The 144,179-nt window shown below is 45.4% G+C and overlaps 1 protein-coding gene across 2 annotated transcripts; it reads left to right on the plus strand.

The window, feature by feature from the left end:
• Positions 1–2,069: 2,069 nt before the first annotated feature.
• Positions 2,070–117,760, plus strand: LOC132383235 (transient receptor potential cation channel subfamily M member 4-like). 2 transcript variants are annotated; one of them, XM_059954154.1, is made up of 26 exons: positions 2,070–2,160; positions 10,504–10,571; positions 12,728–12,905; positions 25,564–25,744; positions 28,643–28,809; positions 31,047–31,224; positions 34,533–34,597; positions 34,935–35,117; positions 37,996–38,098; positions 42,129–42,247; positions 45,609–45,974; positions 47,791–47,910; positions 51,886–52,015; positions 54,973–55,118; positions 72,162–72,274; positions 72,595–72,687; positions 80,260–80,500; positions 88,047–88,165; positions 88,723–88,855; positions 90,814–90,988; positions 94,712–94,880; positions 101,447–101,628; positions 106,500–106,632; positions 108,375–108,447; positions 113,662–113,755; positions 117,012–117,760. In XM_059954154.1, exons 1-26 carry the CDS (start codon positions 2,134–2,136, stop codon positions 117,041–117,043), a joined length of 3,588 nt encoding a protein of 1,195 aa, XP_059810137.1. In that variant the 5' UTR covers positions 2,070–2,133; the 3' UTR covers positions 117,044–117,760. The 2 variants fall into 2 exon arrangements, with proteins under 2 accessions (XP_059810137.1, XP_059810138.1); XM_059954155.1 differs by lacking the exons at positions 10,504–10,571; positions 12,728–12,905 and having other exon boundaries at positions 2,081–2,160.
• Positions 117,761–144,179: the final 26,419 nt, after the last annotated feature.

Raw genomic sequence — 144,179 nt, forward strand, 5'->3', positions numbered from 1 at the left:
ACATATTTCCTGCCTCAATCCTATCAAATCCTTTAATTATCTTAAACGTTTCAATCAGATCCCCTCTCAATCTCCTCAATTCCAGCGTGTACAAGCCCAATCTCTCCAATCTCTCTGCGTAAGACAGCTCGCCCTGCCATCCCAGGAATCAACCTAGTGAATCTACGCTGCACTTCCTCAATTGCCAGAATGTCCTTCCTTAAACCTGGAGACCAAAACTGTACACAATATTCCAGGTGTGATCTCACCAGGGCCCTGTACAAATGCAAAAGAACATCCTTGCTCTTGTACTCAATTCCCCTTGTAACAAAGGCCAACATTCCATTTGCCCTCTTCACTGCCTGTTGCACTTGCTCATTCACCTTCATTGACTGGTGAACTAGGACTCCTAGGTCTCTTTGCATTTCTCCCTTACCTAACTCGACACCATTCAGACAATACTCTGCCCTCTTGTTCCAGCTTCCAAAGTGGATAACTTCACATTTATTCACATTGAATGACATCTGCCAAGTATCTGCCCACTCACTCAGCCTATCCAAGTCTCCCTGTATTCTCCTAACGTCCTCTTCGCATGTCACACTGCCACCCAGTTTAGTATCGTCAGCAAACTTGCTGATATAGTTTTCAATGCCCTCATCTAAATCATTGACATAAATCGTAAAGAGCTGTGGTCCCAATACAGAGCCCTGTGGTACCCCACTAGTCACCTCCAGCCAGTCTGAGAAACACCCATTCACTGCTACCCTTTGCTTTCTATCTGCCAACCAGTTTTCTATCCATGTTGAAACCCTGCCCCCATTGCCATGAGCTCTGATTTTACTCACCAATCTCCTATGTGGCACCTTATCGAATGCATTCTGAAAATCTAGGTACACTACATCTACTGGCTTACCCTCATCTAACATCCTTGTTACACCCTCAAAAAACTCCAACAGATTAGTCAAGCATGATATTACATGAAAGATACCAGCATAGATCGAAGATTGGCTGACTGGCTAGAGGCAAAGAGTGGGAATATAGGGGGTGTTTTCTGGTTGGGTGCCAGTGACTAGTGATGTTCTACAGGGGTTTTGTGATAGACCGCCCCCTTTCACGTTGCAAGTCGATGAGAGCTGATGGCTTTGTGGCCAAGCTTGCAGATGATATGAAGATAGATGGAGAGGCTGGTAGTGTTTCGGAAGCAGGGAGACTGCAGAAGGACTTACAATGGACAAAGAGATGGCAGATTGAAAATAGGAATAAAATCATACACTTTTGTAGAAGAAATAAATGCATAGACTATTTTCTGAATGGGGGATAATATTCACAATCGTAGGTTCAAAGAGACTTTGGAGTCTTTGGGCAGAATTCCAAAAAGGTTAACTTGCAGGTTGACCCCATGGTAGGGAAGGCAAAAGCAATGTTTGCATTTTGAGGTGACTAGAATATAAAAACAAGGATATAATGCTGAGGGTTTATAAGGCTTGGTGAGGCCTCATTTGTAGTACTGTAAGTAGTTTTGGTCCTCCTATTTAAGAAAGGATGTGCTGACATTGGAGAGGGTGCAGAGGAGGTTATTGAAAATGATTCCAGGAATGAAAGTGTTAACACAAGAGGCGTGTTTAATGGCTGGCATTTAGAAGAATGAGAGGGGATCTCATTGAAACCTATCGAATGTTGAAAGACCTAGGTAGAGTAGATGTGGAGAGGATGTTTTCAATAGTGGGGGAGTCTGGGACCAGAGAGCGCAGCTTCAGAATAGAGGGGCATCCATTTATAACAGTGTGTTCCTGATCCCCCCCCCCCCCCGAGCGCCGCCACTAAATCCACCCCCCATTGCTCCCTCAATCAGGTAATTCAGATCACTGTGTGGAGGGGCACTTCTCCACAAGAATCCTTAACTCTTTCCTTCAGTGCCTTGGACCATTGAGTATTCATGTATTCTGTCGCCCCTCTGCTAAGCTGATCCTCCCTTCAGATAAGCACTTTGCCTCCTCGCAGCAGGGCAAGCTGCGACTCAGCTTGGGCGAGGTCAGCGTCAATCGTGAGCACACTCCCCAGCTGCATTCCTGTGAAGGCTGTCCTTCAGCAACCAGGAAGAGAGCGACCGGTCGGTCTACAGGACGAGTCCGTGTCACGAAGCTCGTGGAAACTATGATCAACAATCTGCAGCGGGACCAGGTATGTTTCCTGAAGTTGGATTTATAACATGAAGTACAAGGATTTGTTTCTACATGTTGTGCTTTTGGATATCTGATCGGGAGGCAAAGAACAAAACGAATAAAGTCTAAATTTTGTTCTGATTTTTTAGTAATAGTCTTTCGGGGTTTTCCCCTCGTCTTTTTTTTAGATCTCCCTGAATGAAATTTTGTTCTCAATGTTTTGTTTGCAGTGTAGAGGAAATTAAAATAGATTTTAAACAACTTTATAAGCATCACTTATCAGCTGCTAGCATCCAGAAAGCCTCCGCCAGACGGGCTGCCTGATTGATGGTGGCATTCGTATTTATTCTTCATGTGTCATCGCCATCAGGATGTGCAGTGCCCCCCGACGTGGGCGATCACGCTCCCATGGCCTCAAGTGACCCCATTCCGGGGGCTAAGCAGGTGCTACACTGTGCCCGAGGGTCCGGCTCTCGCCCTGACATGTTGACTGTTTATTCCCCATCATAGATTCGCCCTGCCTCGCTAAGTCCCTTTAGCTTTTTGTGCGTGTTGCGCTAGTCTTCGCGGACCCTGGGAATGGCGGAGTGTTGGCCACCATGAGGGGTTCTTCCTGCTGTGTTGGTCAGAGATAGGCAGGAGCCTGTGGTCTTTCACATGTACCTTGAATTACTGGAGGAGGATATTTACATATCATTTGTTAACAATTTGGCTTGGTTGTCACAGCTCTGACTGTTGACACAGTGAATAGTTTTAAAGGTTTATGCTTGCATTCAAGCTCCCTCCTTAAAGTGACTCCTCATCGTAAAGGCGTGGCAAACCTTTCTCCGCAGTGACTCACGCCTCTGGGGAACCACCTAATTCCTCTTCTGATCCCTTATCTCCTCATCTGAGGCCACCCACTCCATGGCCTTCAGCACCTCTCAGAACCCTACCAAGTCCTGTCATACCACTGGCTGACTAGATATGGTTTCTGGCACGGCCAGAGAGGGATTGGGCCTTCAACCGATCCTCTGACTCCCCCCCCCACCCCCACCCCCAACCTCATTTCAAAGTTCAGAGTAAATTTATTATCGAGGTGTGAGGTGCTACATTTTGGTAGGAATAATCCAAATAGGACATACATGGTAAATGGTAGGGCATTGAAGAATGCAGTAGAACAGAGTGATCTAGGAATAATGGTGCATAATTCCCTGAAGGTGGAATCTCATGTGGATAGGGTGGTGAAGAAAGCTTTTGGTACGTTGGCCTTTATAAATCAGAGCATTGAGTACAGAAGTTGGGATGTAATGTTAAAATTGTACAAGGCATTGGTAAGGCCAAATTTGGAGTATCGTGTACTGTTCTGGTCACCGAGTTATAGGAAAGATGTCAACAAAATAGAGAGAGTACAGAGGAGATTTACTAGAATGTTACCTGGGTTTCAGCATCTGAGTTACAGAGAAAGGTTGAACAAGTTAGGTCTTTATTCTTTGGAGTGTAGAAGGTTGAGGGGGGACTTGATAGAGGTATTTAAAATAATGGAGGTAGATTGAGTTGACGTGGATAGGCTTTTTCCATTGAGAGTAGGGGAGATTCAAACAAGAGGACATGAGTTGAGAGTTAGGGGGCAAAATTTAAGGGTAACATGAGGGGGAATTTCTTTACTCAGAGAGTGGTTGCTGTGTAGAATGAGCTTCCAGTAGAAGTGGTAGTGGCAGGTTCGAAATTGTCATTTAAAGTAAAATTGGATAGGTATTGGACAGGAAAGGAATGGAGGGTTAGGGGCTGAGTGCAGGTCGGTGGGTCTAGGTGAGAGTAAGTGTACAGCACGGACTAGAAGGGCTGAGATGGCCTGTTTCCATGATGTTATGGTTATATGGTATGTATATGTTACCATATACTACCTGGAAATTCATTTTCTTGCAGACAATCACAGTATAACCATATAATAAAGAATATAGAGTATAATAAAGAAATACAATAGAATCAATGAAAAACTATACAGAAACACAAACTAACTTGCAAAAGAAGACAAACTGCAAGTACAAAATGATAAGAATAATAATTAATTTCTTTCTCAGCTCATGCTAGTACGGGCATACCCAAGCACACTCGCTTCTCAATTGCTAGGACCTTTCTAGTGGTGTTTATTATTATTATGCTCAAACAGGGTGATGCACAATCAAGAAGCAAGCTGCATTAGGGAGGAAGAAGGACTCTCATAGTTGGGAGAAATGTCCATAATTCACAGTCATCAGATTTAAATTGGGTTTAGCTTGAAGAGGCTGGTGTGATGTAATTATGTAAAAGGTTCTTAGCATATGTTTGTTGTGTAGGTTTAGCAGTTTCATTAAACATAAAACGCCTCACTCTGCTTTATTTGAGGAAACTTACAAAACAATAGAAGAAATGAAAATACCTAAAGTTACAATGGAAATGCTAAAAGTGGTTGTAAAAATACCCACAACTGGAAAAATACCAGCGGTGATAGTATTCATAATTATTGGTATTAAAGATTACTTGCCTTCATCTGTACCTATTAATATATCTCAACAATTTTATTAAAAACCCTGAAAAAGTGCCTGAATTTTTGACAGAAAGTAATACATAGAAGTCACAAATGAACCATCAAAATATTGTCCTATTACTTGTTTACAAACAATATATAAAAATCAGCACTCACTTAGATACCCACAATGTACTTCCAGAAGAGCAGAAAGGATGCCGTAAAGAATGACTGATAATAGAATCTGTAATTCTAAATCAAGCCTGGTGGAAAAGCAGAAATCTTTCATGTTGTTATACTGACTACCAAAAAGCATTTGTTTCTGTTCCACAGTTACGGTTAATAGAAATTCTTAATATATGTAAAATGCACCCAATACTTACGTAATTCCTACAACATCTGATGAAACAGAAAAGAACAACCAGTGTTATTAAAATAAACCACTTTAAATTGTAGAAGAGAATGACGAGCACAGAAGGTGATTTATTAACCCATTTAAGAATTTTATTCCATCTATCATCAGAAATCTGACAATTTAGGTAATCCTCCCAAGCTTTTTTAATTTTATCTAAAACGTCTTGTCTAGAATCAATCAACAAGTTATAGATACCAGTAATAGAACCATTAACAAAAGGTTTTAAATTTAAAAGATCGTCCAGTAAATTTTTATCAGGACCTATAGGAAAAGTAGTTACTTAGAAACGTAAGAAATCTCTAATTTGAAGGTATCTGTAAAAATGTGTTTTTGGGAGTGCAAATTTAGTTGACAATTGGTCAAATGAAGCAAGAGATCCTGAGATAAACAGGTCCCAAAAGCACTTAATACCCAGTTCATCCCAATCTTTAAAGACTTTGTCAGTCATGGAAGGGACAAAAAAAATTAAGGAGAATGGGAGATGATAATGAAAAATTCACTAAACCAAAAAATTTCCTAAATTGAGACCAAATCCTTAAAGTTTGCTTAACAATTATGTTATCTGTTATTTTATTTGAAGAAAAGTTATTTTATTAAAAGAAGAGTATGATCCAAGAAGAGAGACAATAGAGGAATAGGTTCATAGAGCTTACATTTCTAAACAGAAGCAGTCCAGTTTTTATATGAATGTTTCTCCACTTTGTAATAAATGCAACTCTGCTGATGCCACTTTAATTCATATGTTTTGGTTTTGCCCTAAAATTGAAAAGTTTTGGTGGAAAGTATTCCATACCTTCTTACAACTTTTTAGGGTCCAATTTGACCCAAATCCCCTTACTGCCTTGTTTGGTATTATTGCAAATGAAGATATAACTTTAAATACTCCTAACCTACAGGTTTTAGTTTTTACCTCTCTTTTAGCAAGAAGAGCAATCTTGCTTAAATGGAAGGAGTCTACCCCTCCTACACATCTTCAATGGCTACGTGATATTATGTCGTATTTAAATTTAGAAAAGATCCGCTGCTCAGTCTTAAATTCGAAACAATCTTTTTATGATATTTGGGGACCTTTCCTAAATTACTTTTCCAATTTATAAAGTTTAACAGTGCACAGACTTTTATGTATATTTTTATCTTCTCTTCTTAAGCGAATATGTTTTTTTTTCTAATTAACCATTATCATCCATCAATTTTTTTCTTTGGTAGTTAGTAAGGGATTGACTTTTTTATATAAAAAATTTATTTTATGATGTATGACCTATCTTTAAATTTTTGATTACAAGAGTGGTATACCTTTATGTGTTAAGCTATAACATTTTGATCAATTTTATTACAATATATGAATGTACACAAGTTATGTTGAGATGTATCTATGTGTTGCACTCTGTAAACCTTATTTTTTTCTTCTGAATAAAAATATTGTAAAAAGAAAGAAAATAAACCGAGGCATTTTCCAGTGCAACTCTCTAAGGCCACTATGGTTTTGTCTAGCTTTAAATCCACTCTCTAATTTACTGAATCAGACAGAAATTGGGTATCAAATTAGAAACAATGAAATGAACTATACCTCAACCCACCTTTGAAATCATACACTCTTTCATCAGTTAAGCTGAAGAAATTAATTCAAACAATAAAACTATTTTCGAAGATATAAACATGAACTCTGGACTGGATAAATGCAGATCATTAAACATAAATAAAGGGCAAGAGAGTTAACAGAATACAGAATACAGCAGAATACAATACAACCGATGAATATGAAATAAGCTGTGTAAGTCTCCGGAATACCAACAAACAAAGAAAACAGATCATATTGTGATAAAGGGAAAACTTTCAACAGAATTAACGTCAAGGCTTAAGAAAATCTGCCAAACAGAGCTCAACAAATAAAAATATAACAAAGGCGATAAACACTTTCACTGTACCCAGATTAACACATTGTTTTGGCATAATATCTTGGTCCAAAACCAATCTGGAAAAGTTACTAAGAAAAATAAGAACTGAAATAACACATTTTAGAAAACACTGTGTACGCTCAAAAGCACGACCTAGGACAGAAGGAGGAAGAGGAATGACAGACATAAAAAATTTACAAAACTCTCAGATAAAGCTTCTAAGGATATTCTTTCATCAACAAAAACAGGACTCCATGTGAACCTGTGTAATTCTGATAAGAAACACACACCACTAAATCTAAATGAAAGCACAAGCCAGAAAAATGAAGACGTAATCACTACAGAAAAAAAATTAACCAAAGGAAGAACATGATCCTCCATGGAAGACATCCCCAAGTTCTGAGCAACTCGATGTCGACAAGGAACCTTCGAACGCCTGGCTCAGAGTTGGAGACCTCTTCCCAGAAGCAGAAGGGTTCCTTGTGGCAACACCGGACCAGGTGGTTCAGACAAAAAATGATCAAAAATGCATAATTCAAGATGATAAATGCAGAAAATGGCACGCGAAACCAGAAACAATCCTGCACGTTACAGGATCCTGCAGCAGTTTAACTCAACCTGATTACTGACACAGGCACAATCAAGTGACAAGCATTATTGATTAATTAATACATACTGAGAACTTGTCGAGTTGTTGAAAGTGAGACAATACTTGAAGGTTGTTGAAAGTGAGACAATACTTTATGGAATCAGTCCCCTATTGAGCTGAGCTCTGTACAATAAACTCTAGTAATTGTTGAGAGACTCTTTACAACCCGTTCTCAGTATTATTTCTTATTTGTACAATTTGTCTTCTTTTGCACATTGGTTGTTTGTCAGTCTTTGTTTATAGTTTTTCCTAAATTGTATCATTTTATTTTCCTATATGCAAGAAAATGAATCTCAAGGTAGACCTTGACTTTGATCCCAATGGCCCAGGATCTGTCACAGCCACAGACATTTAATCTCACTGAGGCTCTTTTACTACACTGTTTAAACACACTGAGGATCATTTCACGCGCGTTCTTTAACCTCACATAATTCACTGAAAAAATTATCTCATTGTGTAGTAAATATCTGAAAAGAAGTGAATAAACTCTTCTCAGGCTTACAGAGATTAATTATGACCAATGTTTTAATGACAGTCTCTGCCATCCTCATCAGAGGTGATGCTGGGCACGTCTAGTCCAGTGGTGTTTACACCCCAGTAGTCCGTTCCAACTGATTAGTTAGTCCTCATCCAATCAGGTTTTGCTCCCCCACCTTGTTTGGAATCGAATTCCAGTTCTTATTTAGAGTGAGACCTTCATCAAGGAGCACAGGAGATGCATCCATCTGGGCTACCCGAAGAAACTGGCGATAGCAGAACATTGCATTCGGAATGGTCATAGGATTGACTTTGATGGTACAGAACCATCCAAGAAAAAAAGCTGAGGAGTAGATTTAAAAAGTGGGAGTAGGGGAGAGAGGAGCACAATGTAAGAGGAGAAACCTGAAGGGAGAGGGATGAAGTTAAGAGCTGGGAAGTTGATTGGTGAAAGGGATACAGGGCGGGAGAAAGGAGAGTCTGATACGACAGCTATTTTTCTCCAGTCCTGCCGAAGGGTCTCACCCCAAAATGTCGACTACTTTTTTCCATAGATGCTGTCTGGCCTGCTGAGTTCCTCCAGCATACTGTGGGTGTTGATTAACATTGCTATCACATGTTGTGAAATGTGTTGTTTTGTGGCAGAAGTACATTACAATGCATAATAATAATTAAGACTATAAATTACAATAGGTATGGAAACAGTAAAAAAACTATTGAAGAAGTGTTCATGGGTTCTTTGTCCATTCTGAAATCTGATGGTGGAGGCGAAGAAGTTGTCTCAGAAAGGTTGTCTTCAGACCCATGTACCGTCTCCTTGATTGTAGCAATGCGAAGAGAGTATGTCCTGGGCAATGGGGTCTTTAATGATGGATACTCTTGACTTGGGGCATTGCCTTTTTTATGGTGTCCTGGATGCTGGGGAGGCGAGTGCCCATGATGGAGGGGACTGTGTTTACAACTTTCTGCAGCTTATTTCGATCCTGTGTCCTGGATGCTGGGGAGGCAAGTGCCCATGATGGAGGGGACTGTGTTTATGACTTTCTGCAGCTTATTTCGATCCTGTGTCCTGGATGCTGGGGAGGCGAGTGCCCATGATGGAGCTGCCTGAGTTTACAACTTCCTTCAGCTTTTTCTGATCATTTGCGGTGGCCTCTCCATATCAGATGGTGATGCAACTTGTTAGAAGGTTCTTCACGGTAGAAATTTGCAAGTGTCTTTGGTGACGTACCAATTCTCCTTAAATTCCTTATGAAATATAGCCACAGCCATGCCTACTCCGTAATTGCATCAATATGTTCAGATCAGGGTAGGTCCTCAGAAATGTTGACACCCAGAAACTTAACTTGACACTGCTCACCCTTTCCACTGCTGCTCTCTCGATGAGGACTGGTGTGTGTTCCCTCGATTTATTCTTCCTGAAGTCCACAATCAATTCCTTAGTCTTACTGACGTTGAGGGCAAGGTTTTTGCTGAGGCACCACTCAAACCACTGATCTATCTCACTCTTGTACACCTCCTTATCACCATCTGAAATTCTGCCTACAACGGTTGTGAAATTTGCAAGTTTATAGATGCTACTTGAGCTGTTCCTAGCCGCACAGTCATGAATGTAAAGAGAGTGGAGCAGTGGCCCAAGCACGCATCCTTAAATTGCACCAATACTGATTGTCAGTGAGGAGGAAATTTTATTTCCAATCCGTACAGACTGTGGTCAGCCAGTGAGGAAGTCAAGGATCCAGTTGCAGAGGCCCAGGTATTGGAGCTTTTTGGTTAGAACTGTGTTGAACACCGAGCTGTAGGTAACAAACAGCAGCCTGATGTAAGTATTGTTACTTGTGCCTGGGTGGTCCACAACCAAATTGAGAGCCTGTCAGATTGCATACACTGTAGACCTATTGCAGTGAATGCAGCAGGTCCAGCTCCTTGCTGACACGGGAGTTGACTCTAGCCAGAGCAAACCTCTCAAAGCCCTTCATCACAGTGGATGTGAATGCCACTGGGTGATAGCAGCGAAAGCCGCTTACCCTGATCTTCTTGGGCACTCATACGATTGCCACGATTTGAGGCAAATTATGCCAAATAAATCCCCAGGGCCTGGTAAGGTGTTCTCTTGGACCTCGTGGGAGGCTAGTGCAGACATTGCGGGGGCTCTAGCAGAGATGATTAAAATGTCCGTAGCCACAGGTGAGGTGCTGGAGTGCTGGAGGATGGCTAATGTGGTAAGAAAACCCCCAAGAATAAGTTTACTGCCTCATTGGGACAACGTACTCACTGCGTCTCATCACGAGTCCAGAGGCGGCACGTTCATATCAAACCTTTTCTTTATTGATCATTTTGGGGCCACAGAGTTACTAGGTCATCTCGAGTAGTTCATTGCCCAAAATACTCCACAAGGCACCAAGTTCCACTGACATCTACGTGTTTTCATCCAACAGAGCTGGATACCCAAGGTGATTAAAAAGAAAACATGCTGCACCTTCCTTGAGGACACAAGTGGCCAAAGGTAAAGTACTGTGTGCGCTCAGGCAGGTTAAAGGGGCGTGGTTGGTGGTCCAGAGGAGATACAACCATTGGGGCATGGAGGATATCTGGGAAATGGAGGGATACACAGGAGGGATATTTTGGGAAAATGTCGAGAGTCACCAGGCACGTGAGGGAATACACAAGGGGAGAGTGTGGCGTAGAAGCAGAGGGACGTTTGTATTGGTATTGGTTTACCATGTAACAAGATACAGTGAAAAGATCGCCTTTCATACTGTTCGTACAGATTAATCAATGTACATTATATTGTGGTAAACAAGGTAAAACAATACTGACAAGGAATGAAGTGGAACAGCCACTGAAAGAGTGTAGTGCAGGTAAACGATGACATGTAAGAACATACCAAGGTGCGTTGTCTTATAGAACATAGAATAGTACAGCACATTACAGGCCCTTCAGCCCACAATGTTGTGCCGACCCTCAAACCCAGCCTCCCTTATAACCCCCCCCCCAACCTTAAATTCCTCCATATACCTGTCTAGTAGTCTCTTAAACTTCACTAGTGTATCTGCCTCCACCACTGACTCAGGCAGTGCATTCCACACACCAACCACTCTCTGAGTGAAAAACCTTCCTCTAATATCCCCCTTGAACTTCCCACCCCTTACCTTAAAGCTATGCCCTCTTGTACTGAGCAGTGGTGCCCTGGGGAAGAGGCGCTGGCTGTCCACTCTATCTATTCCTCTTAATATCTTGTATACCTCTATCATGTCTCCTCTCATTCTCCTCCTCTCCAAAGAAGACAAGACGTCCATTCAAGAGTCTGAAAACAGTGGGATAGAAACTCTACTTGAACCTGGAGGTTATTGCATCTTTTGCCCCATGAGAGAGGAAGAAGAGAGAATGTCTGGGATGGGAGAGGTCTTTGACTATCATGGCTGCTTTACTGAGGCAGCAAGAGGTATAGGCAGAGTCCATTGAAGGGAGGCTGGTTCCTGTGATGTGCTCAGCTGTGCCCACAAACAACTTTCTCCTGTTTTTTGTGGTCACGTGCAGAGCAGTTACCATGCCAAGCTGTGATGCATCTAGACAGAATGGTTTCTATGGTGCATCAATAAAAATTGGTATGGGTCAACAGGGATATGCCAAATCTCTTTAGCAACCCCCCCCCCCCCAAAGAAATAAAGGAGTTGGTGAGCTTTCTTGACCATGACACCCAGGTAGTTGGACCAGGACGTGCTATCGATAATATTCACACCTAGGAACTTGAAGTTCTCAACCACAGCACAGCACAGCCCAAAATGCCAGGCCGACCAATCTAAATAGACTCACAAACAATCTAAAACCCTCCCCTCCTGCACGGCCCATAACCATCAAGTTTTCTTACACCCATGTGCCAATCTAAGAGACTCTAAATTGTTCTTATTATAAGAGCAGGAGTCTTACAACTTCAAAAGCTGTTGGATAGGCCACGGCTGGAGTATTGAATGAAGTTCTGGCTGCCACATTATCAAAAGGATGAGATTGCACTGGGGAGGGTGCAGAGGAGATTCACTTACAAGGAGACATAGAATTGATGGGTTGGTTTCCCTCCTGTGGAGGAGGCCAAGGGAGGACCTGAGTACATGCAAGATGATCAGGGGCATAGATGGGGTAGATAGTGAGAAACATCTCTCCTTAGGGGAGGCGTCTGTGACCAGAGAGCATAGACGAAGGCAAAGAATAGAGATTTAGATGGAATCTGAAGATACTCAAATTTGCAACACACTGTCCCTCCTTCTGTACCTCCCCCCTCTCTCCCTCCTCTCTCTCTGTTTCTCTCTGTTCCTCTCTCTCCCTTTTTTCTGTCTCTCTGTTTCTCTCTCCCTCTCTCTGTTCCTCTGTTTCTCTCTCTCTGCCCCCCCCCCATTCTGTCTGTCTCCTTCTCTCTCTCACTCACTCTCTTTCTCCACCTCTGGTCGGGAAACTGTTGTTTTTGCACGTGGCCTCCCCACTGCCAGCGTAAGTCAGTGGTCAGTTCAGCCATCGATGACCTCCTCTATCACCCTCCCTCCCTCTCACTGTCTCTCCCATCCATCCATCTCCTCCTGCCTCCTCTATAATTTTCTTTCTCTCCACCCCACCCTGCTCCTCACATCTCCATAGTCCAGCCAACTCATCTCCCATTTCCCTGCCCAGCAAGCAGCAGATCTGCCAATGTGGTTACCCGAAGGAGCAGCACCGTGCCGTGGCAACAGAGGACAACTTTGGAGCGGCCGTCATCAGCAGGTGGAACACAGCTGAGCACACAACAGAGGAGCCGACAGACGCCTTCGGGGATGTGGAGTTCTTTGGGAAAGGCCGGAGACACGGGAAGGTAGGGGATATCCACCCCCACCCCACTGTGACTGTGTGCAGGACAGAAAAAGCTGGCCATGAACCCTACAGCTCAAACCAGGCTCTCTGGGTTTGCTCCTCTAAGGAAAGTATCTAACTGGTCTCGGCAATCAGAAACAGCCGGGAGTGAAAATGAAACAATTTCACCAGTTCAACAAGTTAGTAACTACAAAGCATTTGAAGGCATTGACAATTACAGGCTTCCCCCCCCGCTATTCAAAGGTAGAGCGTTCCTATGAAACTGTTCGTAAGCTGAAATGTCGTAAAGCGAAGAAGCAATTGCCATTAGTTTATATGGGAAAAATTTTTGAGCATTCCCAGACCCAAAAAATAACCCACCAAATCATACCAAATAACACATAAAACCTAAAATAACACAAACATATAGTAAAAACAGGATTGATAATGATAAATATACAGCCTATATAAAGCAGAAATATTGTATGTACGGTGTAGTTTCACTTTTCAGAATCGGAAAGTGCAAGCCAAGGTCGATTTGGAGAAAAAAAATCGGCACGTAGACACATGCGCACGCACACGCAACTGCCCGCACAAGGTCTCACGGTCATTGTAGTCTTTCTCAGGGTAAACACATGTATAAAGCAGGCGCCTTTTTTTTTAGTAAAAGGAAAAATCCTCTTTGGTTAGCGAAAACAGGTACTAATGTAGGTCTTTCATAACAGCGAGCTGTCGTAAAGCAAATGTTTGAAAAACAGGGGCCAGCTGTATCTTGAATGGTACAATGAAAATGAAGACTTGAAGAATGCAGTCATTGCATGGAGACAGTCCATTATCTGCACTAGGTGTCTGCACTGATTTTGTTCATTTGCAGTTTTTCAAAAGAACATTGTACTGTACACTGGATGAATTCCTCCATCAATAACTATTAAGAACTAATACATAGTTTTATTTTAGTGTTCTGTATTTTATTTACATACATCATTTACTCAGTTAAACAGTAATATGCCTTTTTTTAATACCTTTTTAACTACAAACGTATTACCATGAAACTTTTGCTAACTGGAGCAGCCACTTAATTGGGCCAAAATGTCCTGATCCTGATGTATCCCGGTTGACCAGAATCCGCTGTATATTTGAGTTAGAACCATGGACTGCTTGATTAATGGTAGGAGTCCATGCATGAAAAAGGTTGGGAACCCCTGATTTAGAGATACAGCTGGTGACAGGAACTTCTGGCCCAACGAGCCCACTCTGCCCAATTGAACCCACGTGACCAACCCAAAAAAGAAAATCTGCAGATGGGAGCACTCAGAGAAAGTCCACACGGTCATGGAGCGAATGTACAAATTCCTTACAAAGAGCAGTGGAATTGAACCCAGGTCACTGGCTGCAGTTTGCTGTAACACAAACTGTCGCACTGCTATGCCACCCTGATTTTCCCTCGATAAATGCTGTAAACTTTCTATTTTACAGAAAGGCAGGGAGAGTCACAGTTTAAATGTTACCCCCAAAAGAGAGCACTGTGTCCTCTCAGTACTGCATGGAGGTGTTTCTCTTATACAAACATCTCTAGAGTGGGATTTGAACCTTTTCTCCCTAACCTGCTAATCTGTGGATACTCACTGATGTGTATTTGACCAGAACTGGTGCCTACGCTGCTGTAAAGATTTTTTTTAAACTACACATCCTGAAATGAAGACTCAAGTAGTCAGCAGGACAGGCAGGGTCAATGCTTAATGTTTCAGGTCAATCGACCTTTTTCAGAACCAGAGAAATGAGAAATCACAACACACTTCATAATCAACTCATGCAGTTACATGTACATTGTGTCCGATTGTACCACTTTTCTGTTTATTTTGTGTTCTTTATGCTTATTGTGTTTTTTTAATGCTGCATCAGATCCACAGTAACAACCATTTTGTTCTCCTGTCCACATGTGTATTGAAGAATGACAATAAACAATCCTGAATCTTGAATTTGAAGTTGCAGAGAGGAGGAAGGGAGCGGTGTTTCTGATAGGGTTGCCTAGATGATGTAGTGTTTTGGCTGCTGCAAGCATTCTGCGTGAGAGAGAAACACAAGAGGACATGTTGGAACAGTGAGATGCAGAACACAACATGGCAGTCTGAAACAAAAGGAAATACTGATGAAAATCTGGTGACTTCTTAGCAGGCCTGGCCACAGGAAGGGCTGGGTATTTGAAATTGTTGAATTCAGGATCGAGTCCCAAAGGCTGGAATGTGTCCATACGGAGACCTTCTTCACAAATGTGCCTTGTGATTTTAGGTGGTCAAAGACTAAGGAGCAGGGTGTGTGGGACATCCAGAGGCAAGCTGTGTGAAATGCTTCAAGTAATGGTGTCAGTTTTGTTCTCCCTTCTCACCCAGTTCCACGGCAGCGAGTGACAGACGGTCAGTGTGGGCTCTTTAGGTAATTCCTGGATCCTTAAGAAAAACAGCCTCATCACAGTCAGCCGTCAGCTAAGGGCTGCCTGAGCATGTCACCAGGCCTTTTCTTGAATGAACAAGTTGGTGATAGCATAATGAGGAAACAGGGAACAGTTCAGTTTTACCCCAAAAGTGTGTGTGATTCACCTGCCTAACAACAGCAGGAAGTTGCCTCTGGTTAAGGGGAGGGCCACGGAGACTTTGTGATTAAAACTCTGGTGATCGAGTTCAAACCCTGCCACAGCCACCAGGGGAAATAAAACTGGAATCATTTTCACAGAATCAGCTTCAGATGTCTTCAGTGGAGAGACAATTGCCTGACCTTACACTCGTTAGCTATGGCTTAGCTCAATTTGTCACATGTATATCAAAACATCCAAGCAGTGAAATACGGCGTTTGTGTCATGTGCAGGGGCAGCCCACAAGCGTCACCATGTTTACAGTGCCAGTACAGCACGCCCACAACTTACTAACTCTAATCTGTATGTCTTCACAATGTGGGAGGCCATTCAGCCCATTAGGCCATGCTGACTCCCATGATTCCTATCCCTACTATCATTGCTCTGCACCCCTGCAAATTTATTTTCTCTCACACAGCACTCACAAAAAATCTTTGATCCTTTAAACACTGATGCACCATCAATAATTCTCTGAGACAGGAGGTGAGATATCGGCTTTTATTGACTGGAAGAAAGAACAAGCAGCAATTGACCACCATACTACATCCTGGAGACTGAGGGCAGGGCTCAGGCCTCAATCGCCTTTATACCGGGGTCTGTGGGAGGAGCCACAGTCAGTGGGAGGAGCTACAGGAGCAGTGTGCAGGGGGGGGGGGGGGGGGGTGTCCAGACAGGTATACGTAGTTCACCACAAACACGTACCTAAGCTTATTTACAGAGGCCAATTAGCCTCAAGGCACATCTTCACATCTTTGGAATGTGGAATGAAACCAGATGAAATCCACGGGGAGATCGTGAAAACTTCACACAGTCAGTGCCCAAGGTCAGAATTGAACCCAGGTCTGTAGCTAGACAGCAGCAGCACTGCCTGCTGAGCCTTCCTGCTCCCCCATTGTTTAAGTTCTAACTTAATTTTCAGACCAATAAATTAATCAACTACCAGATCTAGTTCAGTAAAACCTTTGGTGAAGGACTTCGCAGATATGTAAGCAACTCCAGACCCAGAGGCGGGCTCTCGAAAGTAGTCCAGTAACTCACAGTTCAAGCACAATTGGGATGGGAATTGATGATGGCTGCAAGTGTAGTCTGTGAAAAGTTTCCACCAAAACTTTGAGAGATCAGAGATTATTCTGTCCAACCCATGTGGGCTAGCCCTATGAACATGTTCGCCAATTTACGCCATTGCCCGCACTCTTTCTCAATGGGCCAATTGAAACTTCCCTCCAAGTCTCTGCTGATTCCTATAAGATAGACACATGGATCAGGAGCTGGAGAAGGCCTTGAGCCTGCTCTGCAATCTGATAAGATCATAGCTGACCTGCTTCTTCTGGCCCTGGGTGGGTATGGTGGTAAGTTCGAAGTTCTTGGTCAGCTCCCTCCATGAGAGGCAAAAGCTGAGAGAAGATTTATTGATTAGCTTTTATTTGTCACATACAGTGAGATCCATCAGCAACACACAGCAAATGCCGAGGAACTCAGCAGGTCAGGCAGCATCTATGGAAATGAAACTGAGTCTTAGCCCAGAACATCAACGGTTTATTCAGTTCCAGGTATGCTGCCGGCCTGCTGAGTTCCTCCAGCATTTTGTGTGTGTTGCTTTGCAGGATTTCCAGCATCTGCTGGATTTCTTGGGACAGTGAAATACATCCTTTGCATTAAATCACATCAGCCAAGATTTTGCAGGACGTTTGCAAGTGTTGGCTACACTTCAGGTTCCAACGTTGCATGCCCAAATCTCATTAACCCTATATTAACCACGTGCCTTTGGAATGTGGGAGGAAACTGGAGCACCCAGAGGAAACCCACACAAACACAGGGAGAATGTACAAGCTCCTTACGGACAGTGAACCCCGGTTATATCCGGCTGCTGTAAAGCAATTGCGCTAACTATTACAGTTCTGTACTGTGGACGCAGAGGAGGGAAGCAACAGATGGAGGTATCCGCATTGAGGAGTCTCTGTTACAGTTGCAATCTCATCTCCCAGCTAGGAAATTCCTGATTCATCTTGGACACCAGACAACTCCACACCAAAAACCTGGTGGGCTGAGAGGGATCTGCATCCTGAGAGGTATTATATTCTGGAGGAACCAAGAGAGCCGGTTCTCTCCAGTGGGAGGAAGTAATATCATGTAGCACCAAGTTGTAGAGTCATAGAGAGACAGCAGGAAAGAGGCCCTTCAGCCTATCAAGTCCATGCTCCTATTAACCACTAATCCTACTTTACTATTTGTATCAATCCTACTTACTGGGGTGGCACAGTAACGTTGTGGTTAGTGTAACACTATTACAGCACCAGCCACACACATACATTTCTGCCACTGTCTGTACAGAGTTTGCATGTTCTCCCTGTGATGTGTTCCTTTCCTCTGGGTGCTCTGGTTTCCTCCCATATTCCAAAGACAGACGAGTTAGTATGTCAATTGGTCAACAGCTATGTAATACCCTGGTTAAGAACATGTTTTATTATATTACTACAGTTACGCTGTTGGGTATTTTATTATCCACAACTTTTCCGTAAAACATAGTGTGTTCTGATAATCAAACTTTACAGTCTAGTATTTTGGTTTCTGTTAACATAAGGAGTCACTTGAACCAGGAATGTTGTGTCAGCCAGTCAGGTTTGTCTTGATAATATTCTGGCCAATGGGATGCCATGAAACATTCGAGAGAGATTGGCGGCATCAAATTTCTAGGAGAACATGGGTTGGTTTAGGGTCTTTCTGCAGGAGTTGGGGGAGAAATGGGGAGCGGAGAAGAGCACAACAGAGTATGCTCACAGAACCCTGCCCAAAGGACAGGCACCGTTGGAAGAAGTTCTTTGTGCAGACAAATGGTTCCATTGAGGAAGTGCAATACTTCTAGGCTTCCCACTTAGAGGGAAGTTCAAACTGTGGCTGGTGTTTTTAATGCAAAACGCAGGTTCAGCGCCGTGAGTAATTAAAGCGAAGCACCTGCCTACCCAGCAATGATCTCCAATGTTCAAGTGCATATTATAGACGGGTTTAACCACAATGGGTCCTTTTTCTGTTAACTCTTTGTTAAAAATTGAAAACTTTGTAAATATACTTCCACTTTAAGTTTATGTCAGTGTAAGTTCCATTATTTCCTGGTGAACAATAATTTGTGTATGGAGCAGTATCTATACAGCATTCACCATAACCTTCATTCTCTCAATGTAACATTCCAACTTTTCTGTTTGGTTGAACCAGAATCACACCGACCATAGACTGGTGTTTGTTGGAGATGGCAGTCTCACCATTACTCACACATTGCTGAGTCACGTGGCTGTTAGCTAGAGATAGCTAACGAAGTTAATTTGTTATGAGCCACAGTGAGAGGGTTACATTTTGGGGGGCTCATCTGGGATGAAATTATGTATGAATGCTGTACAAAGATTGGTGAAGTGGTTTATTTTGGTTAAGCCTATGTTTAAATTGGTGTTTTAAGTGCATCATAATTAAGGTCTTCTAATACAGAATTAAGGTCTGGTGCAACAAGAAGGAGTTATCCACTCAAAATAGTTGTGTTCTGAGTGAGGTTTCTGCCAGAATTATTGATGACATGTTATATGGAATGGTGAATTCTGTGAAGTATTGGGGAAAGTTACACTGATTGATTGACATTTAGATGAATCAGTTGTAAAAATGCCATGCTAGTTCACACCACCAGTGACATGACTGAGTTCACACTGCCTGATAGCAGAGGGGTACCTGGAGAGGCAGCCATGGCCAGTTCATATCTTTAGAGTTGCCGAGAATGTAACTGAATGTGGTGAATATGCTGAAGGTGAAGATTTTAAAAACAGGTTCTTTTTTCTGTGGAGTGAGGGGAAGACTTAGTCTGATGTCCTTCAGCTGTTGATTTAAATTTTGAACTGGTCCATCCTCACCCTCCTCCATATTTTACTCAGTTACTTTGAGAGCAAGAGAGGAGGAAAATATTTTAGAGGAACAGAATAATTCCAACAGTCAGGCAATGTCTTCAGTTGTGGCCCTTGCCCACTGTTGCAAGATGGTGGTGCGACGCAGCGGCCACTCCAGGAATGAATATCTGTTATCTGTCAAGTAGGGAGCCGTGTACAATCCTGATTTGATGGGGATGGACGTGTAAAGCACGGAGGAACATCTGTTGAAACTTTTGAAATGCCTGTTTCACTGCCACTGCTACTGTGCGATCAGAAAAATCTCCGGGAGGAAGGCCTCGAATCCTTGGCTTTGCCTGCTGCATGGCGGCCGGGGCCAGGGTCGAAGTGCTCGGCAGAGATGGTGCTCGGTATCGGAGGGCTGGTCGGAGGCTCAAAGTTTTTGGACGGACTCTGAGTTGGCTGTGGTCAGGTTTCGCAAAGTGCCGTATCGGCAAACTGCAGCGCTGGAGGTTCATGGCAGGAAGAGTTTTTCTTCTTTCTACTGTCTGCGTGAGATGATGGGCTGTCGGGACTTTGAGACTCACGTGCACGGACTGCTCGTTATCAGATTATTGCTTTGCACTGTTGAAACTATATGTTAACTATAACTATATGTAACTATGTGGTTTTGTGTAGGTCTTGTAGCTTTAGGTTTGTCTGATGGGTTTGTAGCTCCTTTCCGGGGAGCGTGCTAAGATGGTAGCGCGATATCGATACGCAGCAGCCTCTTCGGACTCTGGATTGGGGATTACCAAACTTTATGTGGTTTTTCTTGTGTGGTCTGTTTTGTGCTTTTTCGTGATATCATTCCGGAGAACGTTGTCTCATTTTTTAACTGCATTGTATTTGTGGTTTATAAATGACAATAAACTGAATCTGACACCACACAGGTAGAGGTTTTGCAAAATGAAGTGAAAACATGCAAAACTAGGTATCTTGGTTGATATCTGCTAATACTGCAGATAAATGTGACAAGTTCACTGGCAAACCCAGCCCACCTGTAGGACTTACTAAGCAGAGGAATGCTGCTGAAACAGTCTTTTTTATCTGGAGATAATCAATATTTTCTGTAACAACTGTGGAGAAGATAGACGTTTCAAGTGAAACTGTGAGTGACAGGAAAATCTTTGAAAAGTAAATCAGTGGTTAATCAATCAGGAAAAAGAAGAGGGAAAACTACAGAGGGACCCAGTAATGGAATGGCACAATGTCCTGGAGCAAACATGGTCCAATCAGTGTATCACCACAAGTACTAAAGTGCAAAACACTACTCCTATAGGCTTACAAACTCTGATGTATCCATATACAGATTGAAGATGATTGTGCTAGAGCCTTACATGATACAGGTTCTCAGTTACTTTACTCTACAGATACTTTTACAACTGGTATTTGACACATTTACCATTGATGTCTCTCAGTGCCCTTGAGATTTGGGGCTTAGTGCTGATGAGTACCCATATGATGGTTACTTCTTGTTGAAACTGGAGTTTTGGAAGCAGATGTTGGAGTAGCTGAAACTATTGATTCATTAGTGTTGGGCTGCCCAGATCCGGTCAAAAAAAGGTGAAGCTTCCATTCTTGTGAGAACAAATCATTGAGAAGTCTCATGGGAGCATGCAAGGAGAGAAATGGAGAGAAGTTTTTGAAAACCTTGTTCATTCATCCTGTGGTCAGAGCTGCTTCTGAGAAGGTACAAAGCAGGAAGATGAGCATAAATGAGAAACTAGGTGGAATACCCAGTATAAACTTGTCATGTACATCCTGGAGGAGTAGCTAGAGTGACAGGAACCCCCAAATTTGCTGCAATGCCCAACACCTTGGTCTTCCTGGTGAAATCCCTGGATGATCAGGAAGAAGAGTCAAGCTTAACTGCAGAGTGCTGGTGAGAGCTGAACTGCAGAGATCTTCGGCTGTCTATGTAAACAAGATTACAATGATTGTCAGGAATATCTCAGGAAGAGATATTACTCTCTGACGTGGGATGCAAATTGCCTTTCCGAGAGAGGTCTCAGTGCTTAGCAGCAGCAAAGGTTAAGCACCTGCTTAAACTGAAGGAAGTTGGAATTACCACTCAGTTGAGGAGTCCCCATGAATCACCCATAGTTTCTGTGAGGAAAAAGAATGGGAAGGTGCTGTACAAATGCATGCTGATTATCAAACACTGAATTAGATGTACAGTCCCAGACCAATATGCTGTTTCATGGATTGAAAATGCTCTGGCCTACTTAAGTGAAAGCAAATGGTTCAGTGTGTAGATCTAAAAAGTGGGTATTATCAAAAACCCATGAGAGAAGAAGAAAAGATGGCATTCATATGTCTGCCTGGATTCTTTCAGTATGAAAGGACATCTCAGGGCATATCAGGAGCACCTGCTACTTTCCAACATGTCATGGAACAGACTGTTGGAGACAATGAAATATTTGAGGTACTGATGTACTTGGATGATCTCATAGAGTTCGGGTCCAACTCTTGAGGAGAATGAGACAAGACTACTGAAGGTGTTAGTCTGCCTGAAAGCTAAAGGTTAGAACTGTCATTGGACAAGTGTCAGTTCTGTAAGATGTTGGTCAACTATATAGTGTCTCATATATATAGTCCCTTAAGTTGGAGTGGCTATGGATCCATCTAAGATAGAGGCAGGAGCAACATGGTCAAGGTCCAAGAATGTAAATCCCCTATGTTCATTCCTTGGATTTTGTGGGTACTACTGGAGATTTGTGAAGGACTACTCCAGAGTAAACCACCCTTCGAATCATCTCCTGTGTGGTTACTCTCCCTCAGCGAAGAAAGGGAGAACAAAGGGAGAAGAAGCCAAGGTTTATCTTAGCCTTCAGAGTCTTTCGGGGAAAGATGGGATGCAAAGTGTGAAGAGGCTTTTCAGATGCTGAAAGAGTTATTGCCTAAAGCACCTGTGCTTGCCTTTGCAAACCCCCAGTTGCTGTATGTACTACATACAGACTGTAGCCGTGAAGGATTAGGTGGCGTTTTATATCAGGATCAAGGTAACAGGTTGAGGCCTGTTTGTCACCATCCAAATGGAACTACCCTGTGCACAAATTGGAGTTTCTGGCATTGAAATGGGCCGTGGTAGACAATTTAAGTGACTATCTGCTGTATATGTTGCCAAGTTCGAGGGAGAGTTGCTCCCTTGTCTCATCTACAAAGCATGGGACCACTTGATTTAGTGTATATGGATTTCCTTTCCATAGAGGCTCATTCTAGTAATACTGCGAATGTCTTGGTCATCACTGACCACTACACCAGATGTGCTCAAGCCTTCCCACAAAGGATCAGAGAGCACCCACAGTTGAAAAAGTGTTATGCGAGAAATATTTTATTTGTTATGTCCTCCTGAGAAGGATACACATTGATCAGGGAAGGGATTTTGAGAGTTGGCTCATGCATCAGTTATTGAGCATGCTTGGAGCTGAGAAGTCAAGGACTACGTCATATCACCCACAAGGTGATACTCAGCCTGAGAGATTCAACAGGAACTCTGGGTGCCAACAAAAAGAGCAAGTGGGGCCAGCATATTGGACAATTGATTCTCTGTTAGAACTGCACTCAGAGTGAAGCCACTGGCTACTCGTCATACTATTTGATGTTCTTAGATGAAATGAGGTTACCTGTGGAGCTTTGCTTTGGAAACAGTGGAAGAACTTGTATCTCAAGCATGTGTCTGACATGAGGAAAGAACTGCTAAAAGCTTATCAGCTGGCAGTGGTTTTGGCTACCAAACAAAACCAAGGAAAGAAGAAGAGATATGATAAAATGATCAAGTTCTCTCAACTGATACCTGGAGATAGAGATCTAACAAGAAATTTGGGACCACAGGGGAAGCATAAATTGGCTGACCACTGGGTCTCTACGCCATATGTAGTGGAGAGCCAGATGCCAAATTTGTCAGAGTTCCGGTTGAAGCCAGAAGATAGGAATGGCCCTGTCAAAATTCTCCATCAGTATCACTTTTTACCCCTAGGGCAGGGAGTGCACATGACCCAGAGTCTGACATGGAGTGAAAGAACTCTGCAACGGAGAAGCAGAAAAGAAAGGCAAGAAGCTGAGGATAAGCCAGAAAATAGTGTGATTTCAGTGGAGAGATCTGAAAAGAAACCGTGAACCCACTGAAGCCTGTGCAGACTCAGAGGATGAAGAAATGGGAATGTGGTACACCCTACCTTATGTAAACTTCCCAAAAGTTGATGAAGGGACATCTGACTCTTCCAGTCCGGACCTGGATCTATTTTGGGGGGGGGGGTGTGGATGAGACAGCTGGGCATGATATTAGACAGTGAAGGGCAACTGGGCTCAAATATAATTGGATTAGAAGCTGAATTCAGTCAGGGGTAAGGAGGAACTGAGCTGCAGGAAGGTACGAGTGACAGACGGGCGAGGCATCTCCAAGTTAAGAGGAACGGTCACACGGAGTGGCTAAGACTGAAGAAGCTGAAATTGAGATAAGAAGCTTTCAGAGAGTCAGGAAACCTCCAAATGGGCTGACTGATATGTAATACGTCTGTGTTATTCCCAATGGTGAGATATGTTACTTCCATTTACAAGTGGATTGGAGGTCCTGTAATCACAACATTCATTTGAATACTATGTTATTAGTAATGGTGTAATAAGTTTCAAAGTCATGAGAACATGACTATTTTTGTTGGGGGGGGGGTGTGAATTTAATACCCTGGTTAAGAACATGTTTTATTGCATTACTGCAGTTATCCTGTTGGGTATTTTACTTTTTGCAACTTTTCTGTAAAACGCAGTGTTCTGTGTTCTGTTAATCAAACTTTACTGTCCTGTATTTTGGTTTCTGTTAAGATAAGGAGTCATTTGACCCACTTAGGAATGTTGTGTCATCCAGTCAGGTTTGTCTTGATAACATGTTGGCAGCATCAAATTTCTAGGAGAACGTGGGTTGGTTTTGGGTCTTTCTGCAGGAGTTGGGGGAGAAGTGAAGAGTGGAGAAGAGCACAAGATGCTTGCAGAACCCAGCGTAGAGGACAGACAGCGTTGGAAGAAGATTTTTGTGCAGACAAATGGCTCCAAAGAGGAAATGCCAATACTACTGAATCAGCCAGCTAGTTTGTAACAAAATTCAAGGGAAGTTCAAACTGTGGCGGGTGGTTTTAAAGCAGGACGTGGGTTCAGTGCTGTGAGTAATTAAAGCGAAGCACCGGACTACCCAGCAATGAGCTTTAATGTTCATGTGCACGTTATAGACAGGTTTAACCCTAATGGGCCCTTTTCCTGTTAACTCTTTGTTAAAGCTGAAAAATTTGTAAATATACTTCCACTTTAATTTTATGCCATTGTGAATTCTGTAATTTCCTGGTGAACAATAACTTTTGCATGGGGCAGTATCTATACAGCATTCACCATAACTTTCGTTCTCTCATTGGAGCATTCCAACTTTCCTGTTGTTGTTGAACCTGAATCACACTGACCCTAAGCGTGTGTTGTTTATTGGAGATGGCTGTCTCACCATTACCCATGCATTGCTGAGTTTATGCGGCTGTTACTCAGCGGAAGCTAACAAGTCTAATTTGTTGTGAGCCAAGGTGAGAAGGTTACGAGTGTAGGCTCATTGGGTGAAGGGCCTGTTACTGTTACTATAAAATAAATACTTTAATCCCATATCTTATCCTTCCCACATTCCTATTCAATCCTTCTAGAATTTGTCACTCACCTATACACTAAGGTCAATTTACAGTGGCCAATTAACCCCACGAAATCAGATGTCTGAGGGGTATAGAAAGCATATTTATCCATAGGCAAAACGTGCAAACTCCACACAGACAGTGGCAGAGGTCAGGTTTGAGCCCAGGTTTCTGGCGCTATGAGGCAGCAGCTCTACCTGCTGTGCCATTGTGCCAACCCTTAATTAAATAGGGACATCTTGAAGAGAAGTCTTGTAGATTTGGACCCAGATTCAGATTCACCCTTCACTTACATGAATTTGAAGTCTACCTGGTTATGATTACCACACTGTCTGTGGGAACTTGCTGTGCATGTATCTGGCTGTCATATTTCCTGCTTTTTGACAGTGACCATAGTTGAGAAGAACAGCATTGGTCTGAGGCATCCAGAGATGAGAACAGTGCTACAAACGTGTAAACATTATTAATTTCCTGTCTCATTCACAGTTTGTACGACTTTCTTCGGACACAAATCCGGCCATTATCTACCACCTGATCACACAGTCCTGGAAGTTCACCCCTCCCAACCTGGTCGTCTCTGTGGTGGGTGGAGACGCGGAGCTGAAGGTGAAGGCCTGGTTGAAGGACATTCTTCGTCAGGGCCTAGTCAAGGCTGCACAAAGCACTGGTGAGGCCACTTCTTACTGCTGGTTCCTTCTGGGGTTGATGCTCTTCAAAGTGCAAATCAATAAGCAGTTCACCGTCACGAAAATGGGCAAAATTTGGTGTGACATCATCGTCTCAGGAGAAGGTTTGGGTCCAAGGCAGACAATTAGCTTTCTATAGAATCATACAGCCTGGAAAGAGGCTGCACAGCCCAACTAATCCACGGTGACCAGCATTCCCACTGCCTGCTGTTGACCTATATTCCTCTAAACCTCTCCAAGAGGTTGAACAAGTTAGGTCTCTGTTCATTGGAGCGTAGAAGGTTGAGGGGGGATTTGATCGAGGTATTTAAAATTTTGAGAGGGATAGATAGAGTTGACGTGAACAGGCTGTTTCCATTGAGAGTAGGGGAGATTCAAACTAGAGGACATGATTTGAGAGTTAGGGGGCAGGTTTAAGGGAAACACGAGGGGGTATTTCTTTACTCAAAGAGTGATAGCTGTGTGGAATGAGCTTCCTGTAGAAGTAGTAGAGGCCAGTTCAGTTGTGTCATTTAAGGTAAAATTGGATAGGTATATGGACAGGAAAGGAGTGGAGGGTTATGGGCTGAGTGCCGGTAGGTGGGACTAGGTGAGATTAAGGGTTCGGCATGGACTAGGAGGGCCAAGATGGCCTGTTTCCGTGCTGTGATTGTTATATGGTTATATGGTTATAAGAGCCTGTATATGTTATTAATGTGCCTGCTCTGGTAGCTCCTTCCACATCTGGACCACTCGCGAGGTGAAAATGTTGTTCAGGTTCCTATTAAATCTCTCCCCTCTCACCTTAAACCCGTGTTGTTTGGTTCTTGATTCCCCAGGTCTGGGGAAAAGACTGTGTGCATCCACCCTACCTCTGCTCCTCTGCAAAGTCACCCCTCATTTTCCTATGCTCTACTGAATGAAGTCCAACCCCCTCAACCTCTCTCCATAACTCAGTCCCTCCAGTCCCAGCGACTGCTTTGTAAATCTCGTCTGCACTCTTTTCACCTTCATGGCAGCTTTCCCGCAGCAGACTGTCCAAAATTGCACTTAATATTCCAAAGGTGGCCTCGCTGACTGCCGTTGAAACACCCCAGCTGCAGGGTGTGCCTACCGCCACTGTTCACTCAGGCTACCATGCGAGCTTGCTGTACCGTATTAGCTGCCATCGTTCCTGCAATGCACAGGCAACACTTCACAAGTTGTTTATTGACTAAAAAAAACGAAAGGTTGTTGACTGAATTTCCAGACAATTGTATATTTCACATTTTGTTAGATGTTACATGGGGCTTTGATAAGTTTTCCAGGAATCCGAGTAAGTGGTTGAGGAAGCAGGGAGTCTACGGAAGGATTAGACAGATCAGGAGAACGGGCAAAGAAGAAGCAGACGGAACACAGTGCAGGGAAGTGTCTGGTCGTCCAGTGAGTAGAAAGAATACAGGTGTAGGTCAAAATGGGATGCAGATGCAGAAATCAAAGGTGCAAAGGGACTTGGGTCCTAGTGCAGGATTCCCAAAAATCAGAGGAGCAAAGGGATTTGGATTCTAGCGCAGGATTCCCAAAAATCAGAGGGGCAAAGGGATTTGGATTCTAGTGCAGGATTCCCAAAAATCAGGGGTGCAAAGGGACTTGGGTCCTAGTGCAGGATTCCCAAAAATCAGAGGGGCAAAGGGATTTGGATTCTAGTGCAGGATTCCCAAAAATCAGGGGTGCAAAGGGACTTGGATTCTAGTGCAGGATTCCCAAAAATCAGGGGTGCAAAGGGACTTGGGTCCTAGTGCAGGATTCCCAAAAATCAGAGGTGCAAAGGGATTTGGATTCTAGCGCAGGATTCCCAAAAATCAGAGGTGCAAAGGGACTTGGGTCCTAGTGCAGGATTCCCAAAAATCAGAGGGGCAAAGGGATTTGGATTCTAGCGCAGGATTCCCAAAAATCAGAGGGGCAAAGGGACTTGGAAGCCCCTGTGCAGGATTCCCTAAAGACTAACTTGCCGGATGAGCGGATAATAAGGAAGATGTAATGTTGGCATTGATTTTGAGAGGACTGAAATATAAAAGCAAGGATATAATGCTGAGGCTTTGTAAGACATTGGCCAGACCTCACTTGGAGTATTGTGAACAGTTTTTAGCCCCATATCTATAAAAAGGACATGCTGACATTGGAGTGGGTCCAAAGCAGGTTTATGAGAATGGTCCCAGGAATGAAAGGGTTAACATGTGAGGCATATTTGAGGTCTCTTGGCCTGTACTCACTGGAACTTTGAAGAACGAGGTGAGATCTTATTGAACCCTATCGAATATTGAACGATGGAGAGGATGTTTTCAATAGTGGCAGCATCTAGGACCAGAGAGCAGAGCCCCGTAATGAACGGACATCCCTTTAGAATGGAGATGAGGAATTTTTTAGCCAGAGGGTGGTAAATCTGTGAATTCATTGTTACAGCTGGCTGTGGATGACAAACCGTTGGGTATATTTAAACCAGGTTCTTATCCCGTAAGTGTGTCAATGTTACAGGGAGAAGGCAAGGCAATGGAAATAATTCAGCTATGACTTTATCACCGAGCAGACTCAATAAGCCAAATGGCCTAATTCTGCTCCTATGTCATATGGTCTTATGGAATTTAAAGTGAATTTTGGAAGTGCCTCAGAGATTTTAAAAGGTGTTTAAGGGCAGCATGGAAAAGGGACAAATAAATTTGATGCTGAACTGTCAGTACATTCAAATGATGAGAGAGCGGTTTATTGGAGGTTGCTATGAAGGGTTTTGGGACGAATGATGCAAGGTACAGTAAACGGAACTGATCGTCTCTGTCGTTAGCTGTGGGTTGTTGCACTTCGCTGCAGTTCTCAGTCGGACTCTGTCACTCATTCTCGTCTCCTGGTTTTGCCCTGTCTGGCAGGAGCCTGGATCATGACGAGTGGGCTCCAGATGGGCATCGGAAAATACGTTGGCGAGGCAGTGCGTGATCACACCACCGCAAGCACCCACACTTCCACCAAGGTGGTCGCCATGGCAATCGCACCATGGGGAATGGTGTACAATAGGAATTGTCTTGTGAACCCCAAGGTAACATTAGCACAGTAAATGTGTGTGTGGGTGTGTACATGTCTGTGAAAATGGGATTGTGTGTGAGTATAGGAATGGGAGAATGAGTGAGAATGGGAATGTGAGCGTGTGTGGGAAAGGGAGTGAGTGTGGGAGAAACGATAGTGTCAGTGAGTATGAGCAAGAATGGGTGGGACTGAATGGGGAAATAGGACTGCGAGTGTGAGTGAGAATGGGAATGTGAATGAGAACTTGAGTGTGAATATGTGTTAAAGGGATGTAGTGTGTGAGTGTGTGTGAGTGTGAATGTGAGTGGGGCTGAGTGTGGGAATAGGAGTGTGAGAATGAGAGTGTGAATATGTGTGAAATGGAGCGAGTGTGAGAATGGGAGTGTGAATATGTCTGAATGGGTGTGTGTGTGTGCGTGTGCGTGTGCGTGTGCATGCGTGTGTGTGTGTGTGTGTGTGTGTGTGTGTGTGTGTGTGTGTGTGTGTGTGTGTGTGTGTGTGTGTGCGTGTGTGTGTGTGATCCACAAACTAGACTGTCCGAGTAGGTCTATTGTCTCTGCTACTCCAGCCCTACTGAACTTATGTCCCCATATCTCAATTCCGTTCTGTCCCCCTTGGTTCAGTCCCTTCCCACCTTCTCATGTCCAGTCTTCTCATGTCCAGTCTTCTCAGTAACTTTCAATTCTCTGGCCCTGACTGCCTCATCTTCACCATGGACGTCCAGTCCCTGTATAGTTCTATCCCCCATCATGCAGGCCTCAGAGCTCTCTGTTTCTTTCTTGACAAAAGAACCAATCAATCCCCCTCCATTACCTCAATATGGTCCTCAGCCTGAACGATGTTTCCTTTGGCTCCTCACACTTTCTCCAGACTCAAGGAGTAACCATGGGCCCAGCCATGCCTGTCTCTTCGTTGGCTATGTAAAACAGTCTATGCTCCCTGGTTATACTCCCCAACTCTTCCTTCACTACATTGAAAACTGTGTTGGTGCTGCTTCATGCACCTATGCTGAGCTTGTCAATTTTATCAACTTTGCCTCTAACTTCCACCTCATCCTTAAATTCCCATGGTTATCTCTTCCCACCCCATTTTCTGTAAACAAGTTGTTTGTTTTTCTCAAGTTCTTTGCCTCCACTGAATGTGTTCTCAGGATGTGACTTTCCGTTCCAGGAAGTTAGAGATGTCCTCCTTCTTTAAAGAAAGGGAATTCCCTCCCTCTACTATTAATGCTGCCCTCCCTTACATCTCCTCCACTTCCCAAACATCTGCACCAGATCCATTTTCCCATTCCCTTAATAGCAATAGAGACTGTCTTGTCCTTACCTAGCACGCCATCAGCCTTTGCATCCAACACATTATCCTCCGCAACTTCTGCCATCTCTAAAGGGATCCTACCACTAAACATATCTATACCTTCCCCCCTTGCTTTCAGGGATAATTCCCTCCATGATTCCCCAGTCCATTCCTCCCTCCCGGCACTTATCCCTGCAACTGGCCAAAGTGCTACACCTACCCATTTACCTGCTCCCTCACCTCCACTCAGGGCTCTAAACAGTCCTTCCAGGTGAGACAACACTTCAGCTGTGAATCTGCTGGGGTCGTCCATTGTGTCCAGTGCTGTGGATGCAGCCTTCTCTACACTGGTGAGACCCGTCATAAATTGGGGGTCCACTTCGTCGAGCACCTCCGCTCCATCTGCCAGAAGTGGGATTTCCTGGTGGCCAAACATTTTAATTACATTTCCATTCCTATTCCAAAGTGATGAGTAAGGGTGAGGGTGTGATTTCTTGGGTTTTGTTTATTATTCGCCTTGGCACAAGAGGAGACTACCCTCAGGGTGCTGGAGCAACACCTTATATTCCATCTGGGTACCTCCAACCTGATGGCATGAATATCAGTTTATTGTTCCAGTAAACAAATCCGACTCCTTCCCACTGGCCTCACTGTCACCTTCCAGCTAGTCTCTTCCCCCCCCCCCCCCACCTTTTTTACTCTGGCATCTACCCCTTTCCTTCTCAGTACTGAAGAAGGGTCTCAGCCCCACACGTCTACTGTTTCCTCTTACCCATAGATGCCGCCTGACCTGCTGAGTTCCTCCAGCGTTTTGTGTGAGTTGCTCTGGATTCGCAGCGTCCGCAGACGTTCTCATGTTTATGATTGTGAGCTGGAATGGGAGTGTGAGTGTGAATGTGGGAGTCAGGGTGTTTGGCAGTGTATCTCCAAGGCCAGGACTGGCTCTCACCTGCCCAGGGCTCCTTTCCTGTGAGGTACACGGTGACCAACGACACGGAGGCGCAGTACGCCCTGGATGACAACTACTCTGCCTTCCTTCTGGTGGACAACGGCACCAACAATCAGATGGGCGGTGAGATCCAATTCCAAGCTCGTCTGGAGAAACACATACTGACCCAGAGGACAGGAATTGGCGGTACGTATTCTCACAGTGAAGCAATTTGTTTCGCTCCCCTTGACCACTGGGACAGGCCATTTCCTTCTTGTTTTCTCCAAGTCTTTCTCCATTTTCAACAGCACCATAAATTGCCTCACCATTCAAGGGATAATAGACAAAACTCTAGGGATCACCTTCCCTCACTCTCACTCGTCACCCTCCGGAGATTCCGGGATACTGAACCAACCTCTTCTTGGCGCTCCACAGGCATTCACTTTGTGAAGGTGTGTGGATGTCACGCAGGAACTCTGACACTGCCAAACCTCGTGGTGAGATGGAAGCATGCACCCCCAGAGTACTTCTCACACAGGGCATTCCAAACGAGACATCACACCCTAAAAAAAGCATCAGCTATATTCATCAACACATGCAGTCAAATGCATCTTTTGCATCACTATTTGTGATGTTCTGCGGGCAGCCACGCTTCGGGCCCACAACTCAATAACTCTAAGCCGTACATCTTTGGAATGCGGGAGGGAATCTGGAGCACCCGGAGGAAATCTATACTGTTGCAGGTTTTGAACCCCGATCAGTAATCTCTGGTGCTGTAAAACGATCGTGCTAGATGGTCACCAGAATTCGCACAAATTCACGGTTTGCACACGCAGTAAAAAGAGGCGCATTCCAGACGGAATCTGCTCCTTTTACCAACACCTTCGGCAAGACAATTCGGAATCCACACAGCCAGACTTTCCTGGCTCCCATGCCTCCTGATTTTCTGAATGTGCCTACCTTGGGTAACCTCGGCAAAGTGTGCAAGGTCAGATCTATGATCACAGATAGGCATAGATTGGGTGGACAGCTAGAGGTATCATTCTCAGAGTCTCATCAATCCTCAGCCAGCACCGAGATCTCGTCACTAGGACTGGGAGCTGTGTTCCTGCGCTGCGTACTACATGTACTTTAAATGATATTTTATTAACTTGCTTATGGTAATATCTTGGTTTATGTGCCGAGTGTGATGTATGTCTTGTTGGTGCACTCTGTTCTGGGGGAATGTTGCTTCATTTGGATGTATGACAACAAGCTTGAACATGAATGAACTAAAATGAGTGGGCATAATTTTTGGTGGAAAATATGGGGGGGGATCTCACAGGTAGGGTTTTTACAGAGAGAGTGGTGGGTCCATGGGGTGGTGGTAGAGGCAGATACATTAGGGACATTTAATTTCTCTTCACTAAGCAAATTATGGAAAAAAATAGAGGACTATAGGAAGGGTTAGATTGATCTGAGAGCAGGTTAAAAGGTCAGGACAACATCAGGAGCTGAAAGGCCGGTACTGTTCCATACATTGCAGGCTGATAACACAGCTGGGTATTATGCAACTGAGATCTCACACACACACACACACACACACACACACACACACACACACACACACACACACACACACACACACACACACACACACACACACACACACACACACACACACACACACACACACACACACACACACACACACACACCCTAATTGATGTCGTGCTGTGATGGGACACACCAGGTCTCAAAGACTTCAAACACCAAATGTTCCTCACTGAACACCGGACAACACATTGCCGATCAGACATTACACACTAGCAGTAGTAGAAGTGTAATCACTCAAGTCGACTATGACATTCTCCTAAGGAGTTGCCATTTGGTAGGTACACAGGTAGCCGTGGAGGCTGATCCGGGATCTAGGTATTCTGATGCAAGAGTAAGTGGTGGCTGTGATTAGTTGTTGGGTCTTTTGGTTGCTCACTCTCTCCTTTCACAGCTGCCGCTTGTCCTCTGCGATACAGCGAAGGTCGATCTCATAGGGCTGCTCCCTGTTGAACAGATTTCCTCCGGGTGGATCTATCGAGTGCAGTGTCTTCCCAGTTTTTAGATGTCCCTTTGCATTTCTTCAGGCTGATTACACTCTGCACATTTCACATTACAGGCCTGACATTACAAATCAGATGACAAACATGACACGACACCAAATACATATCAGATTGAGATCCTGATTCACTTATTTATCACCTGTGCATTGAACCAAACAGGGAAATGCATCACTTGTGTTAACAACAACACAACCTAAGGATGTACCGTGCTACACCCATAATACAAAAAACTGACTTCATCCACAGAACAGATCAGAACGGCAACACTTCAGAATTAAATAGAAGCCAGTGCAAGATTGGTGTAAACTGCTGTTTGATGGCCCACTCAGTCAGTCTCAGCCAATGAGAAATGTGCAGTGTGACCCTGTGACTCTATTCCAAGGGCATTATTAATCTGGAGCAATGTTACTGTGACTGGAGGGCTTGAGTTAGAAGGAGAGAGTGGATAGGCTAAGGATCTGAGTTTATGAGAATGAGGGATGAACCTACAGGAAATCAAAGGGGGATTGATAAGCTAAATGGACAGAGTCTTTTCCCCAGAATAGGAGGGTCTAAAACCAGTGGGCATGGACTTAAGGTAGGGAAGGGAAAGATTTAAAGTAGAGCAGTTTTTTCACACAGAGGGCAGTGGGTGTTCAGAATAATCGCCAGAGGAAGTGCTAAAGTCAGGCACAATTACAGTGTTTGAAAGACATTTGGACGAGTACATGGGCAGAAAAAGCTTTGAGGGATATGGTAAGATGGCACTAGCTCAGGTAGATATTTGTTGGGACAAAGGGCCTGGTGTCATGCTGCCTAACTCCATAACTCTGTGACCCAATGGCCTGAAAGAGTCATGCAAGGTTAAAGATTAGCTTTGTTTGTCACATGCGCTTTGAAACATGCAGTGAAATACATCATTTGTGTCAAATTAAAAGGTTTCTGACAGACAGCTCATAAGTGAGTCATGTTTCCGGCAACAACATAGCATGCCCATGACTCAGCAACCTTAACTTATTTGTCTTTGGGACGTGGCACCCAGAGAAACACAGGCTATCATGAGGAGAATGTACAAGCTCTTTACAGACAGTGGTGAGAATTGAACCCTGATTTTATAGCTGGCTCTGTAAAGCATGATGCTATGACAGCTATGCCACCACGCTGCCCAGAATTTCATGTCAGTTGCCAGTCTTCACTCTGGGCATTATTATCCATAGCAACCTCACAGGACGTGACCCGACCATGATCGACAGGGACACAGGTGGCAAACTGTAAAGAGAAAACTGGTGACATACCTCGGCACTTTTCCCAGAGTGCAAACACTTTAATCCACAAATGTGGTCCACAACCATCTCCCGAACTATGACATCCAGCATGCCAACCATTAACCCCTTGTGCATGTAAGAGCTTTGTGCTGTATCTGTCTATGTTTCTCCTCAGGGAGAGGGAGCATTGAGATCCCAGTGCTGTGCATGCTGATTCAAGGAGGGATCAACATGCTGGAGGTGAGATGGAATCCATTCTGTTTCTCTGAAGGGGCTTCTGGGGGTGAAATCAGCAGGGCAGGACTGGGAGTGTGAATTTGGTTTGGAGGACTGAGTCGGGAGAATAACAATGGATGGAAGTGACTTTCAAAGAAGAGGAAAGGGATATGTCTTGGGCTACTAAGGGATATGCCATAGATGCTGCATTAGCCACCGTCTTCACTTCAAGTTGGTTGACCATTGGCTAATGTCAAAAGAGTGCATGTACCGGGTGGAAGTGTTTGTGAGAAAAGGAACAGCTGGGTCTATGCATTGAGCAGTTGTGTCTTATCTGACTAATATTCCCTGGTTGTACTAGAGAATATATGAAGCCACAAAGAACAACATTCCTTGGCTCATCCTGGCAGGTTCGGGAGGGATTGCAAGTTTCTTGGCTGAGGTCATAGCAGAGTCGTTCACAGCGGAAACTTTGAGATGCCACGCGGAAGAGTGGTTGCAAAAGTTTGCTGCTCCTGAAGATGTCCCTGGCCTGGTGAAGCTGGTAAGACCGCGGCGAGGATGTCTGGGGAGGGTGAGACAGGGAGCAAGTTCATGAGTAGGAGCCATAAAAATATGTCACAGGAGCAGAATTAGGCCGTTCAGCCCAACAAGTCTGCACCACGACTGATTTATTATCCCTCTCAACCCCAGTTGAGTTGTCCAGCCTTCTCCCCATAACCCTTGACAGCCTTACTAATTCAGAACCTATCAACCTCTGCTTTAAATAGGCCCAATGACTTGGCCTCCACAACCATCTGTGGAAATAAATTCAATAGTTGCACAACCTTTTGACTAAAGAAATTCCTCATCATTTCTGTTCAAAAGGGACATCCTTGTATTCTGAGGCTGTGCCCTCCTGTCCTAGACTCCCCCACATCCTCTCTAACTAGGCCCTTCAATATTCAATTCGCTTTCAATGAGATTCCCCCTCATTCTTTGAAACACCAGCGAGTACAGGCCCAGAACCATCAAATGTTCCTTGTATTAATCTTTCATTCCCAGGATAATTCGTGTAAACCTCCTCTGAACCCTCTCCAACTTCTTAGATAAGGTAGCTACAACTGTCTCACAATACTCCAAGTGTGGTCTGACCAATGCCTTATGGAGTCTCAGTTTTACCTCCTTATTTTAATTTTCTAGTTTGCTTGTAATGAATACTAATATTGCATTTTCCTACCTTACTTCTGACCCAACCTGCAAGTTAACCTTCAGGGAATGCTGCACCAGAACTCATTAGGCCTTCTGCATCTCCGATTTCTGAATTTGTACCTTGTTTAGAAAATGATCTATGTATTTATTCCTTCTACCAAGTGCACTCTATCTAGGCCTTTCAATATTCAAGCTGTCAGCTAGGGCTTAGCTGTATCAGTGGATACAACACCAAGTTAGGTAGAGTTCATTGTCATGTGCACAGGTAGAATGAAGAACCTGCTTTCAGCAGCATCATGTGCAGGTAGGATAGAAATTACACCCAAATTATACACGCCAGTGAAGAGAACAGAAAAGTGCTTCCTTCTTTCCTGTGCACGTACCAGGGCATGATACAACCAATCAGGATATTTTCAACAGGGCATTTGTTTATTCAGATTTACATCAAAACGTACTGCAAAATATGTGTTAACAACCAAAACACCCAAAAAATACACAGCATGTGCTGGAGCAGGTCAGGCAGCAACGATGGAAATGAATGAACAGTAGACTTTCTGGCCTGAGACCCTTCATCTGGACTGGAAAGGAAGGGCGAAGAAGCTAGAACGAGAAGATGGGGACCAGGGGGAAGGAAGGCAAGCAGAAGGTGATAGGTGAGGGCATGTGGGTGAGAAAGGTGAAAGGCTGCAAAAGAAGGAGAGGAGAGTGGACCGTGGTAGAAAGCAAAGGAGGGTCACCAGGGGAAGGTGATAGGCAGGTGAGAAGAGGTAAGGGGCCAGAGTGTGGGGGGCGAATCGAAGAAAAGGGAGGTGGGAGGGGAAAAGAAAAAAAAATTACTGGAAGAAGAAATCAATGTTTGTGGGGTGGACGGTACCCAGACAGAACATGAGGTGTGGCTGCTGTGCCCTGAGGGTGGCATTAACTTTGCAGAAGAAGACCAACGTATTGGAATGTGAATAGGGATAACAATTAAAATGGCTGGCCCCTGTAAAATCCGCTTTTGGCGGATGGAGCGGAGATGCTTGACAGAGCGGTCCCCACGTTTGCGTTAGGTCTCACCAGTGTACATTGGCAGCACCGAGTACAATTGACGACCCCAACAGCTTCACAGGCGAAGTGCTGCCTCACCGGAATGTGTCGCATTTCTGCCCAGAGGGAGAATTAGTGGGAGGGATGAATTTACAAGGAAATTATGGAGGGAGCAATCCCGGTGGAAAGTGGAGAGTTGTGGGGGTGGGGGGGGGAAGTAACGCTGTTTTGCTGGTAGGATCCCGTTGAAGACGGCGGAAGCTGCGGAGAACGATGTGTTGGATGTGGAGGCTTGTGGGGTGGGTGGTAGGTGAGGACAAAAGGAACTCTTAACTCTGTTAAGGTGGTGGAAAGATGGTATGAACACGGATGTCTTGGAAATGGGAAAGATTCAGGTGAGGGCAGCATCAATGGTAGGATGTGCTGTGCCATCTTAGATGTTAAACGATCAGCTCACCAGGGTAGGCTTAAAGGATTTCATCGTCTGTGACAAAGGAGAGATGGTCTCTGTTCTATTTTCTTCTCCTTCCTTCTTTATCTTTTTCTTTTCTCTACCTTTTTCTCCATCCTATTTCGTTCCCCATACTCTCTTCGCCCATTTTCCTATATCACCCCTGGGTGCAGAATAGCATCACAGAATTAGGCTCCTCTCCCACCATATTCATGCTGGGATCAGAGGGGCCAGTTTGTCATACAGAGGGTGGTGGGTATAAGGACCAAACTGTCTGAGGAGGTGGTAGAGGTGAGTACATTTATAGCATTTAAAGGGCGTTTGGACAAGAAAGGAGATGGTTACAGGCCTAATAGACAGACATCGTGGTCAGCATGGACAGGTGTGGTTACCTAGCACGCACTTCTCTGCTGCCTGCTGAGTCTAAGGGCGTTAAGTTTCATCTGTACTAAACCAATTTATCAGCACTTGGTTCTCTGCTCCTCAACTTTGTTGACTTTCTTAGTCTCTCTCTTTCCTTCTCCAGTTGAGCATATTTCACCCATCAGCCTCACACCAAATGAACAAGGCTGTTCCTTAGCTAGGATTGAGAAGGCCATAACACTCTTGGCTGGTGATGCCATCAGGGGTTCAAGGTGTCACCATGGAGCTGACTGCTACAAGGCATGATGGGATCTTGGAGGACTCTGAATGGACGCAGAACGTAATCTGAGGGGTCCTGGATAAGCTAAAGATGTATTCTGACTCATAGGTGGAGAAGATCGTTGAAAACAAGCATTTGATGACAGTCTACAATGCAGACCAGGAGGGAGTGGAGGAGTTTGACACAATTATTTTGCAAGCATTGTTCAAAGGTAATATTTACTTTACTTTATTTCTCTTGTTTAGAGATACAGCGTGGAACAGGTCCCTCTGGCCCAATCCCAAAGCATTCTGTTTGTTTTCATTTTCTGGACAATTTGTGGGCAAGGAGAGCGGAAGAGGACAGTTGTAAAGTTCATTAGGGCTGGGTAACAGCTTCTTCCCCCAGGTTGTGAGACTCCTGAACACTCTGTTACCACCCAATACACAATATTTATGACTGCGGCAGTACTATTACGCTGTTTATTATTTAACTATATGTCGTATATGCTCTTTATGTCAACTTGTACATCTATAGAATATTTTTATCATGTTAATATTATTGAGTTGATATATTTGATAAGTGATATATGTACTGTGACTTACAACATGGGCCAAGAGGAAAGTTATTTCATTTGTTTGAATGACAATGAACGTAAACATAGTTTCACTAATCAAACTATTTTTTCCAGACCTCGATATCCCACAGTACGGTAACACCCTCACTCTGGCCCTTGCTGTTCCTCAACCACTCACTGTCCCGTCCCGTCCCGTCCCCGGTCTGTGAACCAGCGCCGGGGGTGTGAATGCTGAGAAGGGGCTTCTCACTCAGATCCCTCCTGTACAGAAGAAATCCCACCAGCAGTGTACATTGTGGTTGGGCTGGCTGTGGTGGGGTAGTGACAGTCACCCACCTCTTTGCAGAGTGGCACAGTAGCGAAGCTTTAAATTGCCTGAGATCATGGTTCATTTGCCACTGCTGACTGTAAGAAGTTTGAACATTCTCCCTCTGACCAAGTGGGTTTCCTCAGAATGCTCCAGTTTCCTCCCACATCCCAAAGATGTAGGGTTAGGGTTAATAAGTGAGGGCATGTCATGTTGGCACCAGAAGCATGGCGATGTCAACAGAACATCCTTGAACTGTGCTGATTGTTGACACAAATAGCACATTTCACTGTACGTTTTGATGTACATAAGACAATTAAAGCTAATCTTTCATCTTTACTTTAAAAATTGTTGTAGATGGCAGATTTGCTAATAGGGTGTGGCAACAGATGCAAGTCCACAACCAATGTACAAAAGACAAAAGTCTGGGCATGAAAGGTTAGGGGAGAAGGCAAGGGAATGGTGTTGAGAGGAAAATAACTGAGCCACGATCAGATGGGCCAAGTAGCCTAATTCTGCTGCAATGTTTCATGGTCTTGTGGACTTATGAAAGTGCATCCATAGACAGTGACGAGCTGAGTGAAATTACCCCCTCAGGTTCAAGAGCCTGATGGTTGAGTAGTAACTGTTCCTGAACTAGTGGTGTGAGGAGGATCATGTACCTTCATCCTGTTGGCAGCAGTGAGGAAAGAGAGAACATGGCCTGGATGGTGGATGTAGTTTCCTGTAACAGCCCTCTGTAGATGTGCTCAATGGCGGGGTGGGGTTTACCTGTGCTGGACTGGGCCGTATCCAGTAGTTTTTGTAGGATTTTCCATTCAGGGGCATTGGTGTTTCCATACCAGGCTGTGATGTGGTCTCCACTACACCTCTATAGAAGTCTGTCAAAGTTTTAGATGAAATGACAAATCTTTGCAAGCTTCTAGTAAAGTAAAGGTGGTGCTGTGCTGTCTTTGCTATGGCATTTACATGTGTACTGGGCCCAGAACAGATCCTCTGAAATGCTAACACCAAGGAATTTAAAGTTTCTGACCCTCTCTGCCTCTAATCCCCTGGTGAAGACTGGTCTATGGACCTCTGGTTTCCTTCTCCTCAAGTCAATAATCAGCTCCTTGGTTTTGCTGACTTTGAGTGAGAGGTCGTTGTTGTGGCACCACTCAGCCAGACTTTCAGTCTCCCTCCTGAATGCTGATTTATTACCACCTTAGATTTAGCCAACAATCACCAGCAAACTTAAATATGGTATTGGAACTGCGCTTACCCTCACAGTCATAAGTATAAAGTGTTCCCAGTACACCCTGTTCTACATTGAGGGCCGATGCAGACTGGGGGACCACTTTGTCAAGAACTCTCACTTGTCCTTCACAGAAATCAGGATCTCCTGGTGGCTACCCATTTCAATTTGACTTCATATTCCCATTCTAAAATAGCTGATCAGGGCTCCATCCAATGCCATCATGAGGCCAAACACAGGTGGGAAGAACCGCACCTCATATTCCATCTGGGTAGTTTTCAGCCTAATGGCATGATCTCCTACGTCTCTAGCTTCCAATGACTTTTCTCCTCTCCCCTTTACTCTTTTTCCATTTCCCATCCTGATTACCCTCTTGCCTGTTCTCTTCACCTCATCTGCCCATCACAGACCTCTGGTTCCCCCCCCCCCCACCACTTCCCTTTCTCCCATTGCCCATCTTCCTCTCCTATTCAATTCCTCCTTCCTCAGCCATTTACCTCTTTCATTTATCACTTTCCAGCTTCTTACTTCATTCCTCCACCCACCCACCCACCTCCCCCTTCACCTGGTCTCACCTAACACCTGCCAGCTGGTACTCCTTCCCCTCACCCCCACCTTCTTACTCTGCCTTCTGTCCCCTTCCTCTCCAATCCTGACAAAGGGTCTCAGCCCAAAACATCGACAGTTCATTACCTTCAGAGATGCTGCCTGGCCCGCTGTGTTCCTCCAGTATTTTCAGGTATCTGCAGGATTCCTTGTATGTACATTCTGGGCCAGCTGGTGGCGTAGTGGCATCAGCTCTGGACTTCAAGGCAGATGGTCCTGAGTTCAAGCTCAGCCGGGTCCCAACCTGGGCAGCAGCAGTATCTGTGCTGAAGGAACCTACCTCCGTATCTCGCCATGAAAACCCTGTTGTCCATGGGTCATGAAGAGTTGGACTCTACAACAAATGTACATTCTTATTATGGACAATTTTTATTTCTGAAATCAGAAAGTTGCTCCATCCCAGGCCACCCTGGCCCCACCCTTTCCTTTGTTTCGCGTTGTTCTCTCCATCCTTCCCCACCCTCTCTGCAGCTTAAAATCTAATTATTGTCTCTCTGTCCCAGTTGTAATGAAGTTTCTTCAAGATGAGCCATTAAACCTGTTTCTTCTCCCTGCCCAGATGTGGCCTGGTCTGCTGAGTGTTCCCAGCATTTTCTATTTTTAAGCATCATTGTTTTTTGATGGTCACTTTATCCTTTCCTCCTATTTACTCCATTTAAGTGTCACCGACATCGATAATCCAATGTCCTACCTCCATGGGGAAATGTGAAACCTCGGTTAATGACAGATCCTCGGTAGTCAGTCTAACAACAAGCTCCCACCTGCATGAATCCTGTCATTCCCAATCCCTGAACATTCCCAGCTCCCAACTCCTGTAGCCATGGCATCTAAAGCTTTGACAAACTTCTATAGGTATGCAGAGGAGAGTATATTGACTGACTGCATCACAGCCTGGTATGGAAACACCAATGCCCTTGAACAGAAAATCCTACAAAATGTAGAAATTACAGCCCAGTCCATCATGGGTAAAGCCCTCCCAAACATTAAGCACCCTACACGAAGCATTGTTACAGGAAAGCAGCATCCACCAGCAGAGACCCCCTCACAACACCCAGGTGCCATCAGAAAGAAGGTACAAGAACTTCAAAACTCTCACTACCAGGCTCAGGAACAGTTGTTACCCCTCAAACATCAGGCTCCTGAACCAAAGGGGATAGCTTCACTCAGCTTCATTTGCCCCATCATTGAAACGGACTCACTTTCAAGGACTCTTCGTCTCATGTTCTCAATATTTATTGCTATTTTATTTATTATTATCAATTCTTTCTTTTTGTATTTGCACAGTTTGTTGTCTTTTGCACACTGGTTGACCCAGTTGGCACTGTCTTTCATTGATTCTATTATGGGAATTATTTTATTATGGATTTATTGAAAATGCTCGCAAGAAAATAAATCTGAGAGTTGTATATGGTGACATTTATATACTTGGATAGTAAATTTAATTTAAGCTTTAAAATTTGAACTTTGGTGGGGGTTTGCTTTGCGCAGTTCTAGATTGTGCTCACTCTCTGCTTCTGCCAACCATACCCCCCCTACAGTCTGTAAGAAGAAGAGTAACAACGCTCTAGCATACTTGGACGAGCTGAAATTGGCAGTAGCGTGGAGCCGAGTTGACATTGCCAAGAGACAATTATTTAATGGAGAAATCTTGTGGAAGGCAAGTGTTTCTGTGTCTGTGTCTGTGTGTGCGTGTGTGTGTGAGAGAGAGAGTATGTATGCCTATGTGTGTATGTATTTGTGTTTGTGTCTGTGCACACATGTGGGACCCAAATTGCAGGCCTTCCAATAAGTTTTATGAGCATTATAACCTTCATCATAACCTTCAGGCTTTCAGACTCATAGGTTAACAAAGTCACCCAGCACAGAAACAGCCCCACCCAATTTCACCAATTCTATGCTCACGCACTCCCACCATCGAGCCCAGATTCTTGAGCCCACATCCGCAGAATACGTCCCTTTAGAATAGAGATGAAGAGTCATTTATTTAGCCAGAGGGTGGTGAATCTGTGGACTTCATTGCCACAGGCGGCTGTGGAAGCCAAGTCATTGAGTATATTTAAAGCAGAGGTGGATAGGCAGGGTGTCAACATTCACGGGCAAGAGACACGAGAATGGGGTTGAGAGGGTTAATAACCTCAGCCATAATAGAATGACAGAGCAGACTCGATGGGCTGAATGGCCTAATTCTGCTCCTACATATTATTGCCTTATTTTACCACTCCCACACACAGAGGGGGTAAATTACAGCAGTCATTGATGAGCATATCTTTGAGGTGTGTGTCAGTCACAGGGAAAGCACAGAAACTCCGCACAGGTCACATTTGACCCTTTCTCACCAGAGCCATACGTGCACCTCACCCAGTGACAGCACACCGTTTTAATGTTCCTGATTTTACTGTGGCTTGTCTATAGGGACTGGGTTAAAGGAAGGAGCCCCATTGTAAACTCTTGCCCTGTTGACCCAGAGTATTTGGCTTGGAAGAAAACAGTGTGTAAGTTACTGGAAGAGAAACCTGGCCTTAGGAACAAATGGCACTGTCAGACAAGCTGAGGCTCTTGAATGGCGCAGCCCTTACCATAACAGTATTACAGCACTAGGAACCCAGGTTAGAACATAGAATAGTACAGTGCATTACAGGCCCTTCGGCCCACAATGTTCTGCTGACCCTCAAACCCTTCCTCCCATATAACCCCCCCCCCCCACCTTAATTCCACTGTTGCCTATAAGGAATATGTATATTCTCCCCATGACCACATAGGCTTCCATAAAACTATAAGGCGTAAGAGCAGAATTAGGCCATTCAGCACATCAAATCTCCTCCATCATGGGTGATTTATTAATCCACTCATTCTCCGGTCTTCTTCCTGTAACCTTTGACCCCTGACTAATCAAGAACCTGTCAATCTCCACTTTACATAGACCCAATGACTTTGCTTCCACAAGCATCTTGTGCCAATGAGCTCCATAGATTCACCACCCTGGCGAAAGAACTTTCTCCTCATCTATGTTCTGTGGCTGTGTCCTTATGTCCTAGACTCCCCCACTATAGGAAACATCCTCTCCACACGCACTCTATCTGTGTCCTCTGGTCCTAGACTCCCCCACTATAGGAAACATCCTCTCCATGTTCACTCTATCTGTGTCCTCTGGTCCTAGACTCCCCCACTATAGGAAACATCCTCTCCACATCCACTCTATCCGTGTCCTCTGCTCCTAGACTCCCCCACTACAGGAAACATCCTCTCCACATCCTCTCTATCTGTGTCCTCTGGTCCTAGACTCCCCCACTATAGGAAACATCCTCTCCACACCCACTCTATCTGTGTCCTCTGGTCCTAGACTCCCCCACTATAGGAAACATCCTCTCCACACCCACTCTATCTGTGTCCTCTGGTCCTAGACTCCCCCACTACAGGAAACATCCTCTCCACATCCACTCTATCTGTGTCCTCTGGTCCTAGACTCCCCCTCTATAGGAAACATCCTCACCACATCCACTCTATCTGTGTCCTCTGGTCCTAGACTCCCCCACTACAGGAAACATCCTCACCACATCCACTCTATCTGTGTCCTCTGGTCCTAGACTCCCCCACTACAGGAAACATCCTCTCCACAGCCACTTTATCTGTGTCCTCTGGTTCTAGACTCCCCCACTACAGGAAACATCCTCTCCACACCCACTCTATCTGTGTCCTCTGGTCCTAGACTCCCCCCCTACAGGAAACATCCTCTCCACATCCTCTCTATCTGTGTCCTCTGGTCCTAGACTCGCCCACTATAGGAAACATCCTCCCATGTTCACTCTTTCAGTATTTGATAGGTTTCCAAGCAATCCCCCTTCATTCTTCTAAACTCCAGTGAGTATAGACCTAGAGCCATCAAACCATATAACAATTACAGCACAGAAACAGGCCATCTCGGCCCTTCTAGTCTGTGCTGTATGCTTACTCTCAGCTAGTCCCACCGACCTGCACTCAGCCCATAACCCTCCATTCCTTTCCTGTCCATATACCTATCCAATTTTTTTTTAAATGACAAAATCGAACCTGCCTCTACCACTTCTACTGGAAGCTCGTTCCACACAGCTACCACTCTCTGAATAAAGAAGCTCCCCCTCGTGTTACCCTTAAACTTTTGGCCCCTAACTCTCAACCCATGTCCTCTTGTTTGAATCTCCCCTACTCTCAATGGAAAAAGCCTATCCACATCAACTCTATCTATCCCCCTCATAATTTTAAATACCTCTATCAAGTCCCCCCTCAACTTTCTACACTCCAAAGAATAAAGACCTAACTTGTTCAACCTTTTTCTGTAACTTAGGTGCTGAAACCCAGGTAACATTCTAGTAAATCTCCTCTGTACTCTCTCTATTTTGTTGACATCTTTCCTATAATTCACTGTCCAGAACTGTACACAATACTCCAAATTTGGCCTCACCAATGCCTTGTACAATTTTAACATTACATCCCAACTCCTATACTCAATGCTCTGATTTATAAAGGCCAGCATACCAAAAGCTTTCTTCACCACCCTATCCACAAGAGATTCCACCTTCAGGGAACTACGCACCATTACTCCTAGATCACTCTGTTCTACTGCATTCCTCAATGCCCTACCATTTACCATGTATGTCCTCTGTTAACTCTCCTCATGTTAACCCCTTCTTTTCTAGCATAATTCACATGATCCTCCACTGGACCCTCCCCAATGCCAACACATCCTTTCTTAGTTATGGGGCCCATGTGATCTGACTAATGCCTTATAAAGCCTCAGCGTTACATCCTTTCTCCAGTTCCGTCCCCTATTCCAGAGATGAACGCTTAGTAGGTCACATGGGCATAATTATGAGGCCAGAAGGACCTGTCACAGTGCCGAATCTCTGAATAAAATAAATGTCATTGACAGAAGAAGGTCTGCAGATGCTGGAAATCCAAAGCAATACATGCAGAAGGATGAGGCAGTGTCTAGATTTATAGGTCATTCTGGTCATAGATTTCTCTTGTTGTTTACCTGCCAGACCTGTCACTTGGAAGATCCCATGACAGCAGCTCTTGTCAACAACAAACCAGAATTTGTCAAGCTCTTCATTGACAACGGCACCAACATGGTGGAATACCTCTCCTACGGGCGGCTGGAGGAACTCTACAGTTCGGTGGCCGAGAACTGCCTCCTCAAGTCCCTCCTCCGCAAGAAGCATGAGGAGAGGCGGTTCCCCCAGGGGAGGGGGTCAAAGCCTCCCCTAGGGAGCACGGACCCATGTGAGGATCGGCGGAGTTTCACACTCTGTGAGGTGCTGAAAGTGCTAAATGATCTGTTGGGAGATGTTTGTGATCCACTCTATAGTGAACTCTTCCAGATGGCTGGCTCCTGGAAAGTGAAATCGGTGAGAATTACATTGATCATTAATTACATTAATCATTTTATTGGAAACTGGGATTTCTCTTCTGTAGGTTCATAAGCAGCTCAGATCAGTCGACGAACACAAGGTCATTTGGTCCCTCAAGTCCAATGGCTGTTCACCTGAATCGTGGCCGATCTGAAATCTCAATAGTTCCCCAGGGGCTCTGGGGATGTGTGCATTTTCAATGATACTCAGATCCCTTTAACGTATAGAAATGTCAAACTAAAGCAGGTACAACCTCTCTTGTGAACTCTGGTCCTTTCTATTCTGCCTAACCTGCAGACCCTCAGAGACTGGTAAACGTTTCCAGCGAGGCAGAGCTCAGGTCTGAGTTGCAACTCTCTAGCTGAGGTGCAACCTGAAATCTACATAGAACATAGACCATAGAACTCTGCAGCACAGTACAGGCCCTCTGGCCCACAATATTGTACCAACCCTTCAACTTACTCTAAGATCAATCTAACCCTTTTCTCCCACATATGTAGCCCTCTTCTTCTTACATCCAGATGCCTAAGAGTCTCTTAAATGTCTCCAGTCTCAATGACAGTTTCTGTATCACTCCCCTGACAGTGTAGTCCACACACTCACCACTTTCTGGTGTAAAAACCTTATCTCTAACATCCCCTATCCCTCCAATCCCTTAAAATTATGTCACCCTGGTATTAGCCAATTCCACTCTGGGGAAAATGTCTCTGGCTGTTGCTCGATCCATGCCTCTTATCATCTTGTACAACACTATCAAGTCACCTCTCATCCTCCTTCGTTGCAAAAAGGAAAACCCTAGCTTGCTCAAAAGGCATGCTCTCCAATCCAGATTGATCCAGTGGTAACAGACGACTCCACCATTCATTCCGTAGAGAAGTGCCTGGTCTTTCCCTCATTAGTGAGAAACAAGGAGTAAGCAGCTTTACCATCACCTAGCCTTCCCTGGCTTTGCGTTTAAATGTGTAATCGTTACCTGTGGGGACAAATTATGCACTAGAAGCACCTTCACTCTACCTACCACAACTAGTGGGATTTCCCAGTGACTGCCAATTTCAATTTGACTTCCCATTCCTTTTCCATATCTCAGTCCATGTCCTCCTGTCCTGCCACCATGAGGTCTCTGTCGGGTTGGAGAAGCAACTTCTCATATTTCACTTGGATAGCACCGAACCTAATGGTCTGAATATTGATTTCTCTAACTTCCAGTAATTTCTCCTTCCTCCCCCTTCTATTTCTCCCATTCTTCATTCTGACTCCCCTTTCAACCTTTCTCTTGTCCTCTCCTGCCCATCACCTGCCTCCTCATTCCATTCCTCCCATGATTCCACTCTCCTCTCCTATCAGATTCCTCCTCTTTCATCCCTTTACCTGTTCCACCTATCACTTTCTAGCTTTTCACTTTATTCCTCCCCCCACCTTCTCATTCTGGTTTCTTCCCCCTTTCTGATGAAGGGTCACGGCCTGAAATGAGAACTCTTTATTCCTTTCGGTAGATACTGCCTGACCTGCTGGGTTCTTCCAGCATTTTGTGCGTGGTGCCCTGGGCGAGCCCTCGCTGATGGGACACTTAAATTGTGGAGTTGGGTGAGAGGAAGGAGTTTCCCAGAACCTGTAGGATTCCACGAGTTCCCTTTCCTTTTGCTGCTGGATCTTTGGCATCCGATCGAACAGCAAGATTAGTATCCTGGCCACGCAAACACCAGCACCTCCAGCTATGCCACACTTCCACAATGTCATTCTCCTGCTGTATCTTTCCGTCTCAAAGGGGTGAGTGCCAGACTGACCGCCTGACCCAATTATGTCTCTGTTTCAGTTATCGAATCCCCAGGAGGATTCCTATCGAAAGAAGAAAGCTGCAAACCCATGGGCTGACCTGTTCATCTGGGCTGTCCTTCAAAAGCGCAGCAAGATGGCCACCTACTTCTGGGAAATGGTGAGTTTTTTTTCAGAAGAAGGTTACGTTTGTTTGCCACTCACCTACACATGTAGAGCTTTTTGCAGAGGCCAGTTAGCCTACCAATGTACACAAAGCTGGAGATGTGGGAAGAAACCAGCACAGCCAGAGGAAACCGTTAACCCAGCTTCAATTCCCGCTGTAAGGAGTCTGTACATTCTTCCCATGACCATGTGGATTTCCTCCAGGTGCTCCGGTTTCCTCCCACAGTCCAAAGACGTACCGGTTGATAGGTTAACTGGTCATTGTGAATGGTCCCGTGATTGGGCTAGGGTTAAATAGGTGGGTTGCAGGGCTGGGAGGGCCTACTCCACACTGTATCTCAGTAAGTAAATAAATAAACATGCAAACACCACACGGACAGCAGCAGATGGAATCTAGATCACCTCACATTGTTGTCCGTCTTGATCCAGACGTTGCAGCTTGTTCATCTCATTGGAGTCAGCCACTCAGGTCCAGCACTTCCAAGGCTTGTCGTTAGAGTCAGTATCTGGTTCAGGTTCATTATCACTGACATATGTCAGTAAGTTCATAAAATATAGAACCATAGAACATTAGAGCACAGAAACAGGCCTTTTGGCCTTTTTTGGCTGTGCCGAACCATTTTTCTGCCTAGTCCCACTGACCTGCTCCTGGGCCATATCCCTCCAAACCCCTCTCGTCCATGTACCTGTCCAAGTTTTTCTTAAATGTTAAAAGTGAGCCTGCATTTACAACTTCATCTGGCAGCTCATTCCACACTCCCACCACTCTCTGTGTGAAAAAGCCCCCCCCCAATGTTCCCTTTAAACTTTTCCCCCTTCACCCTTAACCTATATCCTCTGGTTTTTTTCCTCCCCTAGCCTCAGTAGAAAAAGCCTGCTTGCGTTCTAGAATACCCACTCTAGAATAATTGATCCCCTAGCGGGCTCAACACAAGCTGCTCTAAAAAAACAACTCGTAGGCAGTCTAGAAATTGCCCCTCCAGTAATCCAGCACCAACCTGATTTTTCCAATTTACCTGCATATTGAAGTTCCCTCGACTATTTTAACAATGCCCTTTTGGCATGCATAATTCAGTGATGCCTATAACATCATACCTGCTCATCTGCAAGGTGCTGCAAGTTCATTTACCTAATTTTGTACTCTGTGCGCATTCAGATACCACACTTTTAGTCCCTTTTCGATTTTGTCCATCTTTTACCTTGCAACTCATCCTGTTGACTGCAATTTTGCCCTATCAATAGCCTCTCCTCACGGCACATTGCCTCTGTTTGTAAAACAGCTACCTCAACCTCAGCACAATTATCTGTCTTTCCTGTGACACTTCTTGCATTGAAATTCAGGCAACATAGGACACTAGTCATATCAAGCTCAACCTTTAGATTCCTAACTTTGTCTGAGATCTTACCAACATCTGCCTCTACAACCTCTCCACTAACTGTTCTGGCATTCCCACCATGCACCACCAACAGACCTTCCCACTAGGATTTTAGTCTGCCTCCAGTTCAGGTGCAAACCGTTCCTTCTGATTCGGCTTCCCTTCCCTGGAAGAGAACCCAGTGATCGAAAAATCATGCCATCCCTCCTACCCCCAACTCCTCAGGCACGTATTAAACTATATAGTCTTCCTAGTTCTGGCCTCACTAGCACGACACAAGTGACACAAGTAGATCACAGTCCTGGAGGTCCTGCCCTTTAGTTTAGACCAAACTCCCGAAACTCTCTATGCAGAACCCCATCACTCATCCTACCCACATCATTTGTACCTACATGGATCGCAACTTCTGGCTGTTCCCATCTCACATAAGAACGCTGAGGACTCAGTTCAGGATATCCCAGACCCTGGCACCCAGGAGGCAACATACCATCCAAGAATCTCATTCTCACCCACAGAACCTTATGTCTGCTCCCCTAACGAATGAATTTCCTATCACCACAGCGTGTCTCTTTACCCCCTTCCCATCAGTCTCAGAGGCAGACTCAGTGCCAGAGACCTTTCTACTGTGGCTCTCCTCTGTTAGGTTATTCCCCCCCCCTCCCACTCCACAGTATCCAAAGTGATATACCTGTGGTTGAAGGGGATGCCCACAGGGGTACTCTGCATTGGCTCCTTAACCTCTTTCCCCTTCCTGATTGTCACCCAAGTTTTCTCTATCCTGCCCCTTGGGTACAACTACCTCTCTATTTGTCCTATCTACCGCCCCTTCAGCATCCCAAATGATCCGGAGTTCATCCAGTTCCAACCCAACTCCTTAACGTGGTTTGTTAGAAGCTGCAGTTGTAGTCATCAGGGACACAGCTTTCCCATATCCTGCAAGAGGAGCATTTCACTCTCCTGTCTGCCATCCCTACTGTCCCTAGATGAGCAGATATAAAGAGAACTAAAAAACCTGAGCTTTTCTTTCCTTTGCTTCCTCTAAATGAAGCTTCTCCTCGCAGAAACCTCGAAGAACTAAAGCCTCTTTGGTAGAATAAATTAAAGGGTGATTATTTCCTAAATGGAGAGAAAATACAAAAAACTAAGGTGCAAAACTTGTTCAGGATTCCCTAAATGTTAATTTGCAGGTTGAGTCTGTGGTGAGAAAGGCCAATGCAACATTAGCGTTCATTTTGAGATGACTAGAATATAAAAGCAAGGATGTAAACCACTTGGAGTGTTATGAGCAGTTTTGGAATCCTTATCTTAGAAGCGATGTGCTGAAACTGGAGAGGGTTCAAAGGAGGTTTGTGAAAATGATTCCAGGCTTGACATATGAAGGGCGTTTGTTGGATCTGGGCCTGAATTCACAAGAATTCAGAAGAATGAGGGGTGACCCCACTGACACCCGTTGAATGGTAAAAGGCTTGATAGAGTGGATGTGGAGAAGTGGAAGAGTCTAACACCAGAGTAGAGGGACATCCCTTCAGAATGGAGAAAAGGAGGAATATCTCAGCCAGAGAGTGGTGAATCCATGGAATTATTCACCACAGGCGGCTGTGGAGATCAAGTCTTTATGTAGATTTCAGGCAGAGGTTGGCAGATCCCCAATTGGTCAGGACATGAAGGGATACAGTGAGAAGGCAAGAGAGCGGGGCCGAGAGGAAAACTGGATCAGCCATGATGAAATGGCAGAGCCAACTCAATGGACCAAATGGCCCAATTGTGCTCCCATATCCTATGGTCTTAACTTGGAGGTTGAGTTGGGGGTAAGGAAAGCAAATGCAATGTTAGTGTTTCAGGAGACAGAGTTAGAAATACACTATTATATACCTCAGTGTATGTATACACATACATACAGCGATATAATATTGTACTTTATAGTATATCTTATGTATTGCACTGAACTTCATGAAGGAATTGGGCCATTTGGCCCATTGAGTCTGCTCCACCGTTCCATCATGACTGTCTGTGGCAATGAGTTCCATAGATTCATTACCCTCAAGCTAAAGAATTTCCTCCTCATCTCAGTTCTAGAGAGACATTCTTCTATCTTGTGGCTGTGCCCGCTGTTCTAGACTCTCCTACTATTGGAAACATCTCTCCAAATCCACTCTGTCAGGGTCTTTCAGTATTAGGTAGGTTTCAATGAGATTCCCCCTCATTCTTCTAAACTCCAGTGGGTACACGCCCAGAGCCACTAAACACTCCTCATATGTTAACTATATCATTCCCAGGATTATTCTCATAAAACATCTCTGAACACTCTCCAATGCCGGCTCATCTTTCTTAGCTAAGGGGCGCAGTGGTGCTAACGATACTCCAGGTGTGTTCTGACCAGTGCCTCATCATTACATTCTTGCATTTATATTCTAGTCCTCTTGAAATTAACACTAACATTGCATTTGCCTTATTCCTGCAAGTTAATCTTTAGAGAGTCCTGCACTGGGACTCCAAAATCCGTTTGTACCTCTGATTTCTAACCAAGTCAAGCAGTGGGGATGAGACAAAAAGAAAGGAGTTTTTCACCTTCTCTTTATTTTCTTCCTTCCCAGGGCGGAGAGTCAGTTTCCTCCAGTCTCTGCGCCTGCCTGATCCTCAGGGGAATGTCCCGCCTGGAAACAGAAGCTGAAGGATCCCAGGTTATAAAGGAAATGGCTTCCACTTTTCAGCAACTGGCCGTAGGTACAGAACCCACTGAGTAGGCAGGAGAAATACTGGAGATCTGGGTTCGATGGGGGTTGGGGGCAGCCATCATTATTCAGTAGGGCGGTAAACCTTGACTGAACCTCTTCAATATCCCAGTACCAATCCACAAGTAGGTTTTCAACCCAAAACGTTGACCAGCCCACTGCTTCCTCAGTCACTGCTCAACTTGCTAAGTTCATTCGCTCCATATTCCAGAATCTGCAGTCTTATGAATCTCCTGAGTAATCTTTGCAAACTATTGTGACCTATCTGTCAAAAGTTAACACTAGTCTGTCTGAGAGGGACTCCATGTTAGGCAGGGCCTGTCTGGTGATTTTGATCTTGAAGGACGGTACTGTCTATGTTGGCACTAAATTCTCTGAAGAAGGGTTTGGGCCTGAAATGTCGACTGTTTACTCTTTGCCTGACCTGCTGAGTTTCTCCAGCATTTTGTATGCATTGCACTAAATCTTCCAGATCTATGTCAGTGCCGGTCAGAACGTTAAACTCTTTGAAAAAGTCTTCATATTTACAATATCTGCATATTCTAAGTGTGATGTTTTTGATTTTTTTTTAGAACTCACCCTAATACCCCACTCAGCCTTAACCATTACCACCATTCAGCCTGGGCCAATATCCCAATCCCTTTTCCAATACCCAACCCATCATCCAACTACTCGAAGCAATACTCACCCCACTCAACGTAACCTAACCTCCACTGCCATCACAACAAATCCATCCCTAGTCTTACTCACCCACTCACAGAATCAGAGTCTTGTAGTAAGGAAACAGGCACTTTGGCCAAATTTATCCATGGCGATGCAGTTGCCCAGTGAGCTAGGCCGTTCTGTCACATTTGGCTCATAGCTCTCTAAACCTCTTGTATCCATAAGTTCAAGTTTAATTGTTATTCACCCATATAGGAATACATAGAGCCAAACGATGCAGCATTACTCTGGGAACTAAGGTGCAATACCCAGTGCCAAGAGTCACACAACACAAGGCACTTCAGCACGTGGAAGATATCAGTAAAGTACAGTCACACACAAAAAAAAGTCCAGGACTCCGAGTCCATGACTGTCTGCAGTTGAAACACAATACAGCTCACCTTCTGCTGAGCAAACACTGCGGGCAGCACCGGCCACATGTACTTATTTAGACCATCTTTAAATGTTGCTAGTGTCCCCGTTCTAACAACTAATTCCCGGCACAGCTCAGTCAGAATATGTACCATCCTTTGTGTGAAGAAGCTGCCCCGATGTCCCTTTAAAACCTCCCTGAGAAAAAGATAACATGACATAGGAGCAGAATTAGGATATTCAGCCCATTGAGTTTGCACCATTATTCCATCATGGCTGATTTATTATCCCTCTCAACCCCATTCTCCTGCATTCTCCCTATAACCTTTGACACCCTTACCAGTCAACCTCCACTTTAAAAACACTACTGATTTGGCCTCTGAAAGATTATGGGTTTTCACCCACTCTTTGCCCCTCATATTATTTAAAAAAAATTTTTTTATGGAATTTTCAAATAGGTTACAGAATAGAAATAAATAATATCAGTCCTCCCCCCTCCCCTTAACCCCCCCAACATGTCCCTATATATATGAAAAAGAGAAAAAAAAAGAAAAAAAAGAAAGAAAGAAAGAGTGCCTGGATATCAGAAGATCCCCACATGCTCCATGGAGTTCAAAATATCTTTAATATATATTTATTTCTTTCCCCAGATGACCAACAATTTTATCTTTGGAGCACCTATATATTTAATCCTATCTTTTGTAAATAAGGGTGCCAAATTTTCAGAAATATATCATATTTATTTCTTAAATTATAAGTAATTTTTTCAAGTGGAATGCAGCTGAAAATTTCGTTCTTCCAACGATCTATACTTAACTATAAATCCAATTTCCAAGTAACTGCATTAGCCTTTTTGGCTACTGCCAATGCAATTTTTATGAATTCTTTCTGATATTTGTTCAATTTGGGTTTTGGTTTTATCCCTTCAATATGACCTAGTAAAAATAATATTGGGTTGTGTGGAAGTTATGTTCCGATAATTTGTTCCAGTAAAACTCTTAAATTTGTCCAAAAAGGTTGAATTTTAAAACAAGACCAAGCAGAGTGTAAAAAAGTACCAATTTCTTGGTTACATCGAAAACATTGATCAGATAAATTTGGGGTTAATCTATTTTTTGTGGTGTAATATATAATTGATGTAAAAAATTATATTGTACTAATCTTAGTCAGACATTTGTTGTATTTGTCATACTGTCAAGACATAGTCTTGACCAACTTGTTTCATCAATTTTAATATTCAAATTAGTTTCCCATTTTTATGCCCTCATATTCTTGATAGGTGTCAGGTCACCCATCAATATGCATCATCCAAGGGAATAAATTATTGACTTTATACAGGCCCTTCTGGTCCAATGAGCCCCCACCAACCCATTGCACCCATGTAAGCAATTAAGCTACGTCTCTGGAAATGTGGGAGGAATCTGGATACCCGGGGGAAACCCATGCACTCACAGGGAAAGTATACATGCTCTTGGCCAATACCAGGTTGCTAACACTGTAATAGGGCAATGCTAATCACTACACCACCGTACTGCCCCAAATTCTCCTCGTCTCCCTCCACACTCCCTATTGTTTCCCCAAATCAGCTGGCTTGTATCCTCACGGACATCTGTTGCACGTACGTGAGAGAAATTAGTAGCACAGGCTTTGAGAGATGAGTGGCCTTTCCTGGATCAACTGTTCCATGAGCTGTGAGCGCTGAACGTTTAGCAACCATTCTGACCAAAGGCGTGCAGTCACACTTCGTGGGCGGTAACTCCACATCTGCTCCTCAGCCAAGCAGGTGCTTCATTGGTGGGGTTGGGTAGTAGTCTGGCACTGGGGGTTGGCAGCTTGCCCGCATTGATCCGACACTTACTCCCCTTGTGACTGCAGACGTTTTCAATGAGTGCTACCGGCACAGCGAGAAGCGGGCCTTTCAGCTGCTGGTGCACCAATGCCCCGTATGGGGCCGAGCCACCTGCCTCCAGCTCGCCACCGAGGCTGACGCGCGCAACTTCCTCGCTCACGACGGAGTCCAGGTCAGTGGGAAATGCTTGCTACCTTCTGGAGTTGCTTGGAGGCACCCCAGTAACCAACCCTTAACTAAAAGTAGCCATGGTGGTAGGAATTCCCTCGAGGTAGAGTGCCTGAGGGGGAGCCTTTGCTGTCCATTATTAAGGATGATGTTTCAGGGTAGTCTGAGGCACATGATAAAATAGGCCAAAGTGGGCATGGTTACTCTTACTCTTGCCTGACAAATCCCTTGGAATTCTTTGAGGAAATAACAAGCAGGTAAGATAGACAAAGGAAATTCTGTTGTTTACTTGGAAGTTCAGAAGGCATTTAACAAGGGGCTGCTTAATAAGATAAGAACCCATGGTATTACAGGAAGGATACCAGCATGGATTGACTGACTGGCAGGAGGCCGAGTGGGAGTAAAGCATACCTTTACCGGCTGGCTGCTGGTGACCAGTGGTGTTCCACCGGGGGTCAGTGTTAGGACCGCTTTTCACATAATATGTCAATGATTTGGATGATGCGATTGATATCTTTGCGGTTAAATTACAGGAGATATGGAGACAGGTAATGTGAAGTCTGCAGAAGGACTTCAGACAGATTGGGAAAATGTGTGAAGAAGTGGCAGATGGAATATAATGTAGGGAAGTGTATGGTCACGCACTTTGATAGAAGGAATAAAGGTGTAGAATATTTTCTAAACAGGGAGAACATCCAAAAATCAGATGTGCAAAGGGACTTGGGAGTCCTTGTGCAGGATTCCTGCAGGGTTAACTTGCAGGTTGACTCAGTTTAAGGAAGGGAAAAGCAAAGTTGGAATTCATTTCAAGAGAGCTGGAATATAAAATCAAGAATGTAAGGCGAGGCTTTAATAGGCATTGGCCAGACTGAACTTGAAGTATTGAGAGCATTTTGGGACACTTATCTAAGAAAAGATGTGCCGGCATTGGATTGCCGAGAGTGATTCTGGGAACGAGAGAGTCAACTAAGTAATACTATGTACCTTTTGATGTTGCTCAGGGAAGCTGTCTTGGTCGCCTACTCTTCTTATACACTCTCCCCTTAGGAGACGTCATTAGGGAAATTAAACTCGATTTCCACAGTAATGCTGGTGACACACAATTGTATATCTCGGTTGAGCCTGATGCTGTTAACACCCTATCATCTCTGGCTGCAATAATTTCCTAAATCTAAATGAAGATAAAACCAAAATATTTTTGGTTGGTTCCAAAGCCAAAAGGAGTTATCCTTGATCCAGATTTGAATTTTAAAGCCCACATGAAGAAAGTGACCAGAGAAGTGTTTCTACACTTAAGAAATATTGCAGAAGAATATTAATTGCTGTCACGTATTGATGCTGAAAAACTAATTCACGCCTTTATATCGAATAGACTGGATTACTGCATTGGACTTTCTACTGACTTTCCAAAGCAATCTATTGACAAACTACAACCCATTCAGAGCCTGGTTGCTAGACTTTTAACCAAAACCAAGATAAGGGAAGATATTTACTTGTTTTTAAAGCTTTTAATGGTTTGGTACCAGACTACATCACAGAATTACTGTCATTTTACAATCCTGATCGAGCTCTCAAGTCTTCCTCTGCCTGTCTCTTTAAACAATCTCTCTCAAAAGATAATGGGCATGTCTTTTACTTTCATGGATCTTTAATTTTTTTTATTTTACAGGGTATTTTCATGTTTGCACTTTGAACTACATCCTCTGTGTGAAAGGTGCTCTATAAATAAGTTATTATTATTATTTATATATGAGGAGCCTGCACTTGCTGGAGTTTAGAAGAATGGGGGGGGGGGAGGAATTTCATTGAAATGTTTTGAATTTGCTACCAACGACATAGGCAGGAAGAGTGATGAAGTCCTGAAGTGTGAGTTTCGGGAACTAGGCAGAAGGCTGAAGAACGGGACCTCAAGGGTGGCGTTCTCAGGATTGCTGCCAGTGCTACGTGATAGAGATGGTAAGAATTGGAGGAGAAGGCAGTTGAATGTGTGGCTGAGGAGTTGGTGCAGGGCGCAGGGTTTTAGATTTTTGGACCATTGGGATCTCTTCTAGGGAAGGTGGGACCTGTACAGATTGGATGGGTTGCACCTGAACTCGAGGGAGAGCAATATCCTTGCTGGTAGGTTTGCTAGCATGGTTCGGGAGGGTTTAAACGAATTTGCAAGGGGGATGGGACCCGGAGCGATAGAGCAGTGAAAGAAGTGCATGGAGTAAAGCCAGATCTAACATATAGAGAGGCTTTGAGGAAAGAGCAGCAGAATAAAGGGTGTAAAGGTAGTAAGGTAGAAGGGCTAAAGTGTGTGTACTTCAATGCAAGAAGCATCAGGAACAAGGGTGAAGAACTGAGAGCTTGGATACATACATGGAATTATGATGTAGTGGCCATTACAGAGACTTGGCTGGCACCAGGGCAGGAATGGATTCTCAATATTCCTGAATTTCAGTGCTTTAAAAGGGATAGAGGGGCGGGGAAAGGGGAGGAGAGGTAGCATTACTAGTCAGGAATACTATTACAGCTGCAGAATGGGTGGGTAATGTAACAGGATCCTCTTTTGAGTCAGTATGGGTGGAAGTCAGGAACAGGAAGGGAGGAGTTACTCTACTGGCGGTATTCTATAGGCCCACTGGTAGCAGCAGAGATACCGAGGAGCAGATTGGGAGGCAGATTTTGGAAAGGTGTAAAAATAACAGGGTTGTTATCATGGGTGATTTTAACTTCCCTAATATTGACTGGCACCTGATTAGTTCCAAGGGTTTAGATGGGGCAAAATTTGTTAAGTGTGTCCAGGATGGATTCCTGTTACAGTATGTTGACAGGCCAGCTAGGGGGAATGCCATACTAGATCTAGTATTAGGTAATGAACTGGGTCAGGTCACAGATCTGTCAGTGGGTGAGCATTTGGGGGACAGTGATCACCGCTCCCTGACCTTTAGCATTATCATGGAAAGGGATAGAATCAGAGAGGACAGAAACATTTTTAATTGGGGAAGGGCAAATTATGAGGCTATAAGGATAGAACTTGCGGGTGTGAATTGGGATGATGTTTTTGCAGGGAAATGTACTATGGACATGTGGTCGATGTTTAGGGATATCTTGCAGGTTGTTAGGGATAAATTCGTCCCGGTGAGGAAGATAAAGAATGGTAGGGTGAAGGAACCATGGGTGAGAAGTGAAGTGGAAAATCTAGTCAGGTGGAAGAAGGCAGCATACATGAGGTTTAGGAAGCAAGGTTCAGATGGGTCTATTGAGGAATATAGGGTAGCAAGAAAAGAACTTAAGAAGGGGCTGAGAAGAGAAAGAAGGGGGCATGAGAAGGCCTTGGGAGTAGGATAAAGGAAAACCCCAAGGCATTCTTCAATTATGTGAAGAACAAATGGATGACAGGAGTGAAGGTGGGACTGATTAGAGATAAAAGTGGGAAGATGTGCCTGGTGTCTGTGGAAGTGAGCGAGGTCCTCAATGAATACTTCTCTTTGGTATTCACCAATGAGAGGGAACTTGATGGTGGTGAGGACAATATGAGTGAGGTTGGTGTTCTGGAACATGTTGATATTAAGGGAGAGGAGGTGTTGGAGTTGTTAAAATACATTAGGATGGATAAGTCCCCGGGGCCTGACGGAATATTCCCCAGGCTGCTCCACGAGGTGAGGGAAGAGATTGCTGAGCCTCTGGCTAGGATCTTTATGTCCTCGTTGTCACCAGGAATGGTACCGGAGGATTGGAGGGAGTCGAATGCTGTCCCCTTGTTCAAAAAAGGTAGTAGGGATTGTCCGAGTAATTATAGACCAGTGAGCCTTACGTCTGTGGTGGGAAAGCTGTTGGAAAAGATTCTTAGAGATAGGATCTAAGGGCATTTAGAGAATCATGGTCTGATCAGGGACAGTCAGCATGGCTTTGTGAAGGGCAGATCATGCCTAACAAGCCTGATAGAGTTCTTTGAGGAGGTGACCAGGCATATAGATGAGGGTAGTGCAGTGGATGTGATCTACATGGATTTTAGTAAGGCATTTGACAAGGTTCCACATGGTAGGCTTATTCAGAAAGTCAGAAGGCATGGGATCCAGGGAAGTTTGGCCAGGTGGTTTCAGAATCGGCTTGCCTGCAGAAGGCAGAAGGTTGTGGTGGAGGGAATACATTCAGATTGGAGGGTTGTGACTAGTGGTGTCCCACAAGGATCTGTTCTGGGACCTCTACTTTTTGTGATTTTTATTAACGACCTGGATGTGGGGGTAGAAGGGTGGGTTGGCAAGTTTTCAGACGACACAAAGGTCGGTGGTGTTGTAGATAGTGTAGAGGATTGTCGAAGATTGCAGAGACATTGATAGGATGCAGAAGTGGGCTGAGAAGTGTCAGATGGAGTTCAACCCAGGGAAGTGTGAGGTGGTACACTTTGGAAGGACAAACTCCAAGGCGGAGTACAAAGTAAATGGCAGGATACTTGGTAGTGTGGAGGAGCAGAGGGATCTGGGGGTACATGTCCACAGATCCCTGAAAGTTGCCTCACAGGTAGATAGGGTAGTTAAGAAAGCTTATGGGGTGTTAGCTTTCTTAAGTCGATGGATAGAGTTTAAGAGATGCGATGTAATGATGCAGCTCTATAAAACTCTAGTTAGGCCACACTTGGAGTACTGTGTCCAGTTCTGGTCATCTCACTATAGGAAGGATGTGGAAGCATTGGAAAGGGTACAGAGGAGATTTACCAGGATGCTGCCTGGTTTAGAGAGTATGCATTATGATCAGTGATTAAGGGAGCTAGGGCTTTACTCTTCGGAGAGAAGGAGGATGAGAGGAGACATGATAGAGGTGTACAAGATATTAAGAGAAATAGACAGAGTGGACAGCCAGTGCCTCTTCCCCAGGGCACCACTGCTCAGTACAAGAGGACATGGCTTTAAGGTAAGGGGAGGGAAGTTCAAGGGGGATATTAGAGGAAGGTTTTTCACTCAGAGAGTGGTTGGTGCATGGAAAGCACTGCCTGAGTCAGTGGTGGAGGCAGATACACTAGTGAAGTTTAAGAGACTACCAGACAGGTATATGGAGGAATTTAAGGTGGGGGGGGGTTATATGGGAGGCAGGGTTTGAGGGTCGGCACAACATTGTGGGCCGAAGGGCCTGTAATGCGCTGTACTGTTCTATGTTCTATGCGTAATGAATGGCGTAGATAGAGTGGACGTGGAGAGGATGTTTTCTGCAGTGAGGGAGTCGAGAACCAGAGGGCACAGCCTCAGAATTGAGAAATATCCATTTAGAACAGAGATTAGGAGGAGCTTTTCAGCCAAAGGTGGTGAATCTGTGGAATATGTTGCAACAGACAGCTGTTACGACCATAAGACTGTAAGACCATAAGATATAGGAGCAGAATTAGGCCATTTGGCCCATCATCTGCTCTGCCATTCCACCATGGCTGATTCAGTTTTCCTCACAGCTCCAATCTCCTGCCCTCTTCCCGTATTCCTTCATGCCCTGACCAATAAAGAATCTATCGACCTCTGCTTTAATTATGTGTAAAGACTTGGCCTCCACATCTGCCATGGCAAAGAATTCCACAGATACACTACTCTCTGGCTAAAAAATTCCTCCTCATCTCCATTCTAAATGAATGTCCCTCTATTCTGAGGCTGCGTCCTCTAGTCTTAGGCTCCCCCACCACAGGAAACATCCTCTCCACATCCAGTCTATCAAGGCCTTTCACCATTCGAGAGTTTTCAATTAGGTCAGCCCACATTCTTCTGATTTTCAGCGAATACAGGCCCGGAACCATCAAACGCTCTTCATACAACAAGCCATTCAATCTTTGGATCATTTTTTCATGAACCTCCTTTGAACCTTCTCCAGTTTCAGCACATCCTTTCTAAGATAACAGGCCCAAAACTGTTCACAGTACTCCAAGTGAGGCCTCACCAGTGCTTTATAAAATCTCAATATTACATCTTTCCTTTTATACTCTAGTCCTTTTGACGGCCAAGTAATTCAGTGTATTTAAAGCTTGATATGCTCTTGATTAGTCAGGATGCCAAAGGTTATGGTGAGAATCCAGGAGAATGGGGTGAGAGGGATAATAAATCAGCCATGATAGAATGGTAGAGCAGACGTGATGGGCCGAATGGCCTAATTCTGCTCCAGAGTCTTATGGTCTTCTTATGATCATATCTTAAACGTCCTTCAGAAGATGAATTGAGACACCGTCTTGATCCACTGCTGTGTATGTGGTGAAAAGGCTCCCTCTGCTGTTCGAGAGAGGATTTACTCGACCTTGACAAAGGATCAGTGATAATCTCTCAACGTCCACGTGATGTTAAAGATCAGAATCAGGTTTATTACCCCTGACGTTCTTGTGAAAGGTGTTGTTTTATGGCAGCCATAAAGTGCAATTTATAAAATTACTATGAATTACAGTAGGAATGTATAAAAATATTGCAAAAGCAAACATGATACTGAAGGTGTGTTCATGGGTTCATGGACCATTCAGAAATCTGATCAATTGGCTGGTTACGTTTGCAGAGAGCTGGATAAAATGCAGGGAGAATAAAGATGTGATTGTTGTAGGAACAGTGTTGTCAGAAACTCGGTGAATAAAAGGCCTGTTTAGAACATAGAACATAAAATATTATAGTACATTACAGGCCCTGCGGCCCACAATGTTGTGCCGACCCTCAAACCCTGCCTCCCATATAACCCCCCCCCCACCTTAAATTCCTCCATATACCTGTCTGGTAGTCTCTTAAACTTCACTAGTGTATCTGCCTCCACCACTGACTCAGGCAGTGCTTTCCATGCACCAACCACTCTCTGAGTGAAAAACCTTCCTCTAATATCCCCCTTGAACTTCCCTCCCCTTACCTTAAAGCCATGTCCTCTTGTACTGAGCAGTGGTGCCCTGGGGAAGAGGCACTGGCTGTCCACTCTGTCTATTTCTCTTAATATCTTGTACACCTCTATCATGTCTCCTCTCATCCTCCTTCTCTCCGAAGAGTAAAGCCCTAGCTCCCTTAATCACTGATCATAATGCATACTCTCTAAACCAGGCAGCATCCTGGTAAATCTCCTCTGTACCCTTTCCAATGCTTCCACATCCTTCCTATAGTGAGATGACCAGAACTGGACACAGTACTCCAAGTGTGGCCTAACTAGAGTTTTATAGAGCTGCATCATTACATCGCATCTCTTAAACTCTATCCATCGACTTAAGAAAGCTAACACCCCATAAGCTTTCTTAACTACCCTATCTACCTGTGAGGCAACTTTCAGGGATCTGTGGACATGTACCCCCAGATCCCTCTGCTCCTCCACACTACCAAGTATCCTGCCATTTACTTTGTACTCTGCCTTGGAGTTTGTCCTTCCAAAGTGTACCACCTCACACTTCCCTGGGTTGAACTCCATCTGCCACTTCTCAGCCCACTTCTGCATCCTATTCAAAGCAGAAGTGTGGTACATCCGCATAACCCCAAAACTAGCCAATTGTAAACCATGCATAGCCTTCATAAATGTGCCTTTGGGAGAGCATTGTCTCACTCTGGCCTGAAAATGCCTGATTTACACTCGGCGATCACATTATTAGGTACCCCCTAAAGTGGCCACTGAGTGTATGTTTGTGGTCTTCTGCTGCTGTGGCCCACCCACTGCAAGGGTCCACGTGCTGTACGCTCCTCTGCACACCACTGTTGTAACACTCGGTTATTTGATTTACTGTCACCTTGAACCAGACTGGAATCTCCCTTGACCTCTCTCATTAACAAGGCATTTCCTCCCACAGAACCACCACTCACTTTGTTTCTCACACTGTTCTCAATAAATTCTAGAGACTGTTGTGTGTGAAGATCCCCGGAGGTCAACAATTTCGGAGATATTCTGGCACCAACAATTATTCCACAGTCAAAGTCACTTCGATCACATTTCTTCCCCATTCTGATGTTTGGTCAATCAGGCTTCGCTGAAGAAATCTGTTCGGTTATCATCAGTATATCACCTGCAGCACCAGGGACCCCGACACACTCGACCACTGTTGTACTCTGATCAGGAACACTGACTGTTCCATGCCTAGACCACACTTCAGGAAATCTGATTACTTGGCTGTCTTCCTCTTACTTGCATACAGTCAGAGGCTGAGGAGTGAAGGCTCCGGAGGTAAGGACAACAAGGAGTTTTCAGGAGGCAGAGGATCAGCTGCAGGAATGCTTCAGGTCAGTAGACTGGGCCATGTTCAAGGACTCATCAGAGGATCTGAACGAATACACCACAATAGTTACAGGCGTAATATGAACAGTTGCCGACGAATGTGGCTCCACAAGATCATTCAGTCTTCCCCAACCAGAAGCCCTGGATGAACCATGAGGTCCACAATCTGCTGAGTGTATAAATACATTAGGGAGTTCAGAGGTCAAGGAGGAGGAAGCTTTCGGCCTACTAATAAGTATTAAGGTGGATAAGTCCCCTTGTTACCCCAGGTTATTAAAGGAGGCAAGAGTCATGATTTCTGGGCCCTTGACCAGCATCTTCGTATCCTCCCTAGCCACAGACAGGTCCCAAAGGACAGGCGAGTAGCTAATGTTGTATCTCTGTTTAAGAAGGGAACATCCTGGGAGCTATAGACTGGTGAGTCTCACATCAGTTGTAGAGAAATTGGCTGGAGAAAATTCTTAGGGATAAGATATATGAGCTTTTGAAAACCCATGGCCCAATTAGGGAAAGCAAGTCTGGCTTTGTACGGGGCAGGTCATGTTTTACCAACTTGATTGAGTTTTTTGACAAGGTGGTGAGAGAGATTGATGAGGGTAGAGCAGTGGATGTTGTCTACGTGGATTTTAATAAAGCATTTGACAAAGTCCCTGATGGGAGGTTAGGATGCATGTGGTTTGCGACAAATTACCTGTTTGGATTCAGAACTGGCTTGCGCATAGAAGACAGAGTGTAGTGGTTGAAGGGACTTATTCGAGCTGTAGGTCTGTATTCAGTGATATTCAGCAGGGATCTGTGCTGGGATCTCTGCTGTTCGTAATGTATACAAATGACCTGGATGAAAATATAAATGGGTGGGTTAGAAAATTTGCGGATGGTACCAAGATTTGTGCAGTTGTGGATAGTATAGAGTACTGGCAAAGAATACAGCATGATATAGATTAGTTGCAGATATGGATTGGGAAATGGCAGATGGGGTTTAACCCAGACAAATGTGATGTGTTGCACCTCGGTAGAGCAAATGCAAGGAGACAGTCCACTGTTAAGGCCAAAGACCTTAACAGTTCTGGTCGCCCCACTACAGGAAGGATGCTGAGGATTTGGAAATGGTACAGAAGAGGTTTACCAGGATGCTGCCTGGTTTAGAGGGCTTGTGCTCTCATGAGAGGCTGGATACACTGGGGTTGCTCTCTCTGGAGCGTGGGAGGCTGAGAGGAGATCTGATAGAGGTTTACAAGATTATGAGAGGCTTCGTGGACAGAGAATATTTGTTCCCCATGGTTGAAATGTCTAATTCCAGAGGGCATGCATTAAAGGTGAGAGGGGGTAGGTTCAAGGGGGATGTGAGGGGTAATTTTTTTACTCAGAGTGGTGACCTGCACTGCTGTGACTCAATGTAGAGGCAAATACATTGGAGGCTTTTAAGAGACGTTTGGATAGGCACTTGGATGTGAGGAAGATGGAGGGATATGGTGTAGGTAAGAGGGATTAGTGTTTGGGTGTTTTTGATTGGCTGTTTAATCCGGTTCTCTGCAACAATGCAGGTTAAGTGACCTGTTCCTCAGCTGTTCTATGTTCTATCTGCAGTCTGCTGAGGGCCAGATCAGTGGTGTTCAGATCTGGTGACTGAGAATGGTACAAAAAGTCCAGATATGACCTCAGGTGAGCCATCTTAGGTACAAAATGGCTATTTCAAACCAAACTCGAATCACTGAAGAGTGTTCAACAGTGGTGGCAGGGCTTGAATGCTATTACCTCTTACTTGTGAAACCAAACAACATAGGTGACAACAAGGCCTGATTCCCAGATGAGCTTAATGGCCTCTTCTGCTTGCTTTGACTGTCAAAACATGGAGGAACCTTCACGAAACTCCCACAGGCCCCGCTGACTTTGTGATTTCAGTCTCTGAGGTCAGTGTGAAAACCTTCTTCAGGAGGGTGAACCCACCGAAAGATGAGGTCCAGACGGGGTCGCTGGCTGAGACTGACTTGCTGTGTTCACCACTATCTTTAACCCCTCGCTTTGCTTCAATTACACGGGGGCCTAAGAAGGACGCGGTAACCTGCCTCATGGATTATCATTCAGTGGCATTTACACCCACGGTGATGAAGTGCTTTTGAGAGGCTGGTGATGAAACATTTCATCTCCTGCCTGAGAAGTGACTTGGATCTGCTCCAGTTTGCCTATCATCACAACAGGTCACAGCAGATGCCATTTCACTCCACCCCAGAACATCTGCTCAGTGAAGGTACATTCTGTTATGTTCTGTAACTCCAAGCAGAAAATTAACCCAAGGGAAAACAAGGGAGCCGAGAGATAGCATGACTTTAAGTGAGGTGCACTCCTGATGTATGGAATTCACATATTTTTACATATAGCATGTAATGAAGTATTTAAGTGAACAAAAATTCTCAATCAAACAATATATTTACAATATTACTCTAATACCACTGAAATACTAAATACACAAAACTCCTCCCTGTTTAGCTATAAATTCTAACTCAATAGAGAATGCATCTCAACTATATACACAATATCATACAACTACTATATACAGACATCCAAGCACAGTACATTTTCAAATTGTCCCATTCAGGCCTAAAGATTTAATCACTGTGGAGGATTTCTTATTCTTCTCAGATTATATGTTGCAATACGTGGGTTTTGACCTAAGAAATAAATGTTAACTAGCACATTTGTGCAATGGTGTTTATTTGGTGCATCAAAAAATGAAGCATACAAAAATTACCAAAGATAGTTAAAACTCCTAATATTTGTGAAAAGATATCTACCAGAGAGTACAACAAACAGCTGCTCACTATTTCCAGTGTGAACTCTCTCCCACTCCCAGTAAGATCAATCTAAGGTGCAGCGAGAGTGGTGAATTTGGGAATGAACTTGCGATTCCACCCTACCAGACCCAGAAAAGACTTCACTTTCTCCTTGGTGCAAGGTCAATGATTTTTGCAATTGCTTCCGCTTTGTCCACCTACACTCTAACCTCTTCCTCTCCCAGCTGGTAGCCAAGGTATCTGGTTACCCTTGATGTCCACTCACATTTTGTAGATTGAGTGTGAGACCAGCAACATGAATACACCTCAGGATCTTGTGCAGATAGTCCACCAACTTGGTACTCAGACCATGTCGGGCTGTAGACAACCACGTCATCGAGGTAGGCTGCACTGCTGTCCTCACAGCACCCGGTCCATCAGCCAATGGAAGGCTGCTGGTGTACCTTGAGACCGAAGAGCATCACTGTGAATTGATCCAGCCTCAGGGCTGTATGGAAGCCAGTGAGGGGTTTTGATTGATCATCGGGGAACCTGTCAGTAGCCTTTAAAAAGGTCCAATGTAGTAATGTCATTTGCCCATTCAATCCTTTCTAGTAGGTCTTCAATGTGGGGCATCTTCACTTCGATGATGAGCTTCAAGAAAAGAAATGACATTCAACCTATGGATAGCATCCTTCCTGAGGACGGGAATGATAGGACTGCTCCGCTGCCTATTTGAAGGCTCGGTGACTCCCAGCTCCAGTACAGTCCGAATCTCATCCTTCAGGGCTCCCACAAGTCACTCTGGTTCTTTGCCCTACTGAACCCTGGTCAGCTCTGATCTGATGGAATGTTTGAGGAAATCTTTTAGCTCTGGTCTCTGCTGGAACAGCTGTGGGAAGTCTGAAAACACACCCTGCAGCTCCACTGGATGGAGGCCATCAAGATGGGGGAGATCAACCATCCCAGGCCCCTTCCAGACCTCCACAAGCCCTACCGAGTCATCATCGATGGGTACATCATCTGCTACGAATATCAACAGAAGCAGGTGAACCAACTTATTTCCCATGATGCCATTGGTAGCATGACTTGCTAAGCCTTTTGGTTCCTCCCTCGCACAGATTAGCATTCAGGTCAGGGTGAGACAGTAACCTGACCATTGCTTCGGTTCTAGCACAGTAGTGCCTAAATAGGAAACAGCACTCTCTACTCCTGGATTAACAGATGGATGTGATGTATTTCCCCTCCTCAGTATCTCATGTAACACTGGCAAATCTCTGCCCAGAATCTTGTCAACAGCTAGTTTCTCCAGCATCTTCACGTTCATCAAATACTTGTGGTTATCCAGCTCAGCTGTGAGTTCTGTGAGAGGCTCGGACTTCCAATCACCATGGACACATTGGGTAAGTGACTGTAGCAAACACCAAAGGCAGGGGCATGATTTTTTTTAACATATGAAAGTAAGCTACAGAATCTAAGGCTTCATCCACACTAGACCAGATAATTTTGAAAACGTCGGTTTTGCGTAAAAACAATAAGCGTCCACACCAGTGGTTTTTGAAAATACCTCCGTCCACATTAAAATGGGTATTTGGGTGAATCTCCTCCTAGTGGGCATGTGCAGGACTCATCTACAGAAAACAAGTGACATGCTTGGAGTTGAATCTCACCGTGAAAGACTTGGAGCACATTTGTTCAGTTACAGACTGGAAAAACTTAAAAGGAAATTTCCAAACGACAGACAGCTGCTGGCTCTCTTGCAGGAGGACTTAAAACTAAACAAACAAATACTGGAGCATATGGAGGCAACCGACGGGGAGTTCACGGACAGTATGACCCAGCTGACGACGAACACTGAAAGACTGACTAACGCTGGACTAACCCATTTCCTACAGCCATAGTCTCTTCACCGATGAAAGGGACGACAGCTACAACTAAATGCAATCAGACTTGTTACTGGGCAAAAGTGAAATCTGCTGTTACCTCATTTGTTTGCCTTTACTTTTGTCACTTCTCTCTGTATTATTTTGCTGTATTTAATATGTGCAATAAAACGAGTTACTGGGCAAAAGTGATTTTATTTTTCCTGAGTAAAAGTAAAACTTACAATTTTCCTTTATGGCCTTGACATTTTCATGTCTATGCCAAACATAAGTTACTACTTAAAAATGACATTTTGGAAGTAGTGACAATTGCATCTATTGAATGTTTGCACAAGCAATACATTAATAAAGCACCTTGTTATATGTATAAAACATGTCTGTATCAGTATTATCTTGTTACATTAGGCTGTTGCATAGATATTGTCAGAGAAGTACTTGCATAAATAGGTAAACCACCTTCATATGAGCAAGGACAAAAAACAGGGCAAAGTGAGTATACTCATTTATTCAGTAAGTTATGGGTCAAAGTATTTGGTGAGTACATTTCTAACTCTTCTGGCTTCAGTCTCGTTGCCGTCTGTTCTGAAATTGTTAGGTTGTGTGGGGGGTCGTATTGCAAAGCTGCAGTAACATTCTGCTCAGGGACAGTCTCCTGAAGCCATCCGCCATTCTTGTTGTGGTGTTAGAGGTTGCGTTCAAGAAAACAATGAAATGCCGCGCTGCCGCTACCATCTGTTCCGGCACGTCATGACAGCATTTTGAAAAAGCTCCAGTTACCCCATCCACACTACATCACCCAACCGGCGTTTTCAGATTAACACACTCTGGGGAATGTTTTAGAAAAGCTCCATTTTCGGGGGTGGAAAACACTGGTTCAGTGTGGACGGAGGATCAAAATGAAGAGAAAAAACTTCAGTTACGATTTTATGCAGTCTAGTATGGAAGTAGCCTAAAAGAGCTTTAATAGATTTCCATTAACTTTGACTATTATAAACATGGGCTCTTTCTCCTCACAGTCTGCTTGTTTTCCAATCCTCATTATCATTACAGTCATTATCAGTATCTTCACATTCCCCCTACCTTGGTACACAACATATATCTGACAACTTGGGCCTCTTGGGAGGACAAATCATGCTTGACTAATCTGTTGGAGTTTTTTGAGGGTGTAACAAGGATGTTAGACGAGGGTAAGCCAGTGGATGTTGTGTACCTAGATTTTCAGAAGGCATTCGATAAGGTGCCACATAGGAGATTGGTGAGTAAAATCAGAGCTCATGGCATTGGGGGCAGGGTTTCAACATGGATAGAAAACTGGTTGGCAGATAGAAAGCAAAGGGTAGCAGTGAATGGGTGTTTCTCGGACTGGCTGGAGGTGACTAGTGGGGTACCACAGGGCTCTGTATTGGGACCACAGCTCTTTACGATTTATGTCAACGATTTAGATGAGGGCATTGAAAACTATATCAGCAAGTTTGCTGACGATACTAAACTGAGTGGCAGTGTGACATGCGAAGAGGACATTAGGAGAATACAGGGAGACTTGGATAGGCTGGGTGAGTGGGCAGATACTTGGCAGATGTCATTCAATGTGAATAAATGTGAAGTTATCCACTTTGGAAGCAGGAACAAGAGGGCAGAGTATTGTCTGAATGGTGTACAGTTAAGTAAGGGAGAAATGCAAAGAGACCTAGGAGTCCTAGTTCACCAGTCAATGAAGGTGAATGAGCAAGTGCAACAGGCAGTGAAGAGGGCAAATGGAATGTTGGCCTTTATTACAAGGGGAATTGAGTACAAGAGCAAGGATGTCCTTTTGCATTTGTACAGGGCCCTGGTGAGACCACACCTGGAATATTGTGTACAGTTTTGGTCTCCAGGTTTAAGGAAGGACATTCTGGCAATTGAGGAAGTGCAGCGTAGATTCACTAGGTTGATTCCTGGGATGGCAGGGCTGTCTTACGCAAAGAGATTGGAGAGATTGGGCTTGTACACACTGGAACTGAGGAGATTGAGAGGGGATCTGATTGAAACATTTAAGATAATTAAAGGATTTGATAGGATTGAGGCAGGAAATATGTTCCAGATGTTGGGAGAGTCCAGTACCAGAGGGCATGGATTGAGAATAAGAGGTCAGTTATTTAAAACAGAGTTGAGGAAGAGCTTCTTCTCCCAGAGAGTTGTGGAGGTGTGGAATGCACTGCCTCGGAAGACGGTGGAGGCCAATTCTCTGGATGCTTTCAAGAAGGAGCTAGATAGATATCTGATGGATAGGGGAATCAAGGGATATGGGGACAAGGCAGGGACTGGGTATTGATAGTGAATGATCAGCCATGATCTCAGAATGGCAGTGCAGACTCGAGGGGCCGAATGGTCTACTTCTGCACCTATTGTCTATTGTCTATTGACACACAGAGGACTTATAACCGGGCTGCTGACAATGGTAACAAATAAACCACCCTCGTTTATTTGCGCTCATTTCTCCTACCCCCCAATTCCGCAGCATTACCCTGAGAGTTCCTTGGAGTGTTAGAGTCTCTGTTGCTTTGGAATAATGGCAGTGATGACGGCATTGATGTACTGCAGGGCAAGCAGTGAGTCACCTGCTTGGCTTGTGCTCCTGGACCCATATTCTGGTGTCTGGAGGAAGAAACTGCTCCTAAACAATGGCCTGAGCAGACTCCACCTTGGACTTCTGCTCTGGTCAAATCCATCACTGGAGACCCTTCAGCTGGTGGTATGTCTCAGTGGGTAACTCCCCTGGTGGGACAGTGCAGGAATGGAAGCATTGACGATAGGTTTCTGAAAAGATATCAGACTTAACCAGCAGTGTAGTCAGGATAGTTGCTGGACCTTCCTTCATCCATTGTGGGCTTTGAGAGCTTTACCCATCAGTGGTGGCACTAGCTGGCAGGCCAGTCCCTCTCCGGCCATTGCCATATCTGGGCCATCCTCTCGAACCTGAGGAGATAGCTCAAAATATTGTCACCTTGTTGAGCAGATGGCCTTGGAATTTCATAGAAGCCACATCTCTCCTCTGCTGGGCCATCAAAAAGTGTTAGAATAGGCTTTCCAGTGAGGGTTCAGAGAATTTAGCTCTGGGCTGAAATCCTTCCTCCTCTACGGTCTCCACTGACTCCCAGATATCTGCTTCTCTTTTAGCCTTGGGGTATCCTGACTTAAAACCGCAGTTCTGTGTTTGTTAGTGTGTGTGTGTGTGTGTGTGTGTGTGTGTGTGTGTGTGTGTGTGTGTGTGTGTGTGTGTGTGTGTGTGTGAGTGAGAGAGATTCCGTGTGTGTTTGTATATGTGTATGTATGTGCTTCAGTGTGTGTGTGTACATGTGACTGTGTTGAAATGGGCATGTGTACAGAGTACAGTTACTGACCATTGTCCATCACAGTTTCCTCATCCTCAGCAACATCTGACAAATCCTCTGTTTTTGAATCTACATTGACTCATTTGTTTCTTTTTGGCCTTCCATTCATCCAGCTGGGCTTTGGAGTTTGCATCTACTTTTACAAGCAGCTTTTTGTCTCCCACTTGATGTTCATGCAATAACCTTAATGCACATAGAGTAGATTCTGACTCTTTATACTCACTGAAGCCACATTTCACAAATCACTACCTGATTAGCCTATCAGAAGCTTTCTCAGATACGTTCTTGGAGTCAGACCACTGCCTTCGTCACTTTCACAATTACTGGTACAATATACATTCCAACCAGAGGCACAGAGGTTGGCATCAACACCTGTTTGTCCTTTGCTAGGCAATGATTCATGGTGTTCGGCATGGAGATAATTGTAGCATCATCCAGTACCTTTCTTAATTTGCTTTCAGTTGACTCTATTGCAGAGGATCACTGTAATCATTAGCCTGTAATTCCCCTTTCAGAATTCAGCTTTCAAACTGCCTGGACAACCTGCCATTTTCTGCGGTGTGAATTGAAGTCCTGAAGGTGCAGGACTGCTGCAGGGTGGCAATCTGAGGCAGCGAGGCCCAGGCCTGAGAGTGATTGGATATTTGCATTAACGAGCAGGTGTATCGGTGTACCTAATAAGTGTATATCCATTGCTCTCTGTCCACCAACCAGATGTGAATGTTTGGGGTCTAAGAAGGCAATACAATGAACGACGGTCCAAGCCACACTTTGGCGATTTTCTCAGTGTGGTGCTGGGCGAACTAATCTCCATCTCCCCCTTACTCCCTCCTTTCTTCAACAGGCCTTCCTGAGCCAGATCTGGTGGGGCGAGATGGACAGAAACACTGAGATCTGGAGGCTAATGCTCGCTTTCTTCTGCCCACCTTTCATATACAGCAACCTCATCAAGTTCAGGTAAAAGGATGACCTTAATTCCCTCTCCGCAGAGGCTTCCTGACCAACATTTTCTGTAGTTAGCTTAGATGAAAGCTGTTCCTCTTGTTTGGCAGCATTGACTGGGAAGTGTGACTCTCATCCACGCTCCTGTGGCCACGGCCACCTCCCTCTTGCCCCATCTTCTCATTCCACCATCCCCGTAGGGGAGCCGTGGGCTGTATTAGCTTGTTTGATGAGGCCACTCTCTCAGGTTTTGGTATTACTTACATCGATGCTGTTAGGTTTAGTTATAGAGATATATTTTAAAATTTGCCACTGACGTTCTGTTTTGTATACAGGAGTAACACAGAAGACCAGGTGACAGGATGCTCAGCTTCTGAGCTGGAATCTAGCGAGAACGACATGTTGCTTGAGGCTTCAGAGGGCTCTCGGTGAGTGACATTCTTTGTACTTGCTTGCTCCTTACTTCACGCTCTGTATACCTCCACCTGACCCCTCCACAAGCACTGGGCACTGGCCTGGACTGTAACACTGTTTCTAATACAGCAGCAGACACTTCCAGACATCAAAGAATTGTTTTTGAGTAAGCTAAACTCCCAACCAATATTCTTTGCTCAGCTTCCTGTTGTAAACAAGAACCAGTTTTCAGTTCAGCAGCCAATAATTAGGCTGAAGTTAAAAGGATAGCTTTACAAACAAACAAGACATAGCAAAGAATGCTGGCCCAAAGCGTGGGGCTGGCTGCTGAGGAGACATACTGCAAAACAGTGGGGTTACGTTAATTGTCCAACACCAAACCAGACAACTCTAAGTTATTTAGTTCAAGGAAGCTTTTGGACCAAACTGATAGTATCACTTAGCACATGAAAATTCTATCAATAACTTAGAGATTTGTCTACTCAGAGAGACAGCCCTCACAATGTTAACTTTGGATGCCCGGGATCTCTGTCCCCAGAAGCTTTTAGACCATTTGTGTGAAAAGGTATCTGAAAAAAATCACATGTATGAAGTCAGCAATTAGCAAAGCACAGTATCAGTGTAAGGCAGCAGTCAGGCTTATTAAGAATGATGAAGGAAAGAGAAGAGAGATGACAGAAAGACAGTCCTCTGCCTTCGACATCTTGATCATTACCTACTCATTGGTATGTTATTTTAGCTGATATGAATTGTACCTATGCTTTGCGTTTTAGAAATCGTTAGTAATTTGGAAAACTTTTTATAAGATAGAAATCCTCTGTGAGTTTTAAATGAGCGTTAAGAATTTTATCTAAGTTTAAGAGTGTATTACGACATATAAATGGACTGTTTTAAACAACTTGGTTGGCTGGAAGTATTTCCTTGACAGGGATGGGAGACTGACTACTCAGACAGTGGGTATTAACAGCTAAACACTGTGGAGGTAGCGATCTAGCCATTCAAGAGTCGGGAGCTACTGTATAACCTCCCTTTAGCAAAGGTACCCGTGGCTGTCTATATTGGACGGGATTTAACACCTTTGAGTTCAGAACTTCCTGGACAGCAAACCTCCTACCATCACAAGTTAATTACCCTTTTTGCCCCACAATGGATGGTTATGAAGTGCCTAACTGAGCTGCTACTGTCCATGTGGTGAGGGTATAACTGGAGAGGGAGTTCCAGGATAGTCATTCATCAAATGACAAGTTCACATTAGGATTTGTCATGCCTTGTTCAGGAAGCTGGAAGTGCTCCCACAGAAGTGGAGAGGGTGAGTCATTTCAAGTTCCTGGATGTTAAGATCTCTACGGATCTAACCGGGTCCCACATATTAATGCAGCAGTGAAGAAGGCAAGACATCAGCTATATTTCATTAGGAGTTTGGAGAGATCTGGTTTGTCATCTGGAACACCTGAAAATTTCTATAGGTGTACTGTGGAGGGCATTCTGACAGGCTGCATCACTGTCTGGTGGGGGAACTGATGATGGGGGGAGGGGACTGCTGCACAGGACCGAAAGAAGCTGCAGCAAGTTGTGAAATTAATCAGCTCCATCTTCAGTACTAGCTCCAAGTCATCTTCATCTTCATAAGAGATCCCCATCACCCAGAACATGCCCTCTTCTCATAGCTACCACAGGAAGGAGGTACAGGAGCCTAAAGGCACACACTCAGCGATTCAGGAACAGCTTCTTCCCCTCTGCCATCCGATTCCTAAATGTTCATTGAACCCATGAACACTACCTCACTTTTATAAAATATATATAATTTCTATTTTTGCACTATTTTAATCTATTTATATATATATTTGCTGTAATTGATTTACTTTTTTTTTGCTTTTTATATCACCATGTATTGAATTGAACTGTGACTGCCAAGTTAGCAGATTTCACAACATGTGCTGGTGATAATAAACCGATTCTGATTCTTGGATAGATAAAGATGAAAGATTAGCTTTGTTTGTCACATGCTCATTGAAACTCAATAAAATATATCAATAAGATGAATCTTAGGGTTGTACATGATGACATAGATGTACTTTGATAATAAATTTAATTTGATCTTTGACGCATACAATGAAATATGTCATTTTGTGTCAATGATCAACACAGTCCGAAGATGTGCTGGGGCAGTCCACAAGTGTAGCCACACTTCGAGCATCAACAGGGCAGCCCCACAACTTGCTAACCTTAACCTGTACATTTTGGAATATGTGAGGAAAGCTGAGCACCAGGAGGAAACCCATACATTCATGGGGAGAACATACAAATTCCTTACAGATAGCAGCAGAATTGAACTCTGGGTGTCTGGCACTTTAATACCATTAAGCTATCCGCTCCACTAACGTACCACCTCATGTGCTTTGCAAAAGGACATTCAGCCCATCAGAACACTGCTGGCTGTCTGTAGCGTACTCTACCCTGTAACCTGCAACATTATTTCCGTCATGTTTATTTTCCAGTTCTGGATTGTACTGGTTGTAGCCATGGTGCAGCAAGTTCAACCCTGAATTCTGCTGTTCCCTGTTTGGAGTTTGCAAGTTCCCTCTAAGACCAGATTCTCCAATTATCCCCCACATTCTAAAGAGGTGTAGGTTGGGAGATTAATTAGCTGCTGTAAATTATCTACAGTATATATTGGTAGTAAGAAAATTGGTGAGCGTCTGAGAAAGGATAGGTTACAGGGAATTTAAACTGGATGGTGGTGGGCTGGAGATGCAATATATCTGTACCAAAGGAGATGCAAGGTGCTCCTTCCCTCTGCTCGCCTGCAAGTCATCCTTGGGCACGGTATGGCACCAGGTCAGACCCCGATTAGGGTCATGTGAAGCCATGGGAGTAGGTGGTGGATGGTCTATGAGCAGCTGGTGCATATCATGTCCTGGTTATGCCACCACTGACAAGGCAGATGATCTTTAAAGAGTATTGATAATGGCGAGGGTCACCTGCTTTATAAAGACACTGCCCAGAATAAGGAAATGGAAAACTACTTCAGTAGAAAAAATTGCCGAGAACAATCAGGGTCATGAGACCATGATCACCCAATGACAATGATGCTGGTGGTGGGGGAATGGGATTGACAAATTGGTTTTTATGCACTGAGGTGCAGTGAAAAACTTTGTTTCGCATGTTTCACATACAGCTTACTTCATCACATCGGGACATTAAGATGAGTACAAGCAAAAACAATAACAGAATACAGAATAAAATGTTTCACTTACAGAGAAAGTGCAGTATAGGTACAAGGCCATAATGAGGTAGGTCACGATGTCAAGATTCCATCTTATCATTCTGGGGAACAGTTCAATAGTGTTGTAATAGTTTGATAGAATCTGTCCTCGAGTGTCATGATGTGCGATTTCAGGCTTTTGTATCTTCTACCTGATGGAAGGGGGAGGAAGAGAGAATGATTATGCTGACTGCTTTACCAAAGCAATGAGAGGTATTGACAGAGGTCATCGAGAGTTCTCTGTAGTTTCTTGTGGTCATGGGCAGAGCAGTTGCCATACCAGGTGGTGATGAATCCAGGTAGGATGTTTTCTATGGTACATCGATAAAAGTTGGTGGAGGTCAAAGAGGAAATGCCAAATTTCACCAGCCTCCTGAGGTAGTAGAGGTGCTGTATGACTCCATGACCTTCAGGTTCTTACCAAATAGTGGTAACTTCCAGACCCAGTTTTCTAGTTGTGGTCTCATAAAAGTTCAGCATAATCTCTCTCCTTTTGTACATATCTTTGTGATTTTTCTTGGTCATGTCTTCCACATAGTTGGACCAGGATAGGCTATTGGTAATATGCATTCCTAGAAACTTCAAGCTCTTTCTGAAAGTTGGCGTGGACCTCAGTAGTTTCTTTAGTGTCATGAGGAAGTGTGAAAGGCATGGAATCTGAGCATGCACCATTCTGATGGAGATCCCGGTCATTATCACTCACTGCACAAAACAGCGAGTCAGAATCAGAAATTGGGTTTAATATCACTGGCATACACAGTGAAATTTGTTGTTATGCAGCAGCAGTATATTGCTATACATAATAATGAAAATTGTGAATTTCATTTTATAGATGTATAAAGTTAAATAAGTAGTCCAAAGAGAGGGAAAGAAAATAGTGAGGTGTTGTTCATGGGTTCAATGTCCATTCAGAAATCGGATGGCAGAGGGAACGAAGCTGTGCCTGAATCACTGAGTGTGTGCCTTCAGGCTTCTGTACCTCCTCCCTGATGGTAGCAATGAGGACAGGACATGTCCTGGGTAATGGGGGTCCTTAATGATGGATGCCACCATTTTGAGGCATTGCTCCTTGGATGCTGGGGAGGCTGGTGCCCATGATAGAGCTGATTGAGTTTACTACTTTATGCAGCTTATTTCAATCCTGTGCAGTGTTCCTCTACCCCCTATACCTCACGGTGATGCAACCAATTAGAATGCTCTACATGGTATTGTTACGTATTCAGGCAACAATAAATATATGAGTTCGGCAAGGGTTTCTTATAACAAACAACACGTTTATTAAACACAGAAAACAAACCCCCCAAAAGTAAACAAACACTACCGTAACCGGAAACATCTGCTGAGCGGCAGCCCAAACAGTTCTTAAAGTGATATTGCAAAAACAGTTCTTTAAAGTGGTATTGCCAAAAACAGTTCTTTAAAGTGGTATTGCCAAAAGTTCGATATGCTCACAGTTCATTTAAAAGGAGAGACTTTATAGGACGATTTAAATTCTCTTTCACGTCGCTTGCTTCGATCCCCGACATCGAACTTCCCATGAAGAATTTACGAAACAGAATGGCTTAAAGGCACTGACCTTTCCTTCTCCACTACCTTCAATCCTTTCTAGTTAAACCTAGGGATTAACACGAAGATAGTCAACGAAATCCTTCCAAATAAGGATCAAACAAAGGTCGGCCCCGTTTCGCCGTAGAAAGCGATTCTCCTCGATCTTTAACTTCCGAACTTCCAATCTTCATTCTCCTCTAATTCTCAAACTAACAGAATCATAAAGAACCTGCTGGCAATGACCTTTTAAACTTTAGGCATTAAATAAAAACTTCATCCTTCAACTAAACTGCGTCATCACTTAAAACATGCAGTGGCATGAAGTCAACCTGGCAAATCCAGCCACGAACTGCCCCTCCCCTCACAGGGTGGGGTCTACCTTTTATAACCTGTAAAAAAAACCCATCACATGATCTCTACTGGCGGGAAAATGACGTCATTCCACCATCACCTCAAGTCCAGTACAGCTTCAACCCCAGTCACGTGACAAGGGCACCACTGTCATGTGTCACGAGTACATAACAGTATACTTGTAGAAACTTGCAAGTGTATTTGGTGACATGCCAAATCTCCTCAAACTCTTAATGAAATGTAGCCATTGTCATTCCTTCTTTGTAACTTCATCAATATGTTGGGCCCAGGATAGATCCTCAGAGATGTTGATACCCAGAAACTTAAAATTGCTCACCCTTTCCACTTCGGATCCCTCTCTGAGTAATGTCATGTGTTCCCTCTTCTTACCCTTTCTGAGGTCCACAATCAATTCTTTAGGCTTACTGACATTGAATGTAAGGTTGTTGCTGCAGCACCACTCAACCAGCTGATGTACCTCGCTGCTCTATGCCCTCCCGTCACCACCTGTAATTCTGCTAACAATAGTTGTGTTGTCAGCAGACTTATAGATGGCATTTGTGCTGTGCCTGGCCACATAGTCATGGATGTAGAGAGAGTCGAGCAGAGGGATAAGCACACATCCTTGAGGTGCACTAGTGTTGATTACCAGTGAGGTAGAAATGTTGTTTACAATCCGCACAAACTGTGGTCTTCCGGTGAGGAACTCGAGGATCCAGTTGCTGAGGGAGCTATAGAGGCCCAGGTTTTGGAGCTTTTTTTGATCAGACCTGTAGGATGATTATGTCAAATGCTGAGCTGTAGTCAATAAAGAGCAGCCTGACATAAGTATTAGTATTGCCCAGGTGATCCAAGGCCTCATGAGGAGCCAACGAGATCACATCCACTGTAGACCAACTGTGGCGATAGGCAAATTGCAGTGGGCCTATGTCCTTGCTGAGGCAACAGTTGATTCATAACAAACCTCTCAAAACACTTCATCACCATAGATGGAGTGCTACTGGTAAGGTGGGGACTCCTAACTATAGCAATGAGGGATTGACAATACCTTCTCACAGTTATTACTCTGCATCTCTTGCCAACTCCTTCAATCTGTCTACCCTTAGAACCATCATCTAACGGACACATCTCTACTTTGTCTCCCCTATCCAAAGCTTGACCCTTTTATCCATTCTCCTCCCAACTCTGCTTCCCTCTCCAGTTGATCCCTTCGTCCTGGGAACTGTTCCAGTAAACACCCTTGCCACCACCCAATGACAACAGAGTGGGTCTCACAGCATTTAAGTAGTATTTCAATCATCAGTGCAGAGAAGACAACAGACCAAATTAAAGGGATTAGGACAGAAGGATATTTATTGGACATCGTGACCTGCAGGACCTCTTTCCTGGCCTTCAGATCTGTACCAAGCAACAGGAACCACTGAACCCAGTTTTCTGGTTGTGGCCTCATAAAAGTTCAGCATAATCTACCCCTTTTTGCATTTAATATATCTGATCATTACCTACTGTGTGAATTATTCCTTCAATATGTCCTGCAGAACCATAGAACATTACAGCACAGAAACAGGCCTCTTGGCTCTTCTTGGCTGTGCCGAACCATTTTTCTGCCTAGTCCCACTGACCTGCAGCTGGGCCATATCCCTCCAAACCCCTCCCATCCATGTACCTGTCCAAGTTTTTCTTAAATGTCAAAAGTGAGCCCGCATTCACCACTTCATCTGGCAGCTCACTCCACACTCCCACCACTCTCTGTGTGAAGAAGACCCCCCCATGTTCCCTTTAAACTTTTCCCCCTTCACCCTTAACCCATGTCCTCTGGTTTTTATCTCCCCTAGCCTCAGTGAAAAAAGTACAAACTATGTAGAGAAATCCTCATTTCCACAAGAGACTCTGCAGATGCTGGAAATAGTAAGCAGCATGCACAAAATGCTGAAGGAACTCAGCAAGTCAGGTAGCATCTACAGAGGGATAGATTCTAACTTCCTTTCCATAACTGATGAAGGGTCTAGGGCTGAAAAATTGACTGTTCTCCCCTCCATAGATGCTGCCTGATGTGAGTCAGGCTTTACTGGAACCACATACAGGTTTTCTCTAGTTAACAACTGCTCGCTTAGCAGATTGTTGCTATTAAGAGTTTCCGCAGCATTCTAAAGGGGGAATATGAACAGTTAGATGCCGTGGTACATACTGGTGCCGATGACATGGGTGGGAAAAGGGGGAGGTCCTGAAGAGAGAATATAGGGAGTTAAGCAGAGGGCTGCAAAGCAGGGTCGCAGGGTAGTAAGCTCCAATTGCTGCCTGTGTCACATACCAGTGAGGGTAAGAGTAGGATGATTTGGCAGATGAATGTGTGGCAAAAAGATTGGTTGGCTGGGTATCACTTAGGCACCAAATGTTACCATGTTTCTTCTTTCTGTGGCAGAGACAATGAGGTGGACGTCAAAACAAAATCCAGAAATAGGAGGCCATTTTGTATGATCAGGTGGAAGCAGTTCTGGGGGACCCCAGTGGCCTCGTTCTTTGGGAACGTCATCATGTATTTCGCCTTCCTGTTCCTCTTTGCTTATATCTTAATCGTGGACTTATTTCCCATGGGCCCGTCCAACATGGAACTCATTCTGTACATCTGGGTCCTCACAATCGTGTTTGAGGAGATTCGACAGGTAAGGCCAAGATGCTTGGGGTTTGTGGGGACCAAGATTTATGGGAGGGACACTTTTTGCAGCCTTCTAAAATGTCCTCCTGAAATGGAGAAGCGGTTCACAAAAATGATTTTGGGATGAAAGGCCAGTCATATGAGAAGCGTTTGATACTCTGGGCCTCTACTCACTGGAATTCAGAAGAATGAGGGGTGAAGGAAAATCCCAAGGGATTCTACAGATATGTTAAGAGCAAAAATATATCAAGGGACGAAACTGGTCCCCTGGAAGATCAGAATGGTAATCCGCATGTGGAGTCAGAATAGATGGGGGAGATCTTAAGTAAACTTTTTGCATCCGTATTTACTCAGGAGCCGGGCACAGACAAAGACAGAAGTGAGGCAAAGCATTATCCACTTCATGGACCCTGTACAGATTACAGAGGAGGAGGTGTTTGCTGTCCTGGGGCAAGTTGGGGTGGATAAATCCCCAGGGCCTGACAAGGTTTTTCCTCGGACCCTATGGGAGGCAAGTACAGAAATTGCCAGGGCCCTAGCAGAGATGTTTAAATCATCGTCGACAATAGGTGCGCTACCAGTGGTTAGGAAGATAGCTAATGTTGTTCCACTGTTCAAGAAAGGCTCTAAAAATAAACCAGGAAATTATAGGCCAGTGAGCCTGACATCAGCGGGGGAAAAGTTATGGGAAGGTAGTCTAAAGGTTCTGCTATATGAGTATTTGGATAGACATGGTCTGATTAAGGATCGTCAGCATGGACTTGTGTGTGGTAAATCATGTCTAACCAATCTTGTAGAGATTTTTGAGGAAGTTACCAGGAAAGTTGATGAAGGCAAGGCAGAGGAGGTTGTCCACATAGACTTTAGCAGGACATTTGATAAGGTCCCACATGGAAGGTTGGTCAAGAAGGTTCAGTCACTCGACATTCAGCATTATGTAGTAAATTGGATCAGTCACTGGCTTTGTGGGAGAAGCCAGAGAGTGGTAGTAGATAAATGCACTGGAGGCCTGTGACTAGTGGAGTACTACAGGGATCGATGCTGGGTCTGTTGTTTGTCAACTGTATCAACGATCGGGATGATAATGTGCCTAACTGGATCAGCAAATTTGTGGATGACACTAAGATTTGGGGTGTACCTGATAGTGAGGTAGTCTATCATGGTTTGCAACAGGATTGGACCAGCTAAAATGGGCTAAAAAAATTGCGAATGGAATTTAATGCAGGCAAGTGTGAGGAATTGTACTTTGGTAGGACCAGCCAGGATAGGTCTTACCCAGTGAACGGTCGGGTACTGAGAAATGTGGTAGAACAGAAGGATACCCCAATATTCATTAAAAATGATGTTACATGTGGATAGGGTCGTAAAGAAAGATTTTGGCATATTGGCCTTTATAAATCGAAGAATTGAATACAGGTGTTGGGATATTATGTTGAAGTTGTATAAGACATGGGTGAGGCCTAATTTGGAGTTCTGTGTGCAGTTTCAGTCACCTACCTACAGGAAAGTTGTAAACAAGGTTGAAAGAGTACGGAGAAAATTTACTAGGATATTGCTGGGTCTGGAGGACAGGAGTTATAAGGAAAGATTGAATATGTTAGGACTTTATTCCTTAGAATGTAGAAGATCGAGAGGAGATTTGATATAGGTATACAAAATTACGTGTAAAGATCGGGTAAATGCAAGCAGGCTTTTACAACTGAGGTTGGTGGGACTACAACCAAAGGTCATGGGTTAAGGGTGAAAAGTGAAAAGTTTAAGGGGAACATGAGGGGAGCCTTCACTCAGAGGTTTGTGAGAATGTGCAAAAGGCTGCCAGCACAAGTGGGCATGTGAGCCTCTTCCTCATCTCTGTTCAAAATGAACACCTACCTATTTAGAGTCTCCGCTCACTGGTCCTAGAGTCCCTCACTGTAGGAAACATGAAACTGACCCACTGACATGTACATCTTTGGGATGTGGTACAGCACTGGAACATCTGGAGGAAACCCATACAAACTCCTTACAGACAATGCGGGAACGCTACACTGTCTTGCTACTTCTATACTGATACTGATATTGGTTGAGGGGTAGACATCTCTTTTCTCTTCTTTGAAAGCATGCATCTTGCACCTTCACCTGAGACAATGGGACAGGGTTTGATCACCTCTGAGAAACCAGCTCTCTCTGCCTTAGTGGGCTGAATCTAAGCTCATCCATCTCGATCATGGGCACGAGCCTCAACGAGGACATCTTCAAACAGTGATGCCTCAAGAAGCCATTATCTATTATTAAGGACCTTCACCATCCAGGACATGCCCTCTTCTCATAACTGCTATCAGAGAAGAGGTACAGGAGCCTGAAAACATGCATTCAACATTTTAGGAACAGTTTCTCCCCTCTGAAAACAATCAGATTTCTGAATGGTCCGTGAATCCATCAATATTACCTTCACATTTTGCTCTCTCTTTGCCCTACTTATTTATTTTTATACTTCTTATTGTAAGTTGTAGTTTTTTATGTATTGCACCGTACCTTTGCCACGGTGACAATAAACTTGATTCTAATTCAGATTTTGATGCCTCAGGAAGGTGGCATCCATCATTAAGGACCCTCATCATCCACAACATGCTTTCTTCTCATTACTATCACCAGGGAGGAGGTACAGGAGCCTAAGGAATTGACTTTATTTCTTACAAATTTCACATACATGAGGAGTAAAAATCTTTACATTACGTCTCCATCTAAATGTACAATGTGCAATCATAGTAATTTATAATAAATAGAACAGTCAATGTAACACAGAAATACATTCAAATCAGCATGAGTTAATCAGTCTGATGGCCTGGTGGAAGAAGCTGTCCCGGAGCCTGTTGGTCCTGGCTTTTATGCTGTGGTACCAGTTCCTGGGTGGCCACAGCTGGAACTGTTTGTGGTTGGGGCGACTCGGGTCCCCAACGATCCTTTGGCCCTTTTTTCACACCTGTCTTTATAAATGTCCTGAATAGTGGGAAGTTCACAACTACAGATACACTGGACTGTCCGCACCACTCTCTGCGAGTCCTGTGATTGAGGGAGGTACAGTTCCCACACCAGGCAGTGATGCAGCCAGTCAGGATGCTCTCAGCTGTGCCCCTGTAGAAAGTTCTTAGGATTAGGGGGCCCATATCAAACTTCCTCAACTGTCTGAGGTGAAAGAGGCGCTGTTGTGCCTTTGTCGCCACACAGCTGGTGTGCACAGACCACGTGAGGTCCTCAGTGATGTGGATGCCAAGGAACTTGAAGCGGTTTACCCTCTCAACCCCAGATCCATTGATGTCAATAGGGGTTAGCCGTCTCCATTCCTCCTGTAACCACAACAGCTCCTTTGTTTTTGCAACATTGAGGGAGAGCTCATTTTCTTGACGCCACTGTGTCAGAGAGATGACTTCTTTCCTGTAGGCCACCTCGTTAGTGTATGAGATAAGGCCAATCAATGTATTATTGTTGGCAAATTTAATTAGCAGATTAGAGCTGTGGATGGCAATACAGTCATGGGTATACAAAGAGTAAAGGAGGGAACTCAGTACACAGCCCTGAGGGGATCCTGTATTGAGAGTCAGAGGGTTGGAGGTGAGGGAGCCCACTGCCAGTGATCTGACAGGAAGTCCAGGATCCAGCTGCATGAGGCAGGGTCAAGGCCGAGGTCTCTGAGCTTCTTGTCGAGCCTGGATGGAACTATTGTGTTGAATGCTGAACTGTAGTCCAAGAACAGCATTCTCACGAAAGCATCCTTCTTCTCCAGATGTGTAAGGACACACACTCAATATTTCAGGAGCATTCTGATTCTGATTTTAAGGGGGTGGGGTGACTCACAACTTCTCCACCAGCAAACCAGCCAGCGGATCCTCTGAGAGAGGAATTCAGTTTGCATTCTGCCTCCATACTCAATGGGAACTGGACTGGCTTTTGTTAAATCCACTTCAGTCAGAATCCTCACCAGCAACCAGAAGCTACAATTTTAGTGTGATTTGGTGCTTCCGGTGCAGAAAGAGGCTCATTAGCCCATCACCAAAACTGTACACAATGCCCAGTTGGAATGTCACACTCGTAGCAAGATTTCCCTATCTGTGTACTGCAGGCCCTTGGCATTAGAATCTAGCCACTACAAATACGATTCAGCAATAGAACCTATTTGCTTTTCTGATTGCTTGTGTCAGCATGCCAACTTGGTCTTTCATGTGCAAGAGCACAAAGGCCTTCTTGTACCAAAACACCTCGTTGAGTTCGGTATTGTGCTTTTTGTTCCTGCCCCCATTTTCTTTTTAACTATCCTACACCTGCCCGATGTCGAGTATTGTGGGCACTGGAATCTCTGGCGACACTTGTGGCTTGTCCCCTGCATGCCCTGTATGTGTCGATGTACCCGTGAGAAGTAAATGAATCTCGATCTTTCGCATGATAGCTCCCCATGAAAGAATCACCAGTCTTATTCCTCCGCTCTTCCATAAGACCATCGGACATGGGAGCAGGATTAGGCAATTCGGCCCATCGAGTCTGCTCTGCTGTTCTATCATGGCTCATTGTCCTGCCTTCTCCCCTTAACCTTTGGCATCCTTACTAATCAAAAACCTCTGCTTTAAATGTGCCCAGTGTCTTAGTCTGCTCAGCCACCTGTGGAAACAAGTTCCACAGATTAATCACCCTGGCTACAGAAATTCCTGCTGTTCTAAAGGGATGTCCTTGTATTCTGGGGCTCTGCCTTCTGGTTCTAAACTACTGGATGCATCCTTTCCAAGTCCACTCTATCTAGACCTTTCAGCATTCGATGGGTTTTGATAAGATTCCCCCCTTCTCCCATTTTTATAAATTCTAGCAAGCACATCTAGCAAGAGCCATCAAACGCTCTTCATATTGTGAAGCTCTGGGGGAGAACATGGTCTGTTCTTGTGTTAAAATGCTTCTGTAGGATTATGGTGGGAAGTTCCATTTCACCCATTGTTGCAGTTTGGCTTGGGGAGTATTTGTGAGCCTCCTCCCCCGTCTGTATGAGACTGAGTGGTTCTTTTCTCTGGGTCACGGTGCCCGGCCTGTTTTATAACAATAAAACTGTGATTGAGTTTAACAAGCTTTCTCATCTGTTATTATGGACCAACTGCTCGCCACAGTATGTTAACTCTTCCATTTGCATAATCATTCTCATGACCCTCCCCAATGCAAGCACATCTTTTCCCCTGAGCTCTGCAAATTATTCCTCGCCAGCTTCCTTTTGGAAACCTTTTACAGTGAATTCCAGACTACCCCATGTAGGTGCATTCAAAGCTAATACAATTATGGACATGAGAAAGACTCACAGGTGGTGGGATAAAATAGATAACAATATTCACGGTAGTGGATCGGCCACAAAGACGACTGAGGACCAGGACAGGAATAGAGACTTTGAACTACTTGTCTAGATCATGACTGGTCAAAATCAAATGCAGAATCAGGTTTATTATCACCTTGTATGACACAAAATTTGTTTTGTAGCAACAGTACAGTGCAAAAGCATAGAATTGCCATAGATATGAGACAAAATAAATAATGGAAAATAAAGGAATAAATGAGCTAGAGTTCACAGGTTCATGGGCCATTCAGAAATCTGATGTCAGAGGGGAAGAGACTGTTTCTGAATAGCTGAGTGTGGGTTCCGGCTCCTGTACCTCCTCTCTGAAGCAGTACTGAGGACAGAGTATGTCACAGAGGGTGAGGGTCGCCTCCCTCTTGAGGCAATGCCAGTTGAAGGTGTCCTCGCTAGTGGAGCAGGCCGTTGTGTGTTGGAGCCTCCTCTCCAGGCTGAGAATGCTCTCCATTGTACACTTGTACAGATTTGTTTATTATTCTTGTAAAACTGTGTAAAACTAATCAATGACCTAACAACTCCTAATAAACTCAACCTCATTATACCCATATCCTTTCATTCCCTGTACATCCAGAATTCTACTGGCCTCTGAAGTCAGTGGCTAAATCATCACATTTCTCCAGAGCAGAGAATTTCAGCTTCCTCGATCTCTGAGTGAAAAAATTTCTCCTAATCTCTGTCTTCTAGTCTAAAACGTTGATCCCTCAGCTGGAGAAGGCATCCTCCCCAAATGTACCCTATCCAGCACTCAAAGAGAGCTTCCATTATGCTGTACGTCGAGACACTTCCTCGAGGTGTTGAGGAGCAGGGCTGGCGAAGACCCACACTCAACGAAGCAGAAACACTTTCTTCTGCTCTGACATGAGATTTCTGGACGGTCTATCAGCCTCTGAATACCACCTCATTATTTTGTATATTCACATAGTCTTGTAATCATAGCAGGGCTGCTGAAGTGGCATTGAATGTTTGACAGTGTCACCATCACTGAAGGCAAAAACGCCAGTTCAGCAGGAATAGCGTCTTTCACTGTTTCAGAATGTCCCACTTCATAAGTGTCCTCACACATTCCAAAGATGTCCGTTTAAGGTTAGTAAGTAAGTTGTGGGTATGCATGGTGATGTCACAAGTGTGGCACATATTCAGACAGTGTTTGTTGTCTAAGCAAACAACATATTTCACTGCATATTTTGATGTACATGTGACAAATAAGGCTATTCCTTAAAACATTAAGAACAAGATTCTGGAGATGCTGGAAATCCAGAGCAACACACACAAAATGTGTTGAAAAGCCTAGACAGAGTGGATGTGGAGAGAATGTTTCTTATGGTAAGGGGGTCCGGGACCGGAAGGCAGAGCCTCAGGATAGAGGGATGTCACTTTAGAATGGAGATGAGAAATTTCTTTAGCCAGAGGGTGGTGAATCTGTGGAATTCATTGCCACAGGTGTCTCTGGAGACCAATCATTGGGTGTATTTAAGGCGGAGGTTAATAGATTCTTGGTCAGTCAGAGCGTGAAAGGTTACAGGGCAGGAGAATGGGGTTGAGAGAGAAATAGATCAGCCATGATGGAATGGTGGAGAAGACTCAGTGGTTCGAATGGCCTCATTCTGCTGCTATGTCTTATGATCTTAAAATACTGCAGGAACTCAGCAGGTCAGGTATTCTATACGGAAATGAATAAACAGTCAATGTTTCAGGCTGAAACCTTTTGTCAGGATTTATCTGAAGTGTAATCAGGCAATTGTTTTAACACAACAATATGTAAATACAGGTCAGAGAGAGTGAGCTACTCTGTCTGCCTGTATGTGATTCCAAACCCACCAGTTAAACCCCTGCTCGGTTCAGGGGCTGGCCGCCTGCGGTGTTTTGGGGTGAGCTGTTTTAAACCCCTGCCCGGTTCAGAGGCTGGCCGCTTGCGGTGTTTTGGGGTGAGCTGTTTTAAACCCCTGCCCGGTTCAGGGGCTGGGTGCCTGCGGTGTTTTGGGGTGAGCTGTTTTAAACCCCTGCCCGGTTCAGGGGCTGGGTGCCTGCGGTGTTTTGGGGTGAGCTGTTTTAAACCCCTGCCCAGTTCAGGGGCTGGCCGCTTGCGGTGTTTTGGGGTGAGCTGTTTTAAACCCCTGACTGGTTCAGGGGCTGGCCGCCTGCGGTGTTTTGGGGTGATATTCTGGCACTGAAGCCTGTACTGTCTGCCTAGACGTTCTTTGTCAGCATGGACGTCCCGGTGCAGAAGAAGGTGAAGCTGTACTTCCAGGACATGTGGAACATTTGTGACGTGCTAGCCATTGGCCTCTTCATCCTTGGGGTCTCTGCAAGGTGAGTCATCACATTGTTGGTTATTGACCCCCAATGTCCCTCCACTCCCCTTCTCTCTCATCCGCCTCTCTCATTCTCCTCCCTCTACATGTCCTTTTTATCTCGACCCTCCTGCCCCATCTGCATCCCACCCACCTACCTGCCTACTCTCCCACTCTTGTTCCCACCCTCTCTACAAACGCCATTCTCCTTTTCCATCCTCCATCTCTTTCCTTCATCCTCTTACTCACTCTCCATCCCAACCTCTCTCTCCCCTCCCCCTCCAACCTTTGTTACTCCCTCCCTCACCTTCTTGACTCTCATTCTCTCAACTCTCTCTGCCCACTCTTTCTCCCTTTGCAATCCAACCTCTCTCCCTCATCTCTCCCCAGTCCTCTCCCCCCATTTCTCCACAACCTTCTCCCTCCCGTGCATCTCTCTCTTCCCTCCCCACCCTTTCTTCTCTGTCTACTGCTGTCAGGCTGAAACCGACTCATAGGATCAGCATGTCAGGCCATTGAACGTTCTGGCATTGCCAGTGAGGGGCTGTCTCTGAATTTTGCCTTTTCCTGTCGCAGGATGTTCAGGGGCTGGTACGAAATAGGCCGGGTGGTCCTCTGCCTGGACTTCATGGTTTTCTGTTTCCGCCTGGTCCATATCTTCGCTGTTCACAAACAACTGGGACCGAAAATCATCATTGTGGGGAAAATGGTGAGTGCAAGAGTTGTGGGAAGACCTGAGGGGGCAAGAGGATCAGGGAGAAGATGGGGGAAGAGGAATATCAGTGTTTCTCGGGGGGTGGGGGAGAAAGGTGCATACAATATCAGTGTTATAAGATCATAAGATATAGGAGCAGAATTAGGCCATTTGGCCCATCGAGTCTGCTCCACCATTTCATCATGGCTGATCCATTTTCAGTCTCAGCCCCAGTCTCCTGTTTTCTCTCCATATCCCTTCATTCCCTGACCACTCAAGAAGCTAACAACCTCTACATTAAATATACATAAAGACTTGGCCTCCACAGCTGCCTATGGCAACAAATAACATTGATTCACCACTCTCTGGCTAAAGAAATTCCTCCTCATGTCCATTCTAAAAGGACACCCCTCTATACTGAGGCTGTGTCCTCTGGTCTTAGATTCTCCCACAATAAGAAATATTCCTTTCCACATCCACTCTACCAAGGCCTTTCACCATTCGATAGGTTTCAATGAGGTCACCCCTCATTCTTCTGAATTCCAGTGAATACTGACCCAGGGCCATTGAATGTTCTTCATATGACAAACCGTTCAATCCTGGAAATTATATTCATGAACCTCCTTTGAACCCTCTCCAGTGTCAGCCCATCATTTCTACGATGAGGGGCCCAAGACTGCTCACAATACTCTAAGTGAGGCATCGCCAGTGCTTTGTAAAGTTTCAACATTACATCCTTGCTTTTATATTCTAGTCCTCTTGAAATGAATGTTTACATCTTATTGGCATTCCTCACCACGGACTCAATCTGCAAATGAACCTTTAGGGAATCCTGCACAAGGACTTCCCAGTCCCTTTGCATCTCAAAGGGAGGAGAGTGTGTGTATCCATGTTACCATGATGTAGGAGGAGACGTATCCCCATTACACAGAGAGAGGATGGGATATATTAGTGTTGCACAGGGAGTACTCAAGAGATTTACTGTTCTGTTTTGTATTTCTGAAACTAAATGAAAGAAAAACACAGCCGCTGGGGGGATACAGGTCTACTCTTGTTTAACTTTTAGTGAGGCACTCACATATGACGTGGTGGCATAATGATGTGTGTCATTCAAATACTTCTTACATATAACCCATACAAATTGATTAAGTAAGCAATGTTTAATCAAACTGTATATTTACAATATTACTCAGATATTATATTACTGAAATATTAAATACACCATAGATTACAAGGATGGAACAGGGTTTGGCAGCACGGTAGTCAGTGATGCTGCCTCTCAGTTCCCCGACCCAGGTACGGTGTGGTGTTCCCATGTTCCCACTGTTGCCATGTGACTTCCCCAGGATGCTCCAGCATCTTCCCACATCCATGAAAAGGTTCAGTGACCGCTGTAAACAACCCATTAGTGCAAGTGGAAGGTGGGAAAACAAGGAAGCGAGGACAGTTACGGGAGAGTGAAGAGGGAATGGGCCTAGTAGGACTGCTCTGAAATCCAGCATGGACGCCAGGGGCTAAAGCGTCTCTTCCATTTTTGTAAGTAAGTTAAGACTCTAGAAATGTGTGAGACAACACCTGTGTCTAATATTGTGGAGTTTTGACGATAGAGAAGACCGTTGGGAATCTGGATAAACACAGAGGGTTAAGTAGCAACAACACCCACAAAATGCCGGTGGAACACAGCAGGCCAGGCAGCATCTATGGGGAGAAGCGCTGTTGATGTTTCAGGCCGAGACCTTTCGTCAGGACCCTTCTACCCATAGATGCTTCCTGGCCTGCTGCGTTCCACCAGCATTTTGTGTGTGTTGTTGTTTGAATTTCCAGCATCTGCAGATTTCCTCGTGTTTGGGTTAAGCAGCATCTGTGATTTCCTGCAGGTGTATGTTCCAGCAGAATGTTTGTTGGAACAGTGAGGGGTTGGGAAATCTGGAACACTTCCCAGTACTCATAACAATCCACCATATCCCTTCTAGATCAAGGATGTCTTCTTCTTCCTGTTTTTCCTGGGCGTCTGGCTCATGGCCTACGGAGTGACCACTCAGGGGCTGTTACACCACACAGAGACCCGGATCAGCTGGATCTTCCGCAGGGTCTTCTACAGACCCTACCTCCAGATCTTCGGGCAGATCCCACTCGACGAGCTCGATGGTGAGATCAGCTCCTCCGCTAAATGAATCTACCCATGCAAGAGCGTGCGTGCATGTGTGTGTGTGTGTGTGTGTGTATACGTGCGAGTGTGTGTGTGTGTGTGTGTGTGTGTGTGTGTACGTGCGTGCGTGCGTGTGTGTGTGTGTGTGTGTGTGTGTGTGTGAGTGTATGTATACGTGCGTGTGTGTGTGCATGTGCCTCATTGGTTGCTTAGCCTCTCCAGCCTACCCCTGCCATTCAATAGCAGCTCAGCCAATTGGATTATTGGCCTCAGTGCCATTTTCTATCTGTTCTCCATAACCCTCTCCTCCCTATAGTCCAACGAAAGTCTGTGTTGACCCTGAATATATTCAATGTCTCCATCTCCACAGGTCACTCGCTGACCTAAGGACTTCATCCTCATCTCTGCCTTAACTGGGCGACCCATTTATGAGAACAAGAGACGTTGGAGCAGAATTAGGCCATTCATCCTTTCAGGCCTGCTCCACCATTTGATCATGGCTGATTTATTATCCCTCACAACCCGTGCTCCTGCCTTCTCCCTGTAATCTTTGATACCCTTATTAATCAAGAATCTGTCAATCTGCACCAAGTAAAACCATTTGTGGCAATGAATTGCAGGTTGGCTCTGGCTAAAGAAATTCCTCCTCATCTCTGTCTAAAAGGAAATCCCTCTCTGCTGAGGCTGTGTCCTCTGGTCCTAGACCCTCTCACTTTAGGAGGCATCCTCTCCACATCTACTCTACCTAGGCCAGGGGTCAGCAACCTTTACCACTGAAAGAGCCACTTGGACCCGTTTCCCACAGAAAAGAAAACACTGGGAGCCGCAAAACCCGTTTGACATTTAAAATGAAATAACACTGCATACAACGTTTTTTTTGCCTTTATGCTATGTATAAACAAACTATAATGTGTTGCATTTATGAAATTGATGAACTCCTGCAGAGAAAACGAAATTACATTTCTGCATGCAACAAAAACATTTTGAACTCCGAAAAAAAGACGTTGGGTTGAAAGTTACTTTTAAGTAAAATATTCAATGTCTATTTGAGTCCTTCTTGTATTTATGAAAAACGCCGAACTTAAATTTTCCGCCAGCAGCAAACCAAAAATAACGTCAGCCAGCTGTCATCCTGAAAAATGAAAGGACTATTTCACTGAACAATGAAAAAATATGAATATAAGTAAAATAATAGGCAATTAAAATATTTATCATACTTGGTTAATGGGATTTCTGCTCCTGGACCTCAGCGCACAGCGTCTGCACATCAGGGCTGTATGATGTCACCTTCATCTTTACACAGGATCGCAAGCTGTCATCTGTGAGGTTTTCAATATCACTCCATTTGTGTTTCTGAGCAAGAACGGCCTTCTGACGGGCAACATCTTCAAGGTCTGCTGTCAAGCGTCTAAACTTGGACACCCATATGTCTTTGTCGGCTATGACGGCCAGTTCCATCTCAAGATCAGGCTGACTCACACCTGCCAATGCAGTCGTATTCAGTAGGGAAGGATCGATGCTTAAGGGAGTGACCGGGAAGGATAATGTGTTTTTTTCCTCTCTGAACTCACAGAAGCGTTTCCCAAACGATGTTTGCATTGCGATGATTGCAGAATGTAAATACTCCGAAATTATCATGTCGTGACCTTGTTTGAACTCTCTCAAATTGGGGAAGTGAGACAAAGTGCCTTTCTGTAAATCTCTGGCAAGCACTGTCAACTTGCGCTCGAATGCCAAAACATCCTCCAACATGTGCAGGGCTGTACGTCCTTTCCCCTGAAGAGCTGTGTTCAGCGTGTTCAGGTGCGCTGTCATGTCTACCATGAAGTGTAGCTTTTCCAGCCACTCTGGCTGTTCCAGCTCAGGAAAGGTGAGCCCTTTGCTGCCCAGGAAAGTTTTCACTTCTTCCAGACACGCGACAAAGCGTTTCAGCACCTTCCGTCTGGACAGCCAGCGATAAAAACACGTTGTAGCGGTGTCAGTAAACTGCAGTCAAAGATAGCTTTATTCGAACTAAACAGCCTTGCTTTTAAGCCTCCCTCAACCCAGCCCCCCATGGACGCAGATGCTGCAAAAGACGCGTACTCACAAACCCCCGTAGGCTATCTCCCTTAGCCGGAATGCTGGCTAATTGTGAGCCGTTTCAGATGTGGCAGGAAATGTGTCGCTACACTTAGGTTGTACAAGATCACCATAATTACATTTCAAAAGCTAACAAACTAACATAAAATACATTTTAATTAAATACTGACCAATTATTTCCCAAAGCCACAGGGAGCCGCAGCACAGAGGTGAAAGAGCCACAAATGGCTCGGGAGCCGCAGGTTGCCGACCCCCGACCTAGGCCTTTCAATACTTGGCAAGATTCAACGGGATCCCTCCTCATTCTTCTAAAATCCAGAACCCTAAATGCCCAGATCCATCAAATGCTCCTCACATATTAAATCTTCCATTCCTGAGGTTGTTCCTGTAAACACTTTCTGGAACCCCTCTAGTGCCAGCACATTCCTCCCTTAGATAAGGGTGCCAACACTGCTCACCGTACACTGGATGTGGTCTGACCAACACTTACTCTGTGTAGGCTGGAGTTGAGTGTAGTGTAGAATGACCCTAATGGCATTGGAATAAGGTGTGAGGATGGGTATCCTGGGTAAGCCTCCCATTTGGGAAGGATTTCAGATGACTAAAGAGCTTGGCAGGGCAGATGGGGGTGGGGGGGGGGGGTGGAGATGTGAGGGATGTTGCCCTGACATTTGAGCTGATGCCAGAAAGATCTTCAATGCACTGAGGATGGTGGGAAATTCTAGAACATTCTTAACCGAAGAAACCGGTGGTCAAATGAAGAAGTCAAACAGACTAGCTGGTTAAGTAAAGGATCTGAAGAACAGTGGGAAGTTGAAGCCAAGAGGTGGCTTTACATCGCCAGTGATCACTGATCAGTCAAGACGGGAAACCGTTTCTTCCCCCAGGCCATTAGGCTTCTGAACTCCCTGCCATATAATATTCAAAGTGTCACTAGTTAGTCTGTTCTGTACCTTGCAATATTTAATATTAATGCACTTTAGTTAGTTATTTATCTGTGAATCATCTGTAGATTTTATCCTTACCTTCATAAATTATCATGTGTTGTGTGTGTTCCTGTGCCTTACACCCTGGTTCAGAGGAACGTTGTCTTGTTTCTATGTACATGTATATAGTTAAATGACAATAAACTTGACTTGAGTTGATGTCCACCATAGTCTGTAAGGAATTTATACATTTTCCCTGTGATAGTCTGGGTTTCCTCCCACGTCCCACAGGTGTACAGGTTAGAGTCAGTAAGTTGTAGGCACGCTATGTTGATGCTGAAAACATGGTTACACTTGCAGGCTGTCCACAGCAAACCTTGGGACTGTACAGGTCGCTAACGCAAAACGGCACAGGTTTCGATGTACTGTACGTACCAAGTTAAACCAGAGCCCATCTGTTGTCTCTGCAAGGGACAGAAGATCCCGTTCACCTATTCTGTGGAGATTTCCTGGTGTCTTAGCCAAAATGTATCCTCCAACTAACATGAGATCAAATCATCCAATTGTTGTCAGGTTGCAGGCTGTGGGATCTTGCTGTGGTGTCCACATTATAATTATGGCTGTGATTCAAACAGCTTTCACTGGCTGCAAAAATGATTTGGAGTGTCGTGAAAGGTGCTATCTAAATGTGGTGTCCTTGTCTGTTTCTGTTAGCTGCTCAGATCTCAAGCTCCAACTGCACGGATGACCCGGTAGCCATCTTCATGGAGGAGCTACCCCCATGCACCAACACCTACGCCAACTGGCTGGTCATTCTGCTGCTGACCATCTTCCTGCTGGTGGCCAACATTCTGCTGGTCAACCTGCTCATTGCCATGTTCAGGTAACAGGGTCTGCCAAGCACTCATCAATTAGACTCACAAGGGAGGCCATTTGACCCATCATATCAGTGCCTGCTCTTTACAGAGCAACTCGGTCAGTGGGAGGAGACTGCTGAGCCTCTGGCAATAATCTTTGCATCATCAATAGGGATGGGAGAAGTACAAGAGGATTGGAAGGTTGCAAATGTTGATCCTTAAATGTTAAGCCAAGAAACTATAAGCCAGATGCTCTAACTTCAGTGGGGCAAGTTGTTAGAGCAGATCCTGAGAGGCGGGATTTATGAGCATTTGGAGAGACAGAGTCTGATTAGGGATAGTCAGCATGGCTTTGTCAAGGGCAGGTCGTGCCTTATGAGCCTGACTGAATTCTTTGAGGATGTAACAAAACACATTGATGAGCTAGAGCAGTGGATGTAGTGGGCATGGATTTCATTAAGGGATCTGATAAGGTTCCAGATGCCAGGCTCATTCAGAAAGTAAAGAGGCATGGGATACAAGAAGACCTTTCTTTGTGGATCCAGAATTAGCTTGACCACAGAAAACAAAGGGCGGTTGTGGTTGGTTCATATCCTGAATGGAGGACGGTGACAGCAGTGTTCCACGGGGATCTGTTCTGGGACCCCCTCCTTGTTGTGATTTTTACAAATGACCTGGATGAGGAAGTGGAGGGTGGGTTAGTAAGTTTTCTGATGATAAACAAGTTGGTGGTGGTGTGGATAGTTTGGAGGGTTATCAGAGGTTACAGCGGGACATCGATAGGATACAGAGCTGGGCTGAGAAGTGGCAGATGGTGCCAGATAAATGTGATTTTGGAAGGTCAAATTTGAAGACAGAGTACAACATTAATGGTGGGACTCTTAGCAGTGTGGAGGACCAGCGAGGTGTTGGAGTCCACGTCCATAGGACACTCAAAGCCGCTGCACAGGTTGACAGTGTTGTTAAGAAGCCACATGGTGTGTTGGTCTTCACCAACTGTGGGATTGAGTTCAAGAGCCGTGAGGTAATGTTACAGCTATACAAGGCCTTGGTTAGATCCCACTTGCAGTACTGTGCTCAGTTCTGGTCACCTCATTACAGGAAGGATGTGAATACTATGGAAAGAGTGCAGAGAAGATTTACAAGGATGTTGCCTGGATTGGAGAATATGTTGAGTGAACTTGGCCTTTTCTCCTTGGAGTGACAGAGGATGAGAGGTGACCTGATAGAGGTGTATAAGATGATGAGAGGCATTGATTGTGTGGATAGCCAGAGGCTTTTTCCCAGGGCTGAAATGGTTAACATGAGAGGGCACAGTCTTAAGATGCTCGGAAGCAGGTACAGAGGAGATGTCAGGAGTAAGTTTTTTTACACAGAGTGGTGAGTGCGTGAAGTGGGCTGCCACTGAAGGTGGTAGAGTTGGAAACAACAGGGTCTTTTAAGAGACTCTTAGATAGGTACATGGAGCTTAGTAAAATGGAGGGCTATGTAACTCTAGTCAGCTTCTAGACATGGTCGGCACAGCATTGTAGGCTGAAGGGCCTGTAATGTACAATAGATTTTCTATGTTCCTGTTTCCCTGTCTCTTTGCAGATCACATGCCAGTTTATTTCTCTGTAAATCACTGCAGGTAGATTATCTCACTCTGTGTAATGAAACATCTTTTCCATTTCCTTTCTGGCACGGCCTCCTCAATTGTCACAATGCTGCCGGAGAAGCAACAGCTCAGATTATGTCTGGGAAGCCTCCAACTTGATGGAATGTACACTGAATTCTCTAATTTCTTCCCCAACAACTTCTCTCTTTTTTTTATTCCATTTTTGGCTCCACTCTTCATCATTTCCCTCAGGTTCCTCTCCTCCCTCTTCACTTCCTTCCATGGTGCACAGTCTTCTTTCAGATTACTTCTTTAGCATTTTCTATCTGTCACCTATCACCTTCCAGCTTCTTAATTCACCCCCACCCATCCACCTTCCCCCTCACCTATCACCTTCCAGCTTCTTAATTCACCCCCACCCATCCACCTTCCCCCTCACCTATCACCTTCCAGCTTCTTAATTCATCCCCACTCCCACACCCATCCACCTTCCCCGTCACCTATCACCTTCCAGCTTCTTAATTCATCCCCACTCCCACACCCATCCACCTTCCCCGTCACCTATCACCTTCCAGCTTCTTAATTCATCCCCACTCTCACACCCATCCACCTTCCCCGTCACCTATCACCTTCCAGCTTCTTAATTCACCCCCACCCATCCACCTTCCCCCTCACCTATCACCTTCCAGCTTCTTAATTCACCCCCACCCATCCACCTTCCCCGTCACCTATCACCTTCCAGCTTCTTAATTCACCCCCACCCATCCACCTTCCCCGTCACCTATCACCTTCCAGCTTCTTAATTCATCCCCACTCCCACACCCATCCACCTTCCCCCTCACCTATCACCTTCCAGCTTCTTAATTCACCCCCACCCATCCACCTTCCCCGTCACCTATCACCTTCCAGCTTCTTGATTCAACCCCACCCTTCCACCTTCCCTGTCACCTATCACCTTCCAGCTTCTTAATTCACCCCCACCCATCCACCTTCCAGCTTCTTAATTCATCCCCACTCCCACACCCATCCACCTTCCCCCTCACCTATCACCTTCCAGCTTCTTGATTCACCGCCACCCATCCACCTTCCCCCTCACCTATCACCTTCCAGCTTCTTAATTCACCCCCACCCATCCACCTTCCCCGTCACCTATCACCTTCCAGCTTCTTAATTCACCCCCACCCATCCACCTTCCCCGTCACCTATCACCTTCCAGCTTCTTAATTCATCCCCACTCCCACACCCATCCACCTTCCCCCTCACCTATCACCTTCCAGCTTCTTAATTCACCCCCACCCATCCACCTTCCCCGTCACCTATCACCTTCCAGCTTCTTGATTCAACCCCACCCTTCCACCTTCCCTGTCACCTATCACCTTCCAGCTTCTTAATTCACCCCCACCCATCCACCTTCCAGCTTCTTAATTCATCCCCACTCCCACATCCATCCACCTTCCCCCTCACCTATCACCTTCCAGCTTCTTGATTCACCGCCACCCATCCACCTTCCCTCTCACCTATCACCTTCCAGCTTCTTAATTCACCCCCACCCATCCACCTTCCCCGTCACCTATCAACTTCCAGCTTCTTGATTCACCCCCACTCCCACACCCATCCACCTTCCCCCTCACCTATCACCTTCCAGCTTCTTAATTCACCCCCACCCATCCACCTTCCCCGTCACCTATCACCTTCCAGCTTCTTAATTCATCCCCACTCCCACACCCATCCACCTTCCCCGTCACCTATCACCTTCCAGCTTCTTAATTCACCCCCACCCATCCACCTTCCAGCTTCTTAATTCATCCCCACTCATCCACCTTCCCCGTCACCTATCACCTTCCAGCTTCTTAATTCACCCCCACCCATCCACCTTCCCCCTCACCTATCACCTTCCAGCTTCTTAATTCACCCCCACCCATCCACCTTCCCCGTCACCTATCACCTTCCAGCTTCTTAATTCACCCCCACCCATCCACCTTCCCCATCACCTATCACCTTCCAGCTTCTTAATTCACCCCCACTCCCACACCCATCCACCTTCCCCGTCACCTATCACCTTCCAGCGTCTTAATTCACCCCCACTCCCACACCCATCCACCTTCCCCGTCACCTATCACCTTCCAGCTTCTTAATTCACCCCCACCCATCCACCTTCCCCGTCACCTATCACCTTCCAGCTTCTTAATTCACCCCCACCCATCCACCTTCCCCCTCACCTATCACCTTCCAGCTTCTTAATTCACCCCCACCCATCCACCTTCCCCGTCACCTATCACCTTCCAGCTTCTTAATTCACCCCCACTCCCACACCCATCCACCTTCCCCGTCACCTATCACCTTCCAGCTTCTTAATTCACCCCCACTCCCACACCCATCCACCTTCCCCGTCACCTATCACCTTCCAGCTTCTTAATTCATCCCCACTCCCACACCCATCCACCTTCCCCGTCACCTATCACCTTCCAGCTTCTTAATTCACCCCCACCCATCCACCTTCCCCGTCACCTATCACCTTCCAGCTTCTTAATTCACCCCCACCCATCCACCTTCCCCCTCACCTATCACCTTCCAGCTTCTTAATTCACCCCCACCCATCCACCTTCCCCGTCACCTATCACCTTCCAGCTTCTTAATTCACCCCCACTCCCACACCCATCCACCTTCCCCGTCACCTATCACCTTCCAGCTTCTTAATTCACCCCCACTCCCACACCCATCCACCTTCCCCGTCACCTATCACCTTCCAGCTTCTTAATTCACCCCCACCCATCCACCTTCCCCGTCACCTATCACCTTCCAGCTTCTTAATTCACCCCCACCCATCCACCTTCCCCCTCATCTATCACCTTCCAGCTTCTTAATTCACCCCCACCCATCCACCTTCCCCGTCACCTATCACCTTCCAGCTTCTTAATTCACCCCCACCCATCCACCTTCCCCGTCACCTATCACCTTCCAGCTTCTTAATTCACCCCCACTCCCACACCCATCCACCTTCCCCGTCACCTATCACCTTCCAGCTTCTTAATTCACCCCCACTCCCACACCCATCCACCTTCCCCGTCACCTATCACCTTCCAGCTTCTTAATTCACCCCCACCCATCCACCTTCCCCGTCACCTATCACCTTCCAGCTTCTTAATTCACCCCCACTCCCACAGCCATCCACCTTCCCCGTCACCTATCACCTTCCAGCTTCTTAATTCAACCCACTCCCACACCCATCCACCTTCCCCCTCACCTATCACCTTCCAGCTTCTTAATTCACCCCCACCCATCCACCTTCCCCATCACCTATCACCTTCCAGCTTCTTAATTCACCCCCACCCATCCACCTTCCCCGTCACCTATCACCTTCCAGCTTCTTAATTCACCCCCACCCATCCACCTTCCCCCTCACCTATCACCTTCCAGCTTCTTAATTCACCCCCACTCCCACACCTATCCACCTTCCCCCTCACCTATCACCTTCCAGCTTCTTAATTCACCCCCACCCATCCACCTTCCCCCTCACCTATCACCTTCCAGCTTCTTAATTCACCCCCACCCATCCACCTTCCCCATCACCTATCACCTTCCAGCTTCTTAATTCACCCCCACCCATCCACCTTCCCCCTCACCTATCACCTTCCAGCTTCTTAATTCACCCCCACCCATCCACCTTCCCCCTCACCTATCACCTTCCAGCTTCTTAATTCACCCCCACCCATCCACCTTCCCCCTCACCTATCACCTTTCAGCTTCTTAATTCACCCCCACCCATCCACCTTCCCCCTCACCTATCACCTTTCAGCTTCTTAATTCACCCCCACCCATCCACCTTCCCCGTCACCTATCACCTTCCAGCTTCTTAATTCACCCCCACTCCCACACCTATCCACCTTCCCCGTCACCTATCACCTTCCAGCTTCTTAATTCACCCCCACCCATCCACCTTCCCCCTCACCTATCACCTTCCAGCTTCTTAATTCACCCCCACCCATCCACCTTCCCCATCACCTATCACCTTCCAGCTTCTTAATTCACCCCCACCCATCCACCTTCCCCCTCACCTATCACCTTTCAGCTTCTTAATTCACCCCCACCCATCCACCTTCCCCCTCACCTATCACCTTCCAGCTTCTTAATTCACCCCCACTCCCACACCTATCCACCTTCCCCCTCACCTATCACCTTCCAGCTTCTTAATTCACCCCCACCCATCCACCTTCCCCCTCACCTATCACCTTCCAGCTTCTTAATTCACCCCCACCCATCCACCTTCCCCATCACCTATCACCTTCCAGCTTCTTAATTCACCCCCACCCATCCACCTTCCCCCTCACCTATCACCTTCCAGCTTCTTAATTCACCCCCACTCCCACACCTATCCACCTTCCCCCTCACCTATCACCTTCCAGCTTCTTAATTCACCCCCACCCATCCACCTTCCCCCTCACCTATCACCTTCCAGCTTCTTAATTCACCCCCACCCATCCACCTTCCCCCTCACCTATCACCTTCCAGCTTCTTAATTCACCCCCACTCCCACACCCATCCACCTTCCCCGTCACCTATCACCTTTCAGCTTCTTAATTCACCCCCACCCATCCACCTTCCCCCTCACCTACCACCTGCTCTCATCTGTCACCTGCCAGCTTGTACTCCTTTCCCTCTTGCCACCTTTTAATTTTGGCTTCTGCCCCCTTCCTTTCCCGTCCTGATGGAGGGTCCCAGCCCGAAACATTGACTGTTTATTCCCCTCCACTGATGCTGCCTGAGGTGCTGAGCTCCTCTAGCATTTTGTGTGTGTCCCTCTTGCCTGGTTGAAATTTCAAATACTGAAGACAGCAAATTCAGCCTCAATTAGCCTAAATTTTATCCAGAAGATGTAACTTTTCATTTATTTTTTTGGTGAACACTGAAAGATTGCAGCCCGAAGCAGAGCATGAAAGTAGTGGCCGATGTTTTGTGCAAGCTGTACCTCACCCTCCTCTTCATTGCTCTTTCCAGTTACACGTTCAATAAGGTTCAGGAGAACAGTGACATCTATTGGAAGTTTCAACGCTACAAGCTGATCGTGGAATACCACATGCGGCCTGCATTGCCCCCGCCCTTCATCATCTTCAGTCACCTCAACATTTTCATCAAGAGGAATATCAGGAGAGTCCCGTCAGTGAAGAGCAAGGTCTTCGGTGAGGCACTATTCAGAATCAGATTTGATATCACTGCCATATATCGCGAAATTTGTTTTGCTGCAACTGTATGTTACAATACTTAATAATAAAACACTAAATTGCAGTATGTATATACTTTTTAAAGTTAAATTTAATAAGCAGTGCAAAAAAAAGTAGTGAGGTCGTGTTCACGGGTTCAATGTCCATTCAGAAATCTGATGGCAGAGGGGAAGAAGCTGTTCCTGACTTGGTGAGTGTGTGCCTTCAGGCTTCAGTACCTCCTCCCTGATGGTAACAGTGAGAAGAGGGCATGTCCTGGGTGATGGCATCCTTAATGATGGATGCCACCTTTTTTTTGAGGCATTGCTCCTTGAAGATGTCCTGGATGCTGGGGAGGCTAGTGCCTATGACGGGAATGATTGAGTTCACAACTCTCTGCAGCTTATTTCGATCCTGTGCAGTGGTCCCACCCCATCCCCATACCGAATGGAGATGCAGCTAGTTAGATTGTTGTCCATGGAACACCCACAGAAATCTGCGAGTAGCCACCAGCGAACTGAACAGTGAACACATAGGCAATGGTGGAACCACTGATGCTTTAGAAGTTCCAGTTTAATTATCATGCAACCAGACAAACAAAACAGCATCCAAGGTACAAATACGTTGCCCACAGCACACAGCACACTGCACATTGCACTCGTGGTTATGATTTCAGAAAAACATACAGTCACAAAAAGAGAAAGAATAATACAGCCCAAGTCCCTGAGTGGCGCGATGGCAGCTCTGGAGCAGCTTGTTCTTCCGCCAAGCGAACGCTGGGGGAGCAACGCCGAGCTTTAAGGCACTGGTCAGACCACTCTTAGAGGACTGTGGGCCCTTATCTAAGGTAGGATGTGCTGGCATTGGAGAGGGCCCAGAGGAGATTCCCAAGAATGATCCTGGGAACAAGAGGCTGAATATTTGAGCATTTGATGGCTCTTGTCTGGTGTTGATGGAGTTTAGAAAAATAAGTGGGGGGGGCAAATCTCTTTTGAAATCTATTGAATAGGACAGCTTTGGGCCCCTTGCCTTAGAAGGGAGGTGCTGAAACCGGAGAGGGTTCAAAAGAGGTTCACAAAAATAATTTCAGGATTGAATGGATTGTCATATGAGGGTGCTTAATGGCTCTAGACCTGTATTCACTAGAATTCAGAAGAATGAGAGGGTGACCTCACTGAAACCTATCAAATGGTGTAAGGCCTTGATAGAGTGGATGAGGAGAGGATGTTTCCTATGCTGGGAAAGCCTAAATTCAGTGGATACAGCCTGAGAATAGAGGGGCATCCTTTTAGAACAGGTAAGGAGGAATTCCTTTAGCTGGAGAGTGGTGAATTTGTGGAACTGCTCACAATGCTCTAAGTTGGGTCTCAGCAGTGCTTTATAAAACCTCAACATTACATCATTGCTTTGTATGAGTCCTCTCAAAGTGAGTGCTAACGTCTCATTTGTCTTCTTCACAACCTGCAAATTCACCTTTTGGGAATCCTGTATGACTCCAAAGTCACCTTTGACCCCAGATTTTTGTATTTTCTCTCCTTAAAGAAAATAGTCTACACCTAAATTTTCAACCAAAGTGCCTGTCTATACACTTCCCAACACTCTATTCCATCTGTCAATTCCTTGCCCATTGTCCTAATCTGTCTAAGTCCTTCAGTCTCCTTTCTGCTTCCTCAACACCACCTGCCCCTCAACCTATGCTCGATTCATCCACAACTTGGCCTCAAAGCCATCAATTCCATCATCCAAATCATTGACATATGACATAGAAATGACCAACCCCAACACAGACTCCTGAGGAACACCACTAGTCATTGGCAGCCAACCAGAAAGGGCTCTTATTATTCCCCTCTCTTTGCCTCCTGCCAATCAGCCAATGCTCTATCCGTGCTATTATCTTTCTATTATCTTTTTTAAGGGGCTCTTAACTTGTAAAGCAGTGTCATGTGTGGCACCTTGTCAAAGGCCTTCTGAAAATCTAAAACATCCACCAATTCTCCTTTGTCTATCCTGCTTATTATTTCTTCAAAGAATTCCAATATATTTGTGAGGGAAGATTTTTCCCTTAAGGAAAACATGCTGACTACAGCCTTTTTATCATATGCTTACAAATACCCCAAAACCACAACCTTAACAATCAACTCCAATGTCCTCACAACCACTGAGGTCAGACTAACTGGCCTATAATTTCCTTTCTTCTGCCTCTCTTCCTTCTTGAGAGTGGAGTGACGTTTGCAATTTTCCAGTCCTCTGGAACCATACTAGAGCTTATTGGTTCTTGAAAGATCATTACCAATGCCTCCTTAATTTCTTCAGTCTTCTTCTTCTGAACCCTAGGGTGAGGACTATCTGGTCCAGGTGACTTATCTACTTTCAGACCTTTCAGTTCCCCAAGAAACTTCTCCCTAGTGATAACTTCATACACTACTGACCCCTAACCGCCTCAAACTTCAGACACTACTGACCCCTAACCGCCTCAAACTTCAGACACTACTGACCCCTAACCGCCTCAAACTTCAGACACTACTGACCCCTAACCGCCTCAAACTTCATACACTACTGACCCCTAACCGCCTCAAACTTCATACACTACTGACCCCTAACCGCCTCAAACTTCATACACTACTGACCCCTAACCGCCTCAAACTTCAGACACTACTGACCCCTAACCACCTCAAACTTCAGACACTACTGACCCCTAACCGCCTCAAACTTCATACACTACTGACCCCTAACCACCTCAAACTTCAGACACTACTGACCCCTAACCACCTCAAACTTCAGACACTACTGACCCCTAAACACCTCAAACTTCAGACACTACTGACCCCTAACCGCCTCAAACTTCATACACTACTGACCCCTAACCACCTCAAACTTCAGACACTACTGACCCCTAACCGCCTCAAACTTCATACACTACTGACCCCTAACCGCCTCAAACTTCAGACACTACTTTCCCCCAACTGCCTCAAACTTCATACACTACTGACCCCTAATCGCCTCAAACTTCAGACACTACTGACCCCTAACCGCCTCAAACTTCAGACACTACTGACCCCTAACTGCCTCAAACTTCAGACACTACTGACCCCTAACCGCCTCAAACTTCAGACACTACTGACCCCTAACCACCTAAAACTTCAGACACTACTGACCCCTAACCGCCTCAAACTTCAGACACTACTGACCCCTAACCGCCTCAAACTTCAGACACTACTGACCCCTAACCGCCTCAAACTTCAGACATACTGCTAGTGTCTTCCACAGTGAAACTTGATGCAAAATACGTATTTAGTTCATTTGCCATTTCCTTGTCCCCCTTTACTACCTCCCCAGCATCATTTTCCAGTGGTATATTTGAAGAAACTTTTTGGTATCCTATTTAATGTTATTGGCTAGCTTACTTTCATATTCAATCATTTCCTTCTTTATGACTTTTTTAGTTGCCTTCTGTTGATTCCTAAAAGCTTCCAAGTCCTCTAACTTTCATTAATTTTTGCTCTATTATATGCCTCTCTTTGGCTTTTATGTTGGCTTTGACTTCTCTTGTTAGCCATGGTTGCATCATCTGCTTTTAGAATGCTGATGTATCTTGTGCCTCCTGAATTGTTTCTAGAAATTTCAGCCATTGTTGTTCTGCTGTCATCCCTGCCAGTGTTCCCTTCCAATCAGTTTTGGCCAACTCCTCTCTCTTGCCTCTGTATTTCCCTTTATTCCACGTAATACTAATACATCTGACTTCAGCTTCTCCTTCTTAAATTGCTGAATGAATTGTGGCATTTTATGAATACTTACCCCCAAGGGTTCCTTTACCTTGAGCTCTCTAATCAATCCTGGTTCATTGCACAACACCCAATCCAGAATAGCTGATCCCCCAGTGGGCTCAACCATGAGCTGCTCTAAAAATCCACCCCATAGGCATTCTAGAAATGCCCCATCTTTGAATTCAGCACCATCATGACTTTTCCAATCTACCTGGATATTTAAATCCCCCATGACTACCATAACTTTGCCCTTTTGAGATTCATTTTCTATCTTCCATTGTAATTTGTAAACCACATCTTTACTATTGTTTGAGGGTCTGTATATACCTCCCATCAGGGTCGTTTTACCCTTGCGGTTTCTTAGCTCTACCCATAACAATTCTACACCTTCCAACCCTATATTCCTTTTTTCTAATGACTCAATTTCATTTTTTACCAGCAGAGCCACCTCACCTACCTACCTGCCTTTTCTTTCAATACGATGTGTATCCTTGGACATTAAGCTCCCAGCTATAATCTTTTCAGCCATGATTCAATGATGCCCACAATCTGTAACAGTGCTACAAGCTCATCTACCTTATTCCATATACTGCCTGCATTCAAATATATCATCTTCATTCCTTTATTCACCCTTTTCAATTTTGTCCACCTTTTAAATTGCAACTTGTTGACTGCAATTTGCCCTATCATCAGCCTCTCCTTGCTAACAGTCTCAGTACACACAGCCTCTGGTTGCAAGCCAACTACCCCTTCCTCAGCACTATCACTCCAGTTCCCATCCTCCTGGATAGCTCTAGTAAACCTGCCCATTGCCTGTTGACATGAATGGCCTGTTTACGTAGAACTTTATTAATCGACAAAAGGATAGAAGGAGACAGAAATAAAAACCCTCTAGTTTACCTCACAATGGCTGACATTTCCCTGTCTGTTGTTCACAGAAGTGACCAGGAACTTGCCCTTAAGTTCTCAGTGACTCTAGGAGAACATGGAAATTCAGGCCTAACTACTTGATTGGACATTTCATCCTCATCCGCTACTTTTCCAGGACTTGCACCGAGAGCTCTGACAGTCTCCTTTACATTGCAGTGATGAACTTCCCAGAATCGGTGACCAGCAAGCTGATGACGTGGGAGGCAGTGCGGAAAGAAAACTATCTCGTGTGCCGCAACAGGGCCAAGAGAGAGAGCAACATGGAGCAGCTCAAGAGGATGGTGCAGAAGTGAGGACACATTCATCCCTGTTCTCATTTCAGGGAAGCCTCGAACACAGGAACAGCTGCAGGAAGAAGCTGTTCAATCCTTTTATCATGTTCCGCTCTCCCATGACATTGAGAATAATCTGTGCTCTTGCCCCTTTCCCAGTATCAGTTTAGTTAGCAAAAAAGACATTAATCTCAGATTTCTTTCATGCCAACTAGAAGAACATGATAACTGCACCAGAATTGTCTCCAACAGCAGATAGATCACAGACTGAACTCTAAGTGCAGTCTGGTCATTCCGTTATAGAAGAGAGATGACTGGACCAGTGAGGGTACTGAAGAGATTTATAACAAGTCCCAGGACTAGAAAACTAGCTCAGAGGAAAGATCGGACAGCTTGTGGTCATTTTCTTTGGAACTGAGGAGAACCTTAAGGGTTGAGATAGATAAATAGAACGGACATGTTTTCTGTAGCAGGATGATAGAGTGATAGAGGACAGAGATAAGTCCTTTGGCCTACTGATTCATGCCAACCAAGCTATATGCCCACATTTGGTCCATAACCCGTCCTATCCATGTACCAGTCCAAGTGTACTTCAAATGTTCTTATTTTCTTATAAATGTCTTAACCACTTCCTCTGGCAGTTAATTCCACACACAGAGTACCTTCCATGTAAAAAATAAAGTTACCCCTTAAGTTGTTCCTACTAAATTTCTCCCCTCACCTTAAACACTTTAGTACCTGATTCCACAGTCCTGGGAAGAAGCCAGAGTCCATTCACGCTATCTGTGTCCCTCACGATTTTACACGCCTCTATAAGATCATCGTTCTGTCCCTTTTACTTCTGTCCTAGCCTGTCCAATCTCTCCCATGAATCTTGGTAACATCCTTGTAAATCTGCTTGGCACTCTTTACAACTTAATGACATCTTTCCAATAGCAAGGTGACCAAAACTAAACAGAATACTCCACGTGTAGCCTCACCAACACCTTGTACAACCACCAAACTTCGATATTCTGGCCAGTGCACAAAAGGTTTTCCTCACCACCCTGTCTATCTGAAACTCCACCTTCAGGGAACTATATTATAGGTTATTTTATTTAGAGATAGAGGCTGAACAAGTCCTTCTGCCTCTTCAAGATGTACCACCCAACCACCCACCAATTTAACCCTAGCTTAGTCACATGACAATTAACAAACTTGCGCCTGTGGACTGTGGGAGGAAACCAGAGCACCCAGAGGAAACCCATGTACACACAGGAAGGAGCTTACAAACATGCTTACAGAAGACACCAGAACTGAACTCGGAACTCTACTGCCCCGAGCCATCGCGCTAACTCCAGGGCTCTAAGCTGTAATAGCATCATGCTAATTGCTACACCAACGTGGTGCCCAGGAAGATTGCCTAAGCTCCTTGGTCCCTTTGTTCTATAACGGAGTCCAACTGTGAACGTCCTAACTTGATTTGACTTTCCACGTTGCAACTCTCACACTTATCTGAAGACCCAGGGGAATTAAACCCCGAGACCTCCCCTCAACCTCACCTACCTGGGTGAGTTTTGAACACATCCCTGGATGCAAACCGTTCGGAATTCTGGCTGTTAGCCCGGGAAAAGCCACTCACTATCCCATTCATGCAACATGAAAGCTGGAATTGCCAGAGCAGGCAGGAAGGGGTGGAAAGTTGGAGGGACAGCTGTACGTCTCATTGAAGCAGATCTTGGGATCCCCAGGTGATGTGGTGTCTCCTCTTGTCTTCCAGGGTGGACAGCGTTATGAATTGCATAGCCAACATCAGAGAGCACGACAGACGCCTGAGAGCTCTTGAAAAACAGGTAAGGTTGCTGTCACAAACTGTGACCAAACAACACAGTCAACAGTCACACTGGGACTCACGGCGGTGTTCCACCTCCGGCAAAGCCGCCTGAGGGTGCCAGGCTCCTCCGCTTGCTGAACCGAGAACACATCTGAGAACATTCTTGTGTACTGCACCATCACCAACAGTTACTTCCCAAAGAAAATGGAAATTCACCTCCCATCTTTCAAGTTTATCTCTGTATTTACATGTCTGTGCACACGGGAGTGGTGTGCACACACGTGTTAGTGTCATGAATTTTAGAGGCCATTTGTGTGGCCATCTGTGTATGATTATGTGTGTGTGTCTACATGTTTGTATACATGCATGTGTTTGTGTATGTGTGTGTATATTATGCATATTTGTGGTGTGTCTGTACACTGCTTATTATACATGTATCTGTGTGTGTGTTATATACAGTATATACATAGGTACATCACACAATACATAAATATTGTTATATATATTCATAATAAAGACAAACTTGGCGTGGGTTTACGTCAGAATATTAAACTGCTGCTCAACCCCGTCACCTTTGCAGCTTCCGGTTCCGGGTGCCATTGGGAACTGAAACATCTTCCCCTTTGAAAGAAAAGCAATCCTTTCCAACAAAGAGATCTACATTCCGTGGCCCGTCTCTTTATCTTTTTTCAGATTTTCGACTGTTCTTTTCAGCTTCAGTGAGCAACGACAGTCCCTTATCCACTTAGCAACTTTCAACTGTCTCTGAGTTGGTTTAATGGTCCCTTTTGGTCTGATATTTGCATTTGCCTCATTGATATTTGTTTCTTTCTGAGAACACTGATCACCGTGTTCATTTTTTACACATGCTAGCCCCTTTGGTGTTCTGACAGGTGCATTACAGCTATGGGTTGGAGCTTTTGGTCGTAGATCCACATGTTTCCTTCTCAGAAATGTCCCTCGCTCCATCTGGATCTGCTAGGAATGTGGAGCTACTTCCTCTTCCACATGTCCTTGCATGAACCACGTGCCAGAATTGTGATTCCAGATTTCCACTTGATCTCCAGCCTTCAGGCCTGGTAGGCTTTTCGCAGTCTTGATGTGATACAGTAGCTGTTTTCCTTCCCCTTTTACTTTCGCCAATGTAACCTCGTGTGCTCCTGTAGGTGTCCACGGGTTTTCATGAACAGGAAGGTTAGTGAGAATGCATTGGCCCATCAGCATTCTGCCGTAGCACACTTCTGTAAATCATTAAACTTTTGTGGAAACCGTCTTGTCCATCTTGTGCTTTCTTCGTGAAGCCCTTCACTACCTTGACTAAATTCCCTGCTAGGCCATTAGAGTTTGGTTGTTGTGGGCTTGAAGTTATATGTTGAAATCCCCAAACACTGGTAAAGGACTCAAATTCACAGCTGAAAAAGTGTGGGTCGTTGTCTGATACCACTTCACGTGGAAATCCATGCCTTGCAAACACAGTTTTCAGGAAGGTGGTGACCGTTTTGCTGGATGTTGATTGCAGTGTTGCAACTTCTGGGTAACTGGAACAACAATATGACTCTTCCCATTCAAACCAAACAAATCCACTTCAACCTGGAAGTACAGCCTGGTAGAGGGTGTAAGAGGTTCTGCTTGGTGATTTGCCGCTCAGGGAGAGACCTAAGTAGTACTGACCCAATAGACAGTCGAGGGATGATTTTAGCCAGGTAAGTCACCATCCCTAAGAAATGACACACCTCCTGTTTGTTTTGGAGCCTCTCCATGTTTTCAATAGCTGACATCTTTCTTGGGTCAGGCTTTACTCCCTTTTCAGACATAACATCTCCTACAAACACCAGTGTTTTAACACAAAACTCACATTTCCATCTATTTAATTTCCATTTGCCATTCCGTGTCACGCCGAGCACTTGTCTCAGTTGTGTATCAAGGCCATCCTTAGGTTGACCCCAGATGATGATGTCTCGACACCAGATATGCCCTCAAACATAATGTGGATGGTTTTATGGTTGGTTTCTGGTGCAGAAAGAATCCTATATGGTAGCCAAGGAAAGAGATATCTTCCCTGTGGTGTGTTAAAAGTACATAATATTAAACTTGTCTCATCAAGCTTCATCTGCCAAAACCCAGGTGACACATCGAGTTTGCTAAACACTTGGCACCTGCAAACTGGGACACGATCTCCACCCACGTTGGCATTTTAAAATGCTCTCTCTTGATGGCTTTATTGAGATCTCCTGGGTCTAGACATACCCACACTGCTCCATTTCTCTTTTGCGCAATGATCATTGAGCTCATCCAGTCTGCTGGTTTGTCAATTTTCTGTATGACATTTGTTCGCTCCACGCATGCTAGTTCTTGTTTCAGTCTGTCTCTAAGCAGAAACAAAACTTTCTTGTATGTATGGACAACAGGAATCACCACATCATCTATATGAATTTTGTGTACACCAGCTAAGCAACCAAAACCCTCAAAAGCATCTGTGTACTCTTTCCAGAGTATTCTGTGGTCATCTCTGCTCGGTAAAGACACAATGAAAACTCTTCACCAGGTTGAGCTTTTCACATGCACTCATACCTAATATTGGCTGTACTCTCTTTTCTACAATCAGTAGCTGTGACTTCAGCTGCCGCCCCTTGTGCTTAAAGCTCATTATACAGCCTCCTTTTCCTGGAACGTTCTCTCCAGTGTAGCCTGTCACTTTTAACTTTTCTGGATAAATCTTGCTCTTAACTTTGTGAGTCTTGTACTCATCCATAGATAACAGATTCATCTGGGCACTGGTGTCAAGCTCAAATGGAGTTCCTGTCTCATTCACAATCAGTGGAACAATCCATTCCAATTTAGCAGCACTAGCAGCCTGTAGAGAATCCACAAAGACTTCCTCCATTTCCTCAGCAACTGTGTGCACCTTTCCCTTGGTAGCCCCAGCTTTGTAGCATTTTGTGAAATAATTCTTCTTCCCACAATTATTGTAGGATTTTCCATAAGCAGGATACACCATTGGAACGTAACAACTTCCATATTTGCTGTTCGAGCCTTCCTGTTTGCTTTGCTGTTCCTCTGGAAAACGCATTGTACGCTGCTCCTCGTTTTCACAGCATGCGCTGTTGTGTCTGCCCTGAGCCACTCCTTAGCATGTGGTCTCTGCTGTCCTAAACGTACCCACAGCCTTTTCCAGTGTCAAATCTTTTTCACACAGTAGTCTTCCTTCTGAGTTCATTATCTAGAATTCCACAAACTATTCTGTCTCTAACTAGTGAGTCTCTCAAATCTCTAAATTCACAGGATTTACTCTGTGTGTGAAGCTCGGGTCACTGGAAAAAAACTTATATGTGATGTTTTTACTTGGAACCAAACACTCCTCAAATGTCATCGGAGCGTCCAACCTAAAAGCTGTCACATCAATTTGAAAGCTGCCATAGATGTCCGGAGTGTCTTCGCCCATTACATGCAGAAAAATAGACACTTTCAACTTTTCATCTGTCCCTCCCACTCCTCTAACAGCTAAACATACGTTGAGTCGCTGTTTGAAGCTTTTCCATTATAAGTTAGATTGTCGGTAAACTGCATAGGTGCTGTTAGCTTATCCACGATGGGAACTCCCAGCTTCTCATCGGAATCTCTCCTGGTGAATCCGGTGATTGCTGAACTTTGGAAATAATGTGTTCCGTCCATTGTCGCCTCACTTGTTCCTGGCACCTTTCATTCCCTTTCTCAGTCATGCACAGTATTCATTTACTCTGTGTTTAGACCTCACACCATCCTCTGACACCATGTTATGTTTGCTTTTAAAGACAAACTTGGTGTGGGTTCGCATTAGAACATTTTGTTATTGAGCTGCTGCTCAATCCTGCTCTCTCACAACCAAGTTGCCATCGTAGATTCCGGCTCAGGGTGAACCCCTTGCATTGCCCACTGGGAATTGAAGCTCTTTATTATGCACACATAATACAGGTATGTGTGATCTGTGGCGTGTCTCCATGTGCGCATGTGTGTTGGCATGTATGCAAGTGTGTGTGTGTGTCTTGTCCATGCCCCTGAGCCTGTCTGTCCATTGCTCTATATTAATTCCTGAGAATGCATTGGTTTTCACCTTTAGTCATTGTCTGTGATGCCCCAGCGTTTCTTTGTCCCCCCCAGGAGATGAAATGGAGCCTTAGTTCAATTCCTCCCGGCAGAAATCAGTGGCATTTACTCTCTCAATATTACACTGGCGTCCCCTCAAACCTCCTTGTTCATGCCCTACACTGATGCTCCTTGACTGTACTGATTTTGAGGGGACTGCAGTGGTGATGGGGCTCACTGCTGTGAAGGTCTTGTTTACTTATTTATTTAGTTTATTTAGAAAAACAGCACAGTAACAAGCTCTTCTGGCCCAACGAGCTGTGACACCCATGTGACCTATTAACCCACTAGCTTGTACATTGCTGGAATTTGGGAGGAAACCCACGCAATCATGGGGAGAACGAACAAATTGCTTACAGACAGTAGCAGAGCTGAACCCTAGTTGCTGTTGTAATAGTGTTATGTTGACCACTATGCTATTGTACCACCTCTAACTTTGTGTTGTCTTTAACTGAAACGCTAAACTTACCGAAAGAGGTACAGACCGTTAAATGGCTCAGATGCCTAATATTCCAATCTTGTCTTTCCTGAAAGGTTTCTGGCGGGTCTCCCAATTCCCAGCGACCACCATAAATAAGGACAATGCTCCAGTTCTCCAGAGTTCCCTCACAGGGATACACGTTGGTGAGAAATCTGGAGTAGGGTGGAAGGAGGTCAGACTGCCAAGGACTGGTGTGAGAGATCTCATGGTACTATCTCGGAGCGTAGGAGCGTCCCACAAAGTCTCGGTCAATAATTAGCCCTCCACCAATAACACTAAAACCACCAAAATTATCTTGAATAAAAACACGAAATGCTGGCAGAACTCAGCAGGCCAGACAGCATCTATGGGAGGAGGTAGTGACGACATTTTGGGCCTGCTGAGTTCTGCCAGCATTTTGTGTTTTTATTTATTTCCAGCATCTGCAGATTCACTCGTGTTGCCTTAAAATTATCTTGATATTGTTTGTGGGAATTTCCTATGCACAATTTGGCTGCTCTATGCTACATTTCAACAGTGACTGTACATCAATATTATTTTGTTGCCTGTAAAGCCCTTTGGGATATTGGGAGGTTGTAGGTATGTCTTACTAAATTAACGGCGCTATCTAAATGCACATTCTGTTTGCAGGTGGATTACTGCACTGAAGCCTTAACGTGGTTAGTGGAATCCTTAATGCAAAGTGACCTCGTAAAGAATGCCAAAGCTCCACCCACATTTACAGGTACAGAATTCACACCTCTTCCCACCCGATCCTATCTGAGTTAGATGGGGACACTGCACGCAAGAGTTCAACCACAGTTCGGGGCATCACATTGCAAGAGAGATGTGACCAGAGGAGGTACAGATGAGGTTTACCAGGATGGGAAATGAGGAAATTTTGGACTGCCTGGGGCTCTTTACTTCAGAAAAGTCATGGATGAGAGGAGACTTAATTTAGCAGTATAAAATTACAACCTGCTGACAATTATTACATAAGGAATGGCCCATTTCCTTTAGCAAAGGGGTCAAAAACTGGGGTGGGGACAGGTTTACCTGTAGCTGATAGAAGGATGAGAGAGAAAATTGGGGGAAAATTCTTCTCCAAGAGTCAGGAATTCATTGCCTGAAAGGCCGATAAAGGCAGAGACCTTCATTGCATTTAAACAGTGTTTAGGTTCAGACCTGTAAGGCTACAGACACAGTGCTGGCCGGTGGGATTAGGCTGGGGAGCTCCTTCTCAACCAGCACAGGCAGGTAGGCTGAATGGCCTTATCCCATGTCTGAAGGACAAAGCCTCTGGGTCAGCTTGACCTGAGGTCAGAGGCCCGATGTCTGCGTCTGGGCCAAGGACTGGTGGCCTGTCCTGGGGTTAGAGACCTGTATGTGCTTGTTTTTGTGTGTATGTGTGTTGGTTGGGAAAGGGGCGTGTTTTGCTGCTGTTGTCTATTTTGCTTTGCTGTAGTATATTTTGTTTTGCTGCTGTTGTCTATTTTGTTTTGCTGCTGTTGTCTATTTTGTTTTGCTGTTGTCTCTTTTGTTTTGCTGTTGTTGATGTTGTTGCTCTACTGAAAACTGTGAGCATCCTATGTTGGCACTAGTGACACTTGCTGGCTGTCCCCAGCACATCCTTGGTTGATCATGATTGTAATGCAAAAACAGATTTCATTGTGCGTTTCCATGTACATGTGATAAATAAATCTTAATCTGAAATTCCCCAATGTTCTTTGATTGACTTTGTTAATTCTTATTCGATCAGTGGCTTCCCTCCAGTGCTGAAGATAAGTTGGAGAACCTTTGATTATTATTTATTTTCTGAATGTGTATTACTAGCAAGACCAGCATTATTACCTGTCCCTAAGACCCTTGAGAAGGAGGTGGTGAGCTGCCTTCTTGAAGCACTGCTGTCCTTTTGGTGAAGGTGCTCCCATTGTGTCCATTCAGGAGAGAGCTCCAGGATCTAGACCCAGTGGTGATGAAGGAACAACAAGGAATATATCTCCATTTCAGGGCAGTGGATGACTCAAAGAGGAAACTGCAGGTGGTGGAATGACTTGTCCTTCAGCCCATTTTTCTAGCTGATACAAATTCCCCTGCAAGCATCGAGAGCCTTCCTCACTGTCCACTACATCCCCAATATTGATGTCATCCACAAATTTGCTGATCTAGTTAACCATGTTAACATCCAGATCATTGACATAGATGACAAACAGGTGGCAGAGAAGGAACGCCAGGGGTGGCACAGGAGCAGACACTGTGACTCCAGGCATGGCCATTTGATTCTGAACAAAGGTTGGGGTTGTTTTGGATAGTGTGGAGGTCTGTCAGAAGTTACAACGGGACATCGACAGGATGCAGAACTGGGCTGAGAAGTGGCAGATGGAGTTCAACCCAGATAAGTGTGAGGTGGTTCATTTTGGTAGGTCAAATATGAAGGCAGAATATAGCATTAATGGTAAGACTCTTGACAGTGTGGAGGATCAGAGGGATCTTGGGGTCTGAGTCCATAGGACACTCAAAGCAGCTGCTCAGGTTGACTCTGTGGTTAAGAAGGCGTATGGTGTATTGGCCTTCATTAATCGTGGGATTGAATTTAGGAGCTGAGAGGTAATGTTGCAGATATATAAGACCCTGGTCAGACCCATTTAGAGTACTGTGCTCAGTTCTAGTCACCTCACTATAGGAAGGATGTGGAAACCATAGAAAGGGTGCAGAGACGATTTATAAGGATGTTGCCTGGATTGGGGAGCATGCCTTATGAGAATAGGCTGAGTGAACTCAGCCTTTTCTACTTGGAGCGACGGAGGATGAGAGGTGACCTGAAAGAGGTGTACAAGAGGCATTGATCGTGTGGATAGTCAGAGGCTTTTCCCAGGGTTGAAATGGCTAGCATGAAAGGGCATAGTTTTAAGGTGCTTGGAAGTAGTTACAGAGGAGATGACAGGAGTAGGTTTTTTACGCAGAGAGTGGTGAGTACGTAGAATGGGCTGCTGGCAGCGGTGGTGGAGGCAGAAATGAGAGGGTCTTTTAAGAGACACCTGGATAGTTACATGGAGCTTAGGAAAATAGAAGGATATGGGTAAGCCTAGGTAGTTCTAAGGTAAGGACATGTTCAGCACAGCTTTGTGGGCCAAATGGCCTTTATTGTGCTGTAGTTTTCTATTTTCTTTGTTCTTAATCGGTTTATTTATCATTACAGAATGTCTCCCTCTCCCACTCCCTCCCCTCTCCCTTCCCCTTTTCCCAACCAAGATTCCCTTCTCCCTGCCTCCTTCCCACTCTCAGTCCACAATAGAGACCCACATCAGAATCAGATTTATCATCACTCACATATGTCATAATTTTTGTAGCAGCAGTACATAATCTTACTACAGTACTGTACAAACGTCTTAAACACCCTAGCTATATAAATGTCCCTAAGACTTTTGAACTGTATTGTATGAACAGGGAAAAGAGGCTATCCATGGAGAAATGGACTGACCAAGGCAGGGGTGGATTTACCAGGGGAAAGGTCTTATTGAGGGTGAGATGGTCTACCTGGGAGCAGGTGGTCTACACATTGCATTGTACATTGAAAGTGGTACCTATATCTCACAATGATGATCAGACTTCCTTCTAATGACCTTCATCAAAGTGAACTCACAGGGCAACGCACACTAAATGCTGGTGGAATCCAGCAACCCTAACCCTAGGGAGCTTCTAGGGAGGAGAATAAACACTTGATGTGTGGACCCTGATGAAGGGGCTTGGCCCAAAATCCTGATTGTTTATTCTCCTCTATGGAAGCTTCCTGACTTGCTGAGGTCCTCCAGTGTCTTATGTATGTGTTGTTCTAGATCTCCAGCATCTACAGAATCTCTTGTGTTATTGATCTCATAGGAACTACAGGATATTAACCCACATTAACTATCATATAACTCTACCTAATTTCTTTGGTTCAACAGCTCTTTCCCAAAAGGTTCCTATTGATCTTTAGTAATACTGATTATCTCTCTCAACAGATTCAGCACATAAAATGGACTCAAAGCCATAATTACCAGAAAGAAAGAACTGCCTCACCAGTATTAATCACATCCTGGATGAAGATGCACTCTACCAGCCAAGATCCTGGCATGCACCCTGTCACCACAAAGCCTGTACTTAGATCCAGCCTGAAGCCGATCTCTGTTCCACAAAGACGCACACAATGGCAAATGCTGCTCTGTTTTCATCATGTTTTGTGTGTGAGGAGAACGCAGAGCAGCAGGAATTATTCCGAATCCGACTGGCAAAAGAGCAAAGTGTACAAAGTGAGCAGGATATCCCGTGCCCCTGCAGGCCCACCCGGATAGAAAGTGGTTTCTCTTCTTAATTTGATTTTGTCTATAAATCAGAAAATACGCAAAAATCACTCGACCTGGTAGGTGTTGTAATGAGTGGCAGCAAAAGACTGATAAGAAATAGATATAAGTGGAGAGAGAGAGGAAACCAGTTCTGCCATTTGGAAGAACAAACGTATATACAGTATGTGTGTCAGACTTTTAAAATCAATGACATTATGGGAGCTTGCTCTCCGTTAAGTTGAGCATTGGTAAGCTCTGATACATTGATCTGAGCACCTTGACTAAGTTACAGTCTAAACCAACAGCAAGTTTAATAAGGTCTGCTCCTTTGCACGTGCACTCAGAACCTGTCTGAATACAGATAAATCCAACCAGGCTCAGTCCCAGCTCGTGGATGCAGTGGAGTTGTAAGCCAACAGCAAGTTTAATAAAGTTCTGGTTTCCCTGTTCAGTCTGCTCCTTTGCACGTGCACTCAGAACTCCGTCTGAATACGGATAAATCTGTCCAGACGCAGTCCCAGCTCGTGGATGCAGTGGAGTTGTATTGCGAATTCTGACTAGAAAACAAATTACCAAAAACAAGGAAGACAGTTTGAGACTTATCCTGGGGAAGGCTTTATGGATTTGCACTGGAGGTTAGAATAAATTTCCAAGTACTCACTTCCTGAGAATATGGCGGAGGCAATCACAGTCTTAACATGCTGGAAAATGGGATTAGTATGGATGGGCTGAAGGGCCTGTTTTCGTGCTATATGAATTCAGGTGTAAAGAGCATCTTACTACATGTGGTTGACATAGTGTTACAGCCTATAAACAAAGATAGTTCTCACCACATCCAGGAATGAATTCTAGACAAGTTCTCTCCCCAGAAATATACAAACTGATGGGAAAACTCAGTGGGTCAAGCAGCATCTGTGGGAGGGGAAATCAAGATGACAATCTAATTCCTTCCCCTCCCAGATAGTACTTGACCCGCAGAGTTCCTCCATAAGGCTATTATTTAGCTCCAGATTCTATGTTTGCAGCCTGGTGCATCTTTCCCCAGAAGCTGATTGGAACAAGGGGACACTTTCCACGGGCAACAGTTAAGAGCAGCACAGAGTTGGAGTCGGGGTAAGGGGGGGCAGTGGGAATTGAAGGACAACGGGGTTGGATGGAAAGTGATGGGAGGAGAATGGGGTGCAGTGTGAAGCAAAAACACTGAACTTAACCGTTTGATTCAAGATTGTTTAACGTCATTTGCAAAACACAATTGTAGAGGAGAACAAAATAATTGTTACTCCAGATCTGATGCAGCACAAACAAAACAGCAAAAAAGAACACAGGAATGAAAGATACATCAGATTATATATATAGAAACACACGTAGATTGATTGTCTGTCCATAAAGTGATGCAGAAGACTCTGAAGGTAGGTTCACTCCATTTAGATCGGGGGTCCCCACTTTTCATATGCCATTGGCCCCTACCATTAACAAGGGGTCCGTGGATTCCTGGTTGAGAAACCCTAGTATTGATGGATAATCCTCCATCTGAAGATTTGAGATTTGATGCTGCAAATTATCACTGTTACATTTAGCAATTTAGCAGCATATTCAAATCGTAGCAAAATTCACCTCTTGAACTTGTTCAGCTGGAGAGGGCAACCGAACCAAAGGGAAGGCAAGGCATTGCCTACGGGTTATCTGGTCTCAGACGAGATTGTGATGGGTCTGATTCGACTGGACTCAGATGGGATTGTGATGGCTCTATTCGACTGGACTCAGATGGGATTGTGATGGGTCTGATTCGACTGGACTCAGATGGGATTGTGATGGGTCTGATTCGACTGGACTCAGATGGGATTGTGATATGTCTGATTTGGTGGACTCAGACGAGATTGTGATGGGTCTGATTCGACTGGACTCAGATGGGATTGTGATGGGTCTGATTCGAATCGACTCAGATCGGATTGTGATGGGTCTGATTCGACTGGACTCAGATGGGATTGTGATGGGTCTGATTCCATTGGACTCAGATGGGATTGTTCATGGGTCTGATTCCATTCGACTCAGATGGGATTGAGGTGGGTCTGATTCCATTCGACTCAGATGGAATTGAGGTGGGTCTGATTCAATTCGACTCAGATGGGATTGTGATGGGTCTGATTCGACTGGACTCAGATGGGATAGTGATGGGTCTGATTCGACTGGACTCAGATGGGATTGAGATGGGTCTGATTCGACTGGACTCAGATGGGATTGTGATGGGTCTGATTCCATTGGACTCAGATGGGATTGAGGTGGGTCTGATTCCATTGGACTCAGATGGGATTGTAATGGATCTGATTCGACTGATGGGATTGAGATGGGTCTGATTCGACTGGACTCAGATGGGATTGTGATGGGTCTGATTCCATTGGACTCAGATGCGATTGTGATGGGTCTGATTCCATTTGACTCAAATGGGATTGAGGTGGGTCTGATTCGACTGGACTCAGATGGGATTGTGATGGGTCTGATTCGACTGGACTCAGATGGGATTGTGATGGGTCTGATTCCATTGGACTCAAATGGGATTGAGATGGGTCTGATTCGACTGGACTCGGATGGGATTGTGATGGGTCTGATTCCATTGGACACAGAAGGGATTGTAATGGGTCTGATTCCATTGGACTCAGATGGGATTGTAATGGGTCCGATTCGACTGGACTCAGATCAGATTGCGATGGGTCTGATTCCATTGGACTGAGATGGGATTTTGATGGATCTGATTCGACTGGACTCAGATGGGATTGAGATGGGTCTGATTCCATTGGATCAGATGGGATTGTGATGGGTCTGATTCGACGGGACTCAGATGGGATTGTGATGGGGCTGATTCGACTGGACTCAGATGGGATTTTGATGCATCTGATTCGAATGGACTCAGATGGGATTGTGATGGGGCTGATTCGACTGGACTCAGATGGGATTGTGACGGGTCTGATTACATTGGACTCAGATGGGATTGTGATGGGTCTGATTCCATTGGACTCAGATGGGATGGTGATGGGTCTGATTCCATTCGACTCAGATGGGATTGTGATGGGTCTGATTCGACTGGACTCAGATGGGATTGAGGTGGGTCTGATTCGACTGGACTCAGATGGGATTGTGATCGGTCTGATTCGACTGGACTCAGATGGGATTGTGATGGGTCTGATTCGACTGGACTCAGATGGGATTGTGATGGGTCTGATTCGACTGGACTCAGCGGGGATTGTGATGGGTCTGATTCCATTGGACTCAGATGGGATTGTTCATGGGTCTGATTCCATTCGACTCAGATGGGATTGAGGTGGGTCTGATTCCATTGGACTCAGATAGGATTGTGATGGGTCCGATTCGACTGGACTCAGATGGGATTGTGATGGATCTATTGCATTGGACTCAGATGGGATTGTGATGGGTCTGATTCGTCTGGACTCAGATGGGATTGTGATGGGTCTGATTTGACTGGACTCAGACGGGATTGTGCTGGGTCTGATTCGACTGGACTCAGATGGGATTGTGATGAGTCTGGTTTGAATGGACTCAGAGTGGATTGTGATGGGTCTAATTCGACTGGACTCAGATGGAATTGTGATGGGTCTGATTCGACTGGACTCAGATGGGATTGTGATGGGTCTGATTCGACTGGACTCAGATGGGATTGAGGTGGGTCTGATTCGACTGGACTCAGATGGGATTGTGATGGGTCTGATTCAACTGGACTCAGATGGAATTGAGGTGGGTCTGATTCGACTGGACTCAGATGGGATTGTGATGGGTCTGATTCTATTGGACTCAGATGGGATTGAGATGGGTCTGATTCCATTGGACTCAGATGGGATTGTGATGGGTCCGATTCGACTGGACTCAGATGGGATTGAGATGGGTCTGATTCCATTGGATCAGATGGGATTGTGATGAGTCTGATTCGACGGGACTCAGATGGGATTGTGATGGGGCTGATTCGACTGGACTCAGATGGGATTTTGATGCATCTGATTCGACTGGACTCAGATGGGATTGAGAAGCGACTGATTCCATTGGATCAGATGGGATTGTGATGGGGCTGATTCGACTGGACTCAGATGGGATTGTGATGGGGCTGATTCGACTGGACTCAGATGGGATTGTGACGGGTCTGATTACATTGGACTCAGATGGGATTGTGATGGGTCTGATTCCATTGGACTCAGATGGGATGGTGATGGGTCTGATTCCATTTGACTCAGATGGGATTGTGATGGGTCTGATTCGACTGGACTCAGATGGGATTGAGGTGGGTCTGATTCGACTGGACTCAGATGGGATTGTGATCGGTCTGATTCGACTGGACTCAGATGGGATTGTGATGGGTCTGATTCGACTGGACTCAGATGGGATTGTGATGGGTCTGATTCGACTGGACTCAGCGGGGATTGTGATGGGTCTGATTCCATTGGACTCAGATGGGATTGTTCATGGGTCTGATTCCATTCGACTCAGATGGGATTGAGGTGGGTCTGATTCCATTGGACTCAGATAGGATTGTGATGGGTCCGATTCGACTGGACTCAGATGGGATTGTGATGGATCTATTGCATTGGACTCAGATGGGATTGTGATGGGTCTGATTCCATTGGACTGAGATGGGATTGTGATGGGTCTGATTTGACTGGACTCGGATGGGATTGTGATGGGTCTGATTCGACTGGACTCAGATGGGATTGTGATGGGTCTGACTCGACTGGACTCAAACAGGATTTTGATTGGTCTGAATCCATTGGACTGAGATGGGATTGTGATGGGTCTGATTCAACAGGACTCAGATGGGATTGTGATGGGTCTGATTCGACTGGACTCAGATGGGATTGTGATGGGTCTGATTCGACTGGACTCAGATGGGATTGTGATGGGTCGGACTCGACTGGACTCAGACAGGATTTTGATTGGTCTGAATCCATTGGATTGAGATGGGATTGTGATGAGTCTGATTCGACGGGACTCAGATGGGATTGTGATGGGGCTGATTCGACTGGACTCAGATGGGATTTTGATGCATCTGATTCGACTGGACTCAGATGGGATTGAGATGCGACTGATTCCATTGGATCAGATGGGATTGTGATGGGTCTGATTCGACTGGACTCAGATGGGATTGAGGTGGGTCTGATTCGACTGGACTCAGATGGGATTGTGATCGGTCTGATTCGACTGGACTCAGATGGGATTGTGATGGGTCTGATTCGACTGGACTCAGATGGGATTGTGATGGGTCTGATTCGACTGGACTCAGCGGGGATTGTGATGGGTCTGATTCCATTGGACTCAGATGGGATTGTTCATGGGTCTGATTCCATTCGACTCAGATGGGATTGAGGTGGGTCTGATTCCATTGGACTCAGATAGGATTGTGATGGGTCCGATTCGACTGGACTCAGATGGGATTGTGATGGATCTATTGCATTGGACTCAGATGGGATTGTGATGGGTCTGATTCCATTGGACTGAGATGGGATTGTGATGGGTCTGATTTGACTGGACTCGGATGGGATTGTGATGGGTCTGATTCGACTGGACTCAGATGGGATTGTGATGGGTCTGACTCGACTGGACTCAAACAGGATTTTGATTGGTCTGAATCCATTGGACTGAGATGGGATTGTGATGGGTCTGATTCGACTGGACTCAGATGGGTTTGTGATGGGTCTGATTCGTCTGGACTCAGATGGGATTGTGATGGGTCTGATTTGACTGGACTCAGATGGGATTGTGATGAGTCTGATTCGACTGGACTCAGATGGGATTGTGCTGAGTCTGATTCGACTGGACTCAGATGGGATTGTGATGGGTCTGATTCGACTGGACTCAGACGGGATTGTGATGAGTCTGATTCGACTGGACTCAGACGGGATTGTGATGAGTCTGATTCGACTGGACTCAGATAGGATTGTGATGGGTCTGGTTTGAATGAACTCAGATGGGATTGTGATGGGTCTAATTCGACTGGACTCAGATGGAATTGAGATGGGTCTGATTCGACTGGACTCAGATGGGATTGTGATGGGTCTGATTCGACTGGACTCAGATGGGATTGAGGTGGGTCTGATTCGACTGGACTCAGATGGGATTGTGATGGGTCTGATTCGACTGGACTCAGATGGGATTGAGGTGGGTCTGATTCGACTGGACTCAGATGGGATTGTGATGGGTCTGATTCTATTGGACTCAGATGGGATTGAGATGGGTCTGATTCCATTGGACTCAGATTGGATTGTGATGGGTCCGATTCGACTGGACTCAGATGGGATTGTGATGGGTCTGATTCGACTGGACTCAGATGGGATTATGATGGGTCTGATTCCATTGGCCTCAGATGGGATTGTGATGGGTCTGATTCAACTGGACTCAGATGGGATTGTGATGGGTCTGATTCGACTGGACTCAGATGGGATTGTGATGGGTCTGATTCGACTGGACTCAGATGGGATTGTGATGGGTCGGACTCGACTGGACTCAGACAGGATTTTGATTGGTCTGAATCCATTGGATTGAGATGGGATTGTGATGGGTCTGATTCGACTGGACTCAGATGCGTTTGTGATGGGTGTGATTCGTCTGGACTCAGATGGGATTGTGATGGGTCTGATTCGACTGGACTCAGATGGGATTGTGATGGGTCTGGTTTGAATGGACTCAGTTGGGATTATGATGGGTCTAATTCGACTGGACTCAGATGGGATTGTGATGGGTCTGATTCGACTGGACTCAGATGGGATTGTGATGGGTCTGATTCGACTGGACTCAGATGGGATTGTGATGGGTCTGATTCGACTGGACTCAGATGGGATTGAGGTGGGTCTGAATCGACTGGACTCAGATGGGATTGTGATGGGTCTGATTCGACTGGACTCAGATGGGATTGAGATGGGTCTGATTCGACTGGACTCAGATGGGATTGTGATGGGTCTGGTTTGAATGGACTCAGATGGGATTGTGATGGGTCTAATTCGACAGGACTCAGATGGGTTTGTGATGGGTCTGATTCGACTGGACTCACTTGGGATTGTGATGGGTCTGATTCGACTGGACTCAGATGGGATTGAGGTGGGTCTGATTCGACTGGACTCAGATGGGATTGAGGTGGGTCTGATTCGACTGGACTCAGATGGGATTGTGATGGGTCTGATTCGACTGGACTCAGATGGGATTGAGATGGGTCTGATTCGACTGGACTCAGATGGGATTGTGATGGGTCCGATTCCATTGGACTCAGATTGGATTGTGATGGGTCCGATTCGACTGGACTCAGATGGGATTGTGATGGGTCTGATTCGACTGGACTCAGATGGGATTATGATGGGTCTGATTCCATTGGCCTCAGATGGGATTGTGATGGGTCTGATTCAACTGGACTCAGATGGGATTGTGATGGGTCTGATTCGACTGGACTCAGATGGGATTGTGATGGGTCTGATTCGACTGGACTCAGATGGGATTGTGATGGGTCGGACTCGACTGGACTCAGACGGGATTTTGATTGGTCTGAATCCATTGGATTGAGATGGGATTGTGATGGGTCTGATTCGACTGGACTCAGATGGGATTGTGATGGGTCTGATTCGACTGGACTCAGATGGGATTGAGGTGGGTCTGAATCGACTGGACTCAGATGGGATTGTGATGGGTCTGATTCGACTGGACTCAGATGGGATTGAGATGGGTCTGATTCGACTGGACTCAGATGGGATTGTGATGGGTCTGGTTTGAATGGACTCAGATGGGATTGTGATGGGTGTTACGTATTCAGGCAACAATAAATATATGAGTTCGGCAAGGGTTTCTTATAATAAAACAACACGTTTATTAAACACAGAAAACAAACCCCCCAAAAGTAAACAAACACTACCGTAACCGGAAACAGCTGCTGAGCGGCTGTTCAAACAGTTCGTAAAGTGATATTCCAAAACAGTTCTTAAAGTGATATTGCCAAAAGTTCGATATGCTCACAGTCCATTTAAAAGGAGAGACTTTACAGGACGATTTAAATTCTCTTTCACGTCGCTTGCTTCGATCCCCGACGTCGAACTTCCCCCGAAGAATTTACGAAACAGAACGGCTTAAAGGCACTGACCTTTCCTTCTCCACTACCTTCAATCCTTTCTAGGTAAACCTAGGGATTAACACGAAGATAGTCAACGAAATCCTTCCAAATAAGGATCAAACAAAGGTCGCCCCCGTTTCACCGTAGAAAGCGATTCTCCTCGATCTTTAACTTCCAACCTTGAATCTTCCCTCTCCTTTAATTCTCAAACTAACAGAATCATAAAGAACCTGTTGGCATTAACCTTTTAAACTTTAGGCATTAAATAAAAACTTCATCCTTCAGCTAAACTGCGTCATCACTTCAAACACGCAGTGGCATGAAGTCAACTTGGCAAATCCAGCCACGAATTGCCCCTCCTCACAGGGTGGGGTCTACCTTTTATAACCTGTAAAAAAACCCATCACATGATCTCTACTGGCGGGAAAATGACGTCAATCCACCATCACAAGACCATCACCTCAAGTCCAGTACAGCTTCAACCCCAGTCACATGACAAGGGCACCACTGTCATGTGTCACGAGTACGTAACATGGGTCTAATTCGACAGGACTCAGATGGGTTTGTGATGGGTCTGATTCGACTGGACTCACTTAGGATTGTGATGGGTCTGATTCGACTGGACTCAGATGGGATTGTGATGGGTCTGATTCGACTGGACTCAGATGGGATTGAGATGGGTCTGATTCGACTGGACTCAGATGGGATTGTGATGGGTCTGATTCCATTGGACTCAGATGGGATTGAGATGGGTCTGATTCCATTGGACTCAGATTGGATTGTGATGGGTCCGATTCGACTGGACTCAGAAGGGATTGTGATGGGTCTGATTCGACTGGACTCAGATGGGATTGTGATGGGTCTGATTCGACTGGACTCAGATGGGATTGTGATGGGTCGGACTCGACTGGACTCAGACAGGATTTTGATTGGTCTGAATCCATTGGATTGAGATGGGATTGTGATGGGTCTGATTCGACTGGACTCAGATGCGTTTGTGATGGGTGTGATTCGTCTGGACTCAGATGGGATTGTGATGGGTCTGATTCGACTGGACTCAGATGGGATTGTCATGAGTCTGATTCGACTGGACTCAGATGGGATTGTGATGGGTCTGGTTTGAATGGACTCAGATGGGATTATGATGGGTCTAATTCGACTGGACTCAGATGGGATTGTGATGGGTCTGATTCGACTGGACTCAGATGGGATTGTGATGGGTCTGATTCGACTGGACTCAGATGGGATTGAGGTGGGTCTGAATCGACTGGACTCAGATGGGATTGTGATGGGTCTGATTCGACTGGACTCAGATGGGATTGTGATGGGTCTGATTCCATTGGACTCAGATGGGATTGAGATGGGTCTGATTCCATTGGACTCAGATTGGATTGTGATGGATCTATTACATTGGACTCAGATGGGATTGTGATGGGTCTGATTCGACTGGACTCAGATGGGATTGTGATGGGTCTGATTCGACTGGACTCAGATGGGATTGAGATGGGTCTGATTCGACTGGACAGATGGGATTGTGATGGCTCTGGTTCGACTGGACTCAGATGGGATTGAGGTGGGTCTGATTCGGCTGGACTCAGATGGGATTGTGATGGGTCTGATTCGACTGGACTCAGATGGGATTGAGATGGGTCTGATTCGACTGGACTCAGATGGGATTGTGATGGGTCTGATTCCATTGGACTCAGATGGGATTGAGATGGGTCTGATTCCATTGGACTCAGATTGGATTGTGATGGATCTATTACATTGGACTCAGATGGGATTGTGATGGGTCTGATTCAACTGGACTCAGATGGGATTGTGATGGGTCGGACTCGACAGGACTCAGACAGGATTTTGATTGGTCTGAATCCATTGGATTGAGATGGGATTGTGATGGGTCTGATTGGACTCAGATGCGTTTGTGATGGGTCTGATTCATCTGGACTCAGATGGGATTGTGATGGGTCTGATTCGACTGGACTCAGATGGGATTGTGATGAGTCTGATTAGACTGGACTCAGATGGGATTGAGATGGGTCTGATTCGACTGGACTCAGATGGGATTGTGATGGGGCTGATTCGACTGGACTCAGATGGGATTGTGAAGGGTCTGATTACATTGGACTCAGATGGGATTGTGATGGGTCTGATTCCATTGGACTCAGATGGGATGGTGATGGGTCTGATTCCATTCGACTCAGATGGGATTGTGATGGGTCTGATTCGACTGGACTCAGATGGGATTGAGGTGGGTCTGATTCGACGGGACTCAGATGGGATTGTGATGGGTCTATTCCATTGGACTCAGATGGGATTGTGATCGGTCTATTCCATTGGAATCAGATGGGATTGTGATGGGTCTATTCCATTGGACTCAGATGGGATTGTGATGGGTCTGATTAGACTTGACTCAGCTGGGATTGTGATGGGTGTGATTCGACTGGACAGATGGGATTGTGATGGGTCTGATTCCATTGGACTCAGATGGGATTGTGATGGGTCTGATTCGACTGGACTCGGATGGGATTGTGATGGGTCTGATTCCATTGGACACAGAAGGGATTGTGATGAGTCTGATTCCATTGGACTCAGATCGGATTGTGATGGGTCTGATTCCATTGGACTCAGATGGGATTGTGATGGGACTGTTTCGACTGGACTCAGATGGGATTGAGATGGGTCTGATTCGACTGGACTCAGATGGGATTGTGATGGGTCTGATTCCATTGGACTCAGATGGGATTGAGGTGGGTCTGATTCCATTCGACTCAGATGGGATTGTGATGGGTCTAATTCGACTGGACTCAGATGGGATTGTGATGGGTCTGATTCCATTGGACTCAGATGGGATTGTGATGGGTCTGATTCCATTGGACTCAGATGGGATTGTGATGGGTCTGATTCGACTGGACTCGGATGGGATTGTGATGGGTCTGATTCCATTGGACACTGAAGGGATTGTGATGAGTCTGATTCCATTGGACTCAGATCGGATTGTGATGGGTCAGATTCCATTGGACTCAGATGGGATTGTGATGGGTCTGATTCGACTGGACTCAGATGGGATTGAGATGGGTCTGATTCCATTGGACTCAGATGGGATTGAGGTGGGTCTGATTCGACTGGACTCAGATGGGATTGAGGTGGGTCTGATTCGACTGGACTCAGATGGGATTGAGATGGGTCTGATTCCATTGGATCAGATGGGATTGTGATGGGTCTAATTCGACAGGACTCAGATGGGATTGTGATGGGTCTGATTCGACTGGACTCACTTGGGATTGTGATGGGTCTGATTCGACTGGACTCAGATGGGATTGAGGTGTGTCTGATTCGACTGGACTCTGATGGGATTGTGATGGGTCTGATTCGACTGGACTCAGATGGGATTGAGATGGGTCTGATTCGACTGGACTCAGATGGGATTGTGATGGGTCTGATTCCATTGAACTCAGATGGGATTGAGATGGGTCTGATTCCATTGGACTCAGATTGGATTGTGATGGGTCCGATTCGACTGGACTCAGATGGGATTGTGATGGGTCTGATTCGACTGGACTCAGATGGGATTGTGAAGGGTCTGATTACATTGGACTCAGATGGGATTGTGATGGGTCTGATTCCATTGGACTCAGATGGGATGATGATGGGTCTGATTCCATTCGACTCAGATGGGATTGTGATGGGTCTGATTCGACTGGACTCAGATGGGATTGAGGTGGGTCTGATTCGACGGGACTCAGATGGGATTGTGATGGGTCTATTCCATTGGACTCAGATGGGATTGTGATCGGTCTATTCCATTGGAATCAGATGGGATTGTGATGGGTCTATTCCATTGGACTCAGATGGGATTGTGATGGGTCTGATTCGACTTGACTCAGCTGGGATTGTGATGGGTGTGATTCGACTGGACAGATGGGATTGTGATGGGTCTGATTCCATTGGACTCAGATGGGATTGTGATGGGACTGTTTCGACTGGACTCAGATGGGATTGAGATGGGACTGATTCGACTGGACTCAGATGGGATTGTGATGGGTCTGATTCCATTGGACTCAGATGGGATTGAGGTGGGTCTGATTCCATTCGACTCAGATGGGATTGTGATGGGTCTGATTCGACTGGACTCGGATGGGATTGTGATGGGTCTGATTCCATTGGACACTGAAGGGATTGTGATGAGTCTGATTCCATTGGACTCAGATCGGATTGTGATGGGTCTGATTCCATTGGACTCAGATGGGATGGTGATGGGTCTGATTCGTCTGGACTCAGATGGGATTGAGATGGGTCTGATTCCATTGGACTCAGATGGGATTGAAGTGGGTCTGATTCCATTCGACTCAGATGGGATTGAGGTGGGTCTGATTCGACTGGACTCAGATGGGATTGAGATGGGTCTGATTCCATTGGATCAGATGGGATTGTGATGGGTCTAATTCGAGAGGACTCAGATGGGATTGTGATGGGTCTGATTCGACTGGACTCACTTGGGATAGTGATGGGTCTGATTCGACTGGACTCAGATGGGATTGAGGTGGGTCTGATTCGACTGGACTCAGATGGGATTGTGATGGGTCTGATTCGACTGGACTCAGATGGGATTGAGATGGGTCTGATTCGACTGGACTCAGATGGGATTGTGATGGGTCTGATTCCATTGAACTCAGATGGGATTGAGATGGGTCTGATTCCATTGGACTCAGATTGGATTGTGATGGGTCCGATTCGACTGGACTCAGATGGGATTGTGATGGGTCTGATTAGACTGGACTCAGATGGGATTATGATGGGTCTGATTCCATTGGCCTCAGTTGGGATTGTGATGGATCTATTGCATTGGACTCAGATGGGATTGTGATGGGTCTGATTCGACTGGACTCAGATGGGATTGTGATGGGTCGGACTCGACTGGACTCAGACAGGATTTTGATTGGTCTGAATCCATTGGATTGAGATGGGATTGTGATGGGTCTGATTGGACTCAGATGCGTTTGTGATGGGTCTGATTCATCTGGACTCAGATGGGATTGTGATGGGTCTGATTCGACTGGACTCAGATGGGATTGTGATGAGTCTGATTCGACTGGACTCAGATGGGATTGTGATGGGTCTGGTTTGAATAGACTCAGATGGGATTATGATGGGTCTAATTCGACTGGACTCAGATGTGATTGTGATGGGTCTGATTCGACTGGACTCAGATGGGATTGTGATGGGTCTGATTCGACTGGACTCAGATGGGATTGAGGTGGGTCTGAATCGACTGGACTCAGATGGGATTGTGATTGGTCTGATTCGACTGGACTCAGATGGGATTGAGATGGGTCTGATTCGACTGGACTCAGATGGGATAGTGATGGGTCTGAATCCATTGGAATCAGATGGGATTGAGGTGGGTCTGATTCCATTCAACTCAGGTGGGATTGTGATGGGTCTGATTCGACTGGACTCTGATGGGATTGTGATGGGTCTGATTCGACTGGACTCAGATGGGATTGAGATGGGTCTGATTCGACTGGACTCAGATGGGATTGTGATGGGTCTGATTCCATTGAACTCAGATGGGATTGAGATGGGTCTGATTCCATTGGACTCAGATTGGATTGTGATGGGTCCGATTCGACTGGACTCAGATGGGATTGTGATGGGTCTGATTCGACTGGACTCAGATGGGATTGTGAAGGGTCTGATTACATTGGACTCAGATGGGATTGTGATGGGTCTGATTCCATTGGACTCAGATGGGATGATGATGGGTCTGATTCCATTCGACTCAGATGGGATTGTGATGGGTCTGATTCGACTGGACTCAGATGGGATTGAGGTGGGTCTGATTCGACGGGACTCAGATGGGATTGTGATGGGTCTATTCCATTGGACTCAGATGGGATTGTGATCGGTCTATTCCATTGGAATCAGATGGGATTGTGATGGGTCTATTCCATTGGACTCAGATGGGATTGTGATGGGTCTGATTCGACTTGACTCAGCTGGGATTGTGATGGGTGTGATTCGACTGGACAGATGGGATTGTGATGGGTCTGATTCCATTGGACTCAGATGGGATTGTGATGGGACTGTTTCGACTGGACTCAGATGGGATTGAGATGGGACTGATTCGACTGGACTCAGATGGGATTGTGATGGGTCTGATTCCATTGGACTCAGATGGGATTGAGGTGGGTCTGATTCCATTCGACTCAGATGGGATTGTGATGGGTCTGATTCGACTGGACTCGGATGGGATTGTGATGGGTCTGATTCCATTGGACACTGAAGGGATTGTGATGAGTCTGATTCCATTGGACTCAGATCGGATTGTGATGGGTCTGATTTCATTGGACTCAGATGGGATGGTGATGGGTCTGATTCGTCTGGACTCAGATGGGATTGAGATGGGTCTGATTCCATTGGAATCAGATGGGATTGAGGTGGGTCTGATTCCATTCGACTCAGATGGGATTGAGGTGGGTCTGATTCGACTGGACTCAGATGGGATTGAGATGGGTCTGATTCCATTGGATCAGATGGGATTGTGATGGGTCTAATTCGACAGGACTCAGATGGGATTGTGATGGGTCTGATTCGACTGGACTCACTTGGGATAGTGATGGGTCTGATTCGACTGGACTCAGATGGGATTCAGGTGGGTCTGATTCGACTGGACTCAGATGGGATTGTGATGGGTCTGATTCGACTGGACTCAGATGGGATTGAGATGGGTCTGATTCGACTGGACTCAGATGGGATTGTGATGGGTCTGATTCCATTGAACTCAGATGGGATTGAAATGGGTCTGATTCCATTGGACTCAGATTGGATTGTGATGGGTCCGATTCGACTGGACTCAGATGGGATTGTGATGGGTCTGATTCGACTGGACTCAGATGGGATTATGATGGGTCTGATTCCATTGGCCTCAGATGGGATTGTGATGGATCTATTGCATTGGACTCAGATGGGATTGTGATGGGTCTGATTCGACTGGACTCAGATGGGATTGTGATGGGTCGGACTCGACTGGACTCAGACAGGATTTTGATTGGTCTGAATCCATTGGATTGAGATGGGATTGTGATGGGTCTGATTGGACTCAGATGCGTTTGTGATGGGTCTGATTCATCTGGACTCAGATGGGATTGTGATGGGTCTGATTCGACTGGACTCAGATGGGATTGTCATGAGTCTGATTCGACTGGACTCAGATGGGATTGTGATGGGTCTGGTTTGAATAGACTCAGATGGGATTATGATGGGTCTAATTCGACTGGACTCAGATGTGATTGTGATGGGTCTGATTCGACTGGACTCAGATGGGATTGTGATGGGTCTGATTCGACTGGACTCAGATGGGATTGAGGTGGGTCTGAATCGACTGGACTCAGATGGGATTGTGATTGGTCTGATTCGACTGGACTCAGATGGGATTGAGATGGGTCTGATTCGACTGGACTCAGATGGGATAGTGATGGGTCTGAATCCATTGGAATCAGATGGGATTGAGGTGGGTCTGATTCCATTCAACTCAGGTGGGATTGTGATGGGTCTGATTCGACTGGACTCTGATGGGATTGAGATGGGGCTGATTTGACTGGACTCAGATCAGATTGCGATGGGTCTGATTCCATTGGACTGAGATGGGATTTTGATGGATCTGATTCGACTGGACTCAGTTGGGATTGAGATGGGTCTGATTCCATTGGATCAGATGGGATTGTGATGGGTCTGATTCGACGGGACTCAGATGGGATTGTGATAGGGCTGATTCGACTGGACTCTGATGGGATTGAGATGGGTCTGATTTGACTGGACTCAGATCAGATTGCGATGGGTCTGATTCCATTGGACTGAGATGGGATTTTGATGGATCTGATTCGACTGGACTCAGATGGGATTGAGATGGGTCTGATTCCATTGGATCAGATGGGATTGTGATGGGTCTGATTCGACGGGACTCAGATGGGATTGTGATGGGGCTGATTCGACTGGACTCAGATGGGATTTTGATGGATCTGATTCGACTGGACTCAGATGGGATTGAGGTGGGTCTGAATCGACTGGACTCAGATGGGATTGTGATTGGTCTGATTCGACTGGACTCAGATGGGATTTAGATGGGTCTGATTCGACTGGACTCAGATGGGATAGTGATGGGTCTGAATCCATTGGAATCAGATGGGATTGAGGTGGGTCTGATTCCATTCAACTCAGGTGGGATTGTGATGGGTCTGATTCGACTGGACTCTGATGGGATTGAGATGGGTCTGATTTGACTGGACTCAGATCAGATTGCGATGGGTCTGATTCCATTGGACTGAGATGGGATTTTGATGGATCTGATTCGACTGGACTCAGTTGGGATTGAGATGGGTCTGATTCCATTGGATCAGATGGGATTGTGATGGGTCTGATTCGACGGGACTCAGATGGGATTGTGATAGGGCTGATTCGACTGGACTCTGATGGGATTCAGATGGGTCTGATTTGACTGGACTCAGATCAGATTGCGATGGGTCTGATTCCATTGGACTGAGATGGGATTTTGATGGATCTGATTCGACTGGACTCAGATGGGATTGAGATGGGTCTGATTCCATTGGATCAGATGGGATTGTGATGGGTCTGATTCGACGGGACTCAGATGGGATTGTGATGGGGCTGATTCGACTGGACTCAGATGGGATTTTGATGGATCTGATTCGACTGGACTCAGATGGGATTGAGGTGCGTCTGATTCCACTGGATCAGATGGGATTGTGATGGGGCTGATTCGACTGGACTCAGATGGGATTGTGATGGGGCTGATTCGACTGGACTCAGATGGGATTCTGAAGGGTCTGATTACATTGGACTCAGATGGGATTGTGATGGGTCTGATTCCATTGGACTCAGATGGGATGGTGATGGGTCTGATTCCATTCGACTCAGATGGGATTGTGATGGGTCTGATTCGACTGGACTCAGATGGGATTGAGGTGGGTCTGATTCGACGGGACTCAGATGGGATTGTGATGGGTCTGTTCCATTGGACTCAGATGTGATTGTGATCGGTCTATTCCATTGGAATCAGATGGGATTGTGATGGGTCTATTCCATTGGACTCAGATGGGATTGTGATGGGTCTGATTCGACTTGACTCAGCTGGGATTGTGATGGGTGTGATTCGACTGGACAGATGGGATTGTGATGGGTCAGATTACATTGGACTCAGATGGGATTGTGATGGGTCTGATTCGACTGGACTCTGATGGGATTGAGATGGGTCTGATTCGACTGGACTGAGATGGTATTGTGATGGGTCTGATTCCATTGGACTCAGATGGGATTGTGATGGGTCTGATTTGACTGGACTCGAATGGGATTGTGATGGGTCTGATTCCATTGGACACAGAAGGGATTGTGATGAGTCTGATTCCATTGGACTGAGATCGGATTGTGATGGGTCTGATTCCATTGGACTCAGATGGGATTGTGATGGGTCTGATTCGACTGGACTCAGATGGGATTGTGATGGGTCTGATTCCATTCGACTCAGATGGGATTGTGATGGGTCAGATTCGACTGGACTCTGATGGGACTGTGATGGGTCTGATTCGACTGGACTCAGATGGGATTGAGATGGGTCTGATTCGACTGGACTCAGATGGGATTGTGATGGGTCTGATTCCATTCGACTCCGATGGGATTGAGATGGGTCTGATTCGACTGGACTCAGATGGGATTGTGATGGGTCTGATTCCATTGGACTCAGATGAGATTGTGATGGGTCTGATTCCATTCGACTCAGATGGGATTGAGGTGGGTCTGATTCGTCTGGACTCAGATGGGATTGAGGTGGGTCTGATTCGACGGGACTCAGATAGGATTGTGATGGGTCTATTCCATTGGACTCAGATGGGATTGTGATGGGTCTATTCCATTGGACTCAGATGGGATTGTGATGGGTCTGATTCGACTTGACTCAGCTGGGATTGTGATGGGTGTGATTCGACTGGACAGATGGGATTGTCATGGGTCAGATTACATTGGATTCAGATGGGATTGTGATGGGTCTGAGTCGACTGGACTCAGATGGGATTGAGGTGGGTCTGATTCGACGGGACTCAGATGGGATTGTGATGGGTCTGATTCCATTGGACTCAAAAGGAATTGAGATGGGTCTGATTCGACTGGACTCGGTTGGGATTGTGATGGGTCTAATTCCATTGGACACAGAAGGGATTGTAATGGGTCTGATTCCATTGGACTCAGATGGGATTGTAATGGGTCCGATTCGACTGGACTCAAATGAGATTGAGATGGGTCTGATTCCATTGGACTCAGATGGGATTGTAATGGGTCTGATACGACTGGACTCAGATGGGATTGAGATGGGTCTGATTTCTCTGGACTCAGATCAGATTGCGATGGGTCTGATTCCATTGGACTGAGATGGGATTTTGATGGATCTGATTCGACTGGACTCAGATGGGATTGAGATGGGTCTGATTCCATTGGATCAGATGGGATTGTGATGGGTCTGATTCGACGGGACTCAGATGGGATTGTGATGAGGCTGATTCGACTGGACTCAGATGGGATTTTGGTGGATCTCATTCGACTGGACTCAGGTGTGATTGAGGTGCGTCTGATTCCATTGGATCAGATAGGATTGTGATGGGGCTGATTCGACTGGACTCAGATGGGATTGAGATGGGTCTGATTCCATTGGATCAGATGGGATTGTGATGGGTCTGATTCGACGGGACTCAGATGGGATTGTGATGGGTCTGATTCGACTGGACTCACTTGGGATAGTGATGGGTCTGATTCGACTGGACTCAGATGGGATTGAGGTGGGTCTGATTCGACTGGACTCAGATGGGATTGTGATGGGTCTGATTCCATTGAACTCAGATGGGATTGAGATGGGTCTGATTCCATTGGACTCAGATTGGATTGTGATGGGTCTGATTCGACTGGACTCAGATGGGATTGTGATGGGTCTGATTCGACTGGACTCAGATGGGATTATGATGGGTCTGATTCCATTGGCCTCAGATGGGATTGTGATGGATCTATTGCATTGGACTCAGATGGGATTGTGATGGGTCTGATTCAACTGGACTCAGATGGGATTGTGATGGGTCTGATTCGACTGGACTCAGATGGGATTGTGATGGGTCGGACTCGACTGGACTCAGACAGGATTTTGATTGGTCTCAATCCATTGGATTGAGATGGGATTGTGATGGGTCTGATTGGACTCAGATGCGTTTGTGATGGGTCTGATTCATCTGGACTCAGATGGGATTGTGATGGGTCTATTCCATTGGACTCAGATGGGATTGTGATGGGTCTATTCCATTGGACTCAGATGGGATTGTGATGGGTCTGATTCGACTTGACTCAACTGGGATTGTGATGGGTCTGATTCGACTGGACTCTGATGGGATTGAGATGGGTCTGATTCGACTGGACTCAGATGGTATTGTGATGGGTCTGATTCCATTGGACACAGAAGGGATTGTGATGAGTCTGATTCCATTGGACTCAGATCCGATTGTGATGGGTCTGATTCCATTGGACTCAGATGGGATTGTGATGGGTCTGATTCGACTGGACTCAGATGGGATTGAGATGGGTCTGATTCCATTGGACTCAGATGGGATTGAGGTGTGTCTGATTCCATTGGACTCAGATGGGATTGAGGTGGGTCTGATTCCATTCGACTCAGATGGGATTGTGATGGGTCTGATTCGACTGGACTCTGATGGGATTGTGATGGGTCTGATTCGACTGGACTCAGATGGGATTGAGATGGGTCTGATTCGACTGGACTCAGATGGGATTGTGATGGGTCTGATTAAATTCGACTCAGATGGGATTGAGGTGGGTCTGATTCCATTGGAATCAGATGGGATTGAGGTGGGTCTGATTCGACTGGACTCAGATGGGATTGAGGTGGGTCTGATTCGACGGGACTCAGATGGGATTGTGATGGGTCTGATTCGACTTGACTCAGCTGGGATTGTGATGGGTGTGATTCGACTGGACAGATGGGATTGTGATGGGTCAGATTACATTGGACTCAGATGGGATTGTGATGGGTCTGATTCGACTGGACTCTGATGGGATTGAGATGGGTCTGATTCGACTGGACTGAGATGGTATTGTGATGGGTCTGATTCCATTGGACTCAGATGGGATTGTGATGGGTCTGATACCATTGGACTCAGATGGGATTGTGATGGGTCTGATTCGACTGGACTCGAATGGGATTGTGATGGGTCTGATTCCATTGGACACAGAAGGGATTGTGATGAGTCTGATTCCATTGGACTGAGATCGGATTGTGATGGGTCTGATTCCATTGGACTCAGATGGGATTGTGATGGGTCTGATTCGACTGGACTCAGATGGGATTGTGATGGGTCTGATTCCATTCGACTCAGATGGGATTGTGATGGGTCAGATTCGACTGGACTCTGATGGGACTGTGATGGGTCTGATTCGACTGGACTCAGATGGGATTGAGATGGGTCTGATTCGACTGGACTCAGATGGGATTGTGATGGGTCTGATTCCATTCGACTCCGATGGGATTGAGATGGGTCTGATTCGACTGGACTCAGATGGGATTGTGATGGGTCTGATTCCATTGGACTCAGATGAGATTGTGATGGGTCTGATTCCATTCGACTCAGGTGGGATTGAGGTGGGTCTGATTCGTCTGGACTCAGATGGGATTGAGGTGGGTCTGATTCGACGGGACTCAGATAGGATTGTGATGGGTCTATTCCATTGGACTCAGATGGGATTGTGATGGGTCTATTCCATTGGACTCAGATGGGATTGTGATGGGTCTGATTCGACTTGACTCAGCTGGGATTGTGATGGGTGTGATTCGACTGGACAGATGGGATTGTCATGGGTCAGATTACATTGGACTCAGATGGGATTGTGATGGGTCTGAGTCGACTGGACTCAGATGGGATTGAGGTGGGTCTGATTCGATGGGACTCAGATGGGATTGTGATGGGTCTGATTCCATTGGACTCAAAAGGAATTGAGATGGGTCTGATTCGACTGGACTCGGTTGGGATTGTGATGGGTCTAATTCCATTGGACACAGAAGGGATTGTAATGGGTCTGATTCCATTGGACTCAGATGGGATTGTAATGGGTCCGATTCGACTGGACTCAAATGAGATTGAGATGGGTCTGATTCCATTGGACTCAGATGGGATTGTAATGGGTCTGATACGACTGGACTCAGATGGGATTGAGATGGGTCTGATTTCTCTGGACTCAGATCAGATTGCGATGGGTCTGATTCCATTGGACTGAGATGGGATTTTGATGGATCTGATTCGACTGGACTCAGATGGGATTGAGATGGGTCTGATTCCATTGGATCAGATGGGATTGTGATGGGTCTGATTCGACGGGACTCAGATGGGATTGTGATGAGGCTGATTCGACTGGACTCAGATGGGATTTTGGTGGATCTCATTCGACTGGACTCAGGTGTGATTGAGGTGCGTCTGATTCCATTGGATCAGATAGGATTGTGATGGGGCTGATTCGACTGGACTCAGATGGGATTGAGATGGGTCTGATTCCATTGGATCAGATGGGATTGTGATGGGTCTGATTCGACGGGACTCAGATGGGATTGTGATGGGTCTGATTCGACTGGACTCACTTGGGATAGTGATGGGTCTGATTCGACTGGACTCAGATGGGATTGAGGTGGGTCTGATTCGACTGGACTCAGATGGGATTGTGATGGGTCTGATTCCATTGAACTCAGATGGGATTGAGATGGGTCTGATTCCATTGGACTCAGATTGGATTGTGATGGGTCCGATTCGACTGGACTCAGATGGGATTGTGATGGGTCTGATTCGACTGGACTCAGATGGGATTATGATGGGTCTGATTCCATTGGCCTCAGATGGGATTGTGATGGATCTATTGCATTGGACTCAGATGGGATTGTGATGGGTCTGATTCAACTGGACTCAGATGGGATTGTGATGGGTCTGATTCGACTGGACTCAGATGGGATTGTGATGGGTCGGACTCGACTGGACTCAGACAGGATTTTGATTGGTCTGAATCCATTGGATTGAGATGGGATTGTGATGGGTCTGATTGGACTCAGATGCGTTTGTGATGGGTCTGATTCATCTGGACTCAGATGGGATTGTGATGGGTCTATTCCATTGGACTCAGATGGGATTGTGATGGGTCTATTCCATTGGACTCAGATGGGATTGTGATGGGTCTGATTCGACTTGACTCAACTGGGATTGTGATGGGTCTGATTCGACTGGACTCTGATGGGATTGAGATGGGTCTGATTCGACTGGACTCAGATGGTATTGTGATGGGTCTGATTCCATTGGACACAGAAGGGATTGTGATGAGTCTGATTCCATTGGACTCAGATCCGATTGTGATGGGTCTGATTCCATTGGACTCAGATGGGATTGTGATGGGTCTGATTCGACTGGACTCAGATGGGATTGAGATGGGTCTGATTCCATTGGACTCAGATGGGATTGAGGTGTGTCTGATTCCATTGGACTCAGATGGGATTGAGGTGGGTCTGATTCCATTCGACTCAGATGGGATTGTGATGGGTCTGATTCGACTGGACTCTGATGGGATTGTGATGGGTCTGATTCGACTGGACTCAGATGGGATTGAGATGGGTCTGATTCGACTGGACTCAGATGGGATTGTGATGGGTCTGATTAAATTCGACTCAGATGGGATTGAGGTGGGTCTGATTCCATTGGAATCAGATGGGATTGAGGTGGGTCTGATTCGACTGGACTCAGATGGGATTGAGGTGGGTCTGATTCGACGGGACTCAGATGGGATTGTGATGGGTCTATTCCATTGGCTCAGATGGGATTGTGATGGGTCTATTCCATTGGACTCAGATCGGATTGTGATGGGTCTGATTCGACTTGACTCAGCTGGGATTGTGATGGGTGTGATTCGACTGGACAGATGGGATTGTGATGGGTCAGATTACATTGGACTCAGATGGGATTGCGATGGGTCTGAGTCGACTGGACTCAGATGGGATTGAGGTGGGTCTGATTCGTCCGGACTCAGATGGGATTGTGATGGGTCTGATTCCATTGGACTCAAAAGGAATTGAGATGGGTCTGATTCGACTGGACTCGGTTGGGATTGTGATGGGTCTGATTCCATTGGACAAAGAAGGGATTGTGATGGGTCCGATTCGAGTGGACTCAGATGGGATTGAGCTGGGTCTGATTCAACGGGACTCAGATGGGATTGTGATGGGTCTATTCCATTGGACTCAGATGGGATTGTGATGGGTCTATTCCATTGGACTCAGATGGGATTGTGATTGGTCTGATTCGACTGGACTCAGATGGGATTGTGATGGGTCCGATTCGACTGGACTCAGAAGGGATTGTGATGGGTCTGATTCGACTGGACTCAGATGAGATTGTGATGGGTCTGATTCCATTGGACTCAGATGGGATTGTGATGGGTCTGATTCCATTGGACTCAAAAGGAATTGAGATGGGTCTGATTCGACTGGACTCGGTTGGGATTGTGATGGGTCTGATTCCATTGGACACAGAAGGGATTGTAATGGGTCTGATTCCATTGGACTCAGATGGGATTGTGATGGGTCCGATTCGACTGGACTCAGATGAGATTGAGATGGGTCTGATTCCATTGGACTCAGATGGGATTGTAATGGGTCTGATACGACTGGACTCAGATGGGATTGAGATGGGTCTGATTTGACTGGACTCAGATCAGATTGCGATGGGTCTGATTCCATTGGACTGAGATGGGATTTTGATGGACCTGATTCGACTGGACTCAGATGGGATTGAGTTGCGTCTGATTCCATTGGATCAGATGGGATTGTGATGGGGCTGATTCGACTGGACTCAGATGGGATTGTGATGGGGCTGATTCGACTGGACTCAGATGGGATTGTGAAGGGTCTGATTCCATTGGACTCAGATGGGATGGTGATGGGTCTGATTCCATTCGACTCAGATGGGATTGTGATGGGTCTGATTCGAGTGGACTCAGATGGGATTGAGCTGGGTCTGATTCAACGGGACTCAGATGGGATTGTGATGGGTCTATTCCATTGGACTCAGATGGGATTGTGATGGGTCTATTCCATTGGACTCAGATGGGATTGTGATTGGTCTGATTCGACTGGACTCAGATGGGATTGTGATGGTTCAGATTCGACTGGACTCAGATGGGATTGAGATGGGTCTGATTCGACTGGACTCGGATGGGATTGTGATGGGTCTGATTCCATTGGTCACAGAAGGGATTGAGATGGGTCTGATTCCATTGGACTCAGATGGGATTGTGATGGGTCTGATTCGACTGGACTCGGATGGGATTATGATGTGTCTGATTCCATTGGACACAGAAGGGATTGTGATGAGTCTGATTCCATTGGACTCAGATCGGATTGTGATGGGTCTGATTCCATTGGACTCAGATGGGATTGTGATGGTTCCGATTCGACTGGACTCAGATGAGATTGAGATGGGTCTGATTCCATTGGACTCAGATGGGATTGTAATAGGTCTGATACGACTGGACTCAGATGGGATTGAGATGGGTCTGATTTGACTGAACTCAGATCAGATTGCGATGGGTCTGATTCCATTGGACTGAGATGGGATTTTGATGGATCTGATTCGACTGGACTCAGATGGGATTGTGATGGGTCTGATTCCATTGGATCAGATGGGATTGTGATGGGTCTGATTCGACGGGACTCAGATGGGATTGAGCTGGGTCTGATTCGACGGGACTCAGATGGGATTGTGATGGGTCTATTCCATTGGACTCAGATGGGATTCTGATGGGTCTATTCCGTTGGACTCAGATGGGATTGTGATGGGTCTATTCCATTGGACTCAGATGGGATTGTGATGGGTCTGATTCGACTGGACTCTGATGGGATTGTGATGGGTCTGATTCGACTGGACTCTGATGGGATTGTGATGGGTCTGATTCGACTGGACTCAGATGGGATTGAGATGGGTCTGATTCCATTGGACTCAGATGGGATTGAGGTGGGTCTGATTCCATTGGACTCAGATGGGATTGAGGTGGGTCTGATTCCATTCGACTCAGATGGGATTGTGATGGGTCTGATTCGACTGGACTCTGATGGGATTGTGATGGGTCTGATTCGACTGGACTCAGATGGGATTGAGATGGGTCTGATTCGACTGGACTCAGATGGGATTGTGATGGGTCTGATTAAATTCGACTCAGATGGGATTGAGGTGGGTCTGATTCCATTGGAATCAGATGGGATTGAGGTGGGTCTGATTCGACTGGACTCAGATGGGATTGATGTGGGTCTGATTCGACGGGACTCAGATGGGATTGTGATGGGTCTATTCCATTGGCTCAGATGGGATTGTGATGCGTCTATTCCATTGGACTCAGATCGGATTGTGATGGGTCTGATTCGACTTGACTCAGCTGGGATTGTGATGGGTGTGATTCGACTGGATAGATGGGATTGTGATGGGTCAGATTACATTGGACTCAGATGGGATTGTGATGGGTCTGAGTCGACTGGACTCAGATGGGATTGAGGTGGCTCTGATTCGTTCGGACTCAGATGGGATTGTGATGGGTCTGATTCCATTGGACTCAAAAGGAATTGAGATGGGTCTGATTCGACTGGACTCGTTTGGGATTGTGATGGGTCTGATTCCATTGGACACAGAAGGGATTGTAATGGGTCTGATTCCATTGGACTCAGATGGGATTGTAATGGGTCCGATTCGACTGGACTCAGATGAGATTGAGATGGGTCTGATTCCATTGGACTCAGATGGGATTGTAATGGGTCTGATACGACTGGACTCAGATGGGATTGAGATGGGTCTGATTTGACTGGACTCAGATCAGATTGCGATGGGTCTGATTCCATTGGACTGAGATGGGATTTTGATGGACCTGATTTGACTGGACTCAGATGGGATTGTGATGGGGCTGATTCGACTGGACTCAGATGGGATTGTGATGGGGCTGATTCGACTGGACTCAGATGGGATTGTGAAGGGTCTGATTCCATTGGACTCAGATGGGATGGTGATGGCTCTGATTCCATTCGACTCAGATGGGATTGTGATGGGTCTGATTCGAGTGGACTCAGATGGGATTGAGCTGGGTCTGATTCAACGGGACTCAGATGGGATTGTGATGGGTCTATTCCATTGGACTCAGATGGGATTGTGATGGGTCTATTCCATTGGACTCAGATGGGATTGTGATTGGTCTGATTCGACTGGACTCAGATGGGATTGTGATGGTTCAGATTCGACTGGACTCAGATGGGATTGAGATGGGTCTGATTCGACTGGACTCGGATGGGATTGTGATGGGTCTGATTCCATTGGTCACAGAAGGGATTGTGATGGGTCTGATTCCATTGGACTCAGATGGGATTGAGATGGGTCTGATTCCATTGGACTCAGATGGGATTGTGATGGGTCTGATTCGACTGGACTCGGATGGGATTATGATGTGTCTGATTCCATTGGACACAGAAGGGATTGTGATGAGTCTGATTCCATTGGACTCAGATCGGATTGTGATGGGTCTGATTCCATTGGACTCAGATGGGATTGTGATGGGTCCGATTCGACTGGACTCAGAAGGGATTGTGATGGGTCTGATTCGACTGGACTCAGATGGGATTGTGATGG

Source organism: Hypanus sabinus, chromosome 29 (genome assembly GCF_030144855.1).
Source record: "Hypanus sabinus isolate sHypSab1 chromosome 29, sHypSab1.hap1, whole genome shotgun sequence".
NCBI lineage: Eukaryota > Metazoa > Chordata > Chondrichthyes > Myliobatiformes > Dasyatidae > Hypanus > Hypanus sabinus.

Coding starts and splice junctions, on each gene's coding strand:
- LOC132383235 (XM_059954154.1), top strand. CDS start 2,134: ATGATCAACAATCTGCAGCGGGACCAG. Junction 2,161..10,503: donor ACAATCTGCAGCGGGACCAG/GTATGTTTCCTG, acceptor TTCATCCAACAG/AGCTGGATACCCAAGGTGAT. Junction 25,745..28,642: donor CAAGGCTGCACAAAGCACTG/GTGAGGCCACTT, acceptor CCTGTCTGGCAG/GAGCCTGGATCATGACGAGT.